Source organism: Sturnus vulgaris, chromosome 3, assembly GCF_052056855.1.
Source record: "Sturnus vulgaris isolate bStuVul1 chromosome 3, bStuVul1.hap1, whole genome shotgun sequence".
NCBI classification, from domain to species: domain Eukaryota; kingdom Metazoa; phylum Chordata; class Aves; order Passeriformes; family Sturnidae; genus Sturnus; species Sturnus vulgaris.
In genome coordinates, this window is record NC_142245.1 from 5,628,909 (window position 1) to 5,750,804 (window position 121,896).

Sequence of the window (121,896 nt, forward strand, 5' to 3'; positions counted from 1 at the left end):
CAGAAGGGAGAAGCAGCTCTCAAGGCAGCCCAGTGCCCTCTAAATGCAAACCAAAGTTTGGACGTGCCGGTGGTGGGGTGACATTGGCACAGAGCAGGGAAGCACTGGTACAGGTGTCACACTGTGACACTGGTGGTCACCTTCAGCACCACCTCAAGCCTCCAAGCACTTGTAAAGGGCAAGCAGCCCTCTGTTATCCCACTTCATAGTGACCTAGACTAGAAGAAGCCAGGCAGGAGTAACTACTTGTGTCAAGGCTTGTCAGAGCCCTCAGCAGGGAGGGGACAGTCTCCTAAATATCACTGCCCCAGCTGAAATAACCAATTCCATAGCAGCCTCATCTGTCCATGAGAAGTACTGCATGAGAAGTAGGGAAACTGCAGTGGAATGACTTCAGTCAGCTCAGTGAACTGTGCGGATTTGTTATTTAGTGAAAATCACTTGGGGATAAACAGACAAACAAACCAACCCCTGCACCTATTAACTGAAATCTTCAAAAATAATTAATACAAGCACTAAAATTGCGGAAATAAAGCATCAAATAAACTATGATTGTACTAAGGAGCCAAGAGCTACATTCCTCTCTGGCTTTTTTATATGGAAGTCAAATACAGCTGAAATAAACTTGCTCTGTACCTGTCTTTGATATGAAATGCTGACCCAGACTTGTCTTCCTCAGCTTTTGCCGGTCACTCCAAGTGCTCCATGGGGCGGGTGTGGATCTGAGAGGACGGCTCAGCTCTCCAGGGCCCTCTGGATGCACGCCCAGCACATAGACCCCGGACTGAGGGCTACCTGCTCCAGGCCAGCTGTGCCCACAGGGTACAGAGGGCCAATCCAGGCCTTTCTGGCCCTGCGTTCCCGCTGGAAAGGACAGGAGCAATGTGTGACTTCCAGCACCACAAAGGAGCACTGGGAGAGCAGCCCTGTGTGGGAGTAGCCGCTAATGGAGAACAGGGTGCCCTAAAAGAAATCTCTGCTGGCGTTAAGTCGGTCAGAGACAGCGAAAGATGAGCGGGCATCTCCACTGAGGGAGATGTTTCCTCTGGGGCTGAGAGCTTGGCTCTCCCTTGGAGAAACTTAAAAATAAAGCGGGTGACATGTAACAGGGCATGTGAACATCGCCCACAGTTCCAAATACCTGCAGCCTGCCCGGGCGGTTCCCTCCTCCGCCAAATCCCCTCACGACTCATCCCGGGGTCCCACAGACAGCGGCGGGAAGAGCGACGGGAAAAAAGGCGGGAAGGGCCCTGAGGCCGGCAGGTGGCGCCCGCACACAGGTGGTGCCTGAGCGCGCCGGCCCGCACCGGCATCGGCGCGGATAAAATAAATACAAATTCTACATCAACATAAATATGTACATCAGCACTCCCCCGCCGCCTGAGACCTCCCCTCCTGTTCGAGCTCCACAGAAAAAAGTGGTTTCAGCTCAGGCCGTGGTCCTTCACGGCCCTTTGGAGCATCCCATGCCTCCAGGCCTGTGTCTGCCTCCAGCCTCCTCCCCGCCACTGGCAGAGAGGCAATGGCACCACAGAAAGCGATTACAGAGAAATTGCATTTTGCCTCTCCTGAGAAAGGCCCATGCCTTTTGTGACTCACACGAAGAGCCACTTCCACGGCGATTCCCAAGAATCTCCTGCCATTTTACAGGGCTTCCCCTCACAGACCCCTTTCTGGCAGGCGACATTTTGTACCGCTGGCCACTTTGAGGTTACCCATTGAAGGGATTCCTTCATTTACAAATCTGGGATTACAGTAACGTTCGATAGAGGAAGGAAGCTCAGGTATGGCTTACAGGCAGATGTAAATCAAACCAGAGCAGGACCTGGTTCAAGTCTTAGCTTTAGCTACACATCATCCCCTCAGCACCACCACGAGTCAATGCTACCACACTGTGTGAGACAGAAATCCTGTGAACGTGAGCTCACAAAGAGGAGCTGAATTGTCTCGGTGACACTGAGCCGTGGCTGAGGCTGGGAAAAGACAGAAATCCTGATCCTCAACTGCTGGATCCTCACCTCTGTGAAAACTGCTACCTGACCTTCCTGCCTCCTTCTTCACACACAAGTCAGAAAAGTCTGTTCAAGTCAAATCAAATAAAATCAAATCAAATCAAAATAGAAACCAAAACTGAGCAATTTGCCTTTACTGCAGTGTAGTGCACGTAAAGGTGACAGTGCAGTAACTCATGGTTACAGCTCTCAAACTGTGATGAAATAAAACCAAAGGACATTTCCCAAAAGGACCCCAGTCCATCCAGCTGCAGCTCATAAGCCTGAGAGCAGCTGATAAAATAAGCACTAAGAAAGCCAGAATTTGTGTGATGTAGCCACCTCCAAAAGCATTTGTCCCTAGAAATGCATCTGGGAAATATCTTTCCCCCCAGTGCACCGCCTTCCTCACAGGAAGGTAGGAGGGAAACATGTCTCACCTCAGAGTACTGTATTTTACTAGGAACAGTAGCTGGATTTCTGTAGGATTGGATCATTCCCTCTCCAGAGTGATGCCATCTCACACTCTCTGCTCAGTGATGTGTGCCAGAGTCTGCTGGCAAAGGCTTGTTCCTGCTTGTGGGGCTGAATAAGTTCATTAGGCTTACAAGGGAGAACAAGCTCAAATAAAGTGCACACATCACTGTGCCCTGCCTTAATTAAAATGTATGATCACCAAACAGCTGACACCCAAAACACTGCCCACACAAAGGAGGCACACGTGTCCCTCAGCTAACAATGCTTTCTTTTCTGTCAAAACTTCTCAGGCAAGGGATTTTGTTGGTGGGTTTGAGGTTTATTTTTTGGGAGGGGCATAAGAGGCTGCACCATGTAGAACTGGGTCTCATAAATTTCTGGATGTGTTTCAGAAAGCACTTGAAACACCAAGGTTTTCGAGATAATAATTGGAAAAGGTGTGTATCTTTTAGTGACTTGATGGCATTTTTTCAATCAAGATTTTGCAAAATACAATACAAGCACTGGTCATTTTTTCTGCTATTTCCCATCTTCGTAGCTGATGGCAACATTCAAGCAAATCTAAATGATTTATACCTCGGAAAGAAATATAAGCATCTAATTATACAGGTTTCTCTCCAGAAGGGGGGAAAAATGTCAGTCCTGTGCTGCACTTTTAATTTTACCAGACCTCAAGTAATGAACATTTGCCATGGGTATTTCAACATTGCTCTGCCCACTAAGTGTTCCAGAATATATGATCCAGGCTTCCTTCTGACAGCTAATTAATTGATTCTCAGAGAGAACCAGCTTTCCAAAGGTGAGGAAAAATTATTTATGCAATCATTTTTTTTGTCACAGCAAGCACAGCTTTAAAGGAAATAAAAATTTTACTTGGAGTATGATAAGAAAAAGCATTTCAGCAAGCAGGCTCGAGCTGGCTTATGTCGCTTCCGAGAAGAAAAATATATGGTTTGTTGTTTTGGTTTTTTTACTTTGTTCTATTACTTGTGATATAGAGGGTTTAGATTTAAGGTTATCTTTTTTATGTCCACTTTTATCACCAACCTTTCCAATGATCTTGTTCATTCTGGCTGCAGAAACTGGGGCACATAATGTTATGCCATTTGCAACCCATTACGGAATGTTGTTCCAATGACTTGCAATCGAGTGCAATATAAAGCTGTTTATAAGGCAGTTACTTGAGTACAGAGTTTAACATAACTAAAAGATATTGAAAAGAAAGGCTCCCAGAGCCATCGTATTTTTATTTGCTCATAAAACTATTTTGGAACTTTCATATTCAAGCGTAAATTTAAGCCAAATTAAAGCGCTGAAATGTTTACTGAGAGTCGTATTTTAGGAACAAGTAACTTCAAAAGTATTAAGAAAACAAAAACTGGGATCTGAAGGCATAACTCTGCACAGGACAGCAAAACTCAAACAGGATGGTTTAGCTGGAAAACAGTGTGTTCACTCAAAGTGAGAAGTAATGAATAACCCTCTTATGAAGGTGCTTTACATGCTCAAATCCCATCAAACACAAGAGGCTGAGGGACACGTCCAAGTCCCCTTTGAACATCAGGAAAAACTCTAAATCAAGTGTACATTTCCTTAAAAGGGGCAGGTCTTTGGGAGGTAAAAATAGTTGAGCTTTGCTAATTTAAGTCCAGGACTTGAAAGTGTTTTGCAAATAGTCTGGGCTCAGCAGTGCTCCTGGGAAGTGAAGGTGTTATTGTATCCTTTTTATAGAGGCTGTGCGGGAAGGGCATTTTTGCTCTCACATTTTGAAACATCAACCATGAGGTAAAAACAATTTTGAAGCACATCTGTCCTTAATGGAGTTTTAAGTCAGCTGCTGCTGCTGGAACGCTGAAGCATTAGTCTGATTCACACAGGAATTTCTGCAGTCCCAAAATTGAGGGGAGAGAGGCTAAAGGCCATCACAAAGACTGGGGAGCAAATTCTGCTCCATCACACTGTGAGTAAGTGCTGTGTGGTTACTGGCACCCCGATCCAAAGGGAAAATCCTTCTGTCATGGGCCCCTGTATGAGCAACCAGGAGCAGATGCTGAGGGGCCAGCACAGCACCTGATCCCAGATTTTTGCAGGCAGAGGCTGCCCAGGGCCAGGACAACCATTGCCCTACTGGAGCAGCCCTTTGGGGCAGGATCAGGGCCTGAGCTGGCTGGGAGGGGACAGCGATTGCCCCAAGGAGCTCTGTGGTGACATTTGCCAGTTTCATTGCTTTCCACATCTTCTGCTGGTTTGCATTACTGCAAAAAGGCAGCATAATGTGGAAAAAGCATATGTTTTCAGAGTTCTGACAGTTTATACAGTGTGCCATGCAAGACAGCCCAACTATTTTCCTTTTATGAAAAAAAGATTCCCCTGAGCAAGCCTTAATTCCCAGTTCCAAACTGACTGGCAATTAGGAGTAGATGAGCACTCCACGCTCCATCACAATACAGTTACAACTATTTAAAAACCAATTAATTTCTTTCTAACTTTCCCATCAAGCTGTAAAGTTCCAGTTGGCAAGGATTTTTACTTTGATTTTGAATTCCTGCTTGGAAGATTAACTGAAAATGGATTTGGCTCGAACAGCTGCACCGAACATATTTTGTTTTATTTTGTTGCCATCTCAAATAACAATACTTAGCACTCTTCATCTTCAAAGCATTATACAAACATTGAGTCACATCCCCTCACAACAATCTCGTGACATCATCTTCTGTGAATAAAATCATTCTCATTGCAAGGAGGTGGAGAAGCAGCAAGAGATCCACAATTTGTGCAGGGTCACAGGAAGAGCCCTTGGCTGAGGTAGGTGGAGGAGCCAGGGGCTCCCAGGTCCCTTCTGGTCCTCACTTTACCAACCTGCACTTCTGCAGAGGTGGGGGTTCCTTTAGGGTGGAGTTTTCTCCCCTTTTTTACCTTTTCAGCTCTGCTCATCCCAGGACACAGCCATGGTAGCCAGTTGTGCATGTAGCAGCTTGCAGGGGCTCGTGCCACTACCTGCCCTGCCACCTGAAATCGAGCATGCACAGCTGGGTCCAGGCTAGGGAGTTCCCTTTTCCCTCACTGAATAAATGGTATTTTGGGCATGGTCCTATGCAAGGGTGTCTCTGCCCTCGAGTCACTGAGGCCCGTGGATGTGGCTACATCCAGCAGGTAAGGATGATGATCTTTGTCTTCAGCCACACTCAAGTCTGACCAAATTGTGATCTCTGAAGAGTTCAGTGCCTGTGGGGGGAAGCAGTGCCAGGGCCAGCACTTGATCCCTGAGTGCTGTTTACTCAAGGCTCACACGCTGCACACGTGGCTCATGGCCTAAATTCGGAAGCTCAGGTCGTTCTGAACCCACTGGAGAAAGGTGCCTCCTTCCAGGGGTAACTCAGACACCTTCATTTAGGCTCTGCTGACGACAGAGAGCGCCTGTGCTCCTGAATTAGACATCTAAATCAGTAGTCTGTGTGAAGCAAAGTCCTGTGAATATATCCCTATAAATACATATTCTCTGCAGGGCCAACTCCCAGGAAGTGAGTAAACGTCAGACATGTCAAGCACAGAGCTGTCAGGGCTTCTTTTCCTGAAGAAAACTGACAACCCCCCCCCACCCCCCCCAGCCCGTGCTATTTGTGGTCCTTTGCACGTCTTGGTTTGTTTCCCTCCTTATTTAGCTTCTTCCTAAATATCTAAAGACATTTTTCAGAGTGAAAGAATTGGATTATTCCCTACAAAACTACATTACCCCTTTCCAAAGCATTCTGAGGCACAAGCGAGGGAACTACTCCTCCTGAGGCATGACAGGTATGTGGTGACAAAATCTAGGTTTTGCTGAATTTATGCCTCTGTGAGGTCAAACACCCTTGTTTGTAGACTGGGAGGCACTGGGAAGAACTGGCATCAGGAGGCTGAAACATTCCCAGGCCCACTACTCCTGCACAGCAGCTTTTAATAAATTATTTCACCTTCATCTTGCTATGAGGTGCCCTCCATCTCAGCAAGCACGGCCAGGTGCTTCCTCTATTAAATCCTAGTGCCGGTTTTTGAGTGCAAACTGCTCACAGAATTCCCAAAACCAGCTGAATTGGTACTGCCTCGAGTGCAGGAAATTCCAGACAGGAAGAGGGTCCTTCAACTAAGAAAGCTGGATCCAGTGAACCTGAATGCAGAAGGACTAATGAAATTGTCCAGAATCTCACTAGAGGTGAGGGCTCCCTGAGGGCTCTTCTCAGCATAGATAATCTTTTTCTGCTATCTCAAACTAAAAGAAAACAACCACAAATAAACCCACCAGTGATATGCAGCTTTCCAAGTGGCAAGTCTGACTCCAGAGGTGAACACTGTAGCAGCACTGACCCAGCTCGTGTCTTCTGCAGCACTTTCTGGCATTTTAAGCTCCCCACAGGGAGCCATTATGGCCTTTCTATCACTGGGGTAGTAGGAACACATAAAGACACCAAGAGCACATAAAAACACACAAGGATAGAAAGAGGATGCAGCTGAAAGAATTTTTGAGAACTTTCTCTCCATAACAACCCCCAATTGATGGCTTTTGCTTTATTCTGGATCCCCTTTGCTCCTTCTGAGACTGAAACACACACAAGGGACTGAAATGAACCCATTGTACTCACTACAAGTGTGTAAATTAATCATTTCCCCATATTTATAATCCATCTCTATACATTCTGGTTGCAGAATGGCAAAACACTGCATAATAATCTCTGTGATGGAAGAAGCAAGAACAAAATCTCGTGCTGTTCCTCCTGGACATGCTTATGTGCAGTGAATTAAATGGCACAGAAGGATGAGTTTAAAATTGATATTTCTCATTATGCCATATTGCCACTGAAGTTTACAGGGTAACAACACTGGCAGCTGAATCAGGTTCCCACTGGGATTTCAACAAGGGACATGAGACCTTACATGAAGCACTACTGAAGTTTCAGGAACTGTTTCATACCACAACAGTGTTTTATACAAGCTTCACTTCACAGGAGCATCACTTTTTTCAGGTATAATGAAGTGATGAGCTGTGGAACAAAAAGGAAGAAAGGTAACCAGATACCAAAGGCCTGTATGTATTTGTAACTTCAAAGTGAAAACACAGTGCAGACTGCAAGGGGGAAAGGTTCATTAAAAGCAGTTGCAGCAGAGGAATTTAAAATTGTTCACATATTCCTTGGCAAGAATCCACAGCACTTTCATCTGGTAAGAGTGGTGCTGTGTTAGAAGTTGTGTCATCTGCAAGAGCAAGAAAATAATAATCTGGCTAACACTTGGTTCTGAACCAGTTGACTTGTCCAAGAGCAAACAAAGCAGCATGAGAAGAAGAGGAGAAAAAACACACCCTGAGCAGTCCAGGGTCAAGAGGAAGTTTTGTGGACTGTAACAGCACAGATCTCCTCTCCTAAGAAACAGCTTTTATTCCAAATGGCTCCTGAAAAGCACTTTTATGAAAATTCCATTGCTAAAAAAATAAACAAGGAGGCAGAATGACCACCATAAATAAAGAGTAAAAATACACACATGTATATAATATCTATATATAAATATAAATATAGACAGAGAATGAAATGTTCTCAGTTAAGGCTGAGACACCATACAAAGAAAATGTGAAGTTTTTGCCAACTGTGGACAGAAAAAGCCCAGCAATTGTGGCCATTAAAGATTTATAGGAGATTCCTGTAAAAAGCAAGAGGCAAAAACCCAGAAGCCACCAAAGCCATTTCATTAGATAGACCAACTTAATTAATTTGTTCAATCTGCTTCTCTTCCATGCAAGGGTGTAAACACAGGGTGGGAAGCAGGAGGCTAGAGGTGATGGGAAGGAAGCTCATTAGGAAGCAATAAAGAAGGAAGAGACACCAGAAAATGGATGTTAGTTCATTGGGAGAATTTCCAAAAATGCCATTTGTCTTCATGACACAGAGGCAGAGAGCTCAGCGGGCCCGTGCACGGCCGGGTTTGCAGGGACCTCTGGCTCCTGCTGCCCTCTGACCTCAGTGCTCAATCAAGGCAACACTGAGCTGTGCGGGGCCACCTCGGAGTGTCTGCTGGGCAGAGTCCTTAAAGGTTACACACCAAACCAGAGGGCAGAGAGACACCTGAAACACCGGCCACAGGATTGCAGCAGGCTGCACATTAGCAGGGCCAGTGCTGAAAATTGAAAATCCAAGCTCATGCACAGCTTGGCCTCTGCCCAGCCCCACCTGACACGTCACCCCCAGGGCTCTCTCCCACTCCGTGCCTGTGTGCCGTGTGGATGTTTCTCACTCTCTGAAGGAGCATTCCTGACTTCCATGCTAGGCTGGACTTACATGCTCTTGAACTGGGACCATTTACCCAGGCAAAAATTGTACTTCTGCATAGAAACTCAATTCTCTGAGCAGGAATTCAGAGGAAGGCAGCTCCCCTTTAGGGGGGGACCCAGACATCGAGCCAGCAGTCTTCTGAAGGGATCTCCATGAGCCACATCCCATAAATAAGTCAGGCTCAATTATTTTATATCGAAACAATATCTTAGCTTTAATGAGTGCAACTGCCAATACAGAGAGCCCCACATTATGAATCGCTATTTTCTCCTTCCCAGCACTTTCTAATTTCCTGCTAAGGAGGCAGTGGAATGAGGTCATTAATCTGAATTAGGAATACCCTGACCTGCTCTGCACTTCATCTGCTAACATTTCCTGGCACAGCAGTGTTGGATGGGGTTCTGTATGTGAGACAACAGGGGGAGGTGAGAAATGTAGGTGCTGATTTTAAATAACCTCAGGAGAGGGGTGTTTTTACTAGCAAACTCTTAAATGTAAAAGCAGCTCAGGGCTCTCTGTCTTGCAGCATCACAGGAAATGTGTTGAGCAGACAACAGATAACATGTTCTTCAAATGAACTAGCATGGGGACTTTTCTACTTTTCCTTCTAATTAAATATTGGAATATTATTGAAAATACACCAATGAATGAGATCGCAAAACAAATATAAATAGAAAATATAAGGTATTAAAATAGAAAAGGAGCACAATTAATAACAATGTTCACAAAATTAATGAAAACACTGCTCCATTTACCATGCAGCTTCCCTCACCTGGGAGCCCAAAGGCTGTGACAAACGACAGGTCATGCTGGGGCTGTGCTTTTCAAGCAGAATTGCACAAAGACACAAACATGATACAGCCCAAGGGTTCCAGTACCTGAAAACACCTATGCACTCAAACCTTGCTTTCTTTTTTATTATTATTTTTCTGGGACTAAAACAGAAAGTGCAAGCTGTAGTCACAGAGTGCATTCCCATTGCACGTGGCACAGGACAGGCTCAGAGCAAATTCATGGCCAGGACTCAGTGCTGTCCAGACCCATTGCCAGCTCTTTTACAAAGGAATGCACCTTCCCTAAAATAACCTTCCACAAATGGATAATCCCTGCAAAGTCAGTGGGAGTTTTCCACAGGATTCAAACTGCTCATGGAAAGGAGAATTTCCAGCAGCAGATCATAAGGGAGATCTCCCGAGTTTCCAGGGCTCCTCTAGCAGGACTGGGCCTAATTCAGAGCATGGATTCACAAAGGCCGTGCCTGGAATGGTGAATATCCATCACCTGGGACTCAGCATCCTCAACAGCAGCAGCACCACGGGAAGCTTTGGCTGAAGACATGGAAGAAATGCTGCACACACATCTAATCCAGCAGAACACGGCCAATTCTCACTACAAATTACTCAATAATTATTCTCCAATCCCTCTATATATTTGAGAAGCCAAGAAAATTAAAAGCCAATAGTAAAACTTCCCCCCCACACACACATATTTCTTTGCTAAAATCCTAATTTTTTCCTGCCTATGGCTGTTTTACTAAGCCAAAATCCCTTCAGCATTTAGTTCTACTTAGAGCTAAGTGATCTTTCCTGTGCCCCAAACCTCTGGCTTCCAGGGTGGCACATCTCTTATCAGGGTTGGATAACATGATAAGCTGTTATATCTCATAATGCAAACACTTTTCAGCTCTGTGAACTCGTTGCTAAACATATACTTAGGCAGACTAGAAATTAGAGCCAGGGAAGCTAATTAAGGCAGAAGACAAAGCTTTTCAGTTGTTCAGATTTTTGTGCTGATTATTTATTGGCTGTGCCTCGATTTTTCTCGAGAAGGAGACAATCAGCTCATTTCAGGCTCTTCTCAGCTGCTGGTATGACAGAGAAGAGGGAGAAAAGCTAATGCTGTGCTCCTGAAGCTGACAGGATCCAAGAAATAGATGTGAAACTTTGAGGCTAAGATCTCTCCAATTTCTGTACAACAGCTTCTCTCCAAACAGTGCTGTGGTGTCCCCCTCCCTCATCCTTGCCCAGCACACAGCAACAGAACGAGATGAAATGTTCGTGCTGGAAACAAGATGAGCATTGACAGGTGAGCTGATTTCTTCCCTTACTTGATGTAACGAAGTTTTACAGGAACATCAGAGTTTTCCATGCAGATAGATCACAAGAAATGCACCATACAGGCTACAGAACCAATTTTTTTTCTACTTTTGTTAGCATGTGACACAGTAGATAGGATGGAGCTGGAGAAAATGCAAACTGTCTATATAGCTTCCTACCATTCCCAGTCCTGCTACCTTTGTCCCATCTTCCCTTCTTGTTACCAAGACATAAGACTTCCCATATAACTCCTTGACTTAAAAAGATGTTTTGTGCTGGAAAAAAAAATCACAGAGGGCAAAGGGCTGAGAGCTCCTGTCTTGATTGATTTCATTTATCTTTTAAATATATATGCTGGTATAAGAGCTAAAAAGAGCAAGGTAGCCTTTAAAAGTGTGGGTGTGCCCAGAAAGAAGTGCTCTGCTGCTTTTTCAGCTCTGGCTTCCTTTTATTGCAAAGAAAGAACTGCAAACTGCAGAGCTGATGACCTGTGGTTTGACAACTGCTTTAGGACCAGGAAACCATTTGCTCTACACTGGACAGGCACTGGTTCACTTTAATTTTTTTTCCTATTTTCAGCCTTTGACTATAAAAAAAAAATTCTTACATTTTGGCAAACAGTTAAGAGTGCAGGAATTGCTGGTCAGCAGTCCTGCTGTCTCAGCATCCTGCCTGTGCCAGCAGCTTTCAGGAAACCCATCTCTTTTTTGGGCAAACTTTACAGGTTCCTGCTGTCCCCAGGGCCCACTCAGACACTCCCTCGTGGCTCTGCCCCCGTGGTTGAGCACATCAAACAGCCCTTCCTTAACTCCGAAGATGCTCCATCAACCTCCTTTATTGCTCACTACCAACCTTTGAGGAATGGCATTGCTTCTCAAGGAAAGCCCCATGATTTTTTCACTGACATTCCACCCCTGAGCAGTCCTTCTGTCCTATAGATGGGTCACAACACATTAAAAACAATTAATTCTATCCCCAAATTAATTCCTTGTCCCATTTGAGTTGTGACACAAACAGGTAAATCCTAAACTATATTTCCAAATCCCAGTAAAGCTGAAACATTCTAACACTTTTTTTTCTATCCTTCCACTGCCATCCAGTTTTTCCAAAGGAAACAGAGCAGCTCTTTTCATGAGCTTTTTGAGAATTTTGGAGGCTGACACTCGGCCATGCAGCAATTCCTAGAAAAAGGAAAGCAGAACAACTGAACATTTGAACTCCCACAAATAACCTCCACGATGATTTTCCACATGACCTAGAAGAATTATTTTTAGAACCAGAAAAGTAGCTTTATTCTCTATTTCCATTTAGTCCTTGCAGAGTTGGAAAGGACATTGAGTAAGGATGAGTGTGATTATTTCTCCGTGATGCGGATTCCCGTGGAAAAGCAGCAATTCCTAGAAGTACCAGCCATGAGGAAGACAGGCTGTTCTAAGCACGGTGTAACTCATGGTGAGAGCTTCTCCCTCCCGAGGATTTGCAACCAAAGCAGGCAAAAGAGAGCAAACAAAAGATGGGGAGTTTGTTTTGGAGGCTGGGGATCTTCCCTAGCTCCCATTTTGCTGCAGTTTTGTGTGACATGGGACAAGCCAACACCTCCTCTACACTTTAGAGTCTCTTTCTAGGCAGAAATGCCTCCACTACCTTGCCATGAATTGAGAGATTTTGCCAAAAACTCTCAACTGCCCTTTTCCACCTCAGACCCAACAGGCAACTCCCCTCCATCCATCCCTGACTTCTGCTTTCCACTCTCCAGGGCCTGGGGGTACAGGTGCCACTGGGTGGTCACAGAAGAGGCTCAGAGGTGCCAACCAGACCCTCCCATTTCCAGTTTTGACACCCCCACAAAGAGTAAGGGTATTTCCACAGCATGCCTGCTCTCTTCATTTCTCAGTGAATACATGTTGCTCAAAAGCCCAGCAAACAAAAACTGCTCGTGTCCATCTGGCAGGACCCCACAAGACCCTGGTTCCCATCGACCCCTCGGTGAGTGCAGTGCTGAGGGCAGGTACAGAATGTGCTGCTTTGCACCATGCAGTGACATTTCCCACACAAATTTACCTGATTTGCCAATTTCTTACTTATTTCTGCAGCCTGAGGACAAGCAGCAGCCAAAGCCAAACGCTGTGTAAGCAGATTTTTCTGTATGAATTACACAGAACTTTCATTTGCATGGCACAGGAAATGAAGCCATAAATTCTATTTGCTGTAAAAGCCCATTACATACATCATATTACAGACTAACACAAACTCTGATGAACTCAACTCAAATGCATCTCAGTAAATGGTTGTGGAGAAGCTGAGCTCTGTTTGAAATCCATGAAAATTAAGGAGATGCATCAGTCGGTTAAAACAGATTTAGGATTCAGCACAGGGTTCCCAGCACAGGGGGAAGCAGAACCTGGTTCATATCTGGTTTCCTCCTTAATATTAAAAGTCTCAAAACCTCCCATAGCACTTCTATCCCTATTTGTCAAATTAAACTGGTCTATGCAGACCTTTTGGTGCTGTGCAAGGCTGCAGGTAAAAAACCTTGGCTTAGGAAATGCTTCTCTTCAAAGCTTTCCCATCTGCAGTGTCTCTCTCCTGCAATATCCAGTTGAGACATTAATAACAACATGGATACAAGTTCAGACTGAAAACTGGAGAAATTTTTAAGGTAAAAAAGTATTCCATGAGAATATTCCTTTTTAAGGAATCGCTGAAAAGCTGCTGTGAGAACCATACAACTTATAGTGAATCAAAAGAAGAAATTCCAATTAGAGAATTTATAATTTAGGAATTTTGTACAGTGATTTTTACTTTGTGGTCTCGTAGAAACTTTTGAAATTTTGTATTGTGCCATGTGTTGGTTATTTATCAACATGTGACATACTATGCTACCTATTTTAAGGAAGTTGTATTAATTAATGTTGTTAAGAGGCTATCTTGGGTTTACCCACATTTTATGTGTAGAAGAGTTAAATGACAGACTGTAGGAATGTCACAGGAGGTATCTGTGCCTCCCTCCCTACGTGCAGGGCACAGCCCGAGCCCCAGGATGACAGAAATTCATTTACTGTGAAAACACACCCAGGAATATTCCCAGAACAGACAAAGCAAAACTGCCTCATTGTCCCTTTTTCCTTTGCCTCTTTCCCTGCTCAGGCTGCTCTGGAGAAAAGGAAAATCTGCCTCCTGCAAGCCCTGGTCATGTGTACATGCCATCAGACCCTTGCTCTGGGCACAAAGTTCTTACATTTTTGGGAGGACAGGCCATGAATCTCCTCCTTCCAATGAGAACCTCATAAGGATGAATTTGTATTTTGCTGCTCTTTCAGTCTGAAAATCTAACAAAACAACTTAATCTGCTTTTTTTGTTTTAATAGCAGATCATCATCATCATCATGAGGTCAGAATTGAGAGAGACTTTCTTTTCTTCCCCCCAGGTTTTGCTCCTTTCTGTCCCTCAATGGATGAAGACTCTGATGCTGCAGAGGCCAGGAGAAATTCAGCCATAATTCAAGCAATCACATCCACATCTCCACGAGTGTGCAGGGTCAGTGTGCCAGCCCTTGTTTGCTTAGGTGGCTGCCATCATTACCTGATTGCTTTCCCTCCGTGGGTCATGGCAGTGCTGAGAAGCACGTTCCATTTATACAAATGGCATTTCAGTGCTTTAATTAAAATGCAGCATAATCACCAACAATTGAACAGCCAGCACTGAGGCACAGGGCAGAACAGCTTGGCACATACAAGCCACAGAATTAAGGCTGGAGACGATTTTCATTTGTTTCCTTATTAAGGAACATAAATGAAGCCTTATATTATTTGAGGATGCTTAGAGAATATAGGTATGAGCACTTGGTGGGTTAATCACTTCCAGACAGAAGACTATTGGTAATTTCTTTAATTACAGTACAACTAATCAAACACAGAGAACTCAAAAGAATTGGCTGGTTCCTATGGATTAGACTGCAGGGGTCCCATCTAATTTCAGTGACTTAACCCATGATTTCCAGTAATGTATTTCTACTCCAACTCCAGAACAAAACCCAAAGCTGCATAGCAGATGGTGAGGTTGCCATACCAGTTTCTGTATTTTTATTTAATACAGCCACAGCTGAGGTTTGCTGGGAAGAGAACATTAATAATCAAGTGAACTGATCGACTGTGGCTCCTGCTATGGAGTCAGGATAATCAGGTTAAACTTGCTGCAAAAAGCTAAGTTCACAAACCCATAAAAGTCACCTAATTGCAACCCTTATTCAAAAGAACAAATACAACTGTCAAAGCAAATGCAAGTGTATAAACTGCTGCCTTTGTCTGCTCTAGTGTTTAAGACTGGAATTTTTCTTTATATTGCAACTTAATTACATTTATTTAAAGGGTTTCAATGTAATAATAATTTACTGCCATTACCTTAATATTTTCCTGAATTACCTAATTTTCTATTTGTTTTTAACATGCGCTTTTAATATTTTTAAAAGCCTTTTATAAAATTAAGATGTTTATGTTTGGCTGATTCTGACATAAAAATAGAATGAGCCCAGTGAGTCAGAAATCAGCTCTTGCTAGAGAAGACCTAAAGAATCTTAAATCTATTCACAGTGACACATGGAATAATAATTATTTTTACATGGGCTGTGATGGAGAAGGTAATAGAGTATATTACAATGCATGAAAATAATAACCTGTCTTTAATCCAACATATGGTTTTCATAAAAGATGAACTTTAAGTACAGACTAAGCAGAGGGGGAAAAAAAGAAAGGCCAGTGAGTTAACACAGGGACAGACAATTTACTACCTTAGTATTAATAGAGAAGGGAAAATATCTTTCTGGCAGAGTCTATTCACACAAGAATGAAAAGATAAATTTCAGGGAAATTCCCTTCATCAAATACAGCAGTTGGAAAGAATGTAAGTGCAATCCTTTGCTTCCCCATCTTAAAACAGAAAGGGATTGCCCAAAGAGTTTGAGACACCTCTGGATTTTTGCAGCTGACTTGTAATATGCACTTCTGCATCTTGATTCTCCAGAGAACTTAGTATCCTCCAGCTAAATCTCATTTATAGTCCACCCAATTCTCACCTTGAATTTTCTGGGAGCCTTCTGACCTCAGGTGCACACAGTTAATTCTTCTTCATAATTTATCTTATCCTTCTTTCCAGCTAATTCAATTACTGCTTGATTAGTGACACAAGGCAAAGGAGAAAATAAACCTGGGCTATTATTAATGAACAGAGCCAGGGAATTCTCTGGCAGGTTTCCATGAGAGGCCTGTTCAGCAGGGCACAGTGACATGAGGAATGACCAGGGGACCCCTGTGCCACCCTCCAGAGTGGCCCTGAGGCCACAGGACAGGTCATACACCACTGTGTTCACTGAGTCAGTGCTGTGGGATCCAGGCTCCTTCCTCTCCATGTAATTAAGAGGAAGTGCAATTTCCCTGAATTCAGTTCAAATTAAAAATAGTAAGAATGACACTTGATTATCTCAATAGGAAAATAAAGACATCAGTGCCTTGATGGAGGCTAGGAGTGGTAGAAGTCACAGAGCTAACAGCTAACTGGGAAATTTGCTTTTCCAGAAATGCTGGTTTGGAGTTATCCAGGTAAAGGTGCAGCCCTGCATCCCAATGCAGGCTGCTCTCAGGGCAGCCAAGCCCAGCAGTAATGAATGATTTGCTGCACATGCCTTCCCAAGGAGCTTTGCTGACTACAGGAAGCTTTCATCAAATACTCAGAGGGTTCCCCAAATGCTTGAGCAGATACTCCAGCATGCTGCTCCTCCTCCTACCTGCTCACTTAGCAGCATTTGCTCCTTGTGCTCTGAAAGCACCTCCCTTTGCTTTGGCTGCAGCCAGAGAGGATATGAGAGGGAAGTGGAAGGCAAATTCTGCTGGTCCCAGAGCTCCAGGAAATGCTCCTGCTGTAGTTTGTTAAAGGCCACTGTTAACGGCCCTGCTTTAACAGCCCTGCTCACCCTCTGCTCCAGAGCTGCTCTAAAGCCTGTGCAGATGGGAAAATATTTTCCTCCTTCCCATCTCCTCCAGCTGCAAGAGGATTGCTCCTCTAGTAAATCCCAGTGAGTGACAGAACCTTGTGCTGCTGCAGCACCAGAGACGTGACACTGCACCTCGCTGGCCAAGGTTAAGGGGCTGTATGGAGCTCTACTGGGATCAATGTGTTTGCCACACAAAACACAGAGTATGAAGAATATTTTAAAAGACATCATTTCCCACCATGTCAAATTGCTGCCCAAAAGCAGAGGTTTTAGCATTCATCTAACTGGCCTTATAATAACATAAATAGAATATTGTTATCTTCAGAGCAATGCTCCAGAAGGTGATTTCAGATAAAGAGTAGCAGGGCAAGCTGATGAACTCGACAAAAATAAATATTCTCTACAGATGAAGATGTTTCTGCTAGCACAGATGGGTTACAGCAAAAACCACTTACAGCCACAACAGAGATTCATCAAAACTATTTCACAGGGTTTGCTACAGCAGCCTCAGACATTGCAGGGATCTAAAAAGTGTCACCTGGTGTCATGCCTGGGCTCATATAAATACTCTGCTGGTGATAAATTCAAGAACCAGATAAATCTTATCCTTTGAGGTGACTGGAGCTTCAGAGTATGTTTCAAATGTAAAATTTTACACCTTGCCTCAATAAACTCAAGCAGCAATTCAGGATATTCTGAGTCCTCCAGTACCACTGCAGCTTCACTGTTTTCTTCTCCAGTGTTAACATATGCTTGGCTTGAAAACAGGGACTGCTTTAATCAAGGCTTATTTGACTACTGCACTTTTGGAATTATGAGATCACCAAAGGACCCAGCTTAGGATAATGATAGTGAACAGAATGACTTTGGCTTAACAGGGAAGTATAAATTATGTCTAAAGAGGATACATCCACCTTGTGCCAACTGGTTAAGCAGTGCTCCCACAGATGTTTCATACATACAAACTTCTCAAATCCCATCTTTTCATTCAAAAATGACCATAAAAATTCAGATGATCATAAAAATGAAGATGACTGCTTCACCCGGTGCCACAGACATTTTTTTTCTTATTTCATTGAAGGTTTTGCAGCATGGTTTGGAGCAGTGCCCTCTTTGGTCAGCACACTGGAGCAGATCCTGTGAATATTTACACCATGGGTGTTGGATGGAATTAAGGCACTGGGTGTTGAGCTGCCACTGCTACGTCCTTGGTGGGTGCAGAAGTGGAGCCCCCCTGCTGCTGGAGACAAAACCACAGCCAAACAAACAGATCCACGTAAAGCAAGGACAAATTCTTTGTTTTCCCTTGATCCACAGGAAGAGGGAAGTTTTCCAGGGAGCCCAAAGCCAGTGACAAACTGCTCAGTGCCTGCTCCTGCTGGCCAGGGCTGAGGGCACCGCAGGGTTTGGGACAGCCCTGACACCCCCACTGCTGCTGGGCAGGGATCTCCCCCCAGCAGCACCCCATGTCCTATCCCTGCCCTCCAGGATGCTCTGCCTGCCCTGCAGCCCCTCTCAGAGGCAGGAGCTCAGGAGCAGTGTGGGGGAATTTGTTGAAGGTGCAGCATTCACGGCTCTCCCTGGAACAAGGCTTCCAGTATAGCTGTGGTCACAATCTGCTCCAAAGGAAGCTGTGCTTATTTATATTCTGGAGACACATTTGAGCCCTTAGTATCTTGTTTTCCATACTCACTTTAACAAAGCATGCCTTTTCCGAGGCTTGCTAATGAGCCTAGCATACTTAGGGAAAAAATGTAAAATATACAAACAAACTCACTGTCAGATGGGTTTTTCCAAGACCTGGCCTGAAACTCAGAGAAATAAGAAATAAATGCTATGTCCCTCCAAATATCTTACAAACTCTGACGAAGAAAAAAACCCCAACCTTGATTTTTCGGCCAAATCTCCCAGCTGCTTTTGCAATTCATAACAGGTCTGGCTGAAAAGTTGGTTCATTTTTATAAATCCACTTCCTTTTCACAAAAAACGTTACTTCAATAACATCCAAATCCTGATCACTTCGTGCTTAAAAACTTTGTTAAAAGACAGTGCCTTTTCCTGCACTGCACTTTCACCCAACATACATAAAAGCACTTCTAAGTTTCTTTTGGAAAGAGTGTGTCCCTTCCAGAACCAATGCTGTTACTCAGGGATTAGAATGGGTGAATCTGAAAAGAAAAATCCTAAATCAAGACAAAAAGATAGCATCTAAAGTCCTGGAGATCAGTAAACCATCAAAATATGCATGACACTAAATCTTCAAAAACCACATATGCTCAAAATGCAACTAATTGGTTGAATAATCAGTGCAAGCTCCAAACTGACAACATCACTCTGAACACCAGGATACTCCAATGTCAGGTTTTGAAGGATATATTTCACTGGATTTCCTTGATTCCATCAATGCTGATCAGCACTGGACTCTCAAAGATTCTTCTCCCTTCTTGCAGGTGTACCATTTGCAAGGATCCCCTTGCTACCTCACTGCTCTGGCTTCCTTGGGAAGTCATAGGTGATGTGTATTTTGTGCCTGAACTGTTAAGAAGACATCAGAAAATATTTTTGCTGTATTTGCACACTTTGTTCATGAAATTGTGTGCAAATGCATCTGGGAGTTGTCATCTGCCTCACCTGAGCAAGCTCTCCCCCACATGAGCTCTGTCCTGACAAATGACACAAAAATAACCCTCTAGGCACCAAATGTGTTTCTCAGAAATGCATCTGCCAGCCTTGCCACAAAGCCTTTTTCCACCTCCAAGCTCCATTACCATTAAAATAGCTCTGAAGGATTTCCAAAAGGCCATCAAGACACAAAGCAACCTTCACATGTGGCTGGAAGCCTCTTATTTCTCACCTCCTATGTGACAGTGGGAAGGGTCTGGGGAGCTTTGGACCAGATTAAGCCTTTGGTCCTCACATGTACCAGAAATCTTTGTGGAGCTGCATCCTATAAGGTGCTTGGCACCAAACTTACAGAAGTAAATATTGTAATTTCTGACATCTGATGAACTTCTCCTGAAGGACAATACAACAGACCTTGGCCAGGGGCTCTCCAATACCACAGCACACAGGAAACACTGTTATCCCTCAAATAAATAATTTGTAGAATTTTACTTAATGGAAATTCAGGAAACAAAAAATCACACCAGCATCAGCAGGTTGTCCTTCAAAGAAGTTGCCTGCCAAAGCCAAGAAGCAGTCACCTGAAATGGGATCAGCCAGCCAGAGACTGAGATGGAAAATCAGCTTTCTCAGATGAAGTTGTCCAGCTGGTCTTGGTGTGGAGGGAAGCACTTCTTGCTGTGCTCACTCTGAGCCACAGCCACTGCGCTCTTCCCTTACTGAGGCCAGCTCAGCAACCAAACCTGCAGAAACTCGAGGGAAACCAAAGGCAGCACAGGCTCTGCCAGACAGCAGACCTTGCAAATGCCACACCAGGGGATGATCTGGACCCAGTGCCACCAAGGACTCGCAGGCACCCAGAGAGTGACACAGCAGCGACCTGGAGCTCAAGTCTCCTTTCCTCAAAAGTCAGTCCTGTAGGACTTCAGGGAGCAGGGCTCCAAACCCTAATAGGGATTTTGAGAATTCCAGTCTGCTGCTCCAAAAACACAGTTTGACCAGTCTGCTGTCAGAGCCGATTCCTACTAAAACAAACATTTAACATGTGCAAATACTAAAAGATGAATTTCCTGTTTGAACAGTCAGCACAACACAACATTGCCAAAGGAATCATTGCAACATCTGTCAACGTAACCAACCAACTTCCAGCCAGGAATGAGGACAACCATGAACTGTCATCGAGAGCCAGAAGCAATGCCCCAGCACAGCCTCCCTACACCAAAATCCACACGGAGACAAATGGTGAGGTGAGCAGGATGGGGTACAAGGAAGAGTTGCTGTGATCTCTTACCCTTCCCTTCCTACCCAAATAAGCCAATACTCAGCTTAGGAGTGGAAGCCCCTTTGGTACTTGCAAAGGAACCACCCTCCAGGCAATGACAAGTTTGAGACAGTTCTGTTGTCCCAAAAAAATCAGTTGTTTATGACCATGGTGCTGCTTCCCTCACACATTTCATTAACAGAATTACAAGCCTGGCCAAACCTCCACATCAGACACATAAAGGCATTGCAGTGATGGCAATGACAAGTCATTAATATTGACAAGAAATTATGCTTCAAGTTTTTTTAAATAAATATTTCCTAGGTCTTTGCTCATTTGCTAAGCAATCACACATTCCTGGTGACCCACAGGGAATCACTGGTAACAACAAGGTTTCATTTCAGTTCTAAGGGAAAAGGTGTTGCTGCTGACAGCCCATTGCACAGGTGTGTGCTGGTCCCTGCAGGTGTGTCCCAGTCCTCAGCATTTCCTTCCTGCATGAAACTGAAAGCTGTTTGTATGTGCAGTGGGACACTCCCACCCATGAGAGATGTCACTTTATCAGAGGAAATGATGCTGATGTGGCTGTGGGGGTTTTGACCTTTTTCAGGAGCCAGAAATTCCTCTACAGCCTGAGTGCCTAAAAATATATTACACTTGTGTGCAGGAAAGGTAAATGTTATTAATTTTGCTTTTTAAATTATGTAGAAAAAGCAGAGGGAGCCAAATTAATGCAGTCTAATTTGCCCAGGTGGTTAAAGAATCCTCCAGTGCCAAAGAGGTGGTTTCTGGCCACAAGTAGCTAGAGGAAAATTTCCTTTGTGAACTTGCTGTCAGTGGAAAGCTGGTGGAGACTTCTGAGCCACCTCTTACTATTGTGGCACATGGAACATGCCAGGGAAAAAACAAAAGAAAGAAGAAAAAATGAAAGAAATAAAGAGTGTAGCAGAGCAGTTTCTGTTATCTCAGTAGAAGCTGCTACAGAAAAGCTGCAGGAGCAAGAGAGCTGATTTGTCATGTTCCCTCCCAGGATACCTGCACTGAGCCTGAGGGAGAAAGGAGCTGCTGCCATCCCAGCCAGCTCGAATGCCTGGGATTTGTAAATGTGAACGGGGCCCTTAACTTCCAAAACCCTCCTTCCTGTTTCTATTTTAAACTACAAGGAGCCACTCAGAGCTTGCAGAAGAAGGCACAGCCCTAAAGCTGGAGCTCGGGGCATCTGAAGCAGCGGCAGAAAATGTTGTGCTTGCTGCTCTTTGTTACTCTGTTAACAAAATCTGTAATTTTGCTTTAAAATACAGGAAGTGGAAGTGGAAGAGAGGGGGAAAAAGCACAATTGGCACAGCTCAAGTCAGACACCCCAGTCAATATATCAAACACTGCCTGTGCAATACTCTGTTTCCAGCTCACTTCAATACACTGGGGGGGGGAGTTCCCCTTGTTTCCTTTAGGATACCATCCCCAGAGATAACCCAGCTCACTATCAAGAAGCTCCTCTCAATATCCAAGCTCAGTATTCTTTTTTCATTACTTTTATCTTACCAGTCTTGATTATGCCTTCCCCTTCGTTCTAAATCACTCCTTTCTTACTTGGATATATTAATGCTCTTCCTCTCAGTGATAATCAATGGAGCAGTTGCACTGAGAAAAACTCAAGATTAACTCAATTAATTAATAAGAAAAATTTGCAAATCACTGCCATACTCTCTAATTAGGCACTTCCCACTCCTGCACAACAAGAATTGGACAAACACAAGAGTTTGGACTCAATTATTTGACCCAAAGTTTGGAGGATGAAGATCTAAACGCATCTTTAAACACACAGAGCAGTTTCCTGAAGTGAGGCCACGCAGTTTGAAGCAGTTAAATCCAGCTGGCTGCATGATCCATACAGCTGTGGCTTCCCTCAGCTCTTAAATAAAATATTAGGGTGTGTTTCTATTGTTTGTTGGCTGTCATCAGCCCATCTTTCAGCTGACGGGGGTTAAAGGCTATGTAGATTCCTGGGACAGCTGTTTGGTAATTGTCACAGGCAGTTACTTGGTAACCCAGGAACAGCAATCTCAGGAGGTGGATTCTTGGTTGCTAAGCGATAAATTCAGGTAAAATAACCTTTTCCTGGATTTTATTGCAACTACAGGCTCCAACTGTACAGTCCCGTGCTTTTATTTTTTTCTCTCCTTTCTTTCCAGGGATGGGATTATAAATTATTGCTGAATAACTTTTCTGGGATCTCATGCAGCATTCAGCATGGGTTAAATGAGGTGGCACTGTATTCTGCTGCTATTTAAAAGGATAAATCCACGAGAGGCTTCTACAGCACATTGCAGCGTGTGCTGTTCATTTGCTGGGTGCAGAAGAGTGATATACACAACAACAAGCTGAGCAAAACAGAGAAAGGGGCAGGTGCTGCTCCAAAAAGGACTTGCTGTTCCTAATTCCCTTTTTGAGGGTAGGAATTTTTTTTATTTATTTATTTTTAAGAAACTGCAACATGGAGGTTTGAGCTGAGCCAGATGCTTTTGTGCCTGAGGCTCTCTGAGCAAAGCACTGCAGCCCCCACTGCCCTTGGCAGCATCGTAGGGGTCAAACTCCCACATGGACACAAAGTCCTTCAGCAGTTTCCTCGTGTGTGTGTCACAAGCAGGAGCTCAAGCAGAACCTCAGCTTCAGTCTCAGCTCTCAGTGCTCTGTAATTTCTTCACCTATGAAACAGATACTGGCAAGACTTATTTTTCTGCATGGTAGCCTTATTTATGAAAGCCTTAGAGGATGAAATCCTCAATCTTCATTTTCAACAAAGGTGTTTTTATTGGTTGGTACCTTATCATTATTGAGTAATTCTCATGTCCATTTTCAAGGAAATTACAGTAAATCAACACATGCCTTCCTCCAGAAGAGAGGTGCAAACAGAATTTGGCTGAGTTGGCTGCACTAACCCCATCCTGTGGTTACAGAGCAGGGCAGAGAAGGGCTGTGGTCAGGGCTGGGCTGCTGGATGCACAAGGAAGGGTCAGCATTGGCTCCAGGTGGAGCTTCCCAAAGGATCTGTGCAGCCATCCCCATGTCTCAGCCTGCAGCAGCACCCACCAAGGGCAGGTACCAGCCCAGTCCCCTTTTTAGGGGCCTCTGAGCAGCACAAAGAAAATTCCACCCTAATTCCTCTGACATCCCACCTTGCCGTCCCTGTGGATCCAAAGGAGGATCTTGGTCCCTGCCCTGGGACCATGCTGTCTGTGCTACTTCATTTCCCAAACACACCAGAAGGACTTTGCAGAATTCTCTGATGCTCCTTTCAAGGGGAAGAAATCAAAGGTGTCCAGACTCTTGTACAATAACCTGTGATCTGGGAACAATTAAGCTCTAAAGAGCTGTTGAGCTGACATCAGGAACCTTCAGGGAGGATAAATCCCAGTAAGCAAGACCAATTGTTGCCTCACTGACAGGAACCCCACCGTGTTCAGACTCACCTTATTCCCTTGACCAGGAAGAAGTGAACTCCTCGAGCCGCACTAAAAACCCAAGGACATCTTAGCTAGCTGAGGAACCCTCCTGTTTTTTATTAATAAGTTAAAGGAGTGAACTGAAATAGAGAATTGGATTGAATGAGAAACACACTGACATGTAACAAACCCTTTTGTCACAAAGATCACAAAATTGTTCCCCTTTCAATCACTACAAAAATTACTCTTAAGTAGAAAGATCAGGGCTGTGTATATACAAAACCTGGAGAAAAAGTACAGCTTCCAGTGAGACAAAAGGCATATTTTCCAGAGATACTGAATTTCTGGTGAAGGAAGAAGTCCATTTGTTGATGTTTGTCCTCACACCTGGGGAAGATGGCTCTCTCCAGGATAAGCCAAGGTTTTGATCCTTGCAGGCTGCTCAGGGAAAGGCTGATGGAGTGGTTCTCAACTGAAAGGCCAGGGCAAGTTGTGCTTTCCCTCCTTTATGTGCCATATGGCAAGTGGAGGAGTCTGACTGGGATTTCTTATTGATAATTTCAGTTTGATGCTCAATTTCTACAGCCCCAGGAACACAAAAGCTCTAAAGCTGCATTGTTGTTCAAGGTATTACGTTTGTGTGCAAGCAGATAGAAAATACCACCTGCTCTGGAAGAAGTCAGGTAAAATGACACACAGAGTCAATATTCAGTGAAAGACTGGAGTGTAAAGGCAGTGGAGGTCCAAGGAAGAATGGACAGTGGCTTTCAAACACACAGAAAAGCACAGAAACAAAATCCAGTAGCTAGGAATGGCATTGGGAAGGGATGGGTCACATTTCACACTACAGATTGTAAAGGAAATACATTTTTCAATGCATCTCATTTAAAGGTGTGAAAAATCAGACTAGATTAAATACAATAATATTCTATACCCATCTATTAACCACCCATCCTAACCCATTTCATTGCTTCTTCAAAACAGGGGAAAGCAACTGTATCCAAATAAAGAGGCAAATATCTGTGTCTGTGTGAACTGAGGCTGATCCAGCAGCTACAGAGTCAATGAAAACATTCCTGTTTGACTCCAGTGTGGTTTGGATCAGGCTCCTCATAAGAGAGAGTCTTATACCAGCGAATTTTCTATTGCACAAGGAGAACATCTCAGATTCTGTCTCAGAACTGTCTTTCTGTTCCTCAAAAATACTTTTTTGAGGAAGCAAGGTGCCATCTTTTGTGAGACATTTTCAGGCAGCTTTGAATGCTGAGAAAAATTACTTTGATACAGAAATCTCACTGACAAACTCTTATTAAACATGTCTTGAAATGCTGCAAAAACCTGCCTCAAGAATTAAGCACAATATTATATGTGTTATGCAGAAAAGAAACATATGTCCATTTTTGCACAGCTTGTATATCATCCTAGGAGTTATTTCTTCCCTTAAAACGGCATTATTTTCATTATATTATTTTTTAGTGTTTCAGATGATAATTAAACTTTAATAATTAAGCATTGCCTTCCTGAGAAGGCCAGGCCCTGTTTCTGTTTCCTTATTCCCCTGCTGCTTAGGCAGTATCCCTACCTAAAGCAGCAGGGATTAAACAAGCCACGACTTTTTGGGACCCAGGCAAACAGAGAGTAGAACAGAGAAGACAAAGATTTTTAACTCGCACAAACCTTAAAATAGCACCCTCCTTGCTTGTCATTTTTGTCCCTTGACAAGATCTCCAGAAAAAAAAAAAAATTTTTGCGTTTTCAGTCTCACAAAAACCATGGGTTCTCCAGCAACGAGGCAACGGAAAAAATCAATACTTGCCATGTACCATGTAACCAATAGAATAAGGGCAATGATTTATGTATGGATGGATGCAGACTGAATCAGCTGGGGCCTCAAACACAGGCACACACAGAAGGAGCGAGAGAGAAAGAGAGGTGTGGGGGTGAGCTGGACTGCAGTGATTATTCCTCCACTATGGCCAGATTTTTTTTGCTGCAGCAATAATCCCCCTCCCTGGCGCTGCAGGATGTGGAGGAAGGACTAGCAATGTGTGGAATATGTGCTGGACCAGCTTTTCTCTTTTTGCCTCAGAATAATGATGCTATGTTGAATATTGAGGTACAGTAAAAAAGGAAGAACGATACACGGGCTGCAGTCCTTCAGGCTTCCAGCTACCTCCACCCTAATAAAGAACAGCCCAGTGGGGCAACAAGAAATAGTTTAAAGAGAGTCAAATTATCAACAGGATAAAAATGTACCATCACTGCTTCATGACAAGGAAAAGCAGGAAGGGCTCACTGAAGAGAACTACTTATACCCCAGGAGTTTCTGCTGAGAATAGAGTTTTGTAAATTGGATTACCAGGGACACAGCACCATAAGGTATTTAATGACTGTGGTAACTTTTAGGATATCTAATACTGCTGTTGCTTTAGAAACAAAAGCATCATGCTAAAGATTTACTTGTCTGTTTGTGTGATGTAAGCTAGCAATAAACACTTATCCAAACTATATTCTATGCTTTATTGCTGTACTGTTAATAAATAGCTTGTAGATGACTTTAAAGTGAGAGTAATTTGCTGCAGAAATGTCATCCTGTTTTATTAAAAATACCTCCTGTGTAGTTCGTGCCAAATGCTAAAATAATCCGTAACCATTCCTGCAATTCAGGCTGTATTTACATTTTGCAGAATCAGATGTTCATTCAGGACTTTCAATTTCCTAGTTTGCCATGAAGTAATCTTGCTATAATTTATGTTTCTGCCACAATTATCGCTGATGATGGAATCAATTCTCTTTTCTTTCTATAACATTTAGACCCTGGTATTTTCAGTCTCTCTCTTGAAAAGCAAAATATTTCAGAAAATGCTACAGAACAATAGGAGGCCACCAGTTACATGCACCAGTTAGGCAATGTTAGATCAATTAAAGCTTTAAGAATTGGGGGATGTTTGAAAGCCTTGAATTTTATAGATGTCTGGGAATGTACCAGGTCAGAATAGAATTGAAATAATTTCCATTCTGCCTTCCCACACCATATTATGACAATCTGCTCGCGGGATTAATCACCAGCTACCAAACAATTGTGTTTTATGGCAAAAATATTAATGGACAGAGGGACAAAATTTAAGTATAAATAGGGGTTTTTTTTCCTAAAGAATGTGGCTGCATGTCACCAGACTTTGCACTTGAATTATAAAAATTTGGAGTATTTTGCTTTGCTATTACTTAGATATACTGTGCTTAGCATAACAGAGCATACACCTGTTTGGGCACAGCAAAAAAGCAGGAAAATGAGGCCCTGAAAACAGAGTTGGTATTTGATTTCCCAGTCAGCTGACAGTGGCAGACAACAGTACATCTCAGAGAATGAAAGTATGAAACGTGTTCTAAAACAGAATAAATATAAACAGCTCGTTCTTAATTCAGTTAGAAAATCCTTCTGGTGGCAAACACTCAACAGCAGTAACAACTATCTGACTCTCTGTTCCCAGATCCCTCATCCCTCTCTTTTTATTCATCCCACAGATTAGAATCTTGATCAATGCAAACATTTTAGAATTATGTTAGGATACAAAGGTGCAGCCCATGAGCCAAACAAAGCACAAGAGATCACGATCCACAAGAGAAGACACCTGAGCAGCAACTTCTGCTGTAGAAATGAAATGATGCACACAATTCAAGGGGCTTTTCCCAACTGCCCAAAGTCCTGGAACACAACAAGGGATGGAGAGGCTTACCTTGGAGCAATAACTGTAATCCTCCTCCTGCTTTGTCTCTCAATAAACAGAACAGAAACTCCACAGATGAAGATGGACTTCATGGAGTTTAGTTCTGAGCTTCAGCCATCAGGCCATGGACCTGTACCCTTTGGAGGTGGAGAGGGAAGAGCATGGAAAGCTGGAACCCCCGAGGGAAGAACAGGACAGCAGGACAGGTACTGGGACTCCACAGCACCAGGGCCAGGTGAGTTACACCAGCAAACAATGCTTTGGAGGCAGGGCTGTGGGAATTTGTGCTGAAAATTAATGAAAACATTTTCCTTTCTCCTGCCCTGCACTGCCTGGATAAGTTGAAGCACAAGGTTGTGCAGATCAAATCCCTGAGCAAAGCCTCTTTTGGTGTCTGAACTGAGCAGCAGAGTTCATTTTAAAGCAACACCACACAGGTCCACGTTGCAGAAACAAAAGGAGGTGCTCTGTCACTCCTGCAGTCCTGCACTGCTCTCTCAGCTCAAAGGTTCTGAATGGCAAAGGAACTTCACAAATTGAGCCAGAGTGTTATAATTAGGAAAAGATTACAGAAATTATTGAGTTTGCAATACAGAAAATTATCCTAATGTTTCACATGTACCAATAAACGTCTGTTTCTAATCCAGCACATGATGTTCTCTTTGCAAATCACCATTTGAAAATAGACTGAAGTTGAAGAGAACACGGTGAAATCTACAGTTGAATTTTTAAAAGCCGACATATAAAATACTAGAGAAAAAAAGAATCTTATTTCTCATTTTAAAAGGAAAATATTTTAATCTGATGCTTACTGCAATTAATTTCCTTAGTATGATTTCTGCTTTTACTAAGAGAAATACAGTTAGGCTTGCTCCCATTTACACTAATGGTGAGATTATCAGTAAAACTAAATTATTCTTGTTGACATCTTCTTAGCATTTTAATTGTGTTTTGGAAACAACTAAAAAAAAGGAAGCGGGCGTGTGACTTGAACAAAAGTGTGATTTTTAATTCATTTTCTATAGCAGGAAATATATGTGTATAACTGTCTGTCCATTTGTTTTCAAATGAATGTGCAGAAATTTCTCATTCCCCTAAAAGCAGCAGGATAATTTAAAATGATGTAGGGACGCCCCTATAGAAACACATTTACAACTTTTTCTGACATTAAAGTACTGTAGTTTGTCCCATGAATAAGGAAATGTCACAGAATGTCACAGATTGAAATGCCTTATCATGCTGTAAAAACTGGGACACTGTGGAGCAGCAACATCTGGACTTTTGATGTCTTCATAATTTTTTGTCTTAGTGTGGTCAAAGGACCATGGATATTTGTTGGAAACTGCTGAAATACTTCTGCAAAGTGCAGCACTGTCAGCTCCTGGGGAAATGAACAGCCCAAGACCCTGCCTAACACAAAGCAGAGGGAATTTAACAGAAATGCAATGTCTGCAAGGTGTCAAATTTAATACACAGTAAAAGGGGGGGGAAATCAACCCAAAAGCATTTAGGCCCTGATTTTGGAAGTGCTTGGATCATAAAAGCAGCACCCACTCTGAAAACAGCCCCGTGTTCTCCAGGCATGGCCTCAGTGCTGGGAAAACAATCCAAAGGGGAAACTGAGCCCTGATATTTGCCCTATAAGAAGCCCCAAATCTTGGTGTATCAATGCCCCCTGAGCAGCTGGAGAGCTGGCAGGGATCATTTGCAATTACTGTAATTGCATTCATTCTTTGCTATCATTTCCTGGACTTACAGTGCACAACATCTGATTCTTTTATCTCCTGCAAACCATCCCAGCTCTGTCAACAGCTCCTGAATTTTTAAACAGGTACCTTTCCCTCCCCTCTTTTATTCTGCCTGAAATTTTCTGACCCCAGATCCTCAGATAGAGCAACTTCCATGGATTAAACAGTTCTATAGCAGTCACCTAATAAAACACTATTAATTGTAATAGATTTTTGTTTCTTCTTCCAATGATATTTCCATGGCAACATTTTCAGGTTCTATTGTTGAGGGTGTTCTTCATTCCCAGAGCAGGTTAACCACAGGGCAGGAAGGGCAGGCTGTTGGTCAGCCTTTATTTTCTCTGGTCCTTCAGCAAAGGTTAGTTGAGGTCACCAGAAGCCAAAGGGTAATTACTTTTCCTCAACAGGGTTAAAGTCACACAGATTGCTATTGAGACAACTGTATGGACGACCTTCAGGATTTTATGTTCAATCTTCCTTTCTTTCAGCAGAGCAAATGTTAATAAGGAAGCAGAGAGGGTAAGAGCTCGGTGAGCTGGACACTCTGCAGCTCCACACTCTGCACTTCTGCTCCTGACTGCTTGAGCAGCTTTGAACAAAAATGCCTTTAGGTGAGCCCAGACCACAAAAGGCTGCACAGTGATTAAGTGTGAAAGCTATCAATAGCCAAAAAGGGCCTGCTCTGGGATTTCTCTAGCCAATTAAAATATTCCAACTCAAGATATTTTTAGGAGAGCCAGCACCCCCATATTCTGTTTCAGTGGCCTCCATTTCATCATTACTGTCACTTCCTTCACTCAAAAGAATGAGCTGGAATTGCAGGTTTTAGCTAGGCAAGATTTTAGTGCTCCTTCTTTTGGCTTCCCATGGAACAGCCAGCAAGGCAAGAGCCTGGTGGGGATGGAGGAGAGACAGCAGCTCTGAGCTGAACTGCAGGGAAAGCCAGGGAGATTTGGGGTAAATGAGGGCTTTACATGGATTTAGGGGAAGGAAAACGGGCTGGTAGCACACCAGCACGCTACATAAAGCAGAAATGCACTCACACTGTGAACCTGCCAACAACAGAGATCCAGTCCATACAAAAATCCCCGTGTCCAAGTGTAAATCCAGCTGGATCTCAGGCTGGTGGGCTGGGGACAGGTACACGTGGCACCTGGAGCACCGGGAGCCAGCATGTCCCTGCTCCCAGCCCCTGCACCAGCACTCACAGCCAGGCACTGCTCTGCTCCTTTCCTGCCACAAAATCCAAGTCCCCTGTGGCTCCCCAAGCACCACTGCTCTCATTACCAAAATTAACAGCCCTGGGTTACTTTTTGTGTACACCTTCAAGTCATTATTGCAGCAGTGAAAGTCAATAATGCAAAGCAAGGGGAAAAAGAAGGGGAAGGTGTTGTCTTTCTCAACCTTAGTTTCAGTTTTCTGTTGTCTGGCTTCTCTTCTCAAGCTCAATGTTGACAAAATAAAATAAATAAATAATACAAGGATCAGGTCCTGATCATTAAAATATCCATTATGAGTCAGGAAAGTGCAACTCAGCTTCTTGATTGATGCATTACGGCGTAAGCTCAGCACAAGTTATAAATAATCCCAATGGTGATAGATGACAAATGGAAGATTTGGTAATCAATCAATTCAAATGGGGCTAAATGGAAGAATAATGCATCATTTATACTTGGCTGTGTTGTACAGTATGTAAATTATTGAGCACTTGCTATAGCACTGTCACATCAAGAGCTGGTGGATGAACAGATGCTCATAAAACACAATTCTCAGGCTCTGTTTAAGCACTGGTGGGACACAGGCAAAGGGCCACAGAAACTTTCTTCTCTCCAGCCTCAGCAAGGGCACATCTGTGTGCTCAGAACTTTCCCTTTTCCCAGGGACATCAACTGCTGTCTTCAGAGTTCAAACACCAATTCCCAAACAGAAATCATGTTAAGCAGCATTGCAGACAAGACCAAATTTAGGATAAGTGAATCATGGGACCATTCCCTAAGAAAGAGCTCCAAAACAGGAATCTAAGAGCTACAGTTTCAGATATAACCTGCATCTGCAACATGTGAAAAATACACTGTGCTACAAAAAGCTGTGTATTAAAGGCTCTCAAGCCTAATTCCATTATGAAATGACCTTATAGAGCAACCACACAACTGTTACAATTTGTTCTGAACTTGCAGTTTTGCATGTCACTAATTTAATTAAGATGCTTCATTTGTCGGAAAGGGAACTTTCACTTGGAAGTGTGCCAGCCCCAGGCAGCAAAAAGCACAGATAACCAATGTCCAGGGGCCACTCACACCACATTGCTTCTACCTAAACCACAGAACCATGGAATGCTTTTGGGCTGCAAGGGGCCTTAAAGTAGATTCAGTTCACCCACTGCCACGGGTGGAACCAATGTAGTAGTAGAAGTCCTTGTGTCCCATCTGTTTTGGGAAAATTGAGCTTTCAGGAGAACTTATAAACATCCAGGGTGAGACTAAAAGATCCAAGAAATTCCCAAGCAAATTCAGACAGCTGTCCTGGATTAACCTGCTTCCTTAGGGCTTGTAAACAATGACAAGAGCCACCAAGTGCTGATATTGGCAGGTCAGAGGGCCAAGGAACATTTATCCACTGTTTTTTTCATCGTATTTAGGATATACTTCATCCAATTTCATTCCCATAGCATTCTTAAAGCCAAATGCAGGCTTTCTGATTGCTATTGAATCATTAAAACCCACAGTGACATGATACACCTAACAAGCACTTTTATAGATTTAAAAGCCAGAAATAACAAACCCTATGACTAAAATAGAAACTTTAGCTTCTTTTACTTGAGTCAATCTATGGTAGGGTAGCCCAATTACTAATGATTTGTAAATGGTCACTTGGATACACTTCACATCTATAAATCCTGACTGAAAATGGCACAGATTTGGAGAAGTCCAACTGCACAGTCATTTGGTTGTTTTGGAATCTTCCTCTTGGGTTCCTTTTGTTGTTTTGTAATGAATAGACACTGTAAAACAGACTGAAAATCACCAAGGCTTCAAAATCATGCTCTCATCTCCAAAGTGCAGCCTGTCTTGCTCACTCTGTGCTTGTGTCCATGGAGCTCCAAAATTATATGGGGTTTAGGTGAAGAGAACAATCGGCAATCCAAAAATATTGAAGCTGTTTCCTGATGGTTTTTGCATTTCCTTCAGTTTTCTTATAATTACTGGTCTCAGGATCAGTCATACAAAGATCAGCATTTTCCAATTGTACTGTAGAGCTGATGCTTTTTAAAAGTACAATTAATGGTGCTTGAAGCAAAAGAGACATTTTAGATATCACAGTTCTTACAGAAAAACACAGCTCCACCTGCACACACCTTTGCAGGTGATCACCAATAGCACAGGGGGGGAAAACCCCTAGGAAACCTATTTGGGGCTGGCAGAAAACCTATGGCACCCCAAGTATCACAAAGGAAAGGTAAAGAGGTTTCCCAAATGATAAAACTGGAAAATGTGCAAATACAACCAGCTGGCAAGTCTGCTTTATGTCAGAACTGCACAATCCTGCCTCATTTCCCATTTCATGGTAAGAGTAGTGAGAGGATAAACTGCTCCTCCACCAATGCCACCTCACCCCTTCAGGCTGCCCCATAAACCAGGTGAGAGCTGCCATGTCCAGGCTGGGTAACTCTGTCCTACAACAGGCGAGGCAGAAAGACATCACTGTTACTCTGAGCCACCTTTTCCACTTTGCCCCTTGTGGCTGTGGGATCAGTGTTCCTTTGGTGTCACATGTGGGAAAGGCACATCCCTGGCACAGCATTTATCTGTTCACAAGTCCTCCCTTCCACGCCGTGACCCTCTGCATCTTGATTTTCTGTCAGCTTTTAAGCCCCAGCTAATTAGAAGATTCACTACTCCTTATGATTCCTGACTTTCACAGTTTCTAATTAGTCTCTGTAGCAGTCTGTTACCTAAATTAATTGTGATATTCCACTCGGTGCGTTAAATGAGAATCACCAACAAACATCACATTTTTGTTGCGATCCTAAGCATTATTTACCTCACAGTAATCTAGTTCTAAGGACAGCATGCTTTAACTTCGACATTCAAATGAAAAAAGGGGGGGGAAAAAAGGCAGGTTGAATATTAACTCCAATTCTCTTTTCCAAAACGACCCCTCAGATTAGGAGTCCTAATTGGGAAGATCTGGTACCTAGAGATAGGGCTGAAGGTCTGCACACGAGATAGGCAGAGCCCAGGGCAGGTCCCGGGGCCAGCTCCGTCCCCACCCCGCGGGCACAGCCCGGCTCCGTCCTGCGCCGCAGCGGCTGCGAGGCACCAGCAGAGCACAGAGAGGTAAGAGATCAATGGACATTATCCCCAAATTCAGAGCGAGCTCCAAACTAGGAGCTGTAAGATGCTGGGGGCTGGTTCCCATGGCAGGGTGTGAAGGGCTGTCCAGCTAAGTGACCTCTGGAGCTGCTCAATCAGCAGTGCTGGACACTGACAGAAGCTTTGAACAGTATCTGCTTTGGAAAAGAAACAAAAGTCCTCTCTATTGTTCCCACTGATCCTTCTGGGAAAGAGAGCACCAACAGCTTGGACAGGGTGATGCTCTTTAGCAACAGAAATTTGAGCAGCAAATCATAAATATTATTTACCTCCATCTTCATCCAGTGCAGCAGAAAGGCTGAGCTGTTTTCAGTTTCCAATTTTAAGATTTTGCATTATAAAAACCCCTTTCAACCTCATGCACTTGCATCACCTGATGCAGCCCATGCACAGCACAACTCCTAGCAGTGGTGTCTAGCAGACTGTGCACTCTCACAGCTCCTAATTTTGAGGCACAACAGTAAAAAGCCTTCACTGGCTGCTGCACAACACCTGTAAAGAGAAGTTTTTAAAAATACCAACTCTCTCTATAAGCAGACAGTCACCAGAACCAGAAGACTCTCGTGTAGAAGTATTTTATTAGAGTATCTTCTTGCTGCTATTTTAATTAGAATATTCTGCTGAAATCAGTAATTTTAGGCAAGACCTAAGAACTAAATTAATATGAGAAAATCTGAAGTGAGTGAATTTGCTGAGGGCCGTTCACACCACCCAGGCTCAGAGCATTGAATCCATCTCAGCTCTTTTTGGTTTATGCATTTCTGCCTACAAAAGGCACTTCTGCTAAACCAGCAGGTTTATCTGAACATTTTAGTGTCACACACACCCAAAATGTCCTTTCCAGGGACAACTGAGCATTCAAAAGCTGCTTAAACTGCACTACAATTTTAATGGTGTTTTGTGGAAATCTCTTGTTATGTGTATTTGTAATGAGGCAGATTTGTCCTGATATCCACTACCAACCATTTGTTAAATCATTATTTTAGGAAAGTAAACTAGCAAGATGCAAAAGAACAACTGAAACAAACTTCTCAATTGAAATAAGTTTCAGAAAAACACAAAAATACTTTTATACTTTTTGCCTGTCACTTTTTATTCATTGCTAACTAGGTTACTCTGCTACAGTTGCTGCCCTTGCCCACAAAAATAGAAGAATCAGAAAATTAGTTATGATCTTCATCCCGTGGATCCCAAAATGTTCCTATCCCTGCAGAAAAAAAGTAATTTGCAGATTCCACAGAGGTGGAAAGAACCTTGTTTATTTTAGTGTCCATCAGATCTGTAGCAGCACTGAACCTTTGACAGGAAAGATTTCCAAGACAACATTTTCCATGTGCAGGACGAAGTGATTGTATTTAATAACTGCTTTAACAAAAGCTTCCCCTGCTCCATTAATTTAGTTGCCAGCCTGTGCTCCAGCAGCAGACAAAGAGTTAATGTCAAAATACATCTTCTGATACCCCGATTGCCTTTCCCCATCCATTGTTTTCAAACTTCTTTTGAATGGTCAGAAATTTTCTGCCTGAATAAACTCTCAACAGAAAAGAGAACTGGAGCAAACAGAAAAATGAGTAAAATAAAACCAAACTCTGTGGGCAATATAGAAAGGAGACCTGGTTATAAAATCACCAATCTCTAGCACCAGTATTTATTGTGGAAGTAAGGTAATTTAAAAATGTAGATTTTACTCCTTGAAGCAAAATTATATAATGGTGACAACATTCTGAACACTATCATAAACCTGGTAAATTTATCTTTGGATGATTTGATACTCAGAATAGAAATTAAACCAACTCTTTGGGAAACATTTATAAAAATTCTTTTCAAAATAACAAATCCCTGCTTTCATGTTGCTGTTCATGTCTGAGCTTTCCTTTAGACTGAATTAGGCAAACACTACTAAAAGTTACTTGTCACTAATACACAAGAGCTTCCAATTCCAACTGTTTTGCTGACTCTTAGCATTCTCATTTTACTGTCAGGAGCAAAAACTCTATTCTTATAAAAACCAAGAGCAGCATTTCAGTTATGGTTATCTATTGATTCAGTTACACTTGAATTGATCTCAAATTGTTTCAAGCAACTGTTCTGCACCCAAAACACCACATGAACCACAGAAACCAGATCAATAGATTTCAAGTGAAATAATTGTTTTCCTTTGTAAGAGCCCATTACTCCTTGAATGCAGAACTGTTTGATTGACCTCCAGGAAAGCAGCAGATGTGAATAAGCCAAGCACCTCAGGCCTTATCGGTTAAAGCAAGGCCTTGGAAATTACATGGAAGCACAGGGAACGTGCTCAGAGCTGTGGGAAAGGCACAGCTGGAAAAGCAGCAAACCTGCATTTGACTCTGATAACAGGAGAGCAGTGGGACACGGGCAAAAAACAGATTTGGGGAGTTACTCATGAACAGACAGCAAAGTACTTCACTAGCCAAGAAAATAATTCAGGGATTCTCCAGTGACTGGTTTGAGTTACACAGTATTGTATTGTGAGGTTTTGGTCCTGTTTTGTGAAATTTCACACCACTGTGCCACTGAAGTAATTTTTTCTCACTGAATAGTTCCTCACTAAATAATTGTAAGGCTTTGTGAGGGCAGTCATTTCCAGATTACCAATTTCCAGTGCAGCAGCTGAGGAAATCAGGGGCAGCACATGAATTCCACTGGCAGGATAAGATTTAGAGCAGATTAACAATTCAGTGGTGTGCCTGAAGTGAGATTTTATTTCTTTTAATAATAATAATACTGGAAACAAACTAAATGTTCCCATCAGAATGTTTTTGTAAGGAACCTTGCTTGGCTCCCTGCACGTATTAGACCCGGTGTGAGCTCTACTCTTTTACGAGCACAATTAACTGCAAACACCTTGTCATAAACATTGCAAAAGGTCAAAGAGATTGCAACAATTTTGCTAAAGAGATAAATGGTCAAATAAAACATTGAATTGTTAATTCCCAGGTGACAAAAAGCTGCATGAGTCAGATCAATAGGAAGACATAGAGAAGGAATTCTGGGATAAAGGGCGGGTCAACCTTGAAGTGTTATTAACTCGCTGCTGGTGTTTTGCTGGGGCACAAACACTTTGTGTTCCTGCAGGTAACAGGGCTCTGAAACAGCAAATGGATGCTCACACAACTAAAACTGGGCACCAGACATTGTCGAGACAAAAAGTTCTGGAAGGATTCAGCTCTATTAACTTTGCTTTTATTAAATATTGTCAGACACATATAGCCTCTCATTCCATCTTATTCCTAAATTCCAACAGGGAGCGTGTAAGTGACAAGTCTGTCATTGAAACTGTGTTTTGAATGACTGCACTCCCTTATTTACCAGTGAGGTAGAATGGGCTCCCATTTTCTGCTTATTTTTAGAATATTAGGACGAATTTCAGGTTGTTGTGTGTTGTTGATTCACACAACCTGAATCAAACCCATTCAATTTTTGAGACCCCTCCAGAGCAGATCACGAGATTTATATTTATATGCAAATAAAATCATCTCAGCATTATTTAATTTGGGACATTTACAAGTAAAAGAGAGGCTTTTCCTAAAGAAGACTAAGCTACTCATGGAAGAGAAAGCATGGAAAATTGAAAAATGCTATCACAAATCAACAACTCTCACATGCAGTGGAAAATATCTCGAAGTATCCAAAGGAACTGAGGAACTCCAGCTATTCCAAAGCATTAAACACTGCTATAAAACACAGATAGCAATGCCTGTAATGATCCCATTGGACACTTGAAAATGAACATTTCAAAGGTCAGGAATTTTACTTCTGCCAAATTGAATGCCAGTAATTTGCATAAGACTGAAAGTCAAATATCAGTGTAAATTCCCCCAGTCATATGCAAATGTAATCACCCCATGCCTCCAACAGCAGTTTTATGTCAGGCAGCATGAAAAATGTAGAGAAATCCCATCAAGCACTTTGGGCTCAGGGATATAAGTAACAAAAGACACTACATGACAAACATCTGTGCTGTACAAATGCCATGAAAACATATTTTACTCCAACAGCGAATTGTAAGGTGCTGTTAACTACTCATTCAATGATTTTTATAAGTGAAAAGAAACTCTCCTTTTGGAGTGCACTTCAGAAATATTTATATTTACACAAAACTCGTGGCAACTTGGAGGTGTAATTTTAGCTTTGAAAAGAGGAAGGCACATTTGTGTTTTTTTCCTGAAAAGATATTTTCACTCTGCATTTTCTAAAAACATCACTTGATATCTATAGCACAGAGCCTCAGGGCTCACTAAATTAATGGCAGTTATGCCACTAAAATTAATGGCTCTGGGATCAGGACTGACTTAGGTTTTCCTACAGTATTTAAAATTTAAAGAGAAGCCTAACAGTCTTCCACAATTCTAATATAATAGTAATAAATAATACCCACTAAATGGGTCTGTGTCAAACCAGTCATTTAAGCCAGTAAGCTTATGCAGCAAAAGAGTGTAGAAAGTTTTGTTATGTAACAAAGGAGAGAATAAGCTGGTATAAAACTCACATCTATTTGCTCATTTTTAGTTAGTTCAGGCATAATGTTAGACATGATAGTTTCTGTATCACCTGAGATGTAACACAGAATAAAATTATTGTGTGTTCTGCATGTCATCCTTTCTGCCAACACAAGGCACTGATTTAAATAACTACTTTAAATTAAAGGGCAGCACTTCATACCTACCTCCATCACCAGCAGTGATGCTGATGGAACATAAATGTTATTTTATTAAAGTACAGGGCACTTCCTAAATATCCATAAAACACCAGATATCCCGGAGTAACTGCTGCACTGTCTACATGCTTCAAAGTGCTCTCACAATTTGTTACAAATTGAATAATGTGACATCCACAAAGTCCAGCCGTTTAACTACAAAAGCCCTCCAGATTCACACATGGAGCCTGGCAAGATGAAGTGCAACTAATTCTCGTGCAGCTTTATTAATTACATCAAAAGAACGTGATTTGACCTCAGAACTGTGCTCTTTTCAAGAAGAGAGAGACAACTGCTGTGAAAGTGCACATCTGACGCGCTCCCAGCTCTCCTCGTTACATTAAAAAGCTCCTGTCCCCTCGTGGGACCCCAGTGGCACAGACAAACGGCAGAGCCCAGCAGGAGCGTGCTCAGAACAGGTGCTCGAGTGTTTTTTGTGGAGCATGTGGAGCTGGAACAGCCCGGGCTGGGCTCCCCTCGGAAGCAGGGATATACCTGGAGCTGCCCTCCCTCGTGGCTGACAGGGTCCTGTGCTCCCTCTGTGAGACTCACAACCCAGAAAACAGCATTGAATCAAAGATATTCATCCCCAAAAGAAGCACATGGGTTTAAATGTTGCTTAGCAGGACACTGAACAGAATAAGATGCAGCCTTTCACACACAGTGAGAAACACATCCTTTACACTGCCTGCAAAAAACACAGATTATTATTGAGACAGCAATTAAAAACATCAGCTTTGACTGGACAGTTTTGGTTCTCTCTCCTTCCATCTCTTCTGCCTCCATGGCCTGAAGCCCCTCAGGAAGGGGCTTCCCACAGAACAGTGCTGCCCAGCACCAGGGACAAAGAGCTCAGCTCTGGTCTGTCCCTGCCCATTGCCACAGCAAACACAGGCAAGGAGGAGGAAATGCAATCTGGACAAATATGGACTGTACTCACATTTGCCTCCTAATATAGGGACAGTCACAACATCACCTTTTGTTCAAATCCTATGTTCAAACTAAAAGACAACAACCACAGCTATGGCTGCCCACACAGAAGCCTTTAAGGCCATTTCCCCATTCAGACTGCTCCTGCCACACACCACAACTTTTGTAACCACCTGCTTGTGCCCAAATTGTACATTTTAACACCTCTGCTCACAAGAAGAGACAAAGCAAACACCAAGTTCTGAATCTCACTGTGTGACAGCACAAGTGCTTGCATGTATTAAGCAAAATTGCATGAGTATAAAATTGCAAGGAGACCAGAACTGCTCATTAAAATCACACCGCTGACCTTTTATAATGGCAATATAGGATTTCTGTGACTAAAGAAACAATAAAATTGCATTGGAACTTTTTCAATCTGTGCTCACAGTTAGCCACAGATCTCTTCTGCTAAATTAACACAAATTGAAATGATGTGATGCAACTCAGCAGAGGTGGAACGTGATGCAGTAAAAGGACACCTAAAGTGTTGGCAAAGATAATTAAGAGTATCTGCTTTCTAAAATTCAGAGCCTGAACAAAACTTCATGCACAATTATACCCTGAATTTCTGTGCTTGAATACAATCATTTCAAGTGAAAACTGAGCCTGCTGACACCAATGTCCAGGTGGAGACACAAGGCTAAATATTTCCTTCAGTTCATAAAGCTGAGGGAGAAAAGACAAGAAAGGCACTAAATGTCCCCCAAGGAGCAGCTGTGACACACAGGGCTGTGTTACTGGTGTGGAGCTAACACTGCTGACACTGCAGTGTCTAACACACAACAGCTTCAGCCCCACACCACCCTATCAAACACAGCCTGGTGCACAACAAAAATCCATGAATTCTCCACTTCTTTACTCCAATATTAGTGACTGCTGTGGTTCTTAGGGACTTGCTTCTCAAGCAGCCACTTGTGCAGACAGGAGAAGGCAAAACCTGACTGCACCTTGCAGAGCAGCACAGGTGACTGCAGATAGATCATCTCACACAGCCCTGGAAAATCAGGAAACTGCTTTGTTATATTCTCATTTCCACCTGTGTTGCAATAACCCCAAACCCCTCTGTTAGCAACATATTAAAGAGAAATACTAATTTGTGTCTCTGAAGTCCCAGCAAACTTTGACAGAGTTCAGAACAGGTGCTGATTTAGGGCTGAATATAAACTAATGAGACATAAAAATGTCCCTCTGGTAATTCTTTTCCAATGCAGCAGGGGGGCATTTTTTCTTTGCCAGCTCCTCTTATTAAATGTCCATCAATGGGAAATTTGGAATATGCTTTCAGAGTATGCCTTTAGGAAAACAGCTGAAACCTCTGAACAGTACATCACTTCAAACTCCTGTTAGTACCACAGTTCACATAAACTCATTTTTCAAAATTACCTGCTCGGTTTGGGGGGGTTCAGATTTTCTCCCCACTTACCAAGGCGTACATGTTGTATATTTGTTTTATGTATGTATGTATGTTTATGTATGTTATAAACTTGTTTTTAAAATCTTTAGATTTTAGAATAATAGAATAATCTGTTCTCCTGCCCAGTGCCTCCCGAGTTTTTTGCAAACAGCAGGATTTCTTTAATGCTTCTGATTGAATTTCCCTACTTTCTCATTTAAGGGTAGGAAAGCAACTTCTATTCTGCACCCCTCTTAGCAGATTGTGGCAAAAGAGGAGGGGGGGGGCAAAAATCCTCACTAAAGCTCTGACAGATGGTACCCAGCGTTTGACTCATGCTGGGCTCAGCAGGACCTATAGTTTAGAAGGTTAGGACTGTCAAAAAGACTCTGCTTATCAAGTGAATAACAAAGTGTGGACTGCCAGGCTGTTTCCTATAGAAAACTTGTATTTTCCTTGTAATTCTCAGCTATCTCTCCAGTGCTTCTGAAAGTTTTGGAGGAGCAGATGCTTTTGTGTTTGGGAAATAAGCTGGGAGTGCCATGGCAGGAGCAGCCGGCGGCACAGTAGGCCTGACTGAAGCTGTGCCCCCGTGCCGCTGTCAGTGCTGCGTTTGGGGGCTCCGAGGGGATTGGAGAGCAGGGACAGAACTCTTCCTCCTCTCCTCTCCTCTCCACTCCTTCTGCAGGCAGTGACAAATTAATCTGCTCTTATATTACTGAGGAATCGCTTTAGCAAAGTCGCTGTGGCAAATTGGGAGCAAAGGCAGAAAGGTCTGGGCGTAAGGCAGCGCTCCCCAGGCTTTTCTTTTTAAGTGATTTTGTGAGATCAAGCTCACATCACGCAGCATCTACCCCAGCACAGGGTGTCTGAAGTGACTGCAAATGTCAGTGAGCAGGCTGGAAGCAGCACTGGAGTCTGCAGAAACACTGCTGAAAGGTGAACAGCTTGTAGCCATGTTTTCTGGTAAGTCTGGACTTTTAAATTTGGGGTGGGGGGAGTTGGTAAATAACTCCTGTTATTAATCACTGCTATAGCTCTGTAAATATTCCTAATGCTTTCTTCCTGAAAATAATGTCAGTTCATTTGTTGAACAAGACCATTGGTTTAGTCATAAAATAAATTGGTACCAACAGTCGGCAGCTGCTCTTCAACAGTTAGAATTAATGAGATAGTAATTATACAGCAAAATACAATCTTATTATTGCCAACACTCAAGCCTCTGTCATTGCCTCGTTTGCTTTTTGTTCAGAACTATGAAAAATGAAATGACTTAAACTAAGTTCTGACGTTCACAGAATCTAATTAATTCAATGTGGGTTCATTGCTGTGTCTGGAATCCAAGTTGCTTTATAACAGACTTAAAACTAGTTTGGTACTAAGGAGGGCAGGGGGAGGAATCAGTGCTGCTTTGCTGGGCAGCAGAGTGGGGTGACTGCACACAGATGATTACTCTGAGTTACTCTGCTGCCAGAAAACCTCCAGCAGAACAAGTATGTGAGCAAAAACTTCATAATAATTATTTATTATTTCATATCACATCAATCTCAAGGAAAAGCCATAACCAGTGTGATGCTCCTGAAGAATATAAATATAGCTCAGGGTATGCATGAGGCAGGCTGTGTGTGAGAAAGTTTTGACCTGGTTTGTGGATTAAAAACTTGCTTTGAGTAAGGCAATGAGCAATGAGGATAATTCTTTCATTCTTCTTTGACCTGAAGTCAAAGTTCTGGCCTGAAATGTGGCTAATTTATTTAAGTGCTAATTTATTTAAGGCTCTTCCCCTTCAAAACAGGGACGGGGAATAGGCTGAGTGTACAACCTGTTGCTTTTCTCCCTCCTTTTCAGCTCAGTTTCCCTTCCCCAGTCCAAGCACCTTCCAACAGATCACGTAGAGATCAAGAGAGGAAACAGATCAGTCCAAAAATGGAGTTTGATTTAGTTTTCATGCAGTCAGTCATGAGCCTAAGTGAAGGAAGCCATCAAGAAACACAGTTCTGAAACACATGTGAAAAATGGGCAGTGTTCTCACCCAGCACTTCAGGGCACACATGATGGATCCCTGCAGAAGGTGGCATTCCCACACCCTTGTTCAGCACAAAGCCATCTCAGGGAACAGACAACTGTCCTTGTCACCTGGGTTCAGAGCAGCCAGGTACTGAGCTTCCCACAGCTGCCAGCAAAGTCTCCTCCAGGTGCTGCCTAAACTCCCTTGGGATTTGGCACAACCCTGTCCCAAATTGCTTTATGCTCTGGCCCAGGAGCCATTTTCCTGCTCTTTCTGCTGTTCCAAGGCATGTCCCAGAGAGGGACTTTGCCAGGGCAAAGGTTCACATTGTCCAGTCCTATGGTCACCTACCAGCCTGACCTTTGGGTTTAACCCCTGGATGCATCCATGGCTTGATGCTGCTGATCCTTGCTGTCATGGGACTGAGCAGCTCATAAAAACTAGAAGCTGTAGCAGTGATGGGACATGGAACAGAGGGAAGAGAAGAAAAGCACTTTCATGGATAGGTACAGGAGGGAACTTGCATTAAGCTTCCATATAAAACGAGCTTGCAACTAAATCACACTTGGAATAAAGGAATGCCCAGATTTCTCAAAAAAAAAAACCTTTACAATCTGTAAAATCGGTGTTAGAAGATGCACAGCCATATTCACAGGTGCATTTCAGCCATGATATGATTATTTGCTTTCTTCTGATGACACAACTCTGTCACCAGTAGTCTTTAATTCTTCACTGCTTGGATCTGTTACAGATCTTTGGGAAAAGCTCAGCTGTGAGCAGCACAAACTTTGTTCTCACTCTGTCCACATCTGCCTGGGATCCAGCTCAGGCCCAGGGGTATCTAAGCTACAAGTGAGGTATGTGCTCTGTAACAAAGGCAGCAGATGGGCTGGCCCAGCAACACCTACCGTGGCTGTACCTTCGAGAAAACTCGATCTCAAAAATGTGCCATTAACCAAGTTCCACGAAGGAAGGCCCTGAATAGTTGCATTGTTCTCCAGATAACAAAAAATTAAAAATTAATTATTAACCACGATCCTGAGGGCTTAAAGCTGCCACTGGGCTGAGAGTTAATTTCAGAAAAATGGGGACAGTTTCACATCCAAGCCTGGGGAGCTTTGTTTTGTGTCCAGTTCAGAGCACGTGATAAAATCAGGTTACACAGCCAGTACCTTTCTCAAAACAAGACTTCACTCTACCAATGCAACAGAAGAGCTTCAGAATGCCTCAAAAAAAGGACAGATCAGCTTTAACTGCTTGCTTACTCTTTCCAGAGAGATGAAGCCTTTTATTATGAGCTTCCCAGGATGTCACTGAAATGTTATTTTTATTTATACCTCAAAGTAAACATACAAATAGCCACTATAAATTTTATCAAACAGACAGGAGAGGGAGCTCTCTCTTCATCCCACTCGATTAGGAATGGATTTTGCTGAATTTATTAAAATCTAACCACATTTTTACTCTGTGTCACATGTTACTTGTCCCTCTTTTGTCCTGGGATGTCTCCTCTTAGCAAACAACTCTAGCTCAAACATTTCTGTGTACCACAGAAAAATGTGGATTTTTTTTTTTCATAAATTCAATACATACATCTGTAAGGCACATTTAATTTTGGTATAGGAAAAAAATGAAAATGTAATTCCTACTGACAAAATTCTGTTTCCCTACTTACTGATACACACATAAATGCATGTGTGTCTGCATTGTAGGTATACTTTCATATTTTTCAGCTTAAAATACCAAGCAAGTAGTTACCATCTTGTCCACATTCATAGATAATTTTGTATCTATCGACCTAAAAATTCTGGTAGATCCAAGTGCATTTTTAAGATAAATCCCGGAAATATCAAATTCACTAGAAATACATACAGGCAAAGAAACCACAGCTGACAAAAAACCCAGGACAAAAGAAAGTCACAGTAATCTTAATGTCTGCATGTTCTCACTGGGTTTATTTGAAATCTTGTTGGAATAGGGTCTTGATTCCCATTCCCAAGACACAATTTTGACAGCAGAACTGCTTGTATCAGCATCTGGATATAATGCTAAAAATCAAACTGCGAGTTACGTCTGTCTCGCAAAGGCTGGATAATAAGATTTACTTAATCCATTTGAAAGAAAAAAAAATGTTTTTGTCCCCCAATTTGTTGCAACATCTGAAAGTTCACGAGGTTATGACCCCTCTTTAAGAAAGCATCTTCTACCACCTGCAAATACCCCAGGAAAGCAGTTGGAAACAATAAAACACGTGCTAGTTAACAGTTTCCAGGGAAACGGTTATGCTCCAGCAATGGGAGGTTTCAGCCCCACAGTGGCTTTGTCTAAAGAAGACATGGCCCAGCTGTTACTGAATAACCATTGTTGTAGATCATTGGGAAATAACAGTCAGGGCACCAGAGAAGCCCTGTGCAAGTTTTATTTTCATCGCTGCCAGAGGTACATGGGAGTAAAATGACAGAAGAACAACATAAACCAAAATACAGGGGCAGGAAAGATACTAAAAGCATCTCCTGGTTAAATACAAATGTGTTGCTTTGTGCACTTTTAGGATGGTGATTTTTCTAACATAACATCCCCTCAAGTCACTAGTGGCAAATATTAAGGTGAGTAATTAACTATAAAAAAGTTAGTAAGGAACTCAGAAAGTTTCAGAGCCTGAGGATGGAGTTATTCTTTGTGCTTAAAAGTGAATCAGCACACACAGCCCATTTTTTTGTTCCTTACATCAAAGGGATGCAGCAACAGATTGGTCTCCTGCTCATTATAGGGTTTTCCAGAGCCACACAATAGTTAATTTCATTGTCTGGAAACACAGCATCAGAGTTTGCAGTGCAAATTTTCATTCCCTTGAACACGGAATTTGGCTGCCTACACTCATTAATTTGCAGAACAGAGTGCATCATTTAACGAGGGTGTTCTGCAGGTTTAGCCTGATTGTTTGAAACAGGGAGAGCGAAACCCTCGATCCCAGGCAGCCAGGGCAGAGCTCTCAGTAACAGCAAGGTTCCCTTCTGTATTCACGAGTTTTTCCCTCAAATATTTATCTATTTGCTCACTCTACAAGGATTCTTACTGGCTGTGTTAAAGGACCATGCAGAAGGTGCAACACAGCTCCATTAATGGTGCAGCTCCTTCCCAGCAGGGTGAGGTGACTGATGGGCTGAGCACAAGAAACACAAAAGTCACAGTGGAACTGAGATGTTCCATACCCTAAATTTCTTTCTCTTAAATACGAGCTGATGCTGCAGGGTGTGGTGAGGGGAAAATGTGGCTCTGGGTGTTCATTTCCCCTTCCCTAGTGCTCCATGAGCATTACAAAAAATGACGAGAATGAGTTGTTCTCTAGAAAGAACCTTTTCAACTTCTCCTGATAATCTGCTTAGCAAGGACACAAGCTGTTTCTCATTTGTTTATACTGTACAAGCAGTCACAGTGAGTCACATCTCAGCGAGACTTTTTTTGCATGGATTTTTCAAGAATTTGCTACAAAACATCCTTTCACTTCCAAAAGACAAAGGGAAACAAATAGTGGTCTTTAGTTTCCTTCTAAAGCACATTAAAGATTTTTCACAGCAAAACACATTAAAGATCTGTTCCTCATCCCTCAAATTCTTTGGATCACTTAGTGTTGGCAAAAAAACAAATCTCTTACAATGAAAGCCCCGCACCAGAACTGAGTAAATTAATCTGAGGCTTTTATAGCCTCCTTTGCTGCTCACAAAAAGAGTATTAAAGTAGGTTAAAGTAGGGTATTTTTTCCTTTTTTTTATTTCCTGTGCTTACTGTTTGGAATTAGAAGAAGGTTAGAAACTCTACAGTCCTCTCATTCACGTGTATTTTTTTTCCCTTTTGTGAAGCCCTGCACAGTACAAGTCTATTCATAATCTGTGCCTCAAAGAATGTCCAATTTAAATGTAAAAATGCACAACAAGACATAACAAGTGGGAGAGTCATAAAGAAGGTGAGAATTACATGGACTGAAGGAGAGAGGTTTGTACCAGAGAAACTGCTCGTGGCTGCAGCCAAAAGGATGGTGATGGCCACTGGAGAACACCCAAATTTCCTCTCCTTTCTTTCCCAACACCAACAATTAGATAAAGAAAGGGACAGAGAGAAGAGGTTATAGAAAATAAATCATTGCCACTTGATTGCAAATAGAATGTGTGTTGTGAAGGGGAAAATTACAGTCGTTCCAGTAGAGACCAAACAAAAGTAATGGAGTTGGGCAAGAAGTACACAACTACAGAAGTTGAGAGGAAAGGTGCTGTTCTCAGTCCCTGACTGGGACACATCCAAAACACAACGTTTGGAGGGCAGGCTTCCACTGGGAATGCAGTGTCAGATCCAAACAATATTGAAATTATCATTATTGTCTAGTTTTCTTGAGTTATAGCTGATCTTTCAATGACATAACCTTCTTCAACTTCTTACTCAAAATTCAATTTAAAATATTGCATGGACTAGCAGAAAGGAAACATTCCTCTCTCTTCTTCCACCTGGATAGAAGTCACAGACTGGGAAATCTCTGCAGGCAAGTGTGATGTCTTTATAGCAATCTCACAATTACCTGTAGAGATTCTACAATCTGGCATCTTTGTGCACAGTAATTATAAACTATTCACTCCTTCAGCCTCTGCACCTCTGCTGAGTTGAGCTGAATTCCATCCAAATTGCCTAAGTAGCATGGAGCTGACTGCAAGCTTTTTACTTAATAATTTTCATGAGCCAAAAATTGAAAACAAAAGCATAAAACCTACATAAATTAACCAAGTGGACACTGGAAAAATATTAAAGGACATAGTTATCATAGGCTATTTTTCAACTATGAGGGCTTAATTACTTCCATTACTAGGCTATACCTACTGTTAACTGAACTGAGTCACAACTGGGTTTTCATAGGTGATCAGTTCCTGCAGCTCTGGATGAGTTCAGTTTTTTTAAAGTGATGATGCTTTGAAGAGCTGTTTGGCTGATGAACATTCTCATGTCAAGCTCTGGACATAGTGGAAGCAAGAATGAGCCACTTTGAAAGAAAGAGAATACCCAGCAATGCAGGCCTTTGTGAAAAGAATAAAGTAACTTCTCTTTTTGTCATTAAGTGTTCTTAGAACTGATATTCATGAAGTTTTAGCTCATGCTACTTCCATGACATTGAACAAATTAATTGGACAGATATTTATCAGGTCTCAGAAAGATGTTTGTTCCTGAAACATCCAGGCATTGATCCTGCTCAGAAATGCATTCCCAGGTCAGCTCCCAGTCACCAGAACCTGTGCCTACACACTCCAGGAAACTCACTGCACCTGAACAACACTTACACAGAAAGGACATCAGTGGTGATGCTGAGCTTTTTGTGCAGAGGAAGCAGGATTGTGATTTTACCAAGGTGCAAGTGAAAGCCCTGGATCTTCTCAGTCAATGCTCTGCTGGAGGACTCTCAGACAACCCTTGTCCCTCTGAAGAGCCCTCACATCCCCTTGCTTCCTGCTGAGAAGGCAAATATCTCCCTGGGATGAAGAGCTACCACTCAGGCTGTGCCTCAGCTCCTGTGGGCACAGGGGAAGCCAAGCTGCCTCTTCCTCAGGGTTGCAGCTCTCCAGCAGCTGCAGGGGAAGGGAGCAGTGCAGAAGGTGTGGGTGTTCTCCAGTGCAGCAGTGTTATTCCAGGGGGAGGCACAGAAACCCAACTCTTACTTGGGTACAGAGACAGGAGCACACCGGTGCTCATGGGAGGGTTTGGGCTCTCATTCCAAAACTCCACAAAATCCAGCAGCTGTGCTCCACCCCTTACTGTAAAGGATCAGTGATTTCCACACTTTTTATTACTTGCTCGTTTTACATCTCCTCTGTTCTCCCTGTTTACAAGGAGTATCTCCTTACCCTGCACAGCCTTGTTACATTCCCAGTTTCCCAGCTCCCAGCACTTGCCAGCAAACCACTACTCTTCCAGAAGAGTTATCACCTTTACTCTAGACTGGAATGTACATAAAGACTGAAATAAGGCCATGAATTCAATCTGTTCTTCTCAAACAAGTGTTAATTGACAAATGATGAGGGCAAGCATTGCAATACCACGATTACAGCTGATAATTGTGCAAGTGGGTACAATCGACTTGTCAGCATCTGCAAATAAAACCTGTGGTGACATCCCAGAATAACTCCAAACAATGGCAAAGCCCCACTCATTTCAATACCAAGTTTGTTTCAACATAAGCTTTATGTATTAGTTCTGGACTGGAGGCAAAATTGCAGTTGGAACAAATGCATTGTCCCCAGTCAGACCCTTACAATTTGTCCTTGATTTTTTTGAGCCGACTTGTTCTTGTCTACTGTGTCTTCACTGCTTGAGTAAGTCCTAAAATGCTGTGCAATAAAAACATCAGTTACCTTGTATGATTTTTAAAAATTTATGACTACTCCACTCAAATATTTTAAATCCCTCTTCAATTATTCAGCTAGTCTAAGCCCTGCAGACATCAACAGTGCCACACATTTCCCAAACTGCTGTTGATGAATAAGATGGAACTTGTCCTTCCATTTGGATTGATAAAAAAATGCCCCAAAAAGAAGCTATGCTAGCAAATCCAGTCCCGAGAAAGAAAGAAAGCACTCAAATCAGTGCTAGAATCACTCCAGGCTAATCTCAAATTTTAATCCCTTGATTATTTTATGATTTTCTTCTTATGACTGTTCTGGTTAAGAGGCTCTTTTGGTTCATCTTGTATGCTTTAAGTTTCAGAAATAATTTTAAGTACTTCTTCTCTTGTTATCCAGCCAGAATTACCTTTCACACCTTCACCTTCAGAATGCTGCCATTGCATTAACCAAAACAAGAGAAAAACAAATTTTTCAGCAAGTTTCAAGAGTTCATTAAAAAAAACCCCTGTAGTAATTACACCAATGACAACAATGTGCACTTATTATTTGCTGGATAAAATCCTGCCTCGGTGAAATCAAGACAAGTTTTTGCATTATCTTCCATGGGATTATTCCAGAAGCCTTTCATCCTTCCTCTAATGACTTCTTTCCATCTCCCTATTTACGAGCAAATCTTTTTAAACAAGACATACAAATGAGCATTAAACCTAGGGAACTAGTTGGAACCCATCATGCTGCAATAGTGGAAAATTAAATAGCACAGACTAAAAAAAAGCCTTTTTGCAGAACAGAAAGAAAACTCTTTCCACCAGTAAGGAGAGTGTGCAAACTGGTAACACAAATCTGCAGCAAGTCATCAGTGAATGGAGAGCTCTTTTCCCGGTGAGCTGCTCAGGTTTCAAACATTGATTATCTCTTAATTACTGATTTTTTAAAAAAGTATGAATCTTTACTTCCAGCAACATATAGAGCTGGAGCACCACCTTCTATTTATCCAACTCCAAATGTAAGCAAAACTTCATTATGCCTGAACTTTTCATTAAAGGTTTGCACTGCAAATTACAATACAAAAAAAAATTGAAGATTCATAGTTTGATCTTTGAGCTGGAAGTTCTAAATTCTCTTTGAATCAGTCTTGCACTCATTCCATAATCTTATTATATCCATGTAAAATAAAAGAACAAAAGAAAAAAAGCTATGCCATAGGTTCATCAAGGCTGAAGAGCTGAAGAGTCAAGGAATGAAAAATTCAAGTGTCAGGGCTGAGGGTGTGTGGGTGCAATTGCTCTGTCCCCTCTGTGCATGAGACAGAGTTTAAATTACAGGGTTACATGTGTTAGAGCAAGATTAACATTCTTTTACCATAAGGCTTTTAGGCACCAGAGATAAGGGAAAGGATAGTCCAACCTTTCAGGAACTTGGAGCACCTTCTCACTCATAGGGAAGCTATGAGACAGGAAATGGATGTTTAGCCTTAGAAGAACATCTAACCTGTGCAGGGACCTCCTGTACTATTAATCCATAGCTATTTACCATGCTGTTGTAGGACTTGTCTAAATTCCTGTCTAGAAATGGTCTCTCCTACTCTTTTGGAGCCTCTGCTTCTACAACCATACATTTAGAGGCCTAAATTTGAAAAACAGCCATCCTCCACCCACAGCAAACTGACTCTGCTTTCAGTGCTGTGCCAAAATGGCATTTTCCTGATAGCCAGCACTGCATGCAGGGCTGGCAGCAAGGAAAGGGCACCCAAAACCACTGAAGGAGAAGAGCAGCTACAGGAACTGACCCACACAGTTGTAACTCTCTTGTCACCAATGGAAAACAATTGAAGCACTACAAAAGAAACACAAAGAAATCAGACTTCTCCCCAGTGCAGTGTTTAGTAGCCTGCCACACAAGAACCAACAGAAATGATGCATCTCCTGCTCATTGTGCCTTCTCCTTTCCCTTCAGCTTCCCAGATCTGCAACAGATGATGAAGTCTGGTCATGTGTGTGTTCATCTGGAGCTTTGTTGGGGACTTTCTGTACCACCTGATGCCTTCTTTTGTCTGGCAAATCCTGTGGAACTGGCTGAGCAAATATAATCAGACCACCTGCCAGGCCTGGCCCTGGTTTGTTCCAGCGGAAGCTCGGTGTTGCTGAGGATTTTCTGAGCAGCTCCCAGGCCAGTGTGCTCCATGGCTGCTGGGAATTTATTCCAGAGACAATCCAACAGCTCCCCATCAGTGATGGCCCAGGCTGTGCCCTGTGGCCTCATGGCTTTAGTGGGCAGGGTAAGGAAAGCAGCTCAACCTTGCACAAAGCCCTGATCCCAGCTCATGCCCTGTAGTTTGCTGGAGGGCTTGGACAGGACAAGGATTTCCCTGGAATTGCCTGTGGGCCCACAGTTTCCCCTGCAGCAGCCAGAAGCTTCCTGCAGGGAATGAACAGTTGGTTCTCCTGGCTTCAGTGTGCTGCTCTTGCAGCAAACCACGATGAAACACACATGGAAGGATCTTGTTCTCGTGTCCTGCAGGTAAACAGCTCTAGGAAACACCTTGATGTTTTACTTCATCTTCCAGAAAACTTTCGTATGGTTTTTCTCCACAACAACCTCTCAATGTCTGCTTTTCTTCTAATTCCATCAGACATCTCCAGTACATCCAATTTTTTTACTCTTTTCTTGCTTGCAGTTCTGGCACTTTACCCCTAAACATGTGAGATTTAGTGCCCAACAGGAAAGCAGGGTCTGGTTAGAGCTCCCTACCAGGTGTGCCATCCTGGCTTGAGGCCGCTGCTCAGCAGAGTTCCAGGAGCAGTAAAGGAGGTAAGTGAAGGAGCTGGAGAAACAGGCACATCACTTTTAGATCTTTTACATAAATGTTTTTTGTTCAGAAGTCAGAGAGCTCCCTGGAATGGGTATTTTATTGTATTCCTTATAATACAAGGGGAGCCAAATAAGCTGAACCAGAAAGAACAAGTCTGCTTTATCAGTTCACACCCACACTGGGGCATGCCAAAGATCACCAAATAAACCAGGTTTATTCAGTAAGTTGCTTAATAATAGTTCTCTCAGAGAAGATGTAGAGAGAACCTAAATGTTTTAATGACAGATATCCACAGCACCAGGTGTTGTCTGTGGAATTATGCCATTTTTTCCTGTGTAGGACATTCAGGGAAGAAATTTAGCTGACATGAACCCACTTGCAGGCCTAACCTGGATGGCTGTGAGTTGGCTTAATCTCAGCTGGCAACTGTGAGCAGTTAATAACTCTCTCACAGTTGTAGCTGGGATTATGCTAAACACAGCAATTTCTTTGCTCTAATGGATTAGCAGACCTGCATGGCACCTTCATTCCAGACCCAAAGACACTTCTGCAGTGCACAAAGCCCAAATGTGCCACGCACACAGGATGAACCTCATGGCCTTATCCAGACCATACACCGACCTCCAGGCTTTGCCTTGCTGCCTCCTGCCTTTCCCAGTTTCCCTGCAGCAACAGCAGAACAATCTCTTCATTAACTGTGTTCACAACATTTTCTGAAGTCCCATCTCATTTCAACCATCCTGAAACTGTTACTTGACAAAATATCTCCTGAAGCCACGGATTTAGCCCTGAACCGTAGGGCTGATGATGACTTTTCTGTGTTTAATCCTTTGCATCTGCAATTTTTTAAAGATACACACAGGTCTGTGTCCAGACTTTTCACAAGTTCAAAGACTGCTGTTCCACCAGAACCACCCTCTATGCTGAATTTTCCATTACCCAAAATATTGCAATCCATTTTCTCCATGTTTATGACCTTGGTAACATCCCAATTCAAACCAGTCAGGATTCTTGTAACTTGTCTACATTTGAAGTTCTCAGCTCAAGAGGAACAATCCAAAGATTCAGAAATCCATACAAGATTCCCATTAACATTAGATGCCTCTAGTCAGGCTATGGATACATAGTAGAAAGAAATAGTATATATAGCCAGAGCACATAAAATATCTTTATTACACCCCAGTTTTGTGGCTGAAAGCTCCAGATGGCCAATCCTTAGAGATACATCCCTAAGTTTTATTTATGTGTGAGATTCCAAGGAGCATCTGTAGCCTGTCAGAAAATATTCCTGTTTTACACTAGGGATCAAAAGAACCTGCTAAAAGATGACTGACTGATGTACAGAAGCTGATGCTCAACATGACCAGGTATGAGCTGAGTTCCTTTTAGCCCTGAAGAATTTTAGAAAAAAAATTGTTCTGAGATAAAATTCCCTGTCTGAAACAGCCCTGGTGAAGGGACACCATTGTTGCCTCAGGAGCTGCTAACAGAAGTACCCCTGATGTAAAAGTGTAGCTTTGTAGCAGGACATTTAGCTGCATTTAGTTGTCATTCTCATTGTCACTACATGTCACCTGACACTCCCCTGTCCACTGCAAGCATCTGTCTTCCATACCCAAAGTTGAAGTTAGTGAAAATATCAGTGGGGCACAGATTTCAGAGTATTTTAGGGCAGACCACGTGTGCCATGAAAGCAGTAACAAAACAAGTTACCAGTTAAATACAACCAGGGCACCTCTGTGGGAAGAGCAGCTTCATTAAATCAGTCAGTCAGACACATTCCAGATTATTTCTTTTTAGGCCTGAAACAGAAATACAAACCCCAAACTGTCTCCAAAATCAGTGCCTTTCAAACAGAAGTGGGTGAAAGCAGAAATCCTGATGTCTGAGGGCTGTGATGACCATGTGCTATTTAAGTGGGCTGTGCCATTTGCTCTCAGTACACCCAGACCCACAGCAAGTGGACAAACACTCCTGGCACACACCCATCCAGAGGACACTCAAGGCTCAGGTATGGAACTAGATGATTCCTTTCCAATGCAGTATTTTCTCTAGCTCCAGCACAAGTGTGAGAAATGGGACAGTGACATTAGGTCTGTAGTTCTCACTGCCAAAGTGCTGCATACAGAAAGCCCACCCACGCTGGCACAGGGCTGGAGCTTCTTCTGAATTTCACAACTCACACACAGTGAATTTGCAGACTCGCCCTGCTGCAGGCCTACATCATTTCCTGCCCTTTGGAGAAGCACAGCACACTTGCTGACTAATTTGTGCTCAACTATTCAACCAGGAAACAACAGATTTGAAGAACTAAAAAGTAAAACTTGCACAAGATGTATAATGCTCTCCAGCAGTGCTACCTAGAGTGATTCTTGGTAATATTTACTCTTAGTATTTCTTAGATAAAAGGTATAAATTTCCTTAAAAAACTGAGCGGTGCAATTAAGTTGGAGGTTTTTTCTTCCTAGTGTACTGACCTTGTTAAGATTCAACATTTGAAGTTTAAAATTAAAAAATGGCACCCAAAACCACTGCAGAGTTTTTGATGTCGCAGATACTGCATCAGGAACTGATTGGATAATAATCACTCACCATCAGTTCCTAATGCATTGCCTTCAGCATCTAAACAAGCATCCAGGAGTTCCTAACAGGAACAGCTGCAATATTGTGATAGTGACACAGGACCTAAATGTCATCCCAGCAAAACCCCTACAGCTCTCCTACAAAAACACAGCCTTACCTTGAGGGGGAAATCTAAAGGTACTGGCGCTGTTGAGTGGGACACCTCACTCCCTCCCAGAGCAGGGTGCTGCAATTAGAACCAAATGGGGAGAAAAAAATGGAAGAAGAGTTGTGTCCTTGCCTCAGGTGGTTACTTCAACTACATATTCTCTTCATACAAGGCTGACCTGACATACCTAAATTTTAAAGATAGTGATAACGGCAAGAGTCACTTCTGTGATTTCAAAATTACTTGAAATTATTTCAAGGTAAAACAAAATTATTTACAATCTGATTTGTAGTGTTATAATAGATGTACAAAAATACACCTATGGATTTGTATGTATGTTTCCATGAGACTAATGAAAAAGCAGAGAGGAACCCTTTGCGGGCTGATGGAGCAGAAGCCACACGGAACTGGGGCACAGTGAAGGATGTAACATGAACACCCAACAATTCCCTCAGGGACTGAACAAAGCTATCCCATTTTAATGGGGTGTGACAAGATATTCATTTGACAGACCTTTATGGCTCTTGGGTTCTTGTGTCTCCAAAAGAAACCTGAGCCTCACCTGCAGAGCAATCCTCACCAACACATTTTCTATTCATACCACAATTTTCCAGCTAAACTTTGGCTCAGAGCAAAGCACCTGGACCCTCCAGCACATCTGTGGATATGTTGGAGGTCTTGTATCTCCATTCTGAGCATCCCAGCACACATGAATTTTGACGTTGAAGCTGAAAGAAGAATCACGATATCAACTCTATCACAGAACCTTCTGGTATCAACTGCACCAAAAGACAACCTGGGAAATCCTACCTGCAGTCTGACAGACACAAATGACCTCCACAGCTCTCTGAGGGGCAAGAGAATGTCTCAGAGCATAACTAGGATGTAACAGAATCAACTAACATTGTTTTATTTATTATTCCTATCCAGACCTGAAGCTCAAAAACTAAATGCAACCTCCTGGCTGTCTCCACGTGAGTTTTACCCATTTCTTCTACAGAGAGATGAGTCTGGCCACAAGCTTTGAATAAGAATGAGGATCTGGAACTCATCTCCATCCCACAAATTGTCGGCATTTTTTTAACCAAAGGCGTGTTTCATTATGCTCCATTGGGAGGAAGTTAAATTGGTATTTAGATCCTCAATCCATGTATTTGGGGATGAGAAGTGCTGGCACAGGTGCACAGGTTAAACCCTTGCAGTGAACCATTCCCCAGAGAGAGGAATTTGCATATCCCAAAGCTGTCTGGAGGTGCTGCCGAACGTGCAGAGACATGGAGCACCTTCCAGAGGCAGGAAACATGGCTGGGGGCAAGAGGAATTCCAGGAGTGAGACAAGGAGCCTGAGTAAGCAGATATTGTCTGCAAGGTCAGAAAGGTAAGTGCCAGTTTCATAGCACTGATCTCAGGCAGTGACACGGAGGTCCTCTGGAGAATCCACACCTTGTTTTGTCTGGGAACACATGGAAATGGTACCTACAACATCCACACAGAACCTGGATTTCAGCACATGGAGATCCACATTGTCTCCAGCTAGCAACAAGGTTCTGAAGGCAACCAAAGTGGTTTCTTAGCCCCTTTCTTTCTCCTTCCTGGGAAAATAATTCAAGGCTACCAAGACTTAGAAACACTGGTCTGTCACTAATTTTTTTTCCTCTGCTATTGGCTATCATTTTTAAACATGTGTATTAAAGGGGAAATACACCAAACATTTTTATTTATTGCTTTACTTATTTTGACCTTTACTACTGCCAAAAATACATCCAGCACATCATTCATGAGTGAATGGCATAGTTCCACAGACCAAGTGCACACAAAGGATGAGGAATAACTGCTGCAGAAAGGATGGAAAAATCCTTATTACTCCTTGTAGGCTTTATTTAAATTGACAAGACTTGAAGGTGACTATATCACTTGTAGTAGTTCTGAAGTGCTCTGAATTTTGGCCTGTTAGATAAATGCAGTTACCTGTGCAGTTCAATGTGCAGCTCTCCATACTCCTGACTTGCCAGTCATGGGGTTGTGGGACTGGCAGTTCTGGTCCTTTGGACCACAAAAGAATTAGCATTTTATTATGGATATCTTCAGATCCCGACCAGCCTAAGCAGAAATGCCGTGAGAAAGCCAATGGGTGGGAAGACTGAAGGGAGCTGATGTCATGGAGTTCATACTGTAATCTAATTCTAGATTGTTTAGGCCTCCCATCTCTCAGGCTCTTCTCTTCCTGTTTCTAGGAAAGTGAAGAGCCTCCACCCTGCTAATGATCCCCCAGGGGAGGCAGTGTCAGGAGGCAGCACTTGCTGCAGCACAGAAGAGCCACGGCTGCTGCAGCACAGGCATCAGGCTGCGAGCAGCCCCAGCCCAAAGAGATCAACCCAGGGGAGGGTTGAAGGGGGGGAAGGCAGCCTCCTCCCGTGGGAATGCAGCTGATTCAGGGAGGGAGGGGAAGAGCTTTGCAGGGAAAACAAACCACCGAGCTTCCCAGAACCCCAATAATAATGTCCATGCATTCTCCAGGGAGGATTTGCATAAAGAGGCAAGAAAAAAAACCACAAAGACGCGCGGTTGGAAGCACCACTTGAAAATGACATTTCACGGTGAAATGTCAGGGCAGAGCGTTTCACAAAGTGATGGGGTCCTCACACTTGGTTTTTCCGTAACTTCTTCTTTGCTTCCTCCTCCCTGCTGAACGCTCGTGGGCAGCTTCAGAGCTCTCTCACTGAAGCCTCACCAGAAAGAGGATAGAGGCAAAAAAGGGATCGTTTATTCCTCCATACTTTTTTCCTCCTCTTTCACACTTCTATCCCAGTTCAGCTACCGTCTAATCAGCCTGCAGTGAGAGCCACAATAAAATGGCATTAACTGTATTTCTCCTCACTTCCCTTATTCTCACTGCCAAGAGAATATTCACCAGTTCTTGCCCTGGGACTCCTTTGCCATCCCAGAGGGAAAGCTCCCTTTCCATTATGTGCTGCCACTCCCTGGTTCTGCCAGAGAACAGTGTGCAAATGAGGTGCTGCACTTGAACCACAGAGCACCACATTCACTTACAACAGGACAACCTGGGAGAAAAATGAAGAGACAACAAGGAGGAAGCATTTGATAAGGCATTAATTAAATACTCATATGTTTAATCTCCCCCTCTGCTCTCACTGTGTTTGAAGCAATAGAAACCAGACTGGTACTTCCTAGGAATCTCTACACAAACAAAAAATTATCTGAGGTAGGCGTTCTCTACAAAAACACTTACCTTAATGATAACAGACCAAAGATCCAAGTAATTCACCTGACAGCATCTAAAACAAGGTGCAAGCACAAGGTCAACTCAGAGGTATTTTCTCAAATGCTCTCCAACAATCTGTGGCTCATGAACTCCCTAGGACATATGTTTCCATGCATTTAGCATCCCTAACAAATTGGTTTTTCACAAACCTGTCCAATAGCCCCCCAAACCCACCTAAGTTGCAGTGTCCATAATGCCTGAGGCAAGGAGTTCTACAGCTTCACTACATGTAGCAATGGAGATTGACTTCTTTCTGTACCTCTCCTCAGTAGGGGTTCCTTCGAGCTTTACCATAGTTGAAAATCTATTAACTGAGAGTGCATATGAAAAACAGTAATTCTTCCCAAATTCATGTGAATTTTACTACACTATTCCACAATTCCTGCTGGAAATGGGAGAAATAACAAAGAAACAACAAAACATTGGTGGAGGGAGGAAGCCTTGGCAATGAGGAAAGTAAATAAGGTGACTGTGGGGAAGCAGGTTATGGTATCAGAAGAGAGAATCTCTAATTCCTCCTTTAAGGACCCAAAGAAGACTTACAGATAACTTTACACATCCTCTAAATTCAGCCCAAGTATCTCAGCAAGAAAAGGATGTTTTAAATGAGAGTCCCCTCGTCCCCTGACTGCATGCTTGGGAATGTTTAGATGCCATATTTATTCCATCAGGCTCATGCAATCAGTTACACCCAAAGCTGTGCCCATTGCAGGCAGCAGGCTCTGAGTAACGAGCACGGAGGTCCACGGGCTCCCAGTTTTGGTGAATCCACCTCCCACTTGGCCCATCCCTCAGCACAGACAGGGAAGAGCACAAAGCTGTCCACCCTTCTGGATGACTCCACAGTCCTGACTCCTGATGGAGCAACAGCTCGGGGCACACGCTGCAGTTTAGCCACCCACACACATAGGTTAATGCACTTTTTGATGATTCATAAACCCAGATCTAACAGCAGAATCAAGGCTTTTGTTCATGATTTTGGAATGAAACATCAACTAACATTTTTTACAGATGACTGTCAAGGCAAAATCCTGGACTGCAGAGTCCTGCTTATCTGAAATGATTTCCAGCTACGCCCTTCAAGGCAAAGCCGTGTCTATTAAAAGAAATACAGAAAATCCCAAAATCATAATCCTGGAACATTCAGCCGTGTACTGTACTCCATGTAGTTCATTATGTTCAGATTTTGCAAGGATGCCCCGTACAGAAAATGCTATTCCTGTGCTACATAATCCCTACTCACTACAGGCTTGTTAAGGATGGATTTGTACAGTCTTAACTGCAAATTCTTCTGCTTTGGGGTGTCCTTGCTGAGTCTTTAATAACAAAGCTTTGAAGTTTAATTACCCTCTTAGCAGCTGCAACCACTATACTTGAGATTTATACAAGGCGAGTAATAAGGTTGTAAAGAAGGAGTTAACTTGAATCAAAAAGGGAAAACATGAGGAAAGTTTTATTCATCAATGGCTTTGATGAATTTACTTTAGAGTCACACGCATCAAGGCAAATTTTCAAACCAGCAGAATCTGCCCTCTTGCTCCTTCCAGCAAATTCTATTCAATGTCTAGTTACGAGAGGCAGAGTTGCCAGTCAAGGGGGGGCAGGGTGCAAGAAGATTCACAAGTGCCAGTTCACTTTGCTGCTAATATAATGGAAAAAGCATGTGCAGAGCAGCCACCCAGAAGAGGAGCTGCCCACAACATCCTGAAGGAAGAGTTACATCAGGAGGGAAGACACACACTGGCACGACTCCTGAGATGTGCAGAGCCAGAGTGAGAGACCCTGGACACAGAAAACTGCTCTGACATAAAGATATATTGCCACACTCCCTTTTTCAGGGAAAGGGGAATGATTAACAACCCATGTGTCAGCTACCAAGGGAAGCATTTCCAGAATATTTTCTATGATTGATCAGCTTCTTCGACCTCCCCACCGTACTGAGATACCCTGGGAGCAAAACTACTCGTGTTTGCAATGGGAACACAAAAGAAGGCACTGGAAATGCAGACCCAACTAGAAATCTCCTTTTCCATCGTTTGCCTGATGACACTGACACAGTTTTAGGTGGTAATGTACACAGATACAAGGAATATCCCATCTGGATGAATTTTTCTTACTCTGCTTATTTGGTACATACACCATATAAATACCAAATACAAACTTCTTTTTTTCTCTCCTGCCATTTTCCAATCTATTGTTGCAGCCATGTTATTTTTAAATATATATCACATATTCTATTGGTTCTCATCAATTTATATTTCAGATGAACACTTACATTTATAATTACACTCCTAAAAAAATAATGCTGAAAGAATGTTAAAGTTGTAAAGTCCAGGTTCCAAATGTCACAAAGTGGCAAGATTCAACTTGTACATTTTACACACTTAGGAGAAAGGTAGAGGTAGAAACAACCTCAATGATCTCTACACAACATGAAGGGGAAAGACATCAAGGTTATCGAGAACCCTTTGATGCAAATAGCTGATGTACTATAATGCCTGCTATCCATAAAAAAGAAAAAGTTCAGCACTTTTATATTTTTTCTAACAAATTCTCCAAATGTCATATATTTTAAGAAAACTGGTGTGCTTTTTCCTTCTCAGTGCAGTACCTACAGTTGATAGGGTACTTGTCAATTCTGAGAGGTAAAACATGAGGGTAAGACGTGGTTTTAGCCAATTTACCCTGACTTTATAAAACTAAAATCCACCCTCTTTGCCATCTAAATACATCATGTATGCTCTCTCACCAGAGGAAAACACTGACAGAATTCAGAAACTGCTGTCATCTAAATATTTCTGTAGAAAAATCACAAAGATCATATTCTCATTATTTGATAACTTGACTTTTCTACTTCTAATCTCCCTCCACATCAAGAAACTACAGAGAGGTTTCCAAACTTGCAGGTTGAGAAGTAGAATTCATTATCTCCCCAAATCATCAATTTTAGGCTCCAATAAAAGTACAAGGTCATTAGTGATATGCTAGATTATATCCCACCCCTGAAATTGCTAAATCAACAGGAGGGACGTGCTCCAAATCACCCTGGCCAGGGACCACCAGGTTTAGAAGCTGTGCAAAGGCTCCAAGAGCTGCCTGTGCACTGTGCTGGCTGTGACTGCAGCCACGGAAAGCTCCGGCTGCCTGTGCCAAAGCCCTTTACGCAGATGCACAACTGGAACTTGTAAATGACATGGAGAAACAGCTACGGCTCATGAAACTCCAAAACATTTCTGCTTCCACCAGTGTGGTCAGCAGGGCTGTAATTTCTGTGAATCCAGTATCTGGGCTTCTTGGAATTTACCAGCCCTGCTGGCACAGCAGTCACATCTTGTAACTTCCATGCGGGCAGGAATGAGGCTCAAGAAGCTTACAAGCTCCCCAGGGCAGCTGGAGGAACTGGCAAATTCAGTTCAGCAGATACCTGGTGTTAGTGGGGCTCTGCCAAGGCCTGCGGAAAGCAGCTCCCTGCTCCTGCCGCTCGCAGCTTTGCGCTGCCGAACCGACAGAGCTCCGCCGCGGGGGCTCCGCTCCCCCGGGAGCGGGAGAGGGAATGGCTGTGCTGGGAAGCGAAGTCATGTTCTTGGCTCTGCAGCTACAGGGCAGCAGGAACCTCCTGAGACTTCCAACTGCTCCGTCTTTAGCCGATGCCTGAAGGCTGCTGCAAGTGCGGTTCTCATGCAAATTAACCTCCGCAGGTAGTCTGGGGAACATCCTTGACACGGATTGTATCTCGCACAAAATATAAGACACCAGAGGAGCCAGCAACTACTTCACATTCCAGCCTCAGAGCAGTTCTGCAAGGCTTGATGAAAGGTGAAGATGTTCCTAAGCACAGAGCAGTTGTTTGCTCCTCTGTTGAGTGGTTTTCTTCTGTTTGAGATATCCCAGACTACCTGCTGAACTGAAATCAATGAGAAGCACTGAACCAAAGTAACACAGGGGCAACACTGAACCCTGGAGAGCCATGTGGGGTCAGGGGGATGGGACAGATGGGAAAAGCAAGGAAAACAACACTTACTCTTGGATATATTGTACTGTGTAATGTGGGACAAAACATCCACATGAAGGGACAGATGTAACAAAATACTAACAAATTAGTATTTCACTCTTGTTTCATAGGTAGTATCTTCAGTTGTCGTGTGCTTCAGTCTAATCTTCTATGCTCACAAATCTGATAAGGTTTAAAGCCTCAGGCTGTCATTATAAGAATATTACATGTACATCAGTGTAGTGGATTATGAGTTAACATCTATATGAATTAACATGATATTTTACTCCCTGCCCATAACTGGATAACTGGACTTAGTTATCCTTGGAAGTTTCCATCCAGCTTGCCTCCAAGTGTCTATAAAATCACTAAGCAGTTTCTGCAGAGCATCTGCATCTCTCTACATCAACAATCAGCATCAGATACTACAGTCAGCCTCTGAGTTCAACCAGATTCAGATTCAGGACAGACCAAAGAATACCCTGACCAATGGAACCGAGCCACAATGTCTAATCTTACCTCAACAGAAGAGAGCATCCCTTGAAGGAGAAGAGTCATAGAGATGAGTCAAACATCAGCCCACCATGAAAAGATTTTGCCTTATTCACAGCAGCTTAGAAAAGGCCAGCATTTTCTCGAGGGAGGTCTTTGACTGTAGCCTCCAGCACCATGCTCTGACTTCCTGGCTCTGTGCTCAAGGGGGCTCCTCCTAATCCCAGAGATAACCTGCAGCACCTGCTTTGTGCAGCTTACAGAGAAGCAGAAGCCACGGAAACAGAGCAGGTGCCACCAGAAAGGCCCTCACACGGCTGCAATTGCTGTGTGTGTGCAGGTATGTGTATATTCATAGGTCTGTCCATACTTCCAGGGTTTCTGCACCCTCAGAAACTGATTTTTGTTTTCTGGGCAGCATTGCTTTCATTAAGAGCAGAACAAAAGGGACTGCAGGAAACATGAATAGGAAGGAGATGTGCCCAATAAGCATGGATAAAGGGAAGCTTGATGCCTGATTCATCAGCGCTCCTTAGACTCTGCCTATTACACTTCCCCAGCAGAAGTTCTCCCTCTCATTTGGGTCTTTGAAGACTCTGCACAGACAACAAGCATTGATAAAACTCTTCGCCATCGATGTCATCTTTAACTTCTCCTTTTACCTACACCGACATTAATATACACAAAGAAACTTTGCAACAAGAGCCTTTCATACCCCTCTCCTCTGGATCTCGCTCCTTCCCCTCACAGGTATCCATTGTCATCTAAAACACACGCTGCAGTAACACAGCCCCTCCCAGATTCCCTTGTGGTGCATTCTGTGAATCTGAAACCAGTCTGGTATTCCCAGAACCTGAACCTTAAGACAAACGGTTGTATTTAGGATTCCTAGTCTTGCCAGGTTCAGATTCTTTTCCTGAATTTGTCTTACACAACTTTAACCAAATGGAAACAGAAACCATATTTTGCACAGAAGATGAAGATAGAGCAGCAGCCTCAGAAAACATCATACCAGTACAGAAAGTTTAACCCTCACTGAGCAGCCCTGCTGCTGCTCAGATCACAAGGAAAGATGCCTCTGTAGGCATTCCCTAATACTGTGCTACCTGTGCTTTTCCTAATATCATAGAGGAACTGGTAATTGCTTAGGAAGGCAACAGCTGAAGCCTCACACAGGACACAACGTTTGTAGGCAGCAGCTTGCTACACCACTTATATAACTTATTCTTTTCTCTTTCATGCCATGTTAAAGAGGCAAACTGACTTAAGGGGTGTGGAGGGGAGTTATTACCACAGTTTAAACAAGAGGAAAATTAGTTTAATTGCGTATCTTAGACTATGCTGGCACTCTCCATAAAGCCATTATCTCCCTTTTTCAGGTGAGTCTGCACAGACGATTCATAATTTTGGCTCATTTCATCCATGAACACTTCTTTCTTCTTGAACTAGAGCAGAAGATTTTGCAAACTAGAAGTGAAGAGGATTAATGTGGCATGCAGGGAAGAGTTGTTTCCTCTGGCTGAGGATCCCCTTGGACAAAGCCACCATTTCAGCAGTTCCAGACTAGGGCAAGTTCGGCTGTGTCTCGTATCCCCTCTTCTCCACTGCTGCCCTGACATTTGAGCTGTAACTACCCTAACAGTCCTTTCGGAAATATTTGCACGTTCCTGTTTGCCTTCCAGCCAACATCCTGCGAGCATAGGAGACAAACCCCCTCACGCTGCCACTGGAGGGCAGCGCTACATTTCTAGATCCTTTTCTTATCTCCCACAGGAATTAATTTCATCGCATTCCAACACAATGGATCCACAACTTATCACTTCGGCTCAAGACTCTCATAAAAGCCTTCTTTGTTTTACAGCAAAGCACGGTGATAGCTTTTAACTCCCCACTTCGCTGTGCGTTTTTCTTTGAGAAGTTTGGAGCATCCCTGCGTGCAGGGCTTGGAAGGAACTCTGCGAAGCTTTTAAATGGAGATCCATTGAAGAAACATCTTTTTATTTTGCCAGGGTGCTGCTTGTTTCCATGGTGCATTCCCAGTCTCATAGGTTTATGGTATTTTCTGCTGCCTGTAAATTCATATGCTTTAACCAGCAACAATAGCGAATCATCTAAACTCACGTTCTTAAAGGTCAGCATTCTTTTAATGTGCACGTTTACTTAAAACCACAAATCTAAGTTAAGCAATTTTCACCCCAAAAGAACCGGATGGTTCAAATTTCCTCTTTTTTTCTTCTTTTTCATTTTCCTGCTATCAACTCCCCTATCATTTGGATAAATCTCTACCAATGTTGGATGTGAACATTTGCATTTAGATTTGCTTATTTGCACGTTCTCCCCCGATTGCTGCCAGCGGGGAGCACGGTCCCACTCACCACATCCTCAGTGGCATTCCCCAGAAAAGGATCCAGGGATAGCAGCTCCACAGTGCCCTCACACATGGCTTGAAGTTTCCGGGGGGGGGGTAGCCACAGATGTGCATGGACAGAGCCCAAAACATCGACCAAATAAGCCCCACACAGAGGTTTTGCCACGCCGCCTTTTCTGTTCAAGTGACTAAACAGACACTGCATCACGTTACCGCATCTCTCATTTACCTTAGCTGATTCATTCCCCTAATTCTGCTCTCTCATTCCTCAGAAAACTCTGCCAGCGGCTGCAGGGATTACTGGGGCTCCAAAGTCAGCTGTTAGTATTATACCACCACAATCTTGGGAAGCACGGATTGAATTTCCAGCCCCATTCAGGGACCTGGTCCCACTTTTGACCCCATGCACACCCAGCTCACACAACTGCATGGCATTTGGTGCAAGGCAAAAGGGAATTTTTTCTGGTACTGCCATATTAAATTGCTATCAGAACACCCCACTAATAAAAACAATATGTTGTACAAGTTCCTTTTCCTATTAGAAGCCCTACAAGTCAAGCCCCATAACTAAATACTTGTACTGGAAGTCTTCCAACCATGACTGGAAAAACACGCTGACATGAAAGTTTATTTTATAAGACACCAGAGGGGTCACTTCCAGATTAGACCAGATTGAATTCTCTTCACATTTTGTGAAACTCTTCAGGAGATTTGTTGTGGCATTCCACGGTTCTCTAGGCAAAAAAAAAAAAAAAAAAAAAAGCCAAACATACTGTATAGAGGTTGCAGATGCAAGAGTTGAACACTTCTTTTTAGAAAATACCAACCTGCAATAACAAATAATTTTGCTATTCACAAGAGAATCATTGAGTATTGCAAAACTTGATAATTACTGATTCATGACAGATTTAGGAAAAACATCAGCTTAAGTAATCAGGTCAGGGCACTGCTGTTGACCATAGTGTTGGCAAAAGAAACGGTTTCTGTCTTAATATCTTTCATCAAAGTTTAACATTTTATAGTGTTTAGCTTTTAGCACTTCATTGGTCCAGACCAGTAAACAACTGATAGCTTGAGAAGTTCAATTGTGAGCAAACATCTCTAGTTACTATTATCTTGCAATTCACTTACACCATTCACATACTTTTAAATTCAAGCTAGTAAAATCACTGAGAATCCCTGAGAGCTCTAATTTATTACTGCTGTTAATAAATTCACCAGATGATTAATCTCTTTTGCAGTCTGTGACCAAAAGTATGCTTTGTCACACATTGCCAGCTGGGAATAAAGATTTCATTCAGATCTCAAGGTGGACAAAAAAACAACCCTACCTTTTCGTGAAGGAAATGTGTGTGAACTTCATTCCCTCCTGGAAAATCAGGAGTTTTTCTCTAATAAAGACTACTGCAAATAAATCCATTTCACTTTCTTCCATGCCTCCCTAATATTTTTGCCTGACACTGGGAGTCATTCTGAAAAGGCAGCAGTGCAGTGAAAGAAGGCCTCCTGACTCCAAATGAAGTATTGTAATAGCACTTTTTTCCCTTCCTAAGATTCACACTAACCACCCCAAATTTCTAACAGTGAGAAACTGTTAATCCATACCAAGTAAGGATTTGTTTTGCAGTGGAGAGGATCCTTTCCTCCCCCTTCACCTACCGATGCTAAATGTGACACAATGAAGTGTGTGCTAGCACTTTGAACACCACACCTTGCCACACTTGGGGCCTCCCTCACAGGTACATTTCCTGCACTGTAGAAGGCTTTTACTAAATAATGAGAGCCCTGCTGGAGATGAGAGTCATCTAAATGAAGAATCTGGAGTAATTCTAGCCAAAAAATCCCACTGACATTCTCTACATGGAAGAGTTTTTACACATATTATGCAACTGGTAACGCTGAATCATTATTAGCTCCAAAGGAATGTTGTAAACCCCCTCAAACCTCTACCTTCAGAGAAACAAAATTGCATTTCTTTTTGTGCTTTTAGCCAATGTCTTTTTGAATCCATTGAAGAAAAGTATGGGGAAAACATGTAAAGGCCCTTCTTAATAACTGCAGTGCCACAGTCCTGAGGCCAAAGCCACCTCCTGTTTTTGTGCCCTTCCTTTTAAAGCAGCAAGGAATTTACCAGCAACTACAGGACCTGTCCCCAAAAGCCACGTGCACAGCTACCCACAAAAATGGAACAGGCTCCCAACCCACTGCAGTCAGACCACACAAGTTTTGATGCATCTCCAGTGCAAGGCAGAGAAAGAATCTGACCCTTAGTCCTACAGCAACAAGTGCCAAAAAAGCTATTTTACAATCACACAATCAAACAATCTGCTTCAACAGACTTAAATCATCCATCTTCAGGATGACATATTTCCACGTGTCCACAGCTTCCTCAGAGATACCAGTCAGGAGCACCAGTAACATGCAGAGATTTGTATATTAAAAGCCTTCCTGAAAGATTTACAGATTCCAGGTACTTAAAAACTGAGACAGATAATTAATAACTCAGCCAAAATTTGCTGACAAAATGTTGAACCAAGAGCTCTCCCTTGATTTAAGCTCAATCAATTCTGCTTTTCCTGCTCTGGTGTTTTCTTGCATTAGTGGAATTTCTATGGTAAAAGCTCTATTAAAGAGATCTACATCTGAAAAATGAAGGATGAACTTGAGCAGAATTGACCAAGCCCTAAAACTCTGACACATTCTAAGTACGGCCGCTACGAGTCAAAATTTCTACAACCACAGCTCACTGTTTAAAGTGCTGTCAAACATTACACTGAAAAAGGCTTTTTTCCAAAAGTAAGGGAGCCGAAAATCAAAAATCCTTTCTACATAGAATAGGATAAAAAGCAATAAATAGGAAGTCTTGAAGTAAGTGCTAGTAAGACACTGAGCAGGTAAATCCTCTCCCCTCCTCTGCACTGATGCAAGTGGCTCTTGCCACATGCCTCTTGCTCTTTTAGTTGGGATTTTATAAATGCATGGAAAGCCATGAGGACAGAGCAGTGCTCCAAGTGCAGCGTGGTCTGCACAAAGCATCCAATGCTTTTCTTAAAGCACCTACACCTCCTTTGCCTGATGTTCACTGAACTCCTGCTCAGCAAACCTCTGTCACCAGCCTTGTGGAGCCTTCTGCAGGAAGTGGGAGCCTGGAGCAGCAAACACTCCCTGGCTGGCAAAGGAAATGGCAAACCACGCCATTGCTGAGGACAAATCCTCACGTGGGAAGCTCTTGGCCTGTGATCCGTGCAGCACCTGCCAGTCCCGGGAGCCACCAGGCTGCCTTGGGGACACGAGGCAACACCTCAGGCCTTGTGCAGCCCCCCAAGAGGCACATTTTAATATCTTAATCTCCAGAACTGCGTTTACGACCTGCAGCTGTGGTGCCAAAGAGGCCCATGGCCCCTGACACACTGAGACTATTGTTGGCCAAAGAGAGCTCTGGGGTTTCTGGAGTGACATAAGAGAGCTGAACTGCACTGGGCTGCAGAGGGGGCTTGCGGGGGGGTTTGTATCCATCAGATTATTTTGGGCCTTTATCACTTCTAAATCATAACAGTTCAAGCACAGTAATGGGTGAATGAGCAGGAATTAATTTGCCAGGGCTTCCAGGGAATGAGAACTTGAACTGATTAATTAAAAGAAGAATCCCCGTGTTACCCGTGACTTAAAATGAATCTATGGTAAGCGATGTGTTAGTCTGTGACACAAATGACATGTTGGGGCTGTTCTGCAGCCTCTCCACCTCCACGACTTGGAGATGTGGTGCTCCCACTGCCTCACTCCCAGAATTGAATTTTTCCCCAATGTGGTTAAACTCCTACAGAGAATATTTTGGGAGCATACAGGGTTATGGGCGTTTCTGTGCCAGCTTTTCGTGGTATCATCTTCCAGCCTTTTCCAGAATTTTGATCCCTTTCAACCACAAGTATCTGCAAAGAGGGGTGAGAGGATAACCCCATCAATCTCACAAAGAGGAAAATCCCCACTGGTATTTGGATTCTGCTTTCTGTATGACAGCTTAAAGACAAACACTAAGCTTAATATTCCAGGGAATTCAAATGCTCTGATATACATCCTGTAGTATTAACAGGCAGATATTGAGCAGAAAAGTTGTGTCTCTGGACAATAATTAATAGGTTAACTGGGCAGGTTGTTTGCCAAGTTCACCCCCACACAATATAAACAAGAAATGTTCCTGCTTTTCCCCTGTTACTAGCTTCTTTTTTTTTTTTCCTCAAAAGAGAAAGAAAGGAAAATTCAGGAAGTTCAGAAGATGCTTATGGAACCAAACTATTGTTTAATATATCTACTGATCCTGATGTTCCTGAATTGTAAAAAACAAAACCAGTCCTTAGCAAGAGCTCTGCCTCACATATCTGTTCCTCCAAGGTTCTCTTTCACCACAGCATTCCCAAGAGGTCTCAGTTTGCTTGTGCTGAAAGATCCTAAGTCCTCTTAAGAAAGGTTAAATTATTCAAATTAATTCCCCAAATCTGGAGCTAAATACAATGCTGGAAAATTGCAAAAATGAGAACTAGGGCTTGAACAACCTGCTGGAGTTGAGCTGCCAGTCAATAACCCATGCTGGTCATACACAGGTTCATAGGAACCCACATTTACCCTTCTCAGAACTGACAGAGGAAGGGAAATGGATTTCCTGCATGGAGGGAGGATAAAGAGAGGACACAGAATTTTAACTCATCCACACCCATGAACGTTGCAGTAGATGAGTTCTGCCTGATTCTGCTTTCAGCTGAGGGGATGCTGAGGTGCCCACAGCAGGCCTGAAGGCAGCCTCACAGACAAGCACCCAAACCCCTGGACTTGGAATGGGATCTGAGTATCCAAGATATGATATCCAAACCAAGTGGCTCTGGAAATCCTAGACAGGTAAGTGAATGCACCCGCCCCGCTTCCCTGGGCATGAGTCACATCTTTTCCTCATTGCATAGAGAGTGTACCAAGAAATAGATTAAATGATTTGCACAAAGCTTCACAAGAAGCCAAAACTAGAGTTGAAAGCTGTCTCCAGCATATTCTGGGTGATACTAGATTTGAATTCTGGCATTTCTATGTTGTCTCTTAGCCAGAGCAAGGAACTGCACTGACACAGTTTAATCAGAACAACAGTATAATATTCCAGCTAGGATTTTCAATATCAGAAAGGCTGTCTACTCCTCAGATGGGTTGTATTTCTGGGAAAAAGTTCTCATTTTAACCAAATTGGTTGAAACCTAGTACAGCATCAGGCTTCAAGTCCCATGTGCAGCAATGCTGTTTTCCAGAGGAAAAAGGAGAAGAAATGACAACTCCAGTGTTAAAAAACCCACACATCCACACTGATGAATGTTTTCTAGGCTGCTGTTTCTCTTATCTGGCATGAGAAAGAGAAAAAAAGAGAAGGAAAACCACTGATAGAGAATGGAAAAGAGTTGCTGCACAGTATAAAAAGATGGAAGAAGTCAGAAATACAAGCTAGATGAGGAATATTTAAATTGCAGATACAATTTCTTAGCAAAAGCAAATAGCCAGTGCAAATTAAGCTACAGCCCAGATTTGCCATATCTGAAATTCTTACCACAAAGGGTCTTTACCTGTATGGTTAATCCATAGAAACAGATATTCTGGAGTGTAAATAAATGTGTGTAAGTTACAGCCCTGAAAACACTGAGAAAACACTCATTAACCATATTCTCTCATTTTCCAAAGGGGAGCCTGAAATCAACATCACCCAAGAGTATCATCAGGAGAGGTTTGCAGTCCTGGAAAATCCTTATTCCCTGAGATGCAAGAGGTGATGAACCACACATGGAAAGTGAAATGGGCTCGTCATCCCCCACATCATCACACCCTCATTTCTTGTGTTGTTTTCAGCTGTATCTGAAAACCACTCACTCTCCCAAAGCCCTTCAATTCCCTATTTATTAGGGCTGCACAATTGCACCAACAAAAAAAGATGGACAACCTCTGGGAGATGCCTTTCCCACTCACTCAGTCTCTCCTTCATGTTTCTTTTACTGACAAAGGACTCCAGTGGGAATAGTCACCACCTTATCTGGGCATCCAGATTTCTGCTGGAGTCCACAGAAACACAGAAAACACGGGATCACATCCCCATAAATTGCAGCAGACAAGCAAATTGCATGCTTGACAAATTGTATGCAGACCACAGGCTTGATCTTTAGCAAAAATCAAAATAAAAAATGGCAACAATGTTATACTTTAATATCCTCAGAGCATTGTTAGATGTTTAAAAATGAAAGCACGGATTAGCTCAAGTTAGCCAGAGGCCTCAGCATAACAAAACTCATGCAAGAACTCTCAAATAGGAGATAAATTGAAGAAAATAAAGGCTGAAATACTACTACTAGATTTTTCTAATCCAGCTCTCATGCCTTTTCTTTGTTAGTTTTCTCTAATTCTGTGTTGGCATCATCTCTCACCTATAAACTCTACTGCAAAGCAATAAACAAAGAATAACAACAAATATATGTTTAGACTGAATGGGAGAATTTAGCAGAAGGAGAGAATTTGTTCTCTGTCCCTTGCTACTGACATTTTGGTCCTTATTAACCTTTTGTCATTTCAAAACCTGTGATAAGAAACTGATATGGTGAATTTTTACTTCTATGTCAGCTTTCCATGGAAAGTGAGAGTAACTTCCTAACACAAACTTTCTTTCAAATTAAGTTTACAGTACAGTAATACCTCATGGCACACACAATATGCTCAGGATACCTACCTTGAAGATAAATAAACTTATATAATATTACCTCAAATAAAAATTTAACATTTGTCATGTTAAATCAGCAATAAAAAATCAGACATCAAATTCTTCCCAATTTATCCTTCACCAACACTATGTCACTTCCAAGTTGAAACATGGAAAAAAATTTGACATTTGCAGGGAGTGTGGCAGAAAGGCAGCCTGCCATGTTATCAAAATAATTTATGTTCTAAAATTCCTGTGAGTCCAACATGAAAATAACACCTCTACCATTCCAGCTCTGAGTTTAGACAACTCCAGTGTTACTGGATATGACACACTCAGGGACAGAAATCATCTTAAATTGACACCGATGGTCCCCCGAGCTGACAAACACGAGTTGCTTAAATTCTCCATGTGCTTCATTTTCTGTTCTAGGGAGTAATGTTTGAAACAGGAAAAGGGGGTCAGATCTGGGAGTAGAAGAGATTAAACTGCAATTTTGTTTTCCTCCTTTTCGAGCTAGCCTCTAGTATCAATCTCAGCCTGCTCTAAATTATGTCCAGCTGTCTGCTGCCCCCAGGGACAATTCTAGCAGCCAGAATTAGTTGGGAGTGCAGTGACATTTTAACCACACGCAGTCTTCCTTCAGCCTACCTATCCTTGGGTTTTTGAGGACAATGGGGGGTGGCAACACATCCTGCCAGGAATTAAAAATGTGAACATTGTAGTCGTAAACACATTCGAGCTAAAGAATTTATGAAAACTGTGGGGTTTAAAGAAAGCAAAAACTGAGATGTGACAAAGAGTTCACTAAAGCAGTAGGGAACAGAGTGCACAATTTTCAGAAGGAGCCAAAAGTTAGGAAAAAAGAAAAATCAGGGACCAGCCTGACGGGGCTTCTTCAATTGTTGTAGGGGTTGGCCTCAGCAGTGCCAAGCTGCTCGTGGTCAGCATGGAAGGAGGGATGGTTTGAGCACTGGGACATCTTCAGACACCCCAGCTATGTAAATAAGTTGTCCTTCAGCTCGTTCACGTACCTCACACTCCCATCAGCGTTTCCAAGCGTTTCAGTTCTTCTCTCCCACACCAGGCACGTTTCCAGTTGTCTCAGCAGGGAATATCTGAGCTACCAAATCATGGCCTGAGTATCCTACCTCCATTTAAAGGAGTGACAACCATCCTTGGCAGAACGGGGCATTTCAGCAAATGTGTAACACTGCCTGAGGCCAAGGGAAGGGAGTCCCTGCTCAGCCAGCACTCAGACATCCTCCAAAATGATGTTCCTGCTGTTCTCTGCTCTGCAGAACATCTTTCCAGAGGGGAAAAAACCAATTGCAGTCCTGTAATTCAGGCAGTTTTCCCATGTGGTAGCTTAAGACAAGAGTTTTTAAAATTTTTAATTAATCCAGAACCCAACAACTTAAATTCTGTTCTCTTTGTGTGACATGGATGGCAAGCCACAATTCAAATGACAATTCAAAACTCACTAAGTAGTGTTGCCAATTAGATAAAAGCAATTATGATGTTATTTTGCATTCATTAGATTATTAGAAATACACACATTTCTTTCTATGAGCAAGAAACAGTGAAGTTTTAAATATACGAGGGACCACATCACAAATAGGAATCCAATTTACACCAGCTGAAGTGAACAACTCAGAGCCAATCTAACACTGTGAAGTTGTATTCTTAAATAATTAAATGTAGGCTTTAAAGGAATAATTTTGCAGCAGGAGAACACATGTCAAAAGATAGCCTGTTATATATAAAATAAATATACACATGAAAGTACATGCAAAATGTCCTATAATAACGTAGTCAACTTAGATTTTCTTTATTACACCGTGTTGTTGCTTCTGTTCTTTATTTACCAGTGAGGTGTGTGGATTGTAAGTACGTTTTCAGGAGTCCCACTTACCTGTAAGCACAGAAACTGCAATGAGGGAGGGAAAAACTTGCCTTCTCTCACAGCCACCTAAAAAAATAAAAGATAGGGAACATATGGTTGCAGCTACAAGTATTCTAAAACTACCAGCTTGGCTGATTCTAGAACAGATAAGAAGTGATTTGATTCAGAGACAAAATTAATGAGCACTGCATGGCCGTCCAAAAAAGAACTCATGCTTTATGTAAGATAACTATAATTTAATGTTAAGAATTTCAGGGACTGTATAGGAAAGGCATTCTCGAGGCCAGCAGTGTCAGAGGTCTGCAGCCTAGTAAGGCATATTTTCAGATTTCCAGTTTTCCAGGCCCTTCAAGGCCCATTAAGGAGGCCAAAACTTCTTTTAAAACTAAATACCTCCTGTTGAACTACAAGAACAGAACAGAGTTGCTCTATTGTGTCACAGGCCCCTCAGAAGCAAAACTGGGGAATTAAATAAAGATCCAGTGAACACATTCCTGGACACCTTCTCCCCACCCAAACCCACCAAACCCCTGCGTTGTCACCTCATCCTTCCTTCTGTCCACGCCTTCTGGGTGGGGAAATAACAGCATTTCATAGCCTGAAAAGGTTTTTTTTTAGAAGTGATGATTGCTGAGATGGTGTCTGTGGAGCAGACATTGCCCTGTGGAGGGCTCCTTATGGCTTTCATCTAGCTAATTTTTAATGGCCACAATCCACCAGTCCTACTATTTTAAATTTCCAGGGGAGGTTTAGATTAGAAATTACTGAAAAAAATTTCAAGGAAAGGGTTGCAAAGCGCTGAAAGGGGCTGCCCAAAGCAGTGGTGGAGACACCACCCATGGAAATGTTCAAAAACGTGTGGATGTGGGACGTGAGAGCGAGAATATTGGAAATAAATTCTGTTTACAACCAAGTGAAGGGCAAGAGATCTAAAGGCCTTTTTGCAAGTTTATTTTCTTTTAAATCTGCTCGTGTTCAGTGTTTGGCTTGTATAATGCATGTCATGGAAGGAGAGGGAATTACACAAGCTTGGACTGGGGAAAATCATTTCCACATCTAGTTATGGTTGTAATTGAGGACATGGTAGTGATGAACCCGATAAAGTTCTTTTTTCTCAACCTTAACGATTCTATAACTGCGTGACTCACGACACACCCCAGAACGACGGCCGTGCTTCGCTCCCTCGAGGATCCCAACCGGGCCACAGCCACCGACCGGCGTGAAGGAGCAGCTCTCGGGGCCGCTGCCGCCTTCTCCTCACGGCTTCATGCGCGGGGCCGGCAGGGCCGCTCTTTCCTGTCCCGCGGTGCCGGTGTCGGGGTCCGGGGCTGCCCTCACGGCTCTGCCCTCGCGGCAGTGACCTCATGGCTGCGCCCTCGCCCCTGCCCTCACGGCTCTGCCCTCGCCGCTGCTCCCGCACGGCTGCCCTCGCCGTCCTCACGGCTGTGCCCTCACGGCTGTGCCCTCACGGCTGTGCCCTCACGGCTGCTCTCATGGCTCTGCCCTCATGGCTATGTCCTCACGGCTGCGCCCTCACGGCTGTGCCCTCACGGCTGCCCTCACGGCTGTGCCCTCACGGCTGCGCCCTCACGGCTGTGCCCTCACGGCTGCCCTCATGGCTGTGCCCTCACGACTGTGCCCTCACCGCCGCCCTCACGGCTGCCCTCACGACTGTGCCCTCACCGCCACCCTCACGGCTGTGCCCTCACGGCTCTACACTCACGGCTACGCCGTCGCCGCCGCCCTCACAGCTATGCCCTCGCTGCTGCCCTCACGGCTCTACCCTCACTGCCCCAACATGGCGCCGGCGGGGCCGCACCTGCCCGCGCGCGGGCGCGGGGCCGGCAGGGGGCGCGCGCGGCGCCGGCGGGACAGGCGCCCCGTTCTATTTAGCCCGGGGCCGGCACCGGGCACGCACCGACAGCAGCGGGGGAGCAGCGGCCGCCGGGCACGGACGGACAGCGGGAGAACGGGGACGGACGACCGGCAGCTCCGCACGGCAGCGAGGAGGGAAGGAAAGGACAGCGAGGGGCACCGCACCAACACGTCTGGAAAGGGAAGGAGCTGCCGCACCGCACCGGCACCGCGCAGGCACCGGGGGAAAGGGAAGGAGCGGCCCCGCCGGCACCGCACGGGCAGCGGGGCAAGGCGAGCGAGCGGCCGCCGGCAGCGCAGAGGAGCGGAGGCAGCAGCGGACGGGAGCAGCGGCGGGAGCCCGCCCGGTCCCGCAGGTAGGAGCGGGCACCGCGGGCGGCTCCGTGCAGGGCTCGGAGGCTCCGCCGCCTCCCGGGTCCCCGGCAGGTGAGGGGTGTCCCCCACGCCTCGCTTTCACCGAAAAATTACTTTTCCGCCCTAAAGCGTGCGCCGCTGCCCGCGCCTTGCCTGGGGCTGCTGCCGGTGAGCGCTGGGGTGTTTTAAACTCCATTGACTGGTTATTTCCGCCCCTCTCTCCCAGCTGGATAAAATCCCCGGGCTGGGAAGCACGGCCAAGCCTCACCCTCTCCTTGCGGGAGCGAGCGGGCAGCGCCCGGCTGCTTCTCCCAGGTACGGGCTGGGTGGGCTCCCCGGGCAGGAGCCGCTCCTGACCCGGTCCCGGGGTTGCTGCAGCCTCTTCCAGCAAAGGAGCCCGCTAAAAGCATTCCTGCTTCATTTGTTTTTCCTTTCTTTCAAGGTTCACGATGTTGACAGCTATGTTCTTGGCTGCGCTCATTCTTATTACAGTACATTCGCAGGAAACTGAGGAAACCATAACGTACACGGTAAGGTTTAATAGACTTGGAGATAATTACTGCTTTGCGGGGATTCTTTGCTAAATGACCCTTAAGAAAAACTGAATTTCTTGCCAATGTATAGCATGTGCTACAGAGGTCGTTGAGTTCGAATGTTAACCATGAAATAAGCTGTTCCCTGCACTCAAACAGCTTTTAAAAGTTCAACTTGACAAGATTGAGCAAAAGGCATTACAACTGCTTGTTTGGCAAAGTTTATCTGTGTGCTCAGTTTGAGGGACTGAATAAAATTAGGAGGTTTTAATATTTGCTTTAACCCATTTTCATAAACGCAGGGTCCCTAGGACCTTCATTTGAAATATATGGAGTTTGACAGATAATTAGGTCAAACATTCTTTTGTGTTTTCTTATGGATGTTTCAAGCTGCTTTTAACAAAATGTAAGTACTTCCAAATTTGGGGCTCTTAATGAAGAATCTGAATCCTGGAGTGATCATGGGACTGTTCTTTTCTGAGCTGGTTTTGAGCAGTGGTTTTGCATGGCTTGATAAAATTGTTCAAGAATACTGGAAATAGGTCCTGCTTGCAAGCAAGTGACAGGCTAAGAGATTTAAAGGCCTTTTTGTCAGGCTTTTTCTTTTCAATCTGCTTGTGTTCAGTGCTTGGCTTGCATAATGCCTGTCATGGAAAGAGTGGCAATTACCCCAGCTCGGGCTGGGGAAAAACCCGCATTTTCACATCTGATTACAGTTGTAATCCCTGCAACTTGCTTCATATGGGTGGACCTCTGGATATGTGCACACACATCAGCCCAATGCCACACAAGCAGAAAATTCTGCACACATGCAAAAAGTTAGAGAACCACAGCCAAAGCCCGGGATTGTGTCTTATACAAGTAATCCCACTGAAGTCAGTGGGATGGCTCAAGCAAGTAAATATTGCAGAGTTGGACCTTCTTGTAGAAGTCAAGGCTTAAAGAAGCCTCAAGTGAGCATCAGGAAGTCAGTAATAAAATACTTTAACACTGGGCTTTAGAAGCATTAGGGTTTTGAAGGCTGGGAGTAGTTTTATTTAGAGGCTTCTGTGATTTTACTTTTTTTAAGTTCCTACATATAATGGAAACTGAAGATGTAAATACCTTTTGAAAATCTGGACTAAACAGGGATCCCACCCTTCTCCTTTCCCACTGCTATTATATGAGAGAGGGTTTAATTATGTAGGATTTCACATAATTCTGATTATACCAACTAAACATTTCTACCAAGCCTAGGTGACTTGGGCACCTATGTTCCCTTTTTAAGGAGATCCCAGCCTTTAGGTGCTTCACTGATCCTTAAACGCTGGTCATGTAAAATGAAACAAAAAGCCCAGCTTTGGGAGATTTTGCTCTTGGGATGCTACTGTTTCTCATGCACACATTGTATCCATGGAGGGCCAAATCCTTTGCTATTGTAAAAGCCTTTGGCTGCAGTAATAGATGGACTTGGCTCCTTGCAGTTAAACAGACAGTACTTCTGTTGTGCATTAACAGGAATTGGGTGATTCAGTAAATGCATGAATTAGCTGTTTTCCTTTGGGTTTGCCTTTTCATAGCTACAGTAACTTTGGAGTTGTCAACTCAGCATGTAGTCAATCCTTTAGAGAGTGTCCACTTACCCCTTGGGGAGAAAAACCCTTCCAAGCCACAACTCACTGCAACATATGACAAATCGCTGGTGTCACCTGCAAGAGAAGAAAATATTTTCAATCCTCCTGCTGAGTCAGAGTCCTTCAGTAACAAATCCCTCAAAATAACTTGAGGATGGGACCTGCAGCAAGTGGATCTTCCTGGCATCAGAAAGCCAAGTTTGTCACTTGCAAGTCCCTCAGCAGCAGAGGAGTTGCAGTAAGATTTAGCTTGTTTGACTGTGACGAATTACTTTAGCCAACCCCATTCTATTTTGTATGGGGCCATCAAAGTAATACCCTGAGCAGCCCAAGATGCATCTACACAGCACAGCCTGGTTGATTCAATGATATTTTAATGTTTTAAGTGTTTCTGCTGCAGTTGGTAGCACCATGATACTTTGCTAATCAGTGTCTGTAACTGTGACCTACGATTAAAATGACTGCCCTCTGGATAATTTAATGTTTTTGGGCAGAGGAGTAATGAAGATGCAGAGCAGACTATTTAAAATCTTTCCTAAACTTGCTGGTGTGCATTGATATGAATAGTTGCTGAGTATAGCCTTGTTTGAATTTTGCAAAGCCTTGTATAAATAAGTAGTCTTGCTATTATAAACTCTAACCATTTATTGTGTGTCTCATAGTATAAATTGTCCTTCCTAGACTGCAGTTCCTGTAGTCACATGATTAAAAAGCATGTGAATGAATTTCCAGCTGTCATGGGATCCTTCCCCATTGCTAGAGTGCTAATGGGAGAGAGGATGAAGTCCATGGGCACAGAGTCCTCTTAGTCCCTCTGGCAAACAGAGCCTGGCAATGAAAGAGGTTCACCTGCTGGAAGGGAACAGGAAATGAGATCCAAATTCAGAAAAACTTGTTGCTTTTCATTAGAAGATTTTTTTGTTCTGGTCAGCTTGGTCACACCAAGGATTTGGCCAAGGACAGATGGTATAACACAGGCCATAGGAACAAAGCAAGGAGAAAACAAGGTTTTCTCACTTTGCTCCCCATCCTGCTCACAACAAACAATACCTTGGGAACTTCCTGAGACAGATGTGCTCTGTGTCATAGAGCATTCCAAGTGGGAAGAGAGTCAGGAGTTCTGCTGCTCCCACACAGCAGTGCTGTACCAATTGCCATTTCTCTAGCCTACTAAGGTATTGCATTTCCCTTTGTATCACACTCTGAGTTCAGTGAATACACCCGACTGTTTTCCAAAACAAAGAATCCTGAGTAACCAAATTTTTTTTTTTTTTTTCTCCACAGCAATGCACAGATGGCTATGAATGGGATCCTGTTAGGCAACGGTGCAAAGGTACAGTAAATAATTTTCAAAGACAGACTTGCCACTGGTATTCTTTAAGTATTCTCACTGCACACCCCTGTTTTGGACACGGAGGTGTGCGTGCATGTCTCGTCGTGTTTCTTTGTGTTAATGGCTGTTGCAGAAGGTTCGACTGTTAAAAGCATGACTTGTGTTGTTGCTAACCACAGATATTGATGAATGTGAAATAGTCCCAGATGCATGTAAAGGTGGGATGAAATGTGTTAACCACTATGGAGGATACCTCTGTCTACCCAGAACAGCGCAAATTATTGTAAATGAGCGAGAAGAAGCAGCAGCTGAATCCACAAGTGGTCGAAACAACGTCATTCGCCGGACCCCTGCCGACCCCCAGCGCGCCCCTCCCAACCCAACCCACCAAATCCAGTGTGCAGCTGGGTATGAGCAAAGTGACCACAACGTGTGCCAAGGTAAGCCAGCGCCTGCCTCGCTCCTGCTGCAGTGCGGGTGACCACAGAGCCGGGGCACTGACAGCCTGTAGCCTTGCACTGACTGCAAGTGGCTGTTGCTCCACTGACACCTTTAAAGATACAAAAATAAAATACAGAAATGTCACTGTTGTTGTTCAAGGCATCAGAATGTGCAGTTTGTTGAAGCCTTACATTCTGTTCTATCTCTTTTGGGCTAAGGTGTTGAATTTATTCCGTTGTCTGTAGCTCCTTAAAAAAGTCTTTAAACAACTCTAGTGAAGCATTTTGTGTTGTATTAAGTATGTCTAGGAAAGAAAGTGCTCTGAAAAGCGTGGGCAATGCAGCAAGGCATAAACAATTTGGAAAGGTTTGCAGAAGTCTGTATTTCTCAGTAAGTGAATGCTGAATGAACAAAAAATAACCACAGGATGAACTTTTGCTTAGAGCAGGCTGCAGTGCAGAAGGCTCCTCTATTTTTATTGTGGATAAGGAATATTCCTCCAGCAGTAGGAACCCAACTTCTGAACAGCCTGTGCTCTTCTGATCTCTGTGGAAGTAGCCCTAGGCAGACCTTGCCAGTTTACTTCCAGTCCTATCCTGGCCACTCTTTGAAACTATGGCAATGAAGAGCTTTCATCTGAGTGTACATGCACCACACACAGTGCCAAAAATTCTCAGGGCATTAGCAATGTTAATTGTATGCATTCAGGAACCAGCCTCACAAGCACTACTGTAAACTAAGACTGTTTCATTTATTATTTTATATAAATAGTTTACTCTTCTACTTGCTGAAGTAACAAATGTTTCGGCCATTGTTTTGTTTTCTTTCATAGAAATATATTCTACCCCTTGCTCACAAACTTGCTTTTCAAGTACATTGGAGGGACACCCGTGCAAAGAGAGGGCAAAACCTGACCCCATGGTTCATCTTTTCCACTTTGTGGCCTGTAACTGTATAATCACATAAAATAGTACTTTAGGGACTGTAATCAGGGCAGGCTGTAATACACAGTGGTAGTTTCCTTCTCCCTGGTTTCATGTACACAGGACATTATTTATCACTAGTAAGTAAATTCCCTGTCATTGTGGAGTACAGTAATCATCATGGAGGCTGGAGGAGTTATTTTTGTAGGCAAAGCCTCAGAGTTGCATTTCTGGCTTATCTGCTCCTGTCCAACATTTCTGTCACTCTGATTCAAGAATGTCAAGTACAGAACCTACCACAGGAGGTCAGATCTCCTTAACCCTGGACATTCACTGGGGGTCATCAAGGGAAAAATCAATGCTAAGGATGGAAAATTGGCTTTTTCCTTAGTTTAACTTGGCAAAGCAGCAGCAGAACCAGGAGCAGAACTGCTGGGTTGGGCCTGGCAATCTCTCCTTCAGGTGATGCTACTGGCACTACTCTTCACTGGTGAACTGTAATAAACTGTTCCAGCTTCAGCACATAACACTTTGATTTGATAAAAAAAGCAGGTCATGCTAGAAAATTTCAAAACATGACCATCCCTTTTGCTACTCTGGCTTTAGAAGCATAAATTTGAGATACAATAAGGCAGTTTGACAGCATTTAGTGCCCATAGTTTTTGCCCCATATAAAGGTTGCAGGTTAGGTGTAACTTAGAGACTGGCAACTGGTTGAGGTTTCTGCTTTGAGAAGAAATTGGTGGTGATACGTGACTATTACTTTACTCCCTGCTCTGGCTTCCTGGAACTTGCAAGTAAATATTAATATTAAATTCCCAAATCTTTGGTTAATTTATAAAAACAACTAAGTGTTGTTACAGTACCAGAAGTTTTAACCAGCAGGCACACAAACTATGGTGAAATCTTGGGCCTGACTGAATCAAGCTACTCATTTCCTCATGCCAAAATTTCAATCTAAATGCAGAAAGCATGGAAATATTAGTGTTTAAAAGCTGAAATGTATTGTACTGAATGTATTCCAGCTGGAAGGGTAGTGGACAGTGTGCTTGAAATGAAGGATAAAAGACTTTTGGAGCACTTAAAGCATGCATTCAACTTCATGATCTTCATGCTTTTCACTGCTGAAAATATCTTATAAAAGATAATCTTGATCAGCAATGGTCCCGCTGCGGATTTATTTAATTATGGTTAAAAGACTTTGCTATGATAACTGCTCGAGGCTCCTAGGGAGTGTAACTTACAGATATAGTCACACTTAAGCTTGTTTTATTGTTTAGTAAATCAAATATGAAGTCCAGCTCCTTCTAATTGTTTGCAGATGTATGACATTTTCCTTCCAGTCCAGCAGCACTAAGTATTTTATAACCAATGTGAAAGTGTGGAGACCTCTGTTTCAAACAATAACATGCTCTGAGGAGCTGAATTACTGACATCATGCTGCAGTGTGAGGGGCCTTCTGTTTTAACACCAATGTCCACTCCCTTTTCAAGCATGGAATAGTGGGGGAATGACAGGCCAAACACAGTCCTGTGGTTCCTGTGCTTGGAATAAATGCCCATGAAGGACACTGGTCCTGGTGGAGCTCACTCCAGTGATGTGCTGATATATTTTTATAACTAGTAGTGAGCAGAAATGTTCCAGTGTGACCACACTGATGTTAGAAGTGGGGTAGCAAACATTTCCTGGGACATTTTTAAGATATTCTTTATGAGCAGTGATGCCAGGAACCCCCAGACTGAAGCAAGGATGAGGGAGGTCATTCTGGAGGAAGATCTCTGATATGGAAAAAGTTGTGCTGCAACATAAACACTTGAACTGTACTTTAAATTCTGAGTTTATGACCTTACCTAATTCCCTTCCCTCTCCATCCCAATCAGTTCCCACTTCACTGTCACTCTTAAATTTGGTCCCTAAGGGAGATGCCAGTGTGTGGCACCTGGTCACACTTCCAGGAGGCCACTTGGATGTTCAGCCCTGCCACTGTGAGGGTATCACTGTAATGGGGAAGAGCAAAAAAACAGAGTAAGAAATCATTTGAAGGAAATCACTGAGTTAACTCGTGTTCCTAGACCTTTTTTCCTGGTCAAAACCATAAATAGCTGCACTCTGTGCCTGCAAACAGGAATGAGTTGTATTTTACTTTGTTGTTAGGCTCTCTGTGATTCTAGTCTGCTCCTATTGAATTCAAAAGAAAATCACCCAATTAATTCAATTTTGTCAAATCTGGTCTGCAAGAAAGTCCTGGCTTCTCCTAGATTGTTAATGACACTTGAATGAAAAAAAAGGACCAAAATGGTACCAAATAACCTGTAAACTTGAGAAGGGAAAAGAACTTATTTTCCTTAATTTCTATCATGCTGGCAATACAAGCAATAAAGTAAGCAAACATTTCTGCTCCTCAGCTAGATTAGTTTTTGATATTTCTCCAGCCTGTTTGTAACCCTTTCTGCTGCTGCACTACCAAGTACAGGAGGGAGACAGATTGCAATACAGGAGATCAGTGCTTGCTTCTGTGGGAGAAAGATATTTTTCCAGAGTTCTGCTCAGACTTAGTGGATATCGGTTGCTTTTTTCCTCCTCTATGGAAGGGGGAAAATTAATTTGTTTTCTATGCTGTGGTTATTTTTCCTCCTGCAAAATCATTTTAGGTATCTTTACATTGGTAGAGGTTAGGTTGGGGTTTTTTGTGTGTTTGTTTGTTTTCTGGTACTTTTCAAAGTATCTCATACTCAAGCTATGCTTTTAACTCAAGAAGTTAATTGTGAGTAAGACAGATAAGGCCAAATTTTTCAGCTGTAGAATCCTTTTTGTTGTCCTGTAAAGGGGGGAGGAACAAGGGGGAGCAGTTCATGATGTTTTCCATAGAAAAGTCCCTTTATATGATATATATTTACATGTGTCAGGGATGTGCAGCTGCCATACAAAGGACATTAAAGTTGTGTGAGTGCAGGTGCACTTGGCTGCCCTCAGCAGAGCCTGGCTGTGCTCTGCCAGGAGCCTCCTCCCTGGCATTTTGGCTGGGGCACTGCAGCTCCTAATGAGCTCCACTCGCTTTGCTTTGATTCCTGAGCTCCTGGAACAGTGCAGCCACATCCAGCCCAGCTGAAACTCAACCTGAAATGCACCCCCAGGGGTGCCATTAATGTGCCACAACCACTAACGAGCACTCAGCCTTCAGGGCCAGACTCCAGGGAGCCTCAGAAGAGCATGGACTGAGATTTTGGAGCCTCTGCACCAAATCTGCTCCTATGGGATCAACCCATTTTCTGATACAGACATAGCCTAAAATACAGCTGTAGATGTTCCTTAGTCATAGAAATGTTTTTGAGAGCTTTCTGTAAGATATTGTATAACTACCATCCCAAGTTTTCCCCCTTCCTGTAAGTAAGGAGTGCTTTTAAAAATGCTTCAGGGCTACTTGTAAAAGAGCCTGAGGTGTGACAGGTTTAGGTCCAGAGTTGTTCCTCTCAGGGCAAGACTATGCAGTGACAGTAGAAGGGGGAATGGGTTTAAATTGAAAGAGAGTAGGTTTAGATTAGGTATTAGGAAAAAATTCCTTACTGAGGTGGTGGTGGTGGTAAGGCCCTGGCACAGGGTGCCCAGAGAAGCTGTGGCTGCCCCTGGATCCCTTGGAAGTGTCCAAGGCCAGGTTGGACAGGGCTTGGAGCAATCTGGGATCGTGGGAGGTGTCCCTGCCCACGGCAGGGATGGAACGATGGGGTCCCTCCCAACCCAAACAATTTTATGATTCTGTGAACAGCACTAGGCCTGTTGAGTTTGAGGACAGGGTGAGGACAGAGCCAATGGCAGAAAAAATAAGGCCTGGTTATGTGGTTTAGGATGGCAGCAGCTCAAAGTGCTCCCTCAGGCCATGTGTTTGTGCAGCACTCCAGCAAGTGGGGAACACTTGTTGCCAGCTGTAGCCACCCTGAGAGACTGACCTGGTTCCATGTGCCACTTCAATACTCATTACTGGGACAAGCCACAGGAATTCTGCAGAGGATCCACAGAAGGACACAAGCTGACACTTGCACAGCTCTTTGTTCATAGCTTCCAATTAACTCCTTGTACATTTGGATACAGCATGCAGAGATCATCTTTCATCCAGAACCAACTGTTCAAGATGTTAATCTGTGAAACTGCTGCATTCTGCTGCAAAGCAGCATCTCTTTAGTGGCCCTGAGGGTCCAGAGGGGCGTTCACAAAAACCCATCTTGTTTTGAGGGCCTGGTTTTGGGCATTTTTGAAATCTGGCCACTCTGAATCATCTTCCCATCTGTGCTATTTGCACAGCTGTGGGTGTCAAGTCAAGACCTTGGAGAGATATTCTCTGTTCTGTCTGACCATTTTACTGTGAACATCCATCACAAGCATAAATACTAGCAGCTGCTTTCCTTTCCTGAGTTAGTTGCTGCTTTCCCATTGTCCTGACCCCTGCAGGAATACTCTCAGTGTGTTGCAGCTAAAGATTCCTCCCATTTGCTCATCGTGCTAAGCGTGCTAGAGGCAAGCAAGCTTCCCCGAGTTGTATTTACCTTAGCTTCCTGAATTGGGATTATGCAGGCAAGCACTGGGCTTCAAGTTTAAGTAAACTCATTAGCAGTTCTCATGGCTTCTTGCAGCAGAAGAATGGGATCACACAGTAGTCACCTAGCTGTCATCCTCGTGGCTGCATTTGTTGATTTTAAAGCCTGTTGCCTTAGTAGCTCGGAGGAGGCTCATGTTTTGACAGACAAAACACAGCAAATGGATTCAGAAGGCACATGGCCTGAAGAAAGTCCAAACTCCAGCCATCTGTCCTCCTTCAGAATTCCTCTCTCTAAGCCGGAGGTCTTTTCCACAATGCAATCAGGAATAACACCAGATAGCAAAGGGGAAGAATGTGCTTATGCCTGATCCCGACTTGGCATCCCAGAGTACTTGGCACCCCATTAAACAGCTCAGAGCACTTCTTTCTCCCTTCAAGGAATTCCCTGTACCTGTTGCAGACACTCAGATCTGAGCATCCTACAAGTCAGGAAAAAGCCCCAGCGGGAGTGAGGGCTGTCACCTGCTGCACTCAGCAGCACCAGAGGGCACGAAAAGGACTTGGGACAGCAAGGCCTGTGCTCCCTGTGCCAAAACCTGCCCTCCAAGGAATCTATTCCACAGCGACACAGGCACTTCCCCCCGCAGTGCCAAGGCAGCTGCTTTGAGCACCTCTCAGGTAATTTTATAGTGACACTGGAGTGTTCTCATTGTGCTTGCTCGGAGCAGTTGTTTCCTCCCAGTCCCCTGCACTGTCACTCTTCATCCTCCTGAGAAAGACTCTGTGCTCTTCCTCTCCCCAACTTTTTGCTCAGGACGATTTTCTCTCAACCACCATTTTTTCCCTCCATTTTCAAACCTGATTCCTACTTCAGATTAGTTAGTGTATAAAGGAAATGCTCAAACCTGTGTTTTATTTTCACTCTTGTAATCTGGGTTACTGAGTCACCTTTGCTAGAACGATTCTAGAGGATCTCAGCATTGCAGACACATTTTTCAAAGGTCCAAAATTTTGCTGAGCATCTCCAGCAATGGGACACAAATTTAGGAAGCTGGAAAACTTGTTCAAGAGCTGAAATTTGAAACTTATTTTCCTCATTTTATTCTCTTTCCAAGCCATATCTCCCTTGCCATGCTGGCCAGGGAAGATGATAGCTGCTGTTTGTGTGTGCCAAAACAGCCCTACAGGAAGAGCAAAGCTTCCTGCAAAGGCAGCAGAGGCCTGTTGGATTCCTCCCTGCACCACCCAGGGATGCCTGTGCTCCTGTCCTGTGCCAGGGAACCCCATCTGCTGCCCCCCAGCCAAGCACACCAGTCTCCAGCACTGTGGGAATTCATTCAGGGTGGTGTTCAGGCTTGCTGGTTTGCCATTTTCCTACTGTCAAAGACAAGAAGGGAGGGTTACAGGACTCCCTTCTAGTGAGATGTCTTAGGTCTGGTAGAAACCATAAGGAGAGTGTCATTTTTGAGTTCACCTACCAAGTTGCATCTTCAACATTCCAAATTTTTTTGTGGTGTAGTCAGCTCCTCTTGTGCAGCACTTTGTTATAGCAGCCCCTTTGTGCTGTGTCTCTGTTAACTGGGATTAATGTAAGATGAGCTTGATCACCCCCTCTCATTACAATTATATTCCTTTTTCCCTCTCTGTGATGCTTTTTGAGCTACTTTTTCTGGGCTATCATCATTTATGCATGGTCTAGAATAAGTCACACCAAATTTAAGCCTCCTTTGGGCTGAAAGGTTCTTATCAAAGAGAATTATGGCACATACCTGTCAAAGTTTAGATGCTTTTATCCACAAAGTTGGAAGATCTGAACTGGGCTTCTAAGATCTCTGTATGACAAGAGTAAATGGAATAGGTAATCAGACATAGAAAGCTCATAAGTATGAAATTTCACAAATAACTATTTGTTTCACCTTTGATTTGCTAAGTTTTCTTTTTATAGCAGCCAGAAAGCAACAGTTCTGGAGAGAAAATTATTTGCCATAATTCAGCAGACAGCAAAATATAACCTGGAAAAAAAAACTATACTAAATACACAAGAATGCTGTTTGTACCCTCTTTCATCTACCTTTTAACTTTACTAAAAATACAAGAGGGATTTGCAAATTACAGAGCTCTGAAGCATTTTAGCACACACATAGTTATTATAAAATACCTTTAATGCTCATTCACATTCGTGTCTCATTTGTTCATCTGAAATCATCTTAAAGGTTGGTCCTGTTGTAAGCAGAGAAATGTCTGATTTTTGTTAGGTATAATTATATGATCAAAGCTCAAAAAAAGTGACTAAGAAAATATTTGTTACACACACTTTTATAAGCTACAGTGCTGAGAAAAAGTTCCTGAGGTTCAGAAAGGAATTAGACCTTTTCTGGCAAAATATATCCTAAGCTCTTAATTAAGCATTTTTAAAATTAGCTATTTAGTAGCCTCTTGTCTGTTGCTGTTACTGAATGGCTTAAATAAATAACTTTAAAGGAAAATTCTTCAGGGGAATGACAAAGGACTTTGTGTGTGAAGGGATGTTTACTTTGGGAAATTCCAAATCTGGCTTTTTTAACTCCTGATTTTTAAAATCCATGCCTTTGAGTGGACATAATAATTAATTAAGCCTGTTTTGATGAGCTCTCAGAAGGAGAAGTCATTGCTGAGCCTTCCTTTACAAGCTGAACTGAACGTGAAGGGAACTCCTGGTCTGGTGCATGAGCTGGTGTGAGATGATTTAAGCAAATCTCACCCTGCACTTGAGCACGTTCAGCCTGTGCCTGCACAGATGTTCCATGGAGATTGCTGAGCACAAGCAGAGCTTGTTCCAGGGCTTTTATGTGCATGAGCCTGCACAGATGGGTGGCATTCCTGTGAGCAGGTAACTGGGCAGAACGTGTGCAATCAAACCAATCCTACTATCAGATGGAACACAAACTCTGACAAGGCAGATTGCTCTGCAAAACTGGGCCTTACACCAAGAGTTAAGTTTGGGTTTCAATTTCAATTAAAATTCACCAGAGTGAAAGAAATACAAGGAGGGGGAGAAAAAAAGGCATCTTATGGGATATAAACTCCCATTATTTCAGAAAGCAGTGATTTGGACAATCAGTTCCTGAATATCTTGAAGCATTATAAATTTAGCACGAAATCATTTATCAATATTGTAACAGCTGCCCGTTGTCAGAAGTACTTAGAATTGGGAAATGCAAGGACTTTTGACAGGTAACAATGTTCTGTGTGGTTTTAAAGAGGTTGCCAATAAGGTAACATTTAATAGCAGTCTTGCACAGAGCAAAGGAATCAACCACGGCAAAGTGACCAGAAATTTAAGCGTGAATTCAGCTGACATGACCTACCTTATAAAAATAAAAACCAGGAGAAACAATCTCTCTCTTGTCTAAACTTACTCTGGGGTGAATTTTGAGTATCTAGGATACAGAGTAGCTGGAATTAAATACACTTTTAGAAGCAACAAATACTTGCTTGTAGTTTTTAAAGCACTTTCTTCATAAGTGAGTTTGTTCTTAAGGGACTTTCTTATCAGGAGCCAGTTCTCCACAGAACTCTGAGCTGATAAAAGTGACCTGGGTAAAACAAGGACTTGAGTGTCATGCCTAGAGTGAGTTAAAAGCAGGAATATAGGAATATTTCACAGGGCAGTGAGCACAGAATCACATCAGAAATAAGCAGTGCTTTGGAGCAACCCCTGCTCTGCCCCTGTGGGCTGTGGATGACACCTGACTTCATTCCTCCCAGAAGTTGTTGGAGACTAAATCAGGAAAGAGTGCAGAATCCAAAAGTCATTCCCGCTTCCCAAGGGGAAAGAAAAAACGTGTTCTTCTCTGACATCATCCTGCCTGTATGTACTCTGCATCCAGACCTTCCTCAGCCTTATCTGGCTTCACTTGAAGCATCAAGACAGATTTTCTTTTCCCACTCTCTCCTTAAGTGTTACTGGATTAGAAAATAATTTGAGGATGGTTGCAATACCCAAAGATATTGCTGACATTTCCAGCATTTTTCCCCTGGAACACAAAGCACTGTACAAGCAGATAAAAATGACAGACTTAATACCACTGAGCACCTTTTGGGTTTCTGGTGTTTGCAGGAGCAGAACTTTACAGCTTGAATTAACCTGAGGTGGAAGAGAGTTAGAACCACACTCCTGATAGCATTTGTGCAGGAAAAGTTGGGTGCAGGGAAAAAAAACTACCTATTTTCCCCATTGTAAACAGTGACCATTATTTAAACAATCCAGAAACTGTATTCACAGATTTTAATCTATTAATCAGCATGTGAAGAAGGATGATTTCAGGGAGGGAAAAATTTTTCTCTGTGTGTTCCAAGACAAAGTATTCCTCTGTTAGAAACTGTGGCTCTCTATGCCTATAAAAAGGAAAATTCTCCGTTTCTAGACAAGACATTTTTATGAAAAGGTTGCTTCGTTATGTATTTAAATCAAAACATTCTCTCCATTCTGGTTACACTCAGAGTTCAGTATCCACTGCGAGGAGAATCTCCTCCTTACTATGTATGCAGATTTACAAGGCTCCAGGCACCTTTGAAATAAATTGAAAGCACAGCCATGTAATAGAGCCAAACCCCAAAACCAGCCAAGGAGATCCACCCAGCAACACCCTCGAACACCCTCAGCTCTTCCCCTCAGCTCAGCTTCAGAGCGCTGGTCTTGATCTTGTCTCTGCTTTCTCCACCCTCCTAAAAGCTTCCTGGGGGATTCCCCAGCTCCAGAGCAGTGCAGGGACTGTTTGGGATGCAGGAATAGTTCACTTGCTTGGTTTCCTTCCCTCTCAAGCAGATCAGGAGCAAGGCAGCTGTTTGCACAGCCTGGGACAGGGGGATATTGAAAAACAGGAGCAGCAGGAGAAAGCAGCAGCTTGGGGATGAAGAGAGGTTTTAACAGCAGATAAAAGTGTAGCAAAACCATACAGAAATAATCAAGGCAGGTTTGTAGCTGCTTTTTCCCAATTTGAAATTTAGAGTTTGAGTGCTTGTAATGGTGGAAGGTGGCAAGGTTGGAGAAGCCCCCAAAAGGAAATGCTTCCCAAAACCTCTGCCATGGGATAGGAGTGAGGCCAACAGTTTAGGAGCTTGGTCAAACAAAGGTCTGCACATTTCATACAGCGAGAGCAGAAGTTAAAAAGCAGCAACTTTTGAAAAGGTTAACAAATCTAGTTTATGCTTAGGGCAATCCTCAATTCATAACAAATGTCAGGATGGGGTGGATTGTTGCAGAACAGATTGAGGATGTCTGTACTTTCCTGAGGTATCTCCCAGTGCCCAATTTGAGAAAGCAGAGTCTCCGTGTTTCCCATCTTTTTGGATTTGGTGGCTGTTACCTGTGGGATGAGCACAAAGCTAATTCCCCAAAGCTCTGGTTAATCAGATGTTCAGTCCCATAATGGAACCACTCCAGGCCCTACAGGCTGCAGAAGGTTGATCCTCTTTTAGGAGAGCACAGGCCAGTGTAGTCTGTTAAAAAATTAAAACCATTAGGAAATTCAGACAAAAGTTTCTGTAATTCTGACAAAGTGGTGTGTAAATAATCTGATTGTTAGCTGTCAAATGCAATTTCTATATCAAAAAGAAATCAGGTATTGATATTAGAACACTGTCATCATAGGAATCAGGGCTTGTTTCTGTGGGGCAGAGAATGCAGCACTGAAATTCAGTGACACTGAGTACTGGCACAGCTTCCAGGGGCCCTCCAAGGCCCCATTCTCCTGGATAATATGTGCATGGAGAAGGAACTGTCCTGCTCTAAACTGCCTCGTGGGGCACAACTTCCCTACCTTTAGGGTTGGACTCGATGATCCCTTTCAACTCGGGATATTCTGTGATGTGTGACTTAACCAGCACATCACACCCCACAATTGCTGTGTTCAGTGGTGCATTTGGGACAAAAGCAGCAGCAGGAGCAGCTTGTATCATTCCTTGCATTTGATTCTTCGTTTTCGTATCTGTCACGTCCAAGCCAGCCAAAAAGCGGCCTCAGCACATTCTGGCTGGTGGAGGCTGAGGGAGCCCCGGGGGCTCCATTCACATGCCTCAAGTGTGACCAAGCAGGGGCTGAGGAGCCACTGCACAGCCTGGTCCTCAGGGTGGGGTCCCACTCCTGCTGCAGCCCCTGGAAGCAAAGCATTAACGAGACCAAAGGGACCAGCTGGGATTTTCACATCCTCAGCGGCCATCGGGGGGTTCAGCCAGCAAGAGCAACCCCAAGTGTGTCAGAACAGGACAAAGAGCGAGAAGGCAGCGCAGAGCAAGGAAGGGTTTGAAATTTGGCTGTAACACCGAGAGCAGGACAGCCGTGGGAGCTGCCTGGATGGAGCCCATCCCCGCGGAATGCACCAGCACACACGCACTCGCCTTTACAGCCCAGAGTTCCAGAGCTGCCTCTGTCACACAAAGCCAGCTTCAAGACAGCATTACTGTCCCTTTGGGATGCACTTGGGATGGGCTGCACAGACAGCAGCCCTTAAAAACTGCAGTGATAATATGCAGGTTTTTCCATCCCTATCATTTGTCCTTAATTTGAAAAATTAAATGCTTATGTCCCATTGTTAACTATTCTTAGCACTAATTTCACAATTTAGCCCAGTGGTGACCAACTGGTTTCCTTACAGTTCTTCTCTTTAATTCACAGCTGGGCTGAATTTATTTAGTTTGGTGCTTAGGTTGCATTAAAAAAAGAAGCTGTGTGGCAGTCTCCATTTGTTTTAATCAGAAACCTCACTGCACTCAATTCCTGCCTAAAGAACCCTATAAAAAGCCAGAGGAAAGAAAGGTAGTAGAGCTCTCCATTCTAGTTTATAGCTTAGAGTACATTTACAGCAGCTGAGAATAACTCAGGTGAGGAGGGGCCTTGGGAGGTCTCCAGCCCAACATCCTGCTCAGCTCTGAGATCAGACCTGGGAGATTTATCCACTCAGGGCTTGAAAAACCCCAGGGAAGGAGAAATTTTTTCTGGGCACCTGCTCCACACCTTCACTGCCCTAATGGTGAAAAAGGTTTTCCCTATACCCAGAATCTGTCCTAACGATTCACCCTGGGTTGACACAGACAAAAGAGATGTGCTAAAAATGCAGGCTTGGGGGGAAAACAGGTTTGTTTTCTTACAAATGTGCAGGTGAGGAAGTGTTCTCCATGAGAGGAGGTAACAATTCAGAGCAGCCCTAGGTTTGAATGAAAACATTTTCCTGATGAGCAGCCTGGCTGAATGTCATTCCCAATCTCTGCAGCTTTTTCATTTCCAGTAAAAAACAACAAGAAAAATTTAATACTAGCAATATGTATCCACAAACAAGGAAAGAAGTGGAGTTTCACTGATCCATGATTGTGCTTACTTGAACTCTGAATAACTGCAGATATGTTCATAATTAGTGCCCACCAAGCTTCTCAAAGTACCAAGAGAACATCAAGACTGATTTTAACAAACAAAACCACTGCTTGTAATTTGAAGTGTCATATTAAGACACCTTCAGGTGCATTCCAGCATTTAAAGCACACACTTAGATCCCAGGATTTTCCCTGACACCTTTGCACGTGCCTCAGTTTACAGCACTGCTCACTGCTGGCCTCAATCAGCCCTTCACCTTGTTGCTAGGAACTTTTATTTTAAAACCCCTCAGTACAAAACTTGCCAGAGCAAGCCTGCAATACCAGGCACAGGCTGATCCTACTCATGGGTGGGTAGGAAATGCTTGAGAGTATCAGAGGGAGTAGCCTTGATCTGGAGGAATTGCCTGTTTACTCAGCTTGCACTTGCATTGCTGGGACAGTTTTCAGATCCCACTGCTGAATATCCCAGCTTGTCTCATAATGCTGCCCCTTTTAGATACCCTTCAATTCTTGTTTCTCTTTAATTCCTTACTCTCCCTTCCTCTTTTCTTTACTTAAACTCTTGGCAGTGAGGGCCAAAACCTGACTGGAAACAGCAGTTCACACTGTGCTCCTGGATAAATTACTGTACAATTAGCAACGTCACTTTCAAAATGTTAATGAAATAAAGCTGCTCCTTTAGGAAACCAGATACTTTACAGCTGATGATTTATGGTGACTCCAAACAGGACTGTGAATTTGCAGTGCCAGATGAGGCCATGCTGTCACTTTTACTCACTAAATACTTCGTGCCACTTCTCTAGGAAATGAGGCCTGGCTTGGTTACAAGAACCATCTCCTCAGTATCTTCTCTGTAAAATCTTGTCCCTCCTGGAAGTTGAATTTCCAACTTGTTGATGATCTGCAAACCAGATCCATTGTGTCCCTTCTGAGGAGCAGATGGATGCAGGGGCTGCTCTGGGACAGAATGACACGTAACTGTGCATCCACTGAGATCTTTCCAGGAACCTCTCAGATTCTTTTTCTGGCTCAAGGGGCCTTGCTCTCCACCACTGGACATTTTGGGCAAGCACATGTACATGCAATAAGTGTGAAGCCTTGTGAGGGTAAATAAAAATTCCTGCACAAATAAGGGGAATCATAAATCAAGCCCAAGAATTTGAAGGCAATATGAAGAATTAACCTATTTGCTGAACCTTCTGTAGATAAGCGGTCATTGTTCTTTGTTTTGAAAAGATTTTTGTTTTTAATATGTATTTAGCCTTACTTATCTATTATAGTTTGCTTCCTTTTTATTTTCCTTTCATTGAAAACAGGACCTAACTCTTGAAAAATTGTTTGGACTTGATCCTAAAACACACTGAATACTTCCCTGTCCAGAAAATAACAGGGTACTAGAACCTTCATGACTTGGATGTCATTTGTCAGAGGTGTTTTTGAACCTCTGAAATCCCTTCAGAAGACCCTGTGGTTATTTAGCTGAGATGTTATTTCTTTTCTTTTGTGCTGATTTTTTTTTGCTTGTCCATGAAACCTCCAAGGCAAACTAACAGTCTGTTAGATTCTAAATAAATTTAGATACAGATCTCACTACAGAGGATGTTCAATTAACTGCTAAAAACCAATCTTGTCATTAGCCTTCCACTGGCGTTTTGCATATTTATTGGTAGCATCTGATTAATTAAACCCAGCCTCTAAATGAAGGCATTTGGTTAAATCCTATCTATGAATGTTTTCAAGCTACTGAAGCCCACGTGTTTCCAGTGTGCTAAAAAACTTCCCCTCCTCTTCAGTAGTCCCTGTCTGGGAACCTTGTATCTTGAAAAAGCTTTTTTTCCTTAAAAGAAAAAAAATCTCTCCAACCCACAACTTTCATTACCTGGTTCTTGCTGTCCTCTGAACTTCCCCTCTCTCTCCTCTCTGTTTGCTGCTTGAACATTTGGTTCAGGGTTTGGAGCAGCACAACGAGGGATTCCTTCTCCACAGCCAGAGCTTCTGAAACTCAAGAGCACAGAGAAATCCAGGTTAGGTCTCCGAAATTTACACAATGAATTTGAGGTTGATTAGCTTAGGAGAAGGCTTAATGTAGCACACATTGGTTTGGGTTATTCTAGATAATAACTATAATTGCATGGATAATAGGATTAGTAAATGACTTTAAAAAATTAAAACACTTTAGCTTTAGAATTTTAAGTGATTCCCCCCTTTATCCTACAGGTAAGAAATGAATGTGCTAGTAGATAGTTATTCTTTCTTCACTATAAATAAACCATCTTCCTACTACTCAGCTACATCTCTCCTTGCTTCACCTTTTCATTCTATTCTTTGCTCTTGGCATTAATTACTTGGATATAATTAGCCTCCCCTAGATTCATCTTCTGCCAGTTCACCTCTTGCTTCATCAGTGCCTGGAAGACAGAACTTCCATGAGGAAAGAGCCACCAGTCAATTCTGTTTTCATCCAGAGCTCAATGAGGATGACGTGGACTTGCCCTGACCTGCTCCCCTGCAAAGCCAAGTGGACAATCAATGCACTGCAATTAAATCCATCTGGAAGGCACTTGAGGCAGCAAGAGAACCCCGAGTGTGATGGACAGCTTTTTCCAATAGCTTTGATGAAAGTCTCAATTGAGAAATCTCTTCTCCCATCCTGCAAGAATTTATGAGCAGAATTTCTTTTGACCAGCCACCATTGGCCTGTGTTCAGCAGCATCTGAGGCCCTCATGTTTCCCTGTGGATCCTGCCCAGCCATTAACCTCTGCAGTGGATTTGAATCACACATTCATGGCTGTCTGCTTAAAGCTCCAGGCAGTGCCAAACAACGTACTGACAATGTCCTGGGCGTCCCTCAGATGTGCCAGGATGCAGACAGACATCCCTGGCACTTGGCTCATACATTCCTTTTGCAAGAGCATAAAGATCTGGGATGTCATGCCTTTTAAAGAGGAGATGCAACACACAGAGAACCAAGCAAAGAACCTTTGGAGGGGGAAAAAACAAGGATGAAAAAAGTCCTCGATGCTTTTTCAGGAAGGATGGCTACAACAAAGACAGAGAAGGATTTTTTCCAATTTATTTTTTTGCATTAGGGAGTAGATTTACATCAGATATTAGGAAAAAAATTCTTGGCTGTGAGGGTGGGGAGGCCCTGGCATAGATTGCCTAGAGAAGTTGTGTCTGCCCCATTCCTGGAAATGTTCCAGGCCAGGTTGCACAGGGCTTGGAGCAATCTGGGATAGTGGAAAGTGTCTCTGCCCATGACACAGGGCTGGAATTGGATGAGCTTTAAGACTCCTTCCAACCCCAGCCATTCTATGATTCTAAAGCTTCCCACTCATCCTTCTTCCTGGGGCCAGAAGCAAGAGAAACATCTCAAGCCACAAAGTATTAAAAACTTGTCCAGTGAATCTGTCAGGGCCTGTTCCTTCCCTTCCCCCCAGTAGCTGCAAAGCCAATTCCTTTTATTCCTGCTGTTCTCCAGAGGCAAAAAGCTCGGTTTGGACAGGCATCAGTGCTAATGATTGTCCTACAGATCTCCTCCCTGTGTCCTGGGCTCTGTGCTGCCGGAGCTTTCCAGCCCCTGACAGTGATCCAGGACTCTCCTGAGCTGGAGCAATGGCCCAGACCAATGTTCCCTCCTTGGAGGGCTCCATTTCTCCCTGTCCTTGGCTCACGGAGCATCAACACGTTCTGGGGAGCGCCCGCACTTGGTCACGACCACAAATGGCTTCAAAAGCAACAATTTTCTTTAATTTGGTTCTGAAGTGCTCTTTCAGGAATTTCATCAACTCGCAGGCAGTAGCAGGGATTGTTGGAGGAGCTGCTTCCCCTCTCACGACCACCTTGCAAAAGCTGACTTTCTCAGCGGGCTGTGTCCTGGTTGTCCCCCTGTGCTCCCTTACCTGTGCTCTGTCCATTTGAAGACCATCTGCAGACTAGCACAGGGCTGTATCTATTGTAGAGTGTTTTTATTGGCAGCTGGTGTATACTACCATGCACCCACGTGAACAAAATTACAGAGCCCGCACAACTTTTGTACAGAATTCCTTTGGCCACGCTTTCTCTGTGGGTTTCATTTGGCAGAAGTGATATCAAGCAGAAGTCTTTCCCTCAGCTTCTGATGTAAACTAAAATACACCTTATAAATAGAAAACACAGGCATTAGGAGCAGTGCCTTTGGGCAATCAGCCACCTTTGGGCTATGGGAAAAATTCAGTTAGATATGATTCATAAATATAATGAATAGGGTGCCATAAACTCGCCTTGCTCTTCACAAACAAAGGCACATTCTCTGCCTTGAAAAATTAGAAGGGCAGAACCCAGAGGAACAGGGAAAGAAAAACAGGAGAAGAGTGGGAGATTTAAGGGGGAGAAGGAAAAATGGGGGCTTCAGTTGTCAGTGGAAAGTATAATTTTGAAGCCCACCAAACAATGTGTGGAGCAAAACTCCACTGCAGCCCTGCATGCCCCGCTCCTGCTGAGCTGCAGCTTTGCAGCACTCACCGTGTAAGACATTTCAAAAAGCAGCCAGTTTGTTCTTCAGGCTCTGGTTTAGCTGAAGGCTCCTATTGATTACAGCTGGAGCTGGATCAAGCTGGAGCTGCCTGTGTTCTGCTGGCAGCCTCTGGTTTGTAAATACCTTTCATCTCATCCAGCAGTGATGATGATGTGCTGGGATGATGTGGCAGCAATTATTTATCTGCTGCACTGGGTTTTCTCCTCCACGCTTGCCAAGAGCCCTAAAGTCAGGCCATAGAGAGGGATGCTGACATCTTTACATTTCCATTAAATCTTCCTGCTTCTTCTGAAGGAACTCTAACAGCTCTATTGTCATTTCAGCAATCATTTCTTTCCTCACTCTCACACTGATAGATTTGGAGGCACAGGATCTATTCCACCAGATTTGGTGAGTTTCAACTTGTCACAAATAACCTTGGTGGCTGATAGCACTCCCCAAAGGAAACCCCCTCCAAGCCTCCCTTTTCCCAGGTTTCTGAGCATCCTGCCTCTATCCAAAGATGAGGCAGGAAAAGCAGGCCTTGGTTACCCTCTGAATGGATTTACACACTTGCTTAATACCATGTAAATACTGACAAATAAAGCATGGATCTCGTCAAACTTAAGAACTTAGCAAATAAGGAGCATTAGAAACAGCAACTAGAGCTGAAGTATCTACTGCCAAGTCAGTGAGAGATCCCACGTCCTGCCTGGCAATCACTCTAAATACATCCTTTCTCCCACTTCATGTGACCTTTCCAGGTCAGCAATGTTGTGTGTTAGTTTAATATTTTAAAACTGGAACTTTACTGGTATTTGGCCTACTTTTTGCTATTTATTTTCTAAACAAATGGTAGCCACTCCCTTCTCAGACTAACCTTTTAAGCTTCGCCAGGAGCCTGTGAAGATCACAAGGTATTTAAAAAAAGAAGAAGAAAAAAATCACATGCTCAGGCAAACAAAGCAGGTTGCTGCACTTCCCCCTCCCGCCAGCCCTGCAGCTGGATGTTCAGGATGCTTCAGGAGTTCTCCACTTACTCTAGGAAACACTGCTGAAATCTCATTTTCAGTGAAAAGTGCCAGGATTATGGTAGCACAGCATCTATTCTGAGGCAAACCCGTGTAACTTCCCAGCCAAACACCAGGGGGAAAGAAAAAAAAAAAAAAAAAGAAGAAGAAAGAAAGGAGCAAAGCTTTCCCAATTGCTACTTCTACTTGATTGCTTAAAGGCAGCTGGGAAGGCAGATCCTCAGCCTGAGAGCAGAGCACATCCCGATTTTAAGGCAAAGGAAATTTGGAAGAAAAAATAGCTCTCTCTTCCCAAGGAAACTTCTGGTTTTTAGAATGTTCGTTTTTATTTATTACTGACTCATTGAAAGAACAAAGTATTTTTTGGTGTCTTTTTTTTTTCTTTTTTGTTCCCAAACATAGAAAAAAAAAAATGTGGCTAAACCCCAGAAAAATCTTAGAGCGGGGCCAAAAATAATAATAATTTTCAGTTTTCAGAATTTTTTTGTCAGGTTTTTGAAAGAACAACAAATACTTCTCAAGCACTGCTCTAACTTCCAAACTTCAGTGGACTGCACACCCTCAGATTATTTCAGTTACCCCTCTCATCCATCTCCCCTGTTCCACAACCTCCCCTGGGCTCCTGTCTGGCTTTTCCCATGTTAATTTTCCTTCCTTCATTAGTGCCCAGACTGCTTTTTTAAAATTTTATTTTACCTTTAAAAGATTGGTTTCTTTTCCCCTGGTGCCTCTGCCTCCCTTTTGATCCTGCCTGGCTTCACCTCTTGTCTCTATTCTCCTGCAAACAAAGAATTTTTAAAACTTCCAACGCAATTTCAAGCCCTCTTCATGTGAAGAATTACATGGAAAATTGAATTTTCCACTTAAGTTCTAAGGAGGAGACAGTTAATAAGAATTCTTAGGGCAAAACAGACAAACAAAAATTTGTCAGATCCAGTTGCTGATGATTTTGCAGGATCAGAACTGTCTAACTCTGCTTGGTTTTGGCATAATCAAATTTTTATTGCCACAGAAACCTTAACTTCTGCACATCCTCTCACTAAGCTTGAACTGTGCAACCTGAACATTGTGTTTTTCTATCCCAGCTCTTCCAGTCCCCTCCCATCCCTAGAGTATATTTTGGACTAAATCAACTGATGTGTCTTTTTTTAAGTACTATTTCCATCATTTGCTTTTATTCTTCTATCATTCAAAAGTGGTAGAAGGAGTGAAAGTGAGAATTTCTTTTAACCATTTCTATTTCACAGCCCAGTACCTGCAAATAACACTTTAAATACATTTTAGATCCATTTCTTCAAAACAAGGCATCTGTGGGTACCTCCAGCCACACGCTAAAAGTATCCCATAACCACACAGGGAAAATTCACAACTAAATAATGCCTTCAAAGGCATTTCTGAAGCTGGAACAGCATCAGGAATCTGCTTATTTACGTGGGGAGCTGTGGAGATTGCAGCATGTTGGTACTGCCAACAGATAGGATGATTAGTGCTAAAAACAATATCATCATTTAGATAAGCCCTCTCCTTCAGAGAGCTGCTATTGAACTCGGCTTGAACTTCAATGTTCTCAGCCTGGAAACTGGAATTCCTAAAAAGGCTCATTCAGCCTGCAGAAGCTGAAGGGGAATGAGGTGGCATGGATAAAACTGGTCCCATATCAGATATTCCAAGTCACTTGTCCTACAAGTGAGGTTCCTTCCAAAAAGGTCCCTTGTTTCTTGTGTCAGCTCTGATCAGCTGCACATCCACTACCAAAAACCCCCAAAACCAGGTTCCTGTCCCTCTGACTGGGACTAAACCAGTGGAAGACATGCCAGCATACAAGATAAGCAACATTTTTTTGCAGGAGCTGCTTTCTGAGCTGTCTCAGAATGAAAGTTGATTTTTGAAGTGTGCCCTGAACTCACTTTTTGGGTAGATATTTATATTTTCCTTTGCAGGGATCCAGCAGCTGCCAGTGCAAGTGCTGTGAAAAGGCTTGCAAAGCTTTAATGAGCTTCAGCTTCCAAATTAAAAACCACAGCGAGCTTTCAGGCCTTGATTTCCCCAATATTGCAGGTTGTAGCAGTGATATTTTGTTCAGTCAAGCCTAGCTAAAGGAAAATGCTTATGAGGTTTCCAAGGAGAGAAATAAACAAAATGGAAATGAAGAGGGAACTTGGAACTTTTAAGTGTACATAATTAAGAAAAAAATACATCCTTCAGATAATTCTGGAAAGTATTAGGAGATATTCATAATTCATAAGCAGTTGTTTGGTTTTCTTTCAAGCAAGGGGGCAGCTTTACATCAAACACTGACTAGCTTTTCCATTAACTTAAGTAAACAAACCAGTATGCTTCAAGTAAAAAAAAAAAAAAAAAAGGATGTTCACTTAACTTTTTTAATAACTGTGTGAATTAGAAATAAGAACAAGACATTTACTTTCAAATAGGAAATTAGTTTGCACGCTATTTCTTCATATTAAAAATACTTTGGAACACTCACAAAAACAATGTTAAGCTGAATTTATGGAGATGTTCCATATCAGTTTTGAAGATGATATGCCAGATGTCGGGGAGAACTCTTTCATCTGCAATAATGGAATAGTTTAATCCACCCTTGTTGTTTTTGAGCACAGTCCAAGTGTATTGGTCATCATGGGTGGGTGATCCTCACTTGGGCAGGCATGAACCAAAAAGCACAAGTTGTTAGACCTCTAGCATAAAATCACAAGAAAGCAACAGCAGGAAATACTCTACTGAAAGTAAAAATAAGCTATTGCAAAATGCAAATCAAAAAGTTTACCATTATGACAACTCGTGCTTTGAAGCACTCAGAGACTCACAGATACATTACTCTGAATTAGTGGATGGTAATGACTCCATTTATGGCTCCAGAAAAGTAAAGCCAATCATACAAATTTTAAATGGATCTAGAGCCATCAAAAGCATGGAATACTTTCCTTTTTGATAAGTGGGAAGACTAATAGTTAAGGGGAATTAAAGTGCTCTTCCCTTTGAGAAACTTTAAACATGAGTTCACATTATTGTCCATGTTGTTGATTTAATGATACACATTGAAGTAAGTGAATAGAAAATCCTCTGGGGAATAGTTTGTGGCCTTGTATCAGACTAACATATCAGCCATACCACTCCCACTTGCAGTGATCGTTTTAATTCCTGTGTTACCTGACCAATGGTTTATGTGTCACATTCATTTAATTCGCTGTGGCTGGATAACGAGGTGTATCCATCTAATTCCACAGGATCTTGGAATTAGGAGCCATTACCTGTGCAAGGCACCTCCCAGAGTGCTTGGCGTGTGCTGGAGAGGGAAGCAGCCTCTCACAGGGAGGGAAAGAGCAGGAGGAAGGAAGAAATGCATTTTCAAATGCATCACTTTGAAGCTTCATTCATTTTTTTCTCCCTTCTCAGCTGCCTGCTGCTCACAAGCATGTGGGAGATGTTCTAGTGCTGAAAGCTGTGGTCACTCCTTTATTGAGCTGTTCTGTGGGATAAGTCAATTTGCTTTGGACATACCAGAGACAATAGATAATTGTGACAGAAAACTGCAGGGCAGGCTCACTTACAACAGCTTGTTAGCTCTGCTCTGTTAATAGAAAGATGCTTTTCCTGTACCTTCCTATTCCTGGAATCACCGTGCTTGGGTAACTTGCCCAAATCCACAAAGGTTGCTCACACTTTTGCAGTCCAAATACAAATTTCAATTTGCATTCAATTCTCTTTTTGCACCTTTACCACATCAATACTTCGCTTTGCTTCTCTTGTGTTCTGCCATGACATCCAGGAGCAGTAAAGAGATGAATCCACAAGGAACTTGCTTTGCTGCACTCTCAAACTGGAGAGGGGAAACATTTCAGCACACCAAAGGAGTCGTGCCGTTTTTCAGGAAAATCTCATTAATTTAAACATTCTACCTCACTTATTTGCTTAAATGTAGGTCTTGGCTCTCACATCTCTTTTTCCTGTGCAAACAAGTATTTGTGCAGGTTACTTCGCTCAACTGTGAAAACTTGTTACCAGGGCAATCAGGCCAGTGTACCTCACATGAAAGGGCAAAGGAAAATTTAAAAGGGAAAAGCCAGCAAAAAAGGGGGAGGTTTTGGGCTGCTGCAGGGCTGGGCAGAATTAGAGAGGGTCCCTCATGACACCACTGGATAGGGACAGGACGTGGAGAGAAGGTCTCTGCATTAGCAGGTTTTGCCACCCCAGGAATGGGAAATTTCTCCAGATATTTCATCTCCTGCTGCCTCCTGCCCTGATGTTATGTAAGAGATTTTGTGCTGGGCTCTGCCACCACAAAGCACAACCTCCCAACGCCAATGAGTTAAAAGTTGTCTGGGCGTCCAGCCCAGATGAATAACATCGCAAATGTTGAAGGAAGTAGCAAGGGAAATAGAAAAGCCTTTGACAGAAATTGTTGATAGCTTGCTAAGGCTGGGGAGGGAACCAGGGAATTTGGAGGTTGCTAATGTTGTTCCTATGTGTAAGAAAGGATCAGGGAGGATCCAGGAAACGACATAGCAGTGAGCTTGGCTTCAGTTGCAAGAACAATATAAGAAACATAAATAAGGGGCAGAATACTTAATTTGGTCAAATAAAATAAGCCCACGCTCATGGATGAACGACAGAGGTGTAATTTCTCCATGTATGTTATCTTCAGGTGGTTCTTTCTGAAAGGGGCCAGTATGAAACATCTTGCAGACAGAATAAAAGTTAATGAAGTGGGCAGAAAGGAGAAGTTTTGACAGAACCCTGAGGTTAAGTAAATTGTCAGTGATGCTGCAGCCCCGTGCAGATCACTGTGTGTCTGATATCAGACTGTCTGGTGCCATTGCTGACGTGGGAGCTGATGTTTGCTCTTCAGATGAATCCATTAGAAAAATAGACCAAGTCACTTTCTGGCCTCACTCACACCGAGAACTCAAAAAATTTAAACCCATTAAGTAAAATATTCATGGTTTACATTCAAAACAAATTGAGAACAGGTTCGCTGCGGTCCATGACAAGTGCAACACTGGCATTGCTGGGACAATCATGGATCTGGATTCCTGTGAACCATTCAGCTGCTCCACCAGTGCTCCTCAGTGGGGACAGAAATAAGAATTTCAATCCCCTAAAATATTTTAAGAGCCTTCTTTTTTATGTGGTGGAATATTAAGATTGCTATGAACCAGGATAGAGAACAGCAACCTGGAAGCATTTTGTTTGGACAGAGGAGGGTGTTCACAGAGAGCAAGAAGATGCTGCAATATATTGCAATATTTTGAGAGCCAGTGAGCAGCAGGAAGCTGAACACTTCAGTCACAGGAGCAAGACACACTTGAGTTAGTTAAGAAAACATTTCTCCAGCTCTGAGCACAACATACAGGTATGTGCAGGAAAGGAGGAGAAAAGCTTCAAGCTGCTTAAAAGAGATGAAGGTGGATGTGGATAGCATTTTTTTTCTCTCAAAGTCCAAAGCCCTGGTGCAGTGCATCTCCTGGTTTTATGTGCTGCTTCTAACGATACAAAGCAAATTGCAGAGATTAAGCTGTTGCATAAGTGAGCGAGCAGCATGAGTCAGGGGGTTTGGGAAAAGTGAGTCACAGCGGGAAGGGAACGGAGCCAGGCTTGTAGCTCAGAAAGAGAGACTAGCAAGAAAATGTTAAGGATCTAGATAAGAACCTGAGAGAATGGAGTGCAGGAGAGAAGCAGAAAAACTACCTCTAAAAGAGGGAGCCATACACGAGGGTTAGGGAAAGTTATAGCTAAAAAGCAGGTCAGGCAAAATTTTTGTACACAACTGCTGCTTGAAATACAGAGCAGGCTGCCAAAGTCAGCAGTGGAGGGACAGAATTGTGTAAATCACTTCAAGAGGCAGCACGGGCACATTTTTGGAAAATGAGGGAATCACTGGGTATAGCCATTAGTGAGGCTTGTGGAATTAAAACTATGAAATGCAAGTTGATTTATATTTTGAAGGAATACAGGAGCAAGCTCTGCTGCCCTCCATGGTTCCCACACTATGGCTGTAGCACCCTGCAAACCTCAGACATTCGCCTGTGCAACTCAGAGCATTCTCTTAACTTGCAGAGAGTTATGGATGGCAAAGTCTTCCAAAAGGAGCTTTCTAGAACAGCCCTGGAAATTGCTGCAAAAGCCAGTGTTTACATCAGGGTGAGTCACTGGGGTCTCAAGGCCCTATTTACCACAGTTGAGGACTTCCATCCACATTTCTGGAAGAGCAGTGGAGCTCACATGTCATTTAACTGAGACATGGTGTCCTTAATTTTTGTGGTTTTGCCCCACTTTTCCTTAGCCACTGACCTTGACTTGAATTTAAGGATTTTATACAGCAGCACCACCCAAGCCATTCTGGGCACAGCAAGGTTTGACCAAGCACAAGCCTGCAGGGAAAACAGAGTGAGATTAAAGACTCTGTCATGTCATGATGCTCAATGGATCTGAACTCAAAGTGTTCAGAGAACCTGAATTCTGTGCTTTGCAAACCCTCCACTTCAGAACTGTCACATCCTTTCAGGGCACTATTCTGGCTGCAACACTTAGAAGCAGACAGAAATTAAAGTACTCAATCTGAACCCATTTTGCAAATATTTTTTCTAACCGAAGTACAAACAAATCCTTTGCTAAGTTTGATTTTGAGTGGCCTACTGAAAGACTACATAATTACCTGAGTTCAGTTATTACAATGATCAAGACACTGAAGGTAACCCAGCTCCATTTTCAAATAGGCTTGATCTGCAGAAGGATTGTTAGGGACACCCAGACCATTTCAAAGTCATTTTCTACCCACACAGGATGTAGTTGTCCAGGAATAAAAATCTGAACAACATCATTGATCAGACTCAGAGACACAGAGTTTAAGAACTAATCTATATTTCACAGGTTGCATGAATCAATAATCAAACACCATTCAGGTTTTTTTAACTACCTCATACAAACTTACAGCCCTTGCTTATGTGTAGTGAACAGCACAAGCTTTAAAAATATTAGCTGAGATTAGAAAATATGAAGAAAAAAAAGCAAGAGCAGATCACTCTCATTACTAGTTACTGGTGCAATTTTTATGGCTTACCTGGACAAACAAATGCTTGTACAATATCTAGAAATGAAATTTCAACAAAGCTGATGAGGAGTGATTTGGGAGTGTTTTCTTATCAGGCAAGATATTTGCTTAAGGCAGAAGCCTCAGCTATGGAACGAGCTGCTGAAACAGTTCTGGAGATGAACTTTATCATGATGACACTAAATTTGGAAAAGAGGATGCAGAGGCAAGATGCTCAAGAATGAGCTTGTAAAAGCCCCTTATTTTCTTTCTAGATCTGTTTCTTATACTGCACTCATCACTGTGGTATCTTGAGTGCTTTCCAGTAGTGCATTAAGCAACATGACAAACATCTGTCACATGTTTGTTCTCTCACCCTCTCCCCAGAGGGACAAGTGTGTGCAGTGGAGAGCCTTGTTTTAATTTTTTTAATTATTATAAATACACATGCACGTAACACATTATTAAACATTCATGCTGGAGAGGAAAGGTCAGATAAATTTATCTTGCTCTCAGGATCAGAGCTGGTCAACTCTGTGATGTTCCTGTATCACACCCTTGCCCCAGATTGCCGGGGCTTCTCAGAGACCAAATCATGGCCATGGGTGCTTGCATCAGGCAGAAACCAAAAGTTTGCATTCCCAATGCCTCATTTGCTGTTCACACTTCAGCCCAGGGATTGTGTCAAGAAACATCAAATGGAATGAGGTGGTAGAAGTTGGGGAAGAATATGTGCTTTGTATAACTCCCATCTCATTCCCATATTTGATACAGACTAAAAGCAGGATTTGATGTAACCTCGAAATCATTGTCAGGTCAGAGGGCACTGTGAGAGTTATGGGACATCTAGGAATCTCACAGATTGGGGAAGTCTGATTTCAACTGGAAAAATAAGTCCTTATAATAGTGGAATGAAGACCTGAGAGTGAATTATTTCCCTGCAGGGGGGACATAACTGGGAAAACAGTCTGGAAACTTGAGTTTGTTCAGAACTACCCAGTCAAGAGCCACAAATACAGAGTGGGAATCCCAAATCAATGCCCAGTCCCCAGTGTGGGATGGTGCCATTTCCCATGGGCAGAGAAGTCGCTGGGCAGTGGTAAATGAATAACTCTGCCTCTGTGACCTCAGGGAGAAATGGAGCTGCTCTGCCATGTGCCAAGGAAACTCCAATGCTGCTCTTGCTTCCTTCCAATGACTCCCACACCTCTGCTCCTCCAGTAACTCTGGACAGTTAGGAAATAGGCTATTTCTGTAATGGACAGTGATCTGGGTCACACTGAGAGCCAAGAGCTGGAGCCTCCTCTCTGGCCTCTGGCTGATGCTGCAGCATCACTGCTAACTCCCCCAGTGCTCCTTCCCATCCCCAATCCAACACACTGCACGTTTGGCACTGCTTTCAGCACAGAAATCTTCTCTCCCTTGCTCACCCCTGTATCAGTCACAACAGCAGGACACATCTGTAACTACTGCAACACTGGAGATGCCAGCACTGAAACCTTTCCGGGTGCCTGCTGATCTCCTCCCACCTTATTTCCCTCAAACACAACCTTTGGGCCACCAGCCTTGCTCTGCCAGCACTGATCTCCCTGCACAGCTGGGAGCAGACCCACTCCAAGCATGGCAGCCTTACCACCCTTCCCTAGGGAAGGCAGGAGCTGCTCTCCTGCCCACCTTTCAAAAACCCACATCTCAGCCAGAACATCAAAACTCTCCAAGGGTTTCCAGATGGGGAGGCAGTGAGCAGGCAGTAATTGGGAATAATTGTTTTTCTGTCCAGCTGAACTTACCATCAGAACAGCCAAAGACCATGAGAGCATAAGTAAATCCATGAATCATTTTAGCTGGAGTAGCTTAGTATTCAATGCATTTTAAGTAATCCATCTGAAAAGGCAACTCAGGTTTACTCATATATGAAGCTCCTAAAGATCAAATAAGCTTTCTTTGTTCTGGTACAGTCTGCAACAAAAAGGATTGGAATTGTACAAGTATTTTATTTCCAGCTTCTGTAGGAACCAGGACTACAAAGCTCCCAAGGTCCCTGCAAAGACTTGCCTTCAGCTGCCCCATGTTGGGGTGGCAGGGGGCAGCCAGCTGTAGTCCCCAAAAGTCTTCACACCTGGCAATGTGCTTGGCAGTGCCAGGACACACCAGAGTGAGCTCAGCAAATCCTGCACCAGCACAGCAGCCTCAGCCCCAACGCTGTGCAGAAATGCAAAGAGCAGCCTCACATAAAAGGCCTTCAGCTTCCTTGCTGAATGAAGGGAAGATGTATGTAAAATATTTGGACTTTTGGGGAAAGGGTAAACGTTGAGAATTAATTCAAACTGTTGATGGTTTATTTTTTATTGAATCTTGTGGTCGAAATAGTTTTCATTTGTTATGAGAAAGAATCCATCATTTTTTCCAAAGCACCACCCAGAATCTGCCACTGGTGATGTTCTAACATCCCCAGTGCCTATACAAATAGAGAGGTCAGCTGAGATTTGTAAACTAGAGATCATAAGTTTTAAGGAATTTGTTTATTCAGCCTAGAGTCTCTAAATTGTGTACGATGCCAAAATTAAAAAGTCATCTCACTGTACTGTGTCATGTTACAATAAAAGGCTCTCCAACGTTTTGGATGTTCAGATGAGAAAGCAAATTGTAATTCATTTGTCAGCACATGCAGTTTAATTATAATTAAGTACCTCCAGCAGTCATAATGAGCAGGCAGAATGAAAATGCTGTTTTTATACTTGTATAAACCTGCACTGAGTGCAAACTAAAAGCTGCCTGAATTACTCTGAAAACTATCGGGCTAGAACTTGCAGTTTTAGCTGTACTGTGCTAATACAAACATACATAAACTGCTTCCAGAGACTTGAACAGATTGACTGAATTAGGGGAATTTTCACGGGGATGACAAGAGGCAGATCTCCTCCTGATGAGAAGGCCACCACATACCAAGTTCTGAGTCCCTGTCCAAAGCATGGAGCACAGGAACCATGAAGAAATCAGCAGAGTCCTTTTAGTACCAGCAAAACAACAGATTTCTAACTCCTCTCCTTCCTGAGAAAGAGCTGAACTACATTTGCTGAAGTTTTCTGGAGTAATTCAGCATGAAACATCCAACCAGCGTGGGAAAAAAACCAAAGCAAAACAGAACAGGCAAATTATTCAAAAACGATGAAGCTACAAAAAGTTTACAGAAAATTCTTGACTGACAAGTACAAAATATTAATGGTATTTGACAAACAAATGTTTAAAATAATCATATCTGAAAATATCTACGAGAATTCAAACATGACCAGATTTCTGATAGCTGCAAGTGTTGAGAGGACATCTTGGGAGTGCATTTGAACTTTTCTGCCTGCACTTATGGGTAGCTTGAAGACGTGTAAAGCATTTCCACAGGCTAAATACTTCGAGTACATTTAATGACTAATATTACACTTGTTTTCTTTTTTATAAAGACATAGATGAATGTGCAACTGGAACCCACAATTGTAGAGCTGACCAAGTGTGTGTCAATTTGAGAGGGTCCTTCAGCTGCCAGTGCCCTCCAGGCTACCAGAAGCGAGGGGAGCAGTGTGTTGGTGAGTGTTGCTTTCCCTTCCGTGGTTTTCCTTCCTTATCTACAGTTGGTCACAAAGCAGATGGGCACGTGTGGTGTGAACCGGCTGTCTCCCTTTGGAATGCAGTGGAATAGTCATTTACCACAGCAGTTAATCACTAAAACATGGGATGAGGACTATTCTAAAGATAATCAACACTCGGAGTTCACAAGCTGAGTTCTGTTAATAGTTCCCATTGTGTGATTGTTTGTGTTGGGGCATTGCCCGGTGTCCCAGACATTGCCACGATGGCAGCAGAGCACATCTTTCCCCTGAGATCCAACTCCAGGCCCGTGGGACACAGCATTCCCTCCCCCAGCCCTGCTCCAGGACTCAGCTTTATGAGCACAAATGAAAGAGATGGAAACTCTGAATGCAGGTACAGGAGAGCTGCAGCCTCCCAGACCCACCAGGCTTTATTCTCCGTGCCAGGATAAGCTGCTGGCACCTTTGGGAGCCATGCAAGCACAGCATGGAATTAAATCCAAGTGCAGGGCAAACATCTCTCCTATCCCGTCCTCAGGTGGGGACACCATGCCAGAGTGCCATCACCCTGTTCCTTCACAGCCTGCATTTCACACCTCTCTAATCACCATTTCAATGGATAAATTGCTTCTAGAGGCACTCCAGCCTTAAGCCTATTGGGTTTGTCAGATAATAAAAACAGCCATGAAGGAAGAGAGTCACATCTACACATCAGGAGCTGATATTCAGGACAGCCTCTCTGAGACACTGCACTGGTTTTATGCAGCATAGGAGAAAAGGGATTTTTCCTCAAGAGACCTCGAGGTTTTCCTCTTTCAGGCATCCTGCATTTCAAAGTGTATAAGAATTCTACAATTTTTATTCTTAATCTCTTCAGAAAGCCTTGCTTAAAGCCACAGGTAAAAAACTGAGGAGATTTTAGTACACAGCTAGAATAACTTCAATTTCTGGGCATAGCTCTTTCTCTCTTCAGGATTTCATTCAAAGGCTGTAGAAATAAACCCAAAAATTCTTATTCTTTCTTAAGAGATGTAGATTAGGCCCTGAACTGTCAGGTTGGTGTAAACACAGGTTAGCTGATTTTTCTCAGTTCCCTGTGCAGGAATAGGATGACTAATTTGGAATGCAGGTAGAGGAATAGTTTTGGAAGGTCAAGGATTTATTTTTTTAATATCTGGGGTTTATTTGAATCGTTTATATAGCAGGTAAATGATATTACTGCCATGCAGCAGCACTTCTGATATCAAGAACCATAGTCCTAAATGAAAGTCTCACTGGAAACAGAACTGAGAAGAAATGAGAATCATAGACCCTTATACCTAAATGTGAACACATTTATGCATCTAAATCTATCCATGGAGATGTCTGCAAAGGGAAATTTCCCTTCTCCTATTTAGGTCAAAACCAAGAATAACACCTGTGTTACATATTACACACTGACCTAAATTACAAGTACATCCCAACAGTTAGTACTGTCAGCATTTCAGAATAAAGCCTGTCTTTGGGGATTTTATAACAGCTTAGCCAGAAAATATTCTTGGGGCCAGATCTTGATAGAGGTTCTCCATATGGGAGGAAATGTTTCTCAAATTTGAAAGAAATTTTTCCAGACTATTTTGGCTTGAAGGTAGAGGGAGAAAAAAGGCACATTTTTAACAATTGGTTGATTTTAACTGAAATTCACTAACAATTTCTGACTTTCTTTCTAATTTTTTTTAATTTGCCTGTTCACATATTGCCAAATGAATTTTTTTCTGAAATGCATGACTGCAGAGAGAATTAATTGTTTTCCAGCATCATTTCAAACAGATTTGGCCCAATTGATGAGCTGAATCTCAGCCCTTAGATCTGCCCAGAGCTGATGTGCCTAATCCCATAAGGAAAATTCCCACTGAATAAGAGCCAGATCCTGAAAGCATTTATGTGTATAAATGTACCAAAGCATTGCTCATATGGATAATCCTATTTTTTAAAAGTTACTTATAAGAGCTTAGTCCTGTAAAAGTCAAGGATGGAAATCTACTGTGCCTCCTTAATTTATTCCATTTCCACTTCCAAATTTCTCTCTGCAACAAGAATTACAGTGACAATTGCTACTGTATGGATAGCCAGGAATTTTCCACCATAAGCCTTTTCATTCAGAATCGTCCAAAACACTAAGTTCAGCCCTAAATTTGACAAAGAAAGGGTTAACTTCTAAAGATTATTTTTTTCACTTGATATTAAAACAAACACTTTCCTCATTATAAAAAAAAAAAGTCTTGGCCTCTTTTTAAACACATCTATGGTGGAAACAGCTGGAGGTAGGAAACTCAAGATCTGGCATGGATGTGGGAAGTGCCTTTCTTTGTTCCAGTGAATGCTGGTGTGATTTGTGTGAGTGTTGATCCTTTGAAATGTCCCATTGTGTACAAGCCTGGAGCACGGCCGTGGATTTCTTCACCAAGCTCCAGCAGGCCACGGCTCAAGGCAGCCCCTGCACACACACACACACCATAATGGAAAAATAAAACATGTTTTCCAGGCAAAACCAGAGCCACTGTGTCCTCCAGAATGCAGGGAAGCCTTTTAAACTGCAGAGGGGTAAGGGAACGGGGTGGTGCAGGTTTTGTGTGGCTGGCAGGTGAAAGCCCTGCTCTGATGCACAGCAGGAATGCTGACCCGTGGGAAGGCAGACTGCTCCACCTCACAAGCAGGGCTGGCCTGCAAGGAGAGGCTGCAGAAGGCTCTCAGTGCCCAGGATGCACAGACTGGTGTGTGGTACCCAGGACAGCACCAGGGGAACGGGAAACCCTTGGGGAGCAAGGCAGGGTCTGGGAGTCCCTGTGGAAACACAACCACCTGTGTCCTTTTCAGGCCCATTAATTCTCTATCCTTGCCATTCCCCTAGACGTGCACAGAAAATCTGGACTGTTCCTAATGGAACTGAAAAGATTTAGGTCTGCATGCGAGTTTTTGGGAAAATGAACTCTAAGCCACATTGGCTGTGTTGGTCAGCACCGTGTCTGATCCTGAGGGATTGGGGAAAGCTGAACAAAACCCTAAGTTTTACCTGCACAAAATAAACCAGACCAAGCACTGCTGCAGGGCTGACTCAATAAAATGAAGTTGGAAGGAGCAGTGACGACAGGGAGCATAAAATTGTCGCATATTGTTGCAAAACACAGGAAAAGTTAAAGTGTATCCTGCAATACCCATGGAAGCAGCTCACATAAGCTTTCCTCGTGCTTTTAATCAAGCATAATTAGCATTGCCGGGGCAGGAGGGAGCCCAGGGAAGCGCTGCGCTGCCGTGGGAACTAACGGGTGTTTCTTGGTGCCGCAGACATCGACGAGTGCACCCTGCCCCCGTACTGCCACCACCGCTGCGTGAACACCCCCGGCTCCTACTACTGCCAGTGCAACGCTGGCTTCCAGCTGGCATCCAACAACCACACGTGCGTGGGTAAGGAAGGGCCCGCGGCCACCCCGGACACACGGACACACCGCTGCCCTGAGCGACCGGCAACAAAATCAGCCACGACACAGCACGGCCAGGCTCCTCTGGCACTGAGCACACGCAGTTACAGGAGGGCTGCACAAACACCTGCTGCTCTATTCCAAGGAACAGCCAAAGCCTTAGATTCAGTGTTTCATCCTAGACTTCATTATTCTTGCAGTTCTGCTTTATTATTACAAGCTATTCTATGTATTATTATGCTTTCCTGGTATTATTCCCAGGTGACATGACAAAAGCCAGAACTCATCATAGACTGTATCAATATTACACCTCTGCAGTTAAGGGTAATTAGCCTCAGCACATGCTCAAGAAAGTCTTTAGGTCACATTTGAATTTCTAAAAAAAAGCTTAAAATTGATACAAGGGACACTATGAGTGACCTTTCAGTTGTGGTATTGCCCTTAGAAATAAAGCACTAAGGGAAGCTGCACAGTAAAGCTTTAAGACTGATGTCAAGTTTGAAATCATAACATCTGTTCTAGAAGGATGAAAGCAATAACAAATAATTTAAAATTATGTATTAATAATAAATTATAGCAATAATTACTCTATAACAGTAATAATAAAATGTAAACTGTCTGCAGAAGCACAGAGAGAACAGCTATAAAATCAGGCAGTGATGGAGATGGTCAGTTCTTTATAGATGTAATTTGTGTATATAAAATCTGTATTGTATACATAGAAAAATCAGGCTGGATTTTCCAGCTTGCACCATCCCTTCCAAGCATTGCCAAACCTCCTCAGCACCCTGGCACACTGCACAGCTCTGAACTGAGGCAGGAATTGCTTTGCTCTCACCAAATCATGGGATTTTAAAATTGCCCATGGACACAACAGAACCACGTGACAAAAGTCACTTATTTGTCCCTTCCCATGGCTCAGTGGAAGGTGGATGCTTTCAGCACTTCACCAAACATCCCTTCCCTGGCTTTCCAGCCTCATCATGCACCACATTTCTACCAGGTGAAGGGCAGGAAAGCTTAAGGAGAAGATTTAGAAATGAATGGTTGCTGCATTAAGACAAACCTCTCACATCTGCCACAGCAACACTTGACAGCTGTAGCCATTACATTTATGTCACAACTCCTGCCTGTATTGAAAATGGGTCAATATTTCTTGGAAAATGAACAGCACTGGGGCTTTGGCCACCTAATTTATTCCTCCTGGTAGTATTGGAGGAGGAATGATGTACATCCTTTGCAATGTTGCCAGAAATGAACTCAGAGGAAGAAAAAGACTTTGTGATGAGTTTTCCCCTATTATCATTCATTTTCAGGACTAGGAGGTTCATTATGCAGAGAATTCATATCCTCTTCATTGATTTCATTTTTCTGAGGGCCTCATCTTTGTCAGTTTTTAGGTGTATCTGTAAATTTACAGCGTTGCTGACATTTATAAGCCATGAGCTCAAAGTGTTCTTCCCAAGCACAGCTCTCTACTCATGGAGATATCTGATAAACACAAACATGAATGGAAAACATGCAGGAGGGAAATACAAGGGAAAGCACTAAAATCTACACACTGACAGGAGCAGCAGTTAATCAACAGTCTGTGCCAAACAAGGGCTATAGATTCCAGAGGTGATTAGATTTATATAAACTTCCCATTAAAAATTGCTTCTCTTCTCATACCAGCATCCTCAAAATGTTCTTGGGATGGGCAACAGCATGGAAAATGTAGCACAGAAAAATACCTTCCCCCAATATGGTCTAGGCCTAAGAGCTCTGCAGAACTCTACTGGCCTCAAAGGCTCATGTTATAATTGCAATGGAATTTAAAAGAACAAATTTTCAGAGTAATAAATAGCTCAAATAAATCTTAACCACTGCATGCTGAGAGGTCTTATCAGTATGTGTTCCTTATATCAATTATTTATAGAGACTTGGCATTTCATACCTGAAAAAAAAGGAGCTGGAATGTGGAGTTTAATAGCCACATTAAACATTTTTGGGGGAATTCATCACGCATTAGAATAACTCTCATTCCTGGAAAAATACTGGTTTTTACATGGAATGTAAAGCACAGCTCTAACTTTGCTCCAGTGACTGCAGCTCTACATTGACAGAGCCAACTGAGCTTCTGCTGAGCAACAGGCCCAGCCTAAGGACTAATCCACCAAGCCTAATTACCACCTACACAAGATAAATATCTAATTTTTCCTTTCAGACATCAACGAATGTGATGCCAACAACCCATGTGCACAGCAGTGCTACAATATCCTGGGTTCTTTCATCTGCCAGTGTAATCCAGGCTTTGAGCTAAGCAGTGACAGAATCAACTGTGAAGGTGAGACTTCTTTTTTTTGTCTTGGAAAAGCAAATTATTTTTTTGTTTTTGTTTCCCTAGAAGTCTTCCTGTGAAGTAAAGGACAGAATTGAAGTGGAGGCACTCTGTGGGTAGAGTTTGTAGCCAGAAGCCTTAAGATATTTATTTTTTTATGGTACAAAGGGGGCTAATTCACACCTGAGTAGGTGCTTTCAGGTACAGGTAGGAATGGGTTTCTCTATAGCAAGTACAAAACAGGACAGAGATCGCTGCACTTCAGAGCCCAAGTGGGAAGAAAGAGCTTTCTGAACCCTGATTGCACAAACTCCCCGGAGTTGTGGGTGGTCTAACGCTGACGACCATGAAATGAATTGGAAAGGAATGCACACCAAAAACAAGGGCAATGCTGTGTGTTGTTCTGCTCCTCCGAAAACAAAACCTCCAAGTCCTGATTTTAAGGGAGTGACAAGTGTGCTTTTGAGGTGCTTTGCAGCCCGTGTACACAAACAGCATGTCTCCCGATAATGGTACAGTCAACACTTTATTTCCTCTGCCAGAGGCTCCACAGGGGTGCCCTAATCTCCTTTTGGACACATGATGAGCTCACCCTTAGAGCCCACATCCTTTCTACCAGCCTTGGAGCCAGAGAGGTCCCTGCTTCAGCACTGCCCTGCCCAAGGAGCTGCAAGAGCTGTTACAGATGCTCCCTCTGCCCAGCCAAGCTGCTTAAGCTAATCCTATTTGAACAGAGCAGGGAACAGCAAGTATGCAGCAGCCCCTAAGGACATCCCTGAGCCCAGCCCAAGAGCTGGGCTCAGCTCAGAGCTACGAGGAGGGAGCTCTGTGCCTCTGTGCTTGCCAAGCCAAGCCTTCCTCTTCATGGTTTAAATCCATCTCCTGTTGGTGACATACACTGTTCAGCTCTGTCTCACACCAGGCTTCCCTCACAGGGACTGATGGATAGACAAGAATAAAAAAGCAGGAGAATGGTATCCACTGATTATTATTAGAAGGCAAAAAAAGACCTTTCCCACTTTCCCAGAGAGCTACTCCACGAGTGTAGGGCACAAGTACAAAGGCAACATTTTTGCCTTACTAACTAACCTCACAGCTGTGGGTTTTTTCCTCAAAGTCATCACATTTTGGGATACTGCAAGTACACAATTTCAAGAGTTATTTTCCCAAACCTGTTCTGAAGTCTAGTTTAGCTTCTGCTTCCTCAAATCCAAAATTATTTTGGAGGATTACTGACAAAACCCCAGCAGAGCTCACCCTTCCACTCTCAAGGTGTTAAGCAGCACATCTCAGCTTTTGGATAAATCTGTTTAGATTTATTTTTTCCCCCAAGCATTTAGCTATTGTGTTTAGTTCTGTACAAGGCCAGTAACACGAAGCTCCTTTGCTGTCTGCAGACACTGACGAATGCAGAACCTCAAGTTACATCTGTCAGTACCAGTGTGTCAACGAGCCAGGGAAGTTCTCCTGTGTGTGCCCCGAAGGATACCAGGTAGTTGGAGGCAGGACATGCCAAGGTAGGTGCCCTCCCCTTGGCAGGCTCGGCCCTGCATTATTTACACCACTTCAGGCAAGCTAAATGCTTGTATTGCATGACAGGATTACTGTGCTGATAGCAGCAGATATGTTGATAGAGCACTTAATGATACATTAAATATCCTCTCATCTCATTTGAATCCTTCAGCTCAAACCCCACAAGTCCTTTGGGTTCCTAGGACAAAATTTCAGCAGGTAAAACTTGTCTTGGATGTCAAGGTGGTGGCTCTAAATTTGAGATAAACGTCCCTGAATAAATCTAGGTCATTTTTTACAGACATGAAACATGGCTTTATATCATGTTTCTTTTCAGAGAGATTCCTAAATCCAGTCACAGTAGAAATTCAAGATATATCTCTTCTGATAACAAGAGGAAAAAAATGCAAGCCTTCAGCAGCTTAGATAATTCATGTGTAGGAAAATAAATGTTCTGGCCAGGTGCCACCAAATGCCAGGATTTTCAAGTTTGTGTTTTTTCTCTGCATCTTATTAGAGAATATTGCAGAACAACATATTAAATGCAAGAACTATTGCTTCTGTAATGCAGAACCTCATTTAACAGTGTGTGTTTTTAGAAATCAAGAGATGTGATGTTTAGAGCAGAAAACATGAGAAAATAACTCTTCTTTATCAGTATTTTATCTTACAAAATCCTGATTAACTTCTTTCCTTTCTGAAGAGCAGCAGCTGACACTGAGCATTGCAGGATAGTTGATTTAAGCATCTAAAAACCTGTTTGTGCCTTCCAAGAGATGGATGGCATTTGGATAAAGCCTTTCTGTGCCTGTGTGAAAGTTAGGAGACCCTGTGGGTAGACAGTGAGGCTCTGGCACTGACAGGAAATACAGCATTAATACAGTGCAAGGCTCACAGTGCCCACCTCCCTTCAGGGGTCTTTGCCCAGGCAAAAGAAGCTCTACTTTGCACAATAAATGAGCTTTCACTATTCCTTCTAAAGCTATTTTAGTGAAAATGTAGCCATTAATGAAGCACTGGAGACCATGAAAGCCAGGTTATAACAACTGAGAAGCTGCAAAAGGCAGGTAATCACAATTCTTCCTTGAGACCTTTTTCCTCTGTCTCCAGGACACCTTCTGCTGTAAAATCATTCTTTGCTAATTATAAACCTGACAGCATTTCCACAGTTGCATTATATATGATTAATGTGCATGTCCAGTCAGCTAAAAACGTTCAGTCTTGCTTAACACCCAACAAGCAAATTTATTCCACTTGTGCAGAGAGAAACCCTTTAGAACTGGGTCCCAGAAAACAAGACAAGGACATGGAAAGATGATGGGTTTCAACAGACAACCGAGTTTTTTGGTAGCAAGCCCATTTCCATCTGCTTTGACACAGTCCCTCCTCCTTTCTCCTAGACATAAACGAGTGTGAGACCACTAATGAATGCAGAGAGGACGAAATCTGCTGGAATTACCACGGAGGGTTCCGTTGTTACCCCAGAAATCCTTGTCAAGAGCCCTACGTCCTTACCTCGGAGAAGTAAGGGGAAAATTCCACCGTGTGTTTTTGGGCTCACGCTCAAGAGGGGCTATGCTGGAATGAAGCAGGCAATGGTGTTGTAACGGTGTTGTAACAATGTTGTAACGGTGTTGTAACGGCTTTCCCTGTGCTCCTCCCCCTGTTTGTGTGGCAGCCGCTGCGTGTGCCCGGTGTCCAACGCCATTTGCCGGGAGCTGCCCTACTCCGTGGTGTACAAGTACATGAGCATCCGCTCCGACAGGACCGTGCCCTCCGACATCTTCCAGATCCAGGCCACCACCATCTACCCCAATACCATCAACACCTTCAGGATCAAGTCTGGCAATGAGAATGGAGAGTTCTACCTGAGGGTGAGTACTGGGGCACTCAGACCCTGCATTGTGGCAGCCCCAAATGTCACCATAAGGCTTCCACAATACCCCAAAGCTCAGCAGATTTTTGGTGCTTCCTTACTAAGTGTGCTCAGTTTCCAGTTTTTAACAAGGCCTACCAGAAAACCTTAAACTGTGACTCCAGCTGTTTCTTTCGACTCAGCAATATTTAGCAATCCTGGAACACCCATGTCAGATTGACACAAAATAACTTCCTGCCTTCCCCTCTCTGTACCAACACCTCTGATCAATTCGGGACACAATTATGGAAAGACTCTTTGTACAATTGCCTTAATTACATTTCTCATTTTGCAAAAGAAGAAATCAATACCAGCATTCTAGAAATCTGTGCCCCAGCCCAACTTACAGTGGTTTTATGTTGAGACATAATTAAACTTTATTTCCCAGAGTAAAACCCAAGGAAGTTCAAAATGCTCGTGATAGCAGTATTTCCTGTTAGTGGGATACATGCAAGTAGATACACGTGAATGGGAGTGTCCAGAACATTTGCTTTTAAGGGTTTTTTAGAGAAGAAATCTCATTTTCTCAAACCCCTATAACATTTACAAATTCCTGGGAATTCCTTTTTCCTTCATATGTGGCTTTACGCTCAGTAAAACAGATTCAGCACAAAAATCTTCTATCAGAAATACAGTACTTGAGATAGTTGATTTAAGCATCTAAAAACCTGTACAGTAATTGGTAGGTTTTAATGTTTAATTATTTTCTTCAAATTAATCTCCTTCCATCAAAGGAAATGAAAGGCTTTTGATAGTACATCCAACAAGTGTACCCAGCTATGGTATTGCCATTTACACCATGTTTACTCAAAGTGGGAACAGGGAACTACTCATCCATTTATCATTTGTTGTGACATATATTCAGGAGAAAGCATTGGATTACAGGTTACACATCAGAACCCCCTAACTACCCCCAAAATACAAACAGCTATTTGCTTAAAATAAAATCAAGACCGCTGCAGGTCCCACTTGGGTTAGACTCCAGTGTCAGAGTGACCCTTGGAGTAACAATTCCCAGGTGCTGTTGCCACTGAACAAGAACTCACAGGCCTTAAATAAGGAATCACCTGTTTATTCCTGCCAGGGGACTGTGGTAAACAAAAGCTTACTTGGAAGTTATTCCTGCTGTTGTAGTAAATGCTGAGCTGGCTCCTGGATGCAGCAGATGGATTGGATTCATCTGTGCACCCAACTCACTCGACAGAGGGAGAAAATATTTGTAGTAGGCAAAGGGAGAGATGGAGTTGACCCTTCTATCATCATCTGCAAAAGACAAGGCTGTGTGACAAACCAGCAGCATCACCCCAGAGTGAGAAAAGAGCTTTGAAGCAGGACAAGATGGGGATAGCAACAGGCACACAGCAGTAACAACAAGTCCCAGCACTTACAAGGACAGCACAACTTCTGGAATATGAGCCACAAGACAGAGCTTTGAGTTTCCCTCCACTGACCAAGCTGCCTCACTGCTAAAGACATTAGGGCTCTTGCTTTACTAATTCTCTCTCTATTCGAAAAGCTGGTAGATGGGGTTAAAACAACGACCATCCTGGGATAGATTACCACTTCCCACATGCTCCGGGGGAGTCAGCAAAAGCACGAACAGATTTTGCAGAGCAGGTTATTCCTCTGGGCACAACCAGGTGTGAGATTAGTCATGGCCCTTTGGAGGTGTGAAAATCCCCCTGGCCGGGGGCTGGGACGGAGCGGTGACACGGCAGCACGGGCTGCGCTGAGCGGGGATTTGTTGTCCCGTTGTCGTTGCAGCAAACGAGCGCCGTGAGCGCGATGCTGGTGCTGGTGAAGTCGCTGTCGGGCCCCCGGGAGCACATCGTGGACCTGGAGATGCTGACGGTGAACAGCCTGAACTACCGCACGAGCTCGGTGCTGAGGCTAACCATCATCGTGGGCCCCTACGCCTTCTAGTGTCTGCAAAAACCTCCCGCTGGCACTCGCAGCAGCCAAAGAATAGTACCGGAAAGAAAGCACTTACTATTTTTATTTATAGATTTTGCTCTCTTTTTTTAAAGATTTTGGTTAGTAAGTTGATATCTCTTATTCACACGTTACACCTGTAATTCCCAATTACATAGTATTACATAGTTCCATAGTATAACATGGGCATTGTCACTTTCTGTATAAAGATTTAAATCTTTTTTTATTACCTTCCTTGGACTAGATACATACTATGCTTTTATATGAGAACTGTATGTTCATACTATCCTGTAAAACTTCACACACCCTTCCTAGCCAAATAGGTCATGCAATTTAAAAGTGATCTTCTGTTTTGTTTTATTTGAAATTCTAATGCAGCTACACTGAATCTCAAAAAAGAAAAAAATTATGTAGTACGAATGATACACAAAGTAACGGTTATCTGATAAGCTAAAATATATTTCTTATTTTTAACTACTTTGTAACAAAAGGTAACAGTAAATAAAAATCTATTTCTGTAGACATTTATGTGCTATCACAGTTGGTTTTTCTAATCTGGGTTGGAGGTAAAGTGGCATTGTGAGAAATGCTTTGCATCAGATTTTTGTATGCAGATTGTGTTAACCATACCATGGAATAACATTATGCTCTCTCCAAGAAAAATAGACCATAGGAAGAAATGTCTCCAACAAAGAAAGAAATTCCAAATGGGAAATCACCACGCAGGGCACAAATGTCCATAAGAACACTGTTGGTAGTTACTGCTCACAGGGATGCAGCATTTTCAGACTGAAGTTAACATACTATTTTTCCAGAAATATTATGTTGTATACTAAGAATTGAGTGCATTTTCTTATTAAATTATATCATTTTCAGGCACTCGGTCCTGTTCTTGCTCTTACAACTCAGATGTATCATGTACAGTGTTCATAAAATTTATTTCTAATTCAAGAACTAATAACATCTTTTGTAATATGTAAAATCTTATTTCTTGTTTAAAACGTAGTAGTTAATCCTCTGATGTACAAAATTTTTAATAAAGATCTCTTCCCATATTGTATTGGGTCTATTCTGAGGCCGTGTGTTACTGCTGCTGTTATGGTCACGTACTGTGGGAGTTGGCAAAGTCTGAACAGTCAGAGGGATCCAGATCTCAGCCCGTACAGGATGAGTTCTTGGAAGACTGAAAACACAATTCCTTTGTAGAAGGACAAGTCTGCTGCCTACTGAGATTTAGCTTTACTGACAGCAAAAGTTCACTCCAGAACAAAACTTAGAACAGGCCACAACCACTGTGGTCGAGGGCAAGACATCCCCCTGCTTGGGCAGACTGCAGAGCAGGACCCCATTATCCAACGATCATTCCTTCAGGAAGTCATTTGTGGCTTTAAACAAACACTGCATCTGCCAAAAGGCTGGGAGCACGTGGCTGCAGCACAGGCCAGAAATCCGTGCCGGTGCTGGGTCACGTTCTCATTGCCTGGGGCCACAGCACTGGGGTGAGACCCCTGGCATCCCTCATTCCTCCCGGCACCCCTGGCTCACCAGGACTAATCCAGCTGCTCCATAGTGGGCTTTAACTGGGGCTTGCCATGGAGAAAAGTCTCTGCTACAGAGGTTTGGCTTGTAGGGAGCACCTTCCTCCCCATTCATCCACTCAATCTGAAATGCAACTCCTCATTTCACACAAGCACCAAGCAAGGTGCCTCCATCTCCTGCTCTTCCATGCAACTCCCGTGGCAAACAGCACATGCTCACCTCTACACATCCTTCAGTTAACCTTTTCTCTCAGTGTAGGCTCTGCTGCTGCTCAGGCACCCCCCTCCACCCCCAACACTCTTCTTTTACACCAACTTA

The 121,896-nt window shown here is 43.1% G+C and overlaps 1 protein-coding gene and 1 long non-coding RNA gene across 3 annotated transcripts; both read left to right on the forward strand.

Annotated features, from left to right (window-relative positions):
* The first annotated feature begins 26,095 nt into the window (after positions 1-26,095).
* LOC148224154 (uncharacterized) lies at positions 26,096-71,556 on the forward strand. Its single transcript, XR_015802082.1, has 4 exons — positions 26,096-26,555; positions 27,964-28,139; positions 69,929-70,065; positions 70,885-71,556. It is a non-coding gene; the product is annotated as an uncharacterized LOC148224154 (long non-coding RNA).
* Positions 71,557-75,903: 4,347 nt separating this feature from the next.
* Positions 75,904-121,099, forward strand: EFEMP1 (EGF-like fibulin extracellular matrix protein 1). 2 transcript variants are annotated; one of them, XM_088160768.1, is made up of 11 exons: positions 75,904-76,024; positions 76,465-76,552; positions 79,453-79,501; positions 79,681-79,941; positions 108,777-108,899; positions 112,227-112,346; positions 114,567-114,686; positions 116,078-116,197; positions 117,593-117,716; positions 117,871-118,066; positions 119,872-121,099. In XM_088160768.1, exons 2-11 carry the CDS (start codon positions 76,472-76,474, stop codon positions 120,028-120,030), a joined length of 1,353 nt encoding a protein of 450 aa, XP_088016894.1. In that variant the 5' UTR covers positions 75,904-76,024; positions 76,465-76,471; the 3' UTR covers positions 120,031-121,099. The 2 variants fall into 2 exon arrangements, with proteins under 2 accessions (XP_088016894.1, XP_014750607.1); XM_014895121.2 differs by lacking the exon at positions 75,904-76,024 and adding an exon at positions 76,198-76,337.
* The last annotated feature ends 797 nt before the right edge of the window (positions 121,100-121,896 follow it).

What these genes read in the sequence shown, in the direction of transcription:
- EFEMP1 (XM_088160768.1), top strand. Translation starts at nt 76,472, where the DNA reads ATGTTGACAGCTATGTTCTTGGCTGCGCTCATTCTTATTACAGTACAT. An exon ending in AGGAAACCATAACGTACACG is followed by an intron (nt 76,553 to 79,452) that starts GTAAGGTTTAAT and finishes TTTTCTCCACAG; the next exon opens with CAATGCACAGATGGCTATGA. An exon ending in TACGTCCTTACCTCGGAGAA is followed by an intron (nt 117,717 to 117,870) that starts GTAAGGGGAAAA and finishes TTTGTGTGGCAG; the next exon opens with CCGCTGCGTGTGCCCGGTGT.